The 144,179-nt window shown below is 37.8% G+C and overlaps 2 protein-coding genes across 2 annotated transcripts; one reads left to right on the forward strand and one right to left on the reverse strand.

Moving 5' to 3' along the window:
- Window positions 1-10,385: 10,385 nt before the first annotated feature.
- On the reverse strand, window positions 10,386-23,851 carry CEP55 (centrosomal protein 55; the record flags this gene model as incomplete). The annotated part of the gene is made up of 8 exons (XM_082002028.1): window positions 10,386-10,592; window positions 11,121-11,246; window positions 12,052-12,123; window positions 13,801-14,117; window positions 16,193-16,334; window positions 17,133-17,198; window positions 21,687-21,971; window positions 23,669-23,851. 8 exons carry the CDS (start codon window positions 23,849-23,851, stop codon window positions 10,386-10,388), a joined length of 1,398 nt encoding a protein of 465 aa, XP_081858154.1.
- Window positions 23,852-25,607: 1,756 nt separating this feature from the next.
- MYOF (myoferlin) lies at window positions 25,608-99,096 on the forward strand. The gene is made up of 54 exons (XM_082002452.1): window positions 25,608-26,146; window positions 32,234-32,289; window positions 33,199-33,290; window positions 44,134-44,242; window positions 45,502-45,586; window positions 47,782-47,942; window positions 48,441-48,569; window positions 50,052-50,114; window positions 50,208-50,258; window positions 51,832-51,862; window positions 52,329-52,444; window positions 54,689-54,815; window positions 56,102-56,205; window positions 57,165-57,233; window positions 57,350-57,393; window positions 57,827-57,909; window positions 60,157-60,195; window positions 62,542-62,666; window positions 63,148-63,264; window positions 63,621-63,798; window positions 64,062-64,186; window positions 64,697-64,803; window positions 67,046-67,238; window positions 68,293-68,448; window positions 69,470-69,601; window positions 70,984-71,147; window positions 73,035-73,149; window positions 73,273-73,378; window positions 75,405-75,547; window positions 75,857-76,030; window positions 76,975-77,086; window positions 78,439-78,516; window positions 80,320-80,501; window positions 80,596-80,754; window positions 80,919-81,017; window positions 81,317-81,478; window positions 82,005-82,170; window positions 82,779-82,855; window positions 86,650-86,661; window positions 87,952-88,050; window positions 88,672-88,797; window positions 89,564-89,719; window positions 89,835-89,926; window positions 91,277-91,447; window positions 91,987-92,135; window positions 92,364-92,503; window positions 93,446-93,534; window positions 93,621-93,716; window positions 94,330-94,471; window positions 95,351-95,450; window positions 96,365-96,558; window positions 97,573-97,682; window positions 98,027-98,174; window positions 98,634-99,096. Exons 1-54 carry the CDS (start codon window positions 26,059-26,061, stop codon window positions 98,667-98,669), a joined length of 6,177 nt encoding a protein of 2,058 aa, XP_081858578.1. The 5' UTR covers window positions 25,608-26,058; the 3' UTR covers window positions 98,670-99,096.
- Window positions 99,097-144,179: the final 45,083 nt, after the last annotated feature.

Genomic DNA, 144,179 nt, shown 5'->3' on the forward strand with positions numbered 1-144,179 from the left:
TGAGGGGCCCAGGCCTGGCCACCTCCTCCAGGCCCCGCCCTGCTCTGCTCTACAGTCAGGCCCCCAGGGCACCAGTGACCCAGGGAGGCCGCCCAGGCTTCTCCCCTTCGCTGGCGATGTGTGCATGGCTTAAAACAGGGCGATGGCTGTGAGACCGCTCCAAGAGCTCTTCTTGGGAGCCCAGGATAACCAGCACTGTTCCAAGGTAAAAAAAGAGGAATCTACCCATTGCCTCATGTCTTGACAGTGGCGTTTGAAAACAGCAGTCCTGTGAACTGCTTGTGGTAAGCGTGGGTCTGGTGTGGAGGGGAAGTGTCAGTCTTGATTTTCGGATCTGTTTACTAACTTGATCCAGAGTCTACCCGCCTGTTTTATGAGTTACTCCTGAAGAAGCCTGGTAAATTAAGACCTATCTAGAAAATATCATCTTTTCTCTGGACTTCAATTCCTGAAAGCAGTTGCTCAAACTGTAAATGAAAGTAGGCCTTTCGGCTTATGCTTTTCATTCCAGATGATTTAGAAATGGACTGGGAGTGAAGCACATAAATCATCAGACGAGCATATGTTTTCATAAAGTATGTAAACAGTTGTATAACTTTAGATGGCTCTGGATGAATTCATTTGACTCTGTGCCAGTGTAGGTGCTTAAGGGTGCAGTTGCAGGCTTGGCTGTATGGAGCTACAGCTTTTGATTAGGTGAGAGTTATTACAAACTGGTGTGCCAATGGGACCGGGTGACCAGGTGGTACTTCCGTGGTACCCTGGGTGTGACCCTGCCATCAACTGCTTATGCAATGGCATTACTGGTGATTCCAGATTAGTGGGGATTCCAGAAACTTGGTCCTTCTAAGGGATGATCTGCTAATGAGGAATGACAAGAGTGAGATCTTTCCTGGACTGCTTCCCACATCTTTGCCAGTGCAGAATTTACATTGATTTTAATTAGCATGTTTTCTCTTGAGCTATAAGTGGTTCTAACTTATCTACGCTGTCTCATCAAACAGGGAGTTTGCAGGACAGCTTAAGCAGGTGGATGAGATGCTCCTACTAATTCCTGCTGATTTCTTCGACTGTATGAAATATGGGCAGATTTGCTGCTAAGTGGATGGCTGCTATGAACTATGAACTCAAAGGAAGACAGTGAGAAAATCTGCAAAGATTATTTTTTTGGCAGCCAGCAACACAAGTGACTGGCAAGTGTCTCAAAACACATATTTTATTTGACATCATTTGCTGGGAGGAAAAACTCTGCACCCATACTGCAAAAGTTTCATCAAATTTAATGGAACTACTGAGGTTGATTACAGAATCACAGAATCACTAGGTTGGAAAGGACCTTCAAGATCATCAAGTCCAACCATTAATCCAGCACCACCATGTCCCCTAAACCATGTCCTGAAGTGCCACATCCACACGTTTTTTGAAGACTTCCAGAGATGGCGACTCTACCACCTCCTTGGGCAGCCTGTTCCAATGCCTGACAACTCTCTCAGTGAAGAAATTTTTCCTAATATCCAATCTAAACTCCCCTGGCGCAACTTGAGGCCATTTCCTCTTGTCCTATCACTAGTTACTTGGGAGAAGAGACCAACACCCTCGTCACCACAACCCCCTTTCAGGTAGTTGTAGAGAGTGATAAGGTCTCCCCTCAGCCTCCTCCAGACTAAACAACCCCAGTTCCCTCAGCCGCTCCTCATAAGACTTGTGCTCCAGCCCCCTCACCATCTTTGTTGCCCTTCTCTGAACACGCTCCAGCACCTCAACATCCTTCTTGTAGTGAGGGGCCCAAAACTGAACACAGGATTCAAGGTGCGGCCTCACCAGTGCCGAGTACAGGGGCACGATCACTTCCCTACTCCTGCTGGCCACACTATTTCTGATACAGGCCAGGATGCTGTTGGCCTTCTTGGCCACCTGGGCACACTGCCGGCTCATGTTCAGCCGGCTGTCAACCAGCACCCCCAGGTCCCTTTCCGCTGGGCAGCTCTCCAGCCACTCCTCCCCAAGCCTGTAGCGTTGCATGGGGTTGTTGTGACCGAAGTGCAGGACGCTACAATTTATGTTGGCTTTGCTATAGACTGATTCTGTAAAATGCTTAGTGAATCTTGAAATATAGCAAATACCTCATAGGTCTGGGACTTTATACAAGCGGACAAACTAGCCCCAAAGTCCTGGGCAGCTGGCAGTAGCGATGATGTGGTCAGCTCTGAATAGAGGCTGGGATTTGAGAAAGAGCCATCATTAGAAGTCTGGTTGTACCTGTGTGAAAACTTGAAAGGCATTAACGGGATGGGTGGGGGGCAGCTGGAAATGGTAGCACAGATAAGTGGAAATTGTGTTGTGAATGAAATCTTTAGCCCCTTTGGCATTAGTAGAAAATGAAATCAGAAACTGGTCCTACCAATTCAGGGTAAAGTAAATACATGCAAAACAGAATGGGGGAAGAAAAATAGGGAGAGAAACATCCAAAGCAGCATTATTGAAAAAGTGAAGATATTTTCAGTCAGGGAGGAATGAAAGCCATAGAGGAGCAGAAGGTTTGAAAATTATATGATGTGTGGAAGTATCTGGATAGACCCTTGGTCTTTGTTAGAAAGGATCACCTTTAGCTTTGGTCCTTGGGTGTGAATGAGAGCCTTCCTTACTCAGCATAAGGCTGTTGTTTGCTCAGGAGAACCAAAGCAAAAAAGCTGCTTTTAGTATGCTATTAGTGAGCTTCACACTGGCCTGTGTACAAAATCCTGTGCCTGGGGACAGCAGAGGTGTGAAGAAGCATGCACATTTCCATGGAGTTTAATGGAATGAATGGGAGCTCCTTGCAGGAACAAAACCAGTTGGATTACTCATGGGTCTAATGGGTCCATTTTCTAAAAACATAGTTTTCTTTTCCCTCCCATGAAGTACGAAAGCTGTATTATTTGCTATTGGGTAGCTACAATCGTAGCAACCATCACAACATGAAATCTGAGGAAGGGAGGAATTGTAACCTCTATAGAGCTACTCTGGCATTACTGTGTGGATGCTGTGTGCCCTATATGCCTCACATGTGCTTATGACCAGGAAGTGATTAACAGAATGCTTGGAAACCTGTTACAATTGTTTAACCTATATCATTTCTTCAACCTATGTGCTCTGTTATCTTCAGAAGTGGTGAAACCTGGAGTAAACTCAAATTTCATTGTTCTAGGTTAAATGAAAGATGCAGGGACCTCTGTGGAGCTGATTAGTTAGACTAGCAGTGAAAAATCTTTTTTCTTCTTTTGTGGGGTTTTTTCAGCCTGGATGAAAGCCCGAGTTTTTGCCTTCTGTATGGCAGATAATGGCTGTGTAACTTGATACCATAGGCAAGCTCTGTTTTTCAGATTGTTCCCCTAACAACTGTGACCTGTCATGGCAGATAGGGCTAGTTCATCTTACTTATTTCTTGGGCATAAAAAATATTCACAGAGAGAGGGACCTCTTGGGCTAGATTATTCTGTGAGATGGGAATTCTTGTTCCATTTGGGCATGACCTGGTAAAGGTTTTTGCCTTATTTATGCATCCTTTTGCATGTTGATTGGTGTTCAAGTCTTTGGGTCTATTTTCATGCACCTGTATCACAATGAAGTAGTACTGACTTCTGTAACAGATGTATTGCATATTTAATGTTTGCTAAATGATTTAAATTCATTGCGTTAGAAATGTTGACTCTTTGTCTTCACAAAAGATGTTCCAAGCTTGTAGGTGACTCAAGCTGTGTCTATGTAATAAGGATTTTAGCATAAGTTGCAACCAAGGTTAGCTTTCTATTTTCATGTTTGCTTTTACATACCATACTGCAGCTGTTCTACTTCTAGACACTATTAATTCTGTGCTTAGAAAAAGCTTTACTTTTAAAAGTCAGGTATTTCTGAACTTAGGTTTACAGAGGGCCTGTCTGCTGCAAAGAAAATTGTCCATATTGGAAGACAAGGCTTGTGCTTAGCTATCGTTTACCTAGGGCTGGAGAAATAGAAAAACCATTCTTGCAACACCGATGAGAGAAAGTACAGGTAACACTTTAAATTCTGCTGTAAACCCTTCTGGCTTCCCAAGTGGAATGCTAAACCATGTTATTTCCTGCACTGTTCATGTTTTCATTATCAGTGGCTGTTTGGGGTCCGAGTGCATTATAGTTTAATATGAGATGATTAAAGAGATGTGACTTAGAGCTGTTCATAAACCGTGTCCAGAAAGCGTGGATGTCTAAACTAGGCTGTATAGTCTTCTGTCTAGTTGAATGAGACAATACCGACCAGATTACACTTGTTAAAGCATGATAAAACTTGCCCTTTTGCTGATGCAGTGTGCTCATTCACCAGTTTTGAGTTGGTCAAGGAAATGAAAACTGGTTGCATTTCTGTCAAGAAGCCAGCTGGATGTCACTGTGATAAGGTCACAGGCTTGTTTCTTACAGGATGTTCTGAGGCACCTTATCTTGCTCTCTCTTTTTGAAACTATTGATTCAATATTAAATACTTAAACTTTTGGTTGGTCAGAGACACAGCAAAATGTGTATATGTCCCAGACTACTGGTGGGGAGCACTGTTCCAGGTCTGAAGGGGTACTGGGTGTAAGGGGAGGCCTCACTTCATGGATATGTGTCCTGTTTGAAGTCAGCTTTTTTTGCAAGAAGAGACTCATTTGTCATAGGCAGCCAATGCTAGAAGATAATTTACATCTGTGAGTCCTCAACAGCACCTCCTTTCTGCGCACCTAGCCTTGACTCTTGAGGAGTGATGTTTCTCACTGGCTGGCTTGGGCAGCTCCCACTCAATACGCTGGCTTCCTGAATCCTGTTGCTGGGCACCCTATGGAGACAAACTCCCCAAATGCCAAAGAACCCGACACCACGGTGCTGTTCGTTAAAACAATGTGGGAATGAGGCACTTCCCAACACTAGGGAATTAAATGACATCAAGTTGCATTTGTGTCATTTTATCTTGTTTTCCAGTGGGGTTGAGATGCATGAATGCAAATATTGATTCTAAATAATTTTGTGTGGTCAGACTAGAAGTTTATACAGACATAGAAATGCCAATAATTTTCCAGTTGAGGAACAAGGTGAAGTTAAACTGTTGTATTGACTTCTGGTGCGGTAGCTAATAGTTTTGCGTGGAGTGAAATAACATGAAGAATCAGTGTGTTACCTGCTTTTTTTTTATTTAAATCTTAGGATGTGTTGTTTGCAGGTCTATGTATGTCATAAAAAATAGGGCTTCAAGGGACTGTGAGAAATCATCTGGCTGATGTGCCGGACCCAAGGCACACTCACCTGTTGGGAATGGTTTGGTTACATAAGTGTCCCTGTAAATCTCCAATGGTGGAGATTTTGCAGCCTCTGTAAGCGATGTGTTTAACTGCTCATCTAACCACCAGAAAGATTTTCGTTATGTCAAAATTTCTCTTGCTGCAATTTTGAGCTTGTTACTCTTCTCACTGAACATAGGAAGACTTTATTTCTTTCCTCTGTATGAAATTTTGTCATTTTTCTTCATATTCTTTTCTAGACTGCATAACCCTGATTCTTCCACGAATTTGATCGGAAATCTGAAAGACTTCTACTACATTCAGGTTAGTTTAAACTGTTCTTGAAGTACACTACTTAAAATTGGATACAGTATTCTGGCTAAAAGCCTCATCTGTATTGACTAGAAATGAAAGCGTACGCAGAGAACATGTAAGACTCTGTTTACTCATCATGTTGTAAAACTGTTGCAAAATCATGCAGGTGGGATATTGAGTCATGTTCAAGTTTCTGTATACCGTAATGCCAACAAACTTTCTGGAGGAGCTGATACATTGCCATACTATTTATTTTGGGTTTTGGCAGTTGATTATTCCTACATGTAATACTTCATCCTATTTATTTCAGATCATTTGGTGTTGATAAATGGAAAACTCCTGCTGTGCTCTAAAGAGCTCTCAGTTCCTACTTTGGAGTGTTTCAGATTTTGTGTGTACTCTAGTAGCATCTGCATCACCTATGAAAATATAAATAGTTTTGGAATCAGACTGCTATGGAATTGTCTAATACATTATTCTTAGTTAATCATGTCATGTTTTAAAATGGGCTTAAGGGGAGGCTAGAAGAGAAATGTGTTGAGAGGTACTAACACATGTGAACCATGTCTAGCTCTTAAAGCTTGAGATTATTAGAAGGTCTTAGCAATGCATCCCCTATCCTTAGGCTATACCCTCAGCATCCACTTTAGGCTGCTCGTCAGAGACACTACATGCTCTGGCCATGTGGGTCAGAACAAAGATCCATTTTTCACTGCACTTATGTTCTTGGCGCTATAAATTATTGATACTTAGTTACATAATGCAGCTTTTTGGCCAGTTGTGACACCTATTGTATAGACTAGAGGAAATAATTGTATTTCCCTATGTTATTGTGAAACCGGCATTTGAAACAAAAGGTCCACTTTAGCACATCTTTTGCTTTTTCACTATCCACAGCCCTTGCTCAGTTAAGAAAACTGGGGACATGTGACATGATTCCCAATGCTGGTTCTATGCCAGGGTTTTTTTTCAAGGAATTGCAGTTAGGTTGTTTTTGTCTAAAATTCTTTGGGTTCTTTTCTTCCTCGTTAGGCACCACACTTTTATTTCCTTCCCTACCTTTTAAATCTCACCTACACTGCAGAGTTCTCCAACACAATTGCTTGCTGTGCAGGTGACTTCAGAGAGGCCCTGCCCTGGGAGATATGCAGCACCTTGCTCTGGATGGCTGCCTTGAAAATAACCCAAACAGACCCCATACTGACAGTATGGCTGTATTTTTAACACCTGGAGACTTTCAGCAGGACCATCCCTTACTGCAGGGAGTACCACTTGGCCACCTAATTCTGTCACGTTTTCCAAATTAGAGAAAGGAAAAGATTTAGAAATGCTGCAAGTAGTATTCTGAGTTGCATAGTCCTACTGTATGTAATGTAGCTTGTATTACTATATATACACTGTATCTTTCTTGTATGATAGAGATAATTGCTTATCATTTTTAAGGTAAAAACATAGCCACAACTGTTACTGTAATCTTAACAGTTCAATCAGATTACAAAGTATGGAAACTAATAGACAGGTTGATTGACAGATTAAAATGGAAGTGCCTAGAGCTCCTCTAGTGCTATGTTTTCATCACTTATAAACTCCCACCTATCTCTGATTTGTCATGGAGATATCACGAGAGCAATATTGCCCTTAGTTTTCTTGAAAACACTGCACCATTTACGTTAGTGTTCTTTGCCAGGTGAACAGTGACATCCTGTTGTCTCTAAATATTTGTGCTGTTCAGTGTGATTCTTTTACAGCATAACCGGCACTACGCCTCCCTGACACTTTTTATCTGCATAGTTAAACATAGTGGTTTATTGTATAGCTTGACAAAACATCCATAGTACAGTTATTGGCATATGGCAAATAACTGCATGAAAGATGGTTATCAAAACCAAGAAGAGACAAAGCTGCACAAGCAAGTAAATGATTAGAAATTGATCCATCTGATAATAGAGCCATCTTTCAATTCTTATTATTTCACAAGAAGCTCTCCTTCTGTAAAGGAGTCAGTTGTTACGCAGAGTTTAGTTGTCTTTCCAACCACACCACAGCGCATTAAAACCACTTAATTCATCTGCTGTTTACGAACACTGTATGTGAAAGACAGAATTTATAAATATGCTAGTATTGATGAGCGCTTTTATTAATCCAGAAGATTCCCTAGACCAACATCTTCAAATGATGCAGACTTTACAGCATTTCATCTAGGTTGAAATTTGATTACTTGAAATGGACATAACTCAGAAAAAGACTACTGAAATTGTAAATACAAAGTGCTTGAAATAACAGGTTGGTTTTTTTCTTCCTGCCTTACAAAGAACTAAATTTACAGCTAAATCTTAGATGAGCTCATTAGGCACAAATGTCTCTTTCCTACATATAAGTGGAGAGAGGAGCAGCAGAACTTTTTCTTGTTCATTTACTTTTAGGATAAAAAATAATTTTCAGTCTGAAGAGTGGAAAAAAAAGCAGTGATGTGATGTGCATGCTTTATGGAGTTGGAGTTTCATAGTTGGTTTTAATCACATGTAAGCGATGACAATATTTGTGATTCTGCCTTCAAAATAAGTCTTTTGATGAACTAGAATGTCATTTTGGCATTTTTCAACAAATATACACAACATCAGTGTGGTAAATTTATCAGTAAGGTTCTTTTGTGCTTGGGTCTAATATTTTGCAAGCAGGACTAAATGCATTGTTAAAGTTCAGAAGAGGTGCTGGAATGAACAAAACTTTTTAAAGGTTATCACATCATCAACTTTGAGTCTCCCTGTACAGTGCCAGCTTCTAATGAGAAAGTATTTTATGCTAATTTAAGAAAGCCTCAGAACTACTGAAGAGAAGACTGCTGACCTGTAGCAGGCAAACTTATTTCATCTATAATACATAAAAGATCAGAATTCCCTTTTGCAGAAACTATGCCGAGTATGCAACCGGGAATAGAATACTAGCTGATTAATGTGGTGTTAAAAGACAACTAACTTAAACTTCCAAAAGTAGTTTAATTAGAGATTAAAATTATTAGGCTGCAATGAAAAACATAGTTGTTATCCTGAATTTAAAAGGTGTTTAGAAAGACAGACATGAAATTAAGACAATTTCCCTCATAGCAAAACCTTGAGATTCTGAAGCATAATTTTTGTTTTACTTATTAGTTCATCATATCTTTTGTCAGAAAACCTGTTGCTACAATTAAGCAAATTGTCAAACACAAAGATTAGCTTGAGACATTGTCAGTGAAATTGAAAAGTGGATAGATAGTGGCTAATAAAATAGATTTGGCAAAGATATTTCAGATAAAGATAATTGCTTTTAACTTTTCTTTCTGTCTCAGGAACATTGGATTTAATCAATAACATCACCATTTGATATTATAATAGTTATTGTGAAAACAACCTGGAAAACATCCTCACATTTAAGAATAATGCTTAACCATCAGAGATTAGGGTGAACATTATAGGGTAAACACATGGAGTTTTGTGGGAAAGCATGATGGAAAAAAGCTCATACTAGCTAGCAATCGGAATCAGTACACCAGAGAAAGATAGACCTTGCCTATTTCACTGTTCTGAGCAAACCATAAACTTTTAAAGAAAGCAAATTTATCTTAGTTAGTGTATCTTCGTAAAATTTCCTCACTTTAATGAATTTTTGTGGAAGGAACTGCTTGTTGGACTTAACTACAGGTGCAAGGAGCAGAATGCTAGCAACAGGTCCAGGTTTACGGTAGGTGCTAAAGGAAAATAACACCATGATTGCAAATCCATAAGGGAACTTTTTGCCAGTTTCTATTTTGTTGCAAGACTTTATTGCTAACTTGTTTTCTGTATTGAAACCAAAATACAGTGACACTTCAAATCCACTAGAGCAATTTATTAAAAACTGCACTTTTAAACTGGGACATTTGTCAAATGTAACATATTGAATAACTGACATTTCCCAACTCTAACTTCTAAAATACAGAAGTGCAAACAAGTTTACTTCAGCGTAATTCTATATCCAAACTTCAAAAATGGTCTCTGACATTGTCTGAAATGTAAACTTTTTTCAGTACCAAGGAAGTTTGTATTTGCTAGGAAGTTTGTTTTCCCAATGACTTTTTTTTTTTGTTAGAAGAACTTAAACCTTGGTCAGCATTTTTATGAGCTCTAAGTCACCCCTGACTGTGCTACAGTGCAACAGGCTACTTATGATTGATGTTTTCAACGTAAATCTTAAAGGAGCAAAGACCTCTTAACATGACCCTCCTGAGTTTTAATATATCAAAATGGTGCTCTATATATCTTATACATGTGTAATGCAATACATGTACCTATATACACTACACACACTATACATATACATGCACCCCATATACATATAAATATATATAGAGTGCACCTACTAGGGCCAAAAGTCTTTTGCAGCTATTACTGTCAGTTAAGGTACTACCACAGTCATCAGGATTCACCAACCAAGAATTGTATATGCCAAACATTAAAATAAAGTCTGACACAATAGGTGTGCTTTTACTGTTCTCATTTTTAATAGTGCAAAAAATAAGTCAGTAGTTTACTATTTTAAGATATTCCTAATTCTAAAAATACTTCCATTTGCAACCAAAAATGCAGTAGCTATTTTTTGCAAAAAGGCAGGTAAAATATTTGAGGCCAAATAAATTACTGTAATGTTTTTGTGGAACTGAATTATAAAACTAGTAGTCCTTTATACAACTGTAAGAAAAAAAAGCTTTAAAAAGATCTTTTGCCTTTGTAGAAGAGCATATTGGCAGTGTGTATAAAGCAAATATAGTAAGTTCATTTGGAGCTCAAGCTGTACAAAAGTCAATATGTGCTAGTAATTCTCTATGCTGGCTTGTTGGATACTGCTCTTTACATCTGGGACACTCGAGAAAACTTTCATCAAGAAGGCTTGAATGTTTCAGGGAAGGACTTCTGTCATATGTGGTCAGCTTCTCTTCAAACACAGCTTGCACATCTTCTTGTGATTCCATACATCCAGATTCCTGGAGTTTCTGTACAAGGAGAAGCTTTAGTGTAAGATTAGTGCATGCATGCACGGATCAAGTACTGTAGGAAAAAATATTAAGGTTTGATGGCACACAAGCCTTGTGTGTGCTATAGCACTAAGGGTAGAAGTTAAAGATGGCTAAATGCAGTTAGGCTACTTGTGTTAATAACAGAGGGCCTGTTGTACAATTCTAAATACACATTTAAATTAGATCGCAGGTAGCTTTTCTGCAGACTATTTAAGACAGGTTTCCCACAATGGCTGACTAGGAGTCCTTCCCCAACCATCTTCCTAGCTGCTCACACACTATCTTTCCTTAATAAAATGATGCCTCAGTCCCCTCTATGTAGGATGCTGCCTAGTTACCTTCCCAAAAACTCTGCTATAATTTTGTCTTCTCCTCCTGATGCCATGCTGAAGTTTCTGTGCATGAAGGCTGTCCCTAACTGTAAAAGGCACCTGGATGTGTATTTGACAGCTACTCCTCCAGCTTCTTAGCATGGAGAAACCTGCAAGTTAATTCAGTACATACCAGAGGTTCCAGACGGGTTATTTGCTCCCTGGCCTTACGCAGTTCCTTAAGGACTTTGTTTAACTGATGCTGCAAGTTCTGGCGATCAAGCTTTTCATTCTCAAAGTCTGTCGTGCATATCTGGATCTGGCAATCCCCCAAAATGAAAATTAAGAAATTTAAGTCAGAATTATTGGGGGGGGAGGGGATGCTTCCTTTTTAAGTATATAAAATTTTACTCTGCTATCATATCCTAAAACGGGATTAAAAAAATATCACTTGTTGGTTTCACTACAGTGAAATTCATACATGCCCAATTATGAAAATCTTCTCCCTTAATATGGGTGGAGTTTGAAGTTATTTTGGTTGGAGGGTATTTCACGCTGTCTTGCAATCTTAAACTGAAGATTTTCTAGAAAAGCATGTAGTGCAATTTCTCATTAAAAATGCCAGTTTCTGCTCCAGGATCTTTCTTGTAGTAATACAATTTGGATAGAAACTATGGGTAACACTTTACACCCAAGCTTAGCTAATAAATGTGCCTTTTTTCCCCCAATAACATCAGTTGTATCTGTAAGAATGTACTTGGAATAAAGATGGAAAAGGTGGCAATGCAATTATTGGTATAACTTTATCAACAGTAAAAACATCAGTGAGCTGATTGGTTTTAGGATGTTTCTCATACCTTATCTGAGGCTGTACAGTTGAACAAGTGATTTTGGAGAAAATAGCATCAGGTTTGATTACACCCTCTTATCTGTAAAAGGTTACAGATTTTCCTCTTGACAGATGCGTCAAATTTTTTAGAAGCATCAAAAGATTATTCACAGTTGAATATTCAGGTCTAGTATTACTTTATTTAATATACAACTCATTCTTAAATTTGAAAAGTTAGCCTAGGAAGCCTTTGTACATAGTACAAGTATCAGCATCTTCGCATATAATTTGGTACCTGTTGTTCCAACAAAGCTATCCTAGTGTGTTCCTCCTGCTGTTTGAGCAATGATTTACGAAGAAGTTGCACCTACAAGGCAGAAAAACATTTGTAATAAAGAATTTCCATATACAAGAGTTAATAAGCTTAACAAATAATAAATCTAAAAAGGAATGGGAGTAAACTTTTATATTCCAATGCCAACAGAAAAATGCATGGCCATTACGCAACAGCCAAACCTAATTCAAAAATCCCTACTTCTCCAGGGAAACATTATCATTGCAGTGAGCAGGGGGAATGCAGGATGATCTTAGTGTTAAAAAAAAAAAAATCAAACAACTTTCCTAGGTGATTGCTAGGATGCAGACAAAAATATACAAAAACCTATATTTGTACTAACATGCCATAATGTCAAAAAAACCAAGCAATGCAACTTTTTTTTACATAGAAGAGAACAAGTTTAAGACTCAGAAACTACTATAACAGATTAAGTAAATGTAAAAGTGTCCTCCATTATCAGCATGTATCAACTTTTATAGTGAATGCTGTTGTTCAGCTGCAAAAAAAAAAAAATCAAGACCTTTTAATCATTATTAACCAGTGAGAACCAGCCTGTGTTTAGAGAGCTGAACTGTTGTTCTGTTTTTAGCCTGCTTTGGTGCCTAGTAAATTTTATTCTCATATTCAAATTTTAGTTCTACATTGCTTTGTTATTGACCACAAACTTCTCCAAGTAGCAAGTCTATCTTATTTCAATGCCCTGAGGACAGTCCTTCAAGGAGGACTTTGCAGTTTCTCTTCAGTAGATATGTAGTCATGATTTCATGTCCTGAAGAAGAAACACTTTTTTTTTGTTAGCATCACCATGCTGATAGGAATAGTCCAAGACACCACTAACTCTCCATGTAGAGGAAGTGGCAAAGTCCTCATAAGTATTCCAAACAAAAGGAGGTAAACACTGAATATTTTTAAATACAAACATAGAGCACATGTCTTCCTTGCCTCTGATCAGCCAGAGTGGTTAAAGTAATTGGGCTCAAAATTCTTCATTCCTTCTTAAGAACTTCACTTATGAATAGAAGTCACCACTGTACTCTCTGGGAGATGCGCAAGCCCTGCAAACAATTAGAATCTGATGCAAGAGCAACAGAACAGATCTGGCAACAGTGCAAACCACACATTGAACAGCCTGCCTGACAAGCACTTCTTAGGCTTTATAGGGAATTTAAGAACTCTTCTCAGTGGTTTCTACTATAGATAGTGACAACTTAAGGTCCATCCCTTCCCTTGCTTATCTAGCCATTGCTTTTTCTAATGCTCCGGTGTGCCTGCACAGTTCTTATCCATGGCATCATATAGAGAACCAAACTATTCCATAGTTAGGACTGCATGATAAAATGGCCAGTATGGACTTGAGTTTTTACCTTTCCTGTTCTCATTTACAAATAGTTCATCCTTGAGGATGAACTAGATTAGAATCAATTAAGCATTATGTCACATCTCCCTCTTGTGTCCCACAAGACCAGGGAAATAAGTGAACAAATAAGTTCCTTATTTAAACAAGGCAATTTCACAAAAGTTTGGATTTTTATTCAAACCAATATATTAAAGAAAGAATTCCGTTTTAACCACAAGGACGTGAGTCTAGATACACATGAAGAACAGTTACCAGAGCAAGTGAATGATGATCCATTCTGATAAAGTATGACTTTTCAGCTCTCTTGACTTTTTGCTAATGATCTTAAACCTCCAAATGCATCCACTTACCTGACATGAAAGATCTTCAGACTTTTTCTTTTCTTCTCTGAGCTGTCCTTTAATAGTTTCATTTTCTTGTTTTAGTCTCTGCACTTTCTCTCCTTTCATTTTATTTTCATTTTCTAGAGTCTTCATTCCACCAACCTGTTGTGACTGCAGTAAGGCATTTAAACTCGTTATTTCTCGTTGTGTTTCTTCATACTTCTTTTTGAATTCATTAAGCTCAGATCTCAGCTGGGTTATAGTATGTCTTTCCGTCTCAAGATCACTCTTAGCAGTAAGTAACAGCTGGTCATAATATTTTTGCTTTTCTTCTTGTAGATGACCTTAATGAGTCAGAAATAACTAAGATAGTAAGGGGGGGAGGGGTGTCACATCAAAAAAAAGCAGAACACCAAATCCTTGACAGTATTTTAAGGCTTATTGATAGAAATTGACATTCTGGGCTATTACACAACTCAAACTGGCACCAAACTTCAGTTAAAACAACTTCTGATACTTGTAATGCAGTAAAGTCTTCTTCCCAATATAATTACTAGAAAACTGCAACTTGGCTTGCTTATAGTATTCTGCACTCCAGCCACCTCCCTAACCCTCATAGCAATAGCACATCATTTGCCCAGACTACACAAGCCCCACAGCCCACACATAGTTCTTAAGTGGCCTCATGCATTATACTGACTCAAGGCCCGAAGACACTAGATTCTCACTTCCAGATGTAAGCTCCTTAGCCAAGGTTCTGGCATTATGCCCTCCCCAGAGACACCCTGGGGATCTGATGGGCTCTACTTCACCATTGTTGACCAAAGCCAGACTATCCATTGTCTTTTGCAGACTATCTTCTTCAAATTGTATGCCATTGTTTACTTCTAAATTGCAAATAAAAGGGACTAGGATAGGGTTTTTTTTATAAAAATGCCTGCTTTTGGCTAGTGACTGTTACTTAAAGCAGAAATTTGTAAAACTCCAGTTGCCAACCCAAGAAAAGTTTAGAAAGTTTGGAGCGGGGGGGGGAGGGGAAGGAGGCGGCCTGTAGAAATTAATTAGTAATAGAAAATATATCTAAAAACAGAACAAGGAATGCAGAATTTCACAGCCTTTGCTGATTTTTGGCACTATAAATTTCTTGACTCTGAAACTTTTCCTACTGAAGGCTTCCCCCGATTCTTCAAAGTGTAATTTACTAGGAAAAGTTTCTTGCTTGACTGATCTCCCTCCCCTCAACTATGAGCTAAGCCTTACTTTCTTGTTAGCAATAGTCCTTTATAGGGTGGGTGAGATCTTCAGAGAGATACCAAGTTTTTTCTTGGAAAAAGTTGTCATATCTACTTTTGACTTGTGTAGCTAGGTTCTTCAAAACTTGGATCTCTGCTGCTTGAAGAGGGGAACTTTCTTACACCCTTACTCCTGGTCTCCTGGCTGTTCTGATGACAAAGCTTTGACTGCAGCAACTCTGAGTTACATTTCCTGGTGAGCTACTTCAGTCTGCTTCCCTCTAAAATACTGTTCATAGATTTCTAAACAGCACTAAAAACAAGGTTATGATATTTTACTGTTTTCCATAAAGATTCAAGCAGTAATTCAGAAACCAAGCCACTGCACATTAATTACTAAGTGTATGCCTATCTGCAGGCATACCCTTACTCCAGATTATGCTAGTTCTGTTTAGTGAATTTACCTTGCAGGTCAGTTGCAACATATACAAAATTAATAATTTAATAAGAAAGCAAGCAACTCTTTCTGGTTCTTCTGTTCAGTGTGATTTTTATTTTATTCCACATGCTGGTCAGGCACAACTCAAGTCAGTCTGAATGCATGGTACTGAGAGGGTGCTTATAATTGAGGAACTACCTAACACAGAAGTGAACTAGAGGTGGCCAGATCCATATTGCGAAACACTGTTTTGGATAGGTGCCAAAACTTACCACAGGTTTTCATGCCTTGTAAGAATTGTTCAGGTGAGTAAAGAACCTGGCAGTCTTGAGTCATTTTTATAATATTTATTTTGAAAAAAAAAATTAAAAAAAAAAGAGATCCACACCTAAGTAATAAATCCATAATGCTTCCATTATGTAATTTGAAAGTGTACTTTGAAGGATGGGAGACATACATATATTTGCCTCAACGCTTTCCACAAACAGAGAGGTTGCTAATAAGAGTGTCAAGGCTGTTAAAAACAATCTTTGAAGTAGATAAGAACATGAAATACTGTCAATCAAGTAATGTAGCTAGGTAACAGGAAGCAAAGACATTTTACTTAACCAAGTTTTACATTAAGAAACCAAAATGTTGAGAAGAAAGTCTTGATTTTGTTTAATTGTGCTATATTTCTTTTTCAGAAAACTTATTCTATAGATAATTATGGTTTGGGTCGCTTGCAGGGAAAAAAAAGACTTAATACCTTCTGAATTGAATTCTTTAGATTCTTGTTGGCTAACTATTTCTGACTTCTGTTCAAGGTCAAAGATCCTTCCAAGCAGTCCCCTGACATATGCTTCACGTTGCTGGTCATACAGTAGCCACTGTTGGTTTTTCTCAAGAGCCTTCATGAAAAGGAAGGAAAGAACAACAAAAAAGCCTCTGGTAATTTATCAGATTTTAAAAGTATTAGTCACCTTAAAAATGTGAAAATGTTAAAGGTTATATATTATACCGTTTAAAGATAAGCCAGCTAATTCTGCTGCAAATTGTTGTACTCTCTGTACAATAAATAAAATCCATCTTCACTTGGAAAGATATGCTCAAAAACCTGGCCTAAGTTAAAACTGCAGCAGTATTAAACACTGGTTCGCTTATCTCTTGGAATGGGAAAATGACTTAAAAACAAAGACTTTCATTAGTTATGCCCAGATTATGAAAAATTAACCTTTCAATGTCAAATATAAAATAAAAATATATAAAACAACATATTGAAAATTGAATAAACTAAAACTGTATCATTGCAACTTAAAGTTTCTAAGAACAAGGACGTGGATTTTATATCTAATTGGATCACAGAATTATTCAGGTTGGAAGGGACCTCAGAAGGTTTCTAATCCAACCTTGTGCTATCCCAGGCAGCATCAGTTCTGAGGTCAGACCAGGTTACTTGAGGCTCCTGTTTTGTCAGCAACCACTTTGTTCTGATGTTCCAAGCAAGGTTTTTCAAAGATGATGGAAATACTGTCTTTTTTTAATTTAAATTATTGTTTTGTCTCAAACTAATTTTAGATATTGCATTTTAAAGTGAAACATACCCTCTGATGTCCCATACCACCCAAAAACAGATGCAGCGATAATTTACATTCCTATGCATCTTGATACCAGTGATTTATACTTGCAATGTCGTACACGAAACTTACATCTTTCAGTTGTTTTTCAACTTCATAAAGATTAGTTGGTGATCCAGTGCTGTTTGTTACAGCTTCCTGCAAAGAACAGCCTGTTAGTGTTCTTTAAAATAGATCGCTGAGACAGTAAAGCTAGTGCTGCATAACTATTAATCTCATATAAATAGTATAAGAGTATTTTTAAAATGGAAAACAGATGCCTACATGTGCCTTTTGATCTTTATAGTCTTTCATTCTTTTTTAAAAAGGATCTAAGTTATGTAGAAAACCATTTCATAGATTTAAAATAAAGTCTCCTGGAAGATAAAGGACAGATTTACATTTAATTTATTCTATAACTCTGCAACTCATAGTTAAATTAAAACATTTCCCAAGAAGAATATCACATATCTTCTGCTGAACTACTATCTTGGAATACCTGAAGTGTGCAGGAGAGCTTCTGAAAAATTAAGATATTTAGGATGTTTTTAAGATACACAAAAAAAGATAAGTATTTGTTCTATTTTCATATCCTCGTACATCTCACAAAAAGCTAGATCTGTAGGAGTTGTTGGGGAACGCTAAAGACCTTGACAACTTCACTGGGATAACAGGAAAATCATAAACATCTGGGAAACCATGAAGCCTGTCTGGAACCATAAGGACATACTGACTGGTTTTCTGAAACCAGGTCCAGAGTGCTTAAAGTATGAGTTGGAGAGTTCTTTAGACTCATCTAAAACTAAACAGCAGTTAAACAGTTATACTTCTTTCATACTCTGACATGTTTATTCCCTGCATGATATAAAGCTTTTGGAAATTGTGTAGATACAAGTCAGAGCAAACTTTAAGGAAATAAAAATGTAGATTACTACCCAAATCCAAGCTACATTCTTCCAAAGTTTTCCTGTGGTTTTTGGAACATGACTTAGAACAACCTTTATAGCTGAAAAAATATAGGACATGTTTGAATGCAATTATTAAACTTCAGCACTTCCTAATAAAAATAGGATTTAGAGACACTACAATTGCTCAGATTCCTATTTCTATAAACATTAAAATTGTCTCAGTGAAAACTTTCTCAAAATTCTGTCATACAACTGTTGCTTCCATTTCAGAGTATACTTGCTGTTCATATGCCACCTAGCAGTTTCAAGCAGTACTGCTAGACTTGTTTTCAAGTTTTCCAAGACATCCAGTCAAAACATCAGTCAAATTTTGTTGTTCTCTGTTGATAAATCAGTAAAAATTTAAAAGAAAATTCTGATTTTAAATTAAAAGATATTTTGGTAGTTCATTGACAAAAATATCATGGAAATCTGTTGAATTAACATACATTTTAAATTCTCGTAACAGTTCAAAGTCTCTTGAAATTGAAAATAAGCACATTGCATTTCAAGTGGTGTTTCCCAAGATGCTGCATTATTAGAAGTGATAGATACATGTATTATAATTGAAAATGAGTAGATTAAAGATATTTTGCTATGTATTTGGTTGAAGCTGGATTTCTAGAAATTACTCAATTTCCCTGTAGAACATAGGGAACCAGCACCATCTGCAGGTCAAAAGCTGGAAAAGACTTATAGGCACCTCTTTTAGGCACCAACTTCCCTGTTCCCCTTACTGAGATACTACTGCATTTTCCAAGGAACATTAGAATAGGCAGAGGTGGAAAAACTGTAGAAAACTAAATGAACTTGTAAAAGCTGACAAGTACCTGGCACCATACCTATTAACCATTTTAAATGAGAAGCAATTCATTATTCTTGTCCTGTCTTCTGTTACATTGAAGTACTTACCATGTGTGATGCCATGTAAAGAACAGGCAACTAGTTTTAAAACAAGGCACAAATGAGGATTCACAAGAGCAGAGAAGAGAAAGATATTCTCATAGAATGGTTTGGGTTGGAAGGGACCTTTAAAGGTCATCTAGTCCAACCCCCGCTGCAAGGAGCAGCGACTTCTTTAATGAGATCAGGTTGCACAGAGCCCCATCCAACCTGACCTTGAGTGTTTCCAGGGATGGGGCATCTACCACCTCTCTGAGCAACCCGTGCCAGTGTTTCACCACTCTTATTGTGAAAAATTTCTTCCTCATATCTAGTTGAAATCTACCCTCTTTTAGTTCAAAAACATTGCAGCTTATTCTATTGCAACAGGCCCTGCTAAAAAGTCTGTCCCCTTCTTTCTTATAAACCCTTTTTAAGTACTGGAAGGCTGCAATAAGGTCTCCCTGGAGCCTTCTCTTCTCCAGGCTGAAAAAACCCAACTTTGTCAGCCTTCATTCATAGTGGAGGTGTTCCATCCCTCTGATCATTTTTGTGTCCCTCCTCTGGACCCACTCCAACAGGTCTATGTCTTTCCTGTGCTGGGGGTCCCAGAGCTGGACGCAGGACTCCAGGTGGGGTCTCACCAGAGTGGAGTAGAGGGGCAGAATCACCTCCCTTGACCTGCTGGCCACACCTCTTTTGATGCGGCCCAGGAGATGGTTGGCCTTCTGGGCTGCAAGCACACATTGCTGACTCATGTCCAGCTTTTCATCCACTAGTACCCCAAGTCCTTCTTGGCAGGGTTGCTCTCAATCCCTTCATCCCAAGCCTGTATTGATACCGCAGGTTGCCCCAACCCAGATGCAGGACCCTGCACTTGGCCTTGTTGAACTTCATGAAGTTCATACGGGCCCACTCCCCAAGCTTGTCCAGGTCCCTCTGGATGGCATCCCGTCCCTCAGGCACGTCACCACTCAGTTTGGTGTCACCTGCAAACTTGCTGAGGGTGCCCTCAATCCCACTGTCTGTGTCACTGTTGAAGATATTAAAGAGTACTGGTCCCAATATGGACCCCTGAGGGACACTGCTCATCACTGATCTCCATGTGAACATTGAGCCATTGACCACTACCCTCTGCATGCGACCATTTGACCAATTCCTCATCCACCAAACAGTCAACCCATCAAATCCACCTCTCTCCAACTTAGAGAGAAAGATGTTGTGGGGGACCATGTCAAAGGCCTTACAGAAGTCGATAGATGACATCCGTAGCTCTTCCTTTGTCCACTGATGTGCTCACTCCATCATAGAAGGCCACTAGGTTGATCAGGCAGGACTTGCCCTTGGTGAAGCCATGCCGGCTGTTTTGAATCACCTCCTGGTCCTCTATGTGCCTTAGCATAGCTTCTGGGAGGCCCTGTTCCATGATCTGCCCAGGCAGAGAGGTGAGGCTGACAGGTCAGTAGTTGCCAAGGTCCTCCTTTCTACCCTGTTTAAAAATGAGTGCAATGTTTCCTCTTTTCCAGTCACCAGGGACTTTACCTGACTGCCAGAACTTTTCAAATATCATGGAATGGCTTGGCAACTACATCACTTAATTCCCTCATGACTCTGGGATGCATCTCATCAGGTCCCATAGACTTATGTTCAGGTTCCTCAGGTGGTCACGAACCTGATCTTCTCTTTCAGTGGGAGGGACTTGCTCCTCCACTCCCTGTCTTGCGGTCTATCCACTTGAGATGTGTGGGAAGAGAGATTGCTAGTGAAGACTGAGGCAAAGAAGTCATTGAGTACCTCAGCCTTCTCTTCATCTGTTGTCACCAGTTTGCCAGTCTTGCTCATTGGTGGGGTACGCTTTCTTTGACTTTCTTTTTCTGGCTGACATACCTGTAGAAGCTTTTCTTATTCTTTGCATCTCTTGCCATGTTCAGCTCCAGCCACACCTTGGCCTTCCTAAACCACGCCTACACAACTCGGCAACGTTCTTGTACTTTTCCCAGGATACCTATCCCTGCTTCCACCACCTGTGCATTTCCTTCTTGCCTTTTAGTTTGACCAGCAGGTCTCAACTCAGCCATGCTGGCTCAACTCAGCCATGTCAGCCTCTTGCCTTCCTTTCCTGGTTTCTTACTCCTGGGGACCAAGAGCTCTTGCACTCTACAGTAAGTGTCCTTAGGTCTACCAGCTCTGTTCTGCTCCCTTGTCCCTGAGGGTCCTATTGACTAACTCCTTGAAGAGCTGGAAGTTTGCTTTCCTAAAATTCAGGGTCCTGACTTTACTCTTCGCCTGCCCCATATCCCTCAGGACTGTCAACTCCACCAGTGCATGATCGCTACAGCCCAGGCTGTCTCAAATCTTGACATCACCAATTAGCTCATAACTGAAGCTGCATTAGGTGAGTAGCTCAGTTTGTCATTAATGCCCCATGTCTCTTACTGCTGCCTTCTCAGTCTGTTTAATCACAGAGCATACAAACTCGAGAAGGGCATAGTATCTGCTTAAGCAACAGTGGATCATTACATGCAGTATCACAAGTCATATCACCTGCTTGAGAGCTTGGAAGAGGAACCTTGCAGTACGGCATTAGAGAATTCCCTCCCCAGCTGTGTTGCCTGAAGTTGTGTTGCCTGACTGTTCTTCATTTAGCATTTAATCTGGATATCATCTCTCTTCATACAAGAATATTTCAGCATGCAATGCAACTTATAAGAAGATTAAAAATACATCCTATTTTATAACAGGTATCGGTGTTTAGTGGGTGCAAATGTTTATAGGTTAGACTTGAAATTTGCAATTACAGTGTTTATTCAGTGCTCACCTGGCATGCCTGAGAAATACCAGTTCTGTTTTCAAGCTCAGAACATTTTGCAGTAACAGAGGATAAATTACATTTTAACCGGTTCATTTCTTCTGACAGAGAACAAAGTAACTGCTCTCTCCTTTCTGCTTCCTTTGTTTTTTCCTCTAGTTGACTTTCTAATAAGGACATTTCACTCTTCTTGGTTTTGGATCTAAGCTTGTCTTTCAGGTTTTTAATTTCTTTGTCCTTCTCTCCAAGAAGTTGGTAGTGTTTTTCTTTTTCTTTTTCAAGGGAAAGTATTTTCTAAATGAAACAGAATAAAAACGAGTGACACAAATGAGTAAGTGTCAGCCTATGCAACAAATGCATTAGCAAGTTTACAACAGCTTGAGAAGGTATTTACTTTGACAGGTTCTCTCAGCCTTAATTAGCTGAGAATATTACTTTTTACTCAAAACAGACAATATTACAGTGATCATCACAACACTACAGTGATCATCTGAAGTATTTCAAGCGATAATAAAAGCAGTCTGCAGTAGAAGGATGAAGTACAAGGAAAGAATGCAAAGAACCAAATTTCACAGACTTGGTAGGTATTCAGTTTTGTATATGAATACAAATCACTACAATAGATGAACCTTAAAACTCAAGCAGTATAAGAACTCTTGAACACTTCCAGTCAAGAGATTGGTGATACATTTCTTAGTGTTGGTTGGCATAGTTAGTAGCTTTTGAGAAGCAGCAGAGCCTTCTTGCAAACTAAATGACAGTAAGTGAAGTTACAAAAAAGTTCAAGCATTCAGGAGAAGGATCCCATTTTCCAAATTATCTGGCCTTTTAGCCTCAAAGTGTACTTTAGTAGATATTTTCAGCAAGCACTCTCTTTCCAGTAGGCCTGCAGCACAGGTAATTATCATATAGCATTAGTACTGCATTTGAGATACCTTGGGGCTCTACGTAAACTTCTGTTATGATAGCATTTCATTTTCCCTGAGAAAAGTTGATACCAAGTCATTAGAAAATGACAGAGAAACTGAAAGAAACTGAGTTTTAGAGAGCCTTATTTAGGTAGCGGTTGAAGACCACACAGTGCTCACTAGAGTTAAAATACTGATACCAAACTCTACGTAGTATATCTAAACATGCCTCTGATTTTCCACCTGTAGACTAGGAACCCAATATTAAGTAATCAACACTGAGCAAGCAGCAAACTCCACCAAACACAGCAAATATGCTAAGGAATTTAGCAACAACAGTACATGAGCTGGCTAGCCATAGTTGGTACTGGGTTAGCACTTCTCAATTGGCCTTGTGGAACAGACACGAAAACCCTTATTGTCAAAGGAAGTAGCCTAGAAATATTAGTGTGCCTAGCTCTGAAAGAGCCCATTTAAAGTTTCACAGTCCTTCTGGGAAGTCTAACAGTATGTGACTTGGTCACTTACTAAGTCTTGAACTTCTTTCTCTGCAACCACAGGTTTACCTTGAATGGACTACAAAGCATGGAAATTGCAGTATCTTAGTTTCTGCTCTTTGGTTGGAAGAACAACATAGTGGACTGATTACAGTTTTATTTATGTATAGCTGAGCAGGAGCTTGAGACTATAGTTCAAGCAAATACTCAGCACTTCTTGACACATTTGACACTGTTTGCAAGCACAATGTTCTTTGCACGAAACACTCAAAATAATTCTCTGGGACCAACTGTTCTAAACAGCTGGACATGCAAGGACGGGTGTTGATGGACTAATTGGCACCACTGGCCTCAAGTCTTTGTATTTAACAGTCTTGTCAGATGACTGTAATTTGATTAGTTCAGTCATCGTTGAAAGATATTTGAGAACAAAACCAAACTAAAACAGTAGTGACATCAAGGTAAACTAAGTTTTAAGAGGAAAGATTAGCATCTTGCATACAAAGTCAGGCATACTCAGACTTACATTAACCGTGCACAACTAGGACATCACAAATGTCAACTCGATTACAAACATCCACCTCACCTCTAGGAGCCCATTCCTTTCCAGATCAGTCATTTTGCTTTTCCCTTTCACGACTTCCTCCATTGGTTTTCTCAAGGCTGCGTTCTCCTGCTTATACTTCTCAAGATCATTCTCAGATCTGGCGCTACCCGACTTTAAGCCCCACTTGCCAATAATTATATCTTTGGCGGTCTTGGAATTCATCTTTAAGCGCCTACAAAAAAATAAGCGTAGAGTTACAGAATAATAACTCCTTCCACCAGGCAGGACGTGACTTCTGACACAGTTTTAGCCAAGGGCGGGCAGCGCAGGGCTTCCCGGCTCCTGCTAGCGGTCCTCGGACCTGGCCGCTGGGAGCAAACGGACCTTTGAGCACCCTGCGTTACGGCGGAGAAAGGGAGCCACGACCCGGCGGCGACAGCGGCAGCAGCTGCTCCAGCCAGCTCCGCTTCCGGGAGTTTGAATCCCGCGGCTCCGGCATCGTCACTTCCGCCCAGGACGCCTCACAGTCGAAGCGAGGACTACGGCGTCTCCGACGAGCCACACAAGGCGGCAGGGTGTTAAAGAACGCTTCCGCGGAGACGCTGGCTAGAAGGGGCTGAGCGAGCAGGCGTCGGCGAGACTGGAGGGGCATGAGCTGCCTGGCGTTGGACGGCCGTTAACGCCCAGCGGAGAGCTGCCGGTTTCTCCGCGGAATACCTCAGTGAAGAGTTCCCATTGGCTGACGGAGGCGGCCGCGTGACCTGCCTGGCCAATGCCCTGGGAACTTTTTTTCTCCACACACAGTTCTTCCGCCCTAGTGCACGTGGTCGTGATTGGCCGCTGTGAGGCGAGGGCTCGTTCATCTCGACCCAGGGCGGCTGGCCATATCTGAGCTGGCTATGGCTGTGTTTGTTTCCCTTTTGCGAGGACAAAATTATTTTTTCCTTCAAGGGGATTTCTATTTCGTTGTTAAGGGGTGGTTGTAGAACGAACGCGGTGGCAGGTGAGCGCTCTCTCATGTTGCTTCCCGGCGGGTGGCTGTCCCCACCCTGCACGAGGCTTTAGTTTACTCACTGAAAGGGCAGTGGCTACCAGCTGCTTGTGGCAGCAAGCCAGGCCTGTGGCTCTGGCCGTGCACTAGCTGGGTGATTTGTCTGGGACTGGTGTGAGCGAGGGTGCAACAACCTGCCATGATGCTTCAGCCAAGTCTTCTGTGTCTTCTCAGTGCTGTGTCTTATGTGTCATTATCCTCGTACCTTCCTGAACGTGTTTGCTTTAGATTACCTTTTTGTCCCCAGAAATCTTCTTCCTCAGCTACCCAAAATCTAATTTTAGAAAGGATGCAAGGTCCATCTTGGCTTCGAAAGTAATAAACTAGGATAGTTCTCGTGTGACCACATAAAAAATAGGATGAACTTTGTCCGTGTATGACTCATTTTGCTCCATCTTGGAGGCTTCCCCTCTCATCTCTATTTAAAAACATAACTTGGCAGTGGTACTGTGCACCACTTGTTTTTTTCACATCTGGTCTGCAGCTGAGAAAAACTGCTGTAAGGATGAACGCGAGGTAGTCTAGAGCAAAAAGTGGGTTTTTTACTTATCACTTAAGTTTCACCTAGTTTCATTTTAGTGGAATCTACTGCATGCTAAGACAAAATATTTATAGGCCTCCAAACAATGCAGAGGGTCTTCTCACTTTTTTTTTGCAGGTATTTCCTTAATTCTTGTTTGGTTTTACTTATGCATATATATTTTAATAATTTCTCAAGAGATCTTCTAAATTCAGCGTGTTGAATGTGGAACCTGTAGTATTTATTCTGTGTAAAACGTAGTTGTTCCAGAGCAAAACTGAAGGGGGAGCACTTAAACTATTTTTTAAGAGCATAGGCATTTTGTGATTATACACTGACAGGGAGGCAAGCTAAAAACATTTACGAACAATGAAGTTCTAAACATTAAGAGGAAAAAATATGAACTATCGTGTAGTTTAATACCTTGGTATACGAAGAGGCAGATGTGATATATCTTGAGTGCTGGAGTTGTATTTAATGTTAATGTTGCTTATGCTTATTCTTGCCTTGGTTACTTAAGAGAGACTTATCACACAGCTTAAGAATAAAAGCAACAAAAAAAAAATCTGCACTCGTTTTTTACACTGTGCCCCTTCTGTTACTGGACTTCACTAGTGAGAACTCTTTTTGTGCAGCAATAAAGAACTTGGTGTCAATTTACAGGTACTTTTTTTTTTTTTCATAGCCTTCAGTAACTAGTCCGTCATAGATCCACCCATAGACCTTCTTTACTGTAAACCAGCTATTCCCTGCCTCCTCTTCCTGCTAGCATTTCAGTCCAGAAGTTAAGGAGTTTTGAAACTTCAGACTTACTTGAATTTCTTTGATAACAATCAACATTAGTGAAGACTGGAAACAATGCTTCGGGTGATCGTAGAATCTGCTACCAATATCCCTAAAACCAAGTTTGGGAAACCAGATCCTATTGTTTCTGTTATATTTAAAGGTAAGGAAAACTGTCATAAATGTACTTGAGGAGGAAGTTTTCTGAAGGGTAGTGCCCTATGTAAGTATTTGAAAATCTGTGAAAACATGTTTTCCTGAAGTTACATCTGATGTAACTTTAGGGAAGACTTTTTAATTAGAGAGACAGGAGTTACCTGAAAGAAGTTTGAACTGGGTGGAGCACATTGGTCTTTTCTGGACAGCAGTGCTTCTGTTTCAGGATCCACATTTTACAAGCTTTTTGCAAAGGCTTAACCCTTTGCTGTAAAAACCCAAATCTAACTGCATAGATAAAGCCACTCTTAATTTTGGTATTGAAGATTACCTTGTTGTTTTCCATCTGAAAAAATCATTCCTTTGTCTTGATTACTTTGCACAGCCATTGCTCACTGTTACACCAATTGGTTTTATTGTGACTGGTTTATTGTTGTTACTACCAACATGTTGAAAAACAGTAGTACCATTACTGAAGGTGGTTGGTTTTGGTTTGTTTTTTGGTTTTGGTTTGTGTTTTGGTTTTGTTTGTTTGGTTTTTTTTTTTTTACAAACTGAATTGCACTGTAAAATTTTGGCTGTTGAGATAAATTAATTAAAAACAAAGATTTAGGAAGGAAACCATATTTTACACTTTCACTGCTTGTCAGATACATATAGAAGAAAGATAAAACAGTGTGGTAAAATTAGCATTTATATGTAAAGCTAACTACATTTTACAGTATATTTTACCTGTTGCCATAATTTCCTTATTTGGCTAGAGTAAAGGAACTTGATTTCAACTATTGGTTTATCTTTAAGGTGCAGAAACCTCCAAGTAATTTTGCAGCATGTAATATGTCAAATGAAATTGTGACAAACGGTCATTTTAATTCCTGGTGACCTGGTTTCTTAACTGTGCACTGAAATGGAAATGGTATTTCCTAAAGTATGAAAAATCATTGCAGGGGTTTGTCACCTCTAGAAACCAAATCTGAAATCAGGACATTTTGCTGCAGGCTGGAAAAGGACAAGGCAGTGCACATCCAGTATCTTAACTTCCAGAATAAAAAGCTTTTGGATACTTTATTTCAGCATCAGAAAGACATGATGTCATTCTATTTCCTTTCTTTTCCTCCTCTTTGTTTTTTTACCCCCCTTTGTGTTAGGACAAGTGGCTGAGCCTGTCTCAGTAGCTTTTGGAACTTCTTACTTCTTAAAATATGATTTTATTTGCCCTGCAAAAAGTGCTGTTACTGGTGTCCTGTAATTTCTCTGGTTTGTACCATTTCTTTCTGCTGCTTCTTAAGCATTCGTATTCCCTTTTCAGTTCCTTGTCTTTCTCTCTGCTTTCCTGTCAGCGTTTTGCCTTTTGGTGGTACCTCTGTTCCTGCAGTTTCATACTCCAGAGTTGGCGTATGCCTTCATTTCTTAAGTGTCCTTAATTGTCTAATTCCTCCTTGTAATCTTTTGTTCCTTACTGTGGGCTCTAATGCAATTCAGTTTTAGATAGTAAATATAAGCTACAGATCTATTTTTTTCTTCTGCATTGCTGGATTTGTTTCCTCAGTCCTTCAGTTATTCAAACACTGGAACTGGGCAAGAGACACTAGAGGAATGAGTTTATCATTTATGTGCTATAACTGGGATTTTTAATGTTCATGAACATGCTTAACCATTGCCTTAAATACAACTTCATCATTATGACAGTTTTCTAGTAGCATATTTAATTTCTCATTATATGTGCCACTTCTCTTTATGTGGTTTTACTGCATACCAACTGTCTGATTTTTTTGCTTTCTGTCATGGGTGACTCAAGGGGGCCAGAAAATATCAGGCTTTTGCCAGCTATTTAGCAGCTCCGATTTGATTTGTAAGCAGAGTACCTGGTTGGCAGGTGCAAGGGCATAGGGATCATATCTGAAATATGTTGAACTTTGGCTGTTTATGTTTATAAATGTGTTTTATATACAGCCTGCTCCCCCTTCACCCTGCTAGTGTGTAGAGATGGAAAACCAAGCTTATTTTAGGAAGGTGTATGTCAAAGGGCAGCAGTCTTTAACAGTAGTCCATACCCACTGTAGCACCCGGGGGACATAAAAAACACAATTGGGAGTTTATTTTTTCAGACTGGGAAAAATTCAGGCATTTGCAGACTTTGGCCATAGCCCTGCAGTACATTTTCAAGTTCTTGTTTGACTCTAGAGTATTCTTGCAGAAGTGTTAGAGAACAGCACTCATTTGACAGAAAATTGCTATGGAAGTTGACATTTCATTAAACAGTATTTTGTTCGTTAGTTTTTTCGATCTTAAACTTACGTAGCCTTTGCTAATGTCAGGTTCAGTAATTTTAAGACTTCAATGAAAACACACGCTATCTCTCGGGATTAGACCTTTACAGCTATGCTGTGAAGAAAAAGGTCATGATACTACAACTATTAGTATGTAAGTGACTCTGCAAGCACTTTATATGTTAACACACATATGTTAGTATAGTTTCATCTATGTATAGAATAGGATTCATCAAATTAGTGTGACTAAGCCAGTTATAGACTATACAGTCAGTACAAGTAATACAGTGACGTATAGTAGATACATATTAGGAGGAAATAGCTGTTTCTGTTGTGATATCTTATTTACAGTAGAGGGGTTTTGTGGCAGCATTCAGCTTTTTTTTTTTTTTTTTTTTTACACATTTATGGTCAGTCCAGTGGGATGGAACTTTTTCTTTTATTTACTTTAAGAACAACTCACTGTTCAAAGAGAACTACACCCCGAGAGTAAATCAGTATTGCTGTCTGGAACTGGGTGCTGTTACTGCAGAATTGCGAGTTAATCGTCATTCTATGTGAGATGAATTATTAGTCAAATTATTATGAAAAACTGTTGCTATTTGCTTAAGTGGCACTAAGTGGTAATGATTGAACTGGTACAATTCTTTTGGTTTGTCAGATACACCAAACTGGGAAAAAATGTGTCAGCTTCTTGTCTTTGGGTAGAAAAATTGACACAGTTGCTTATATGTGCAGTCAATACTAGGGCATTCAGTGCTTTGATCATTCCTTTTGACTGCCTCATTCAGCTTTATGCATTAAAAACTGATGTGAAATGGCATTCAGTTTGATTGGGCCAACTTGAATAAAATTTCTTTTTCCATTTGTGTTTAATCTAGGAGCTTTCCAGCAGACCTGCAATAGTTCATAGCTATGTTAGTTTATGTTTCAGTGTGTAAAAGAAAAGAGTTTTAGAGTGTAATTATTTACTAATTTTCTGTTTTGCAGAGAATTAAATTACCCTAATTTTAATTTCCTGGGTTTTGGAGGTCTGCCCATTTAATCCTGCAGTTGCTGCTACTGTGCAATCTTAATTCTTCATTCACAAAAGTTTTGTGGAAAACTTAGTGAACTGAAATGTGATTGCCTCCTGAATCTTAGACTTAAGACTGCTCTAAAAGATAATGTTTGCTTCTGCTATTCCCCACCTGCTGCATTTGATAAAATGCTGGTTATAATAGAAGAAAAAAATTAAGATGTAAGCATTGGTTGTTTTGCAGTACTGTAATTATCTTTCTAATGATGGAATATTATTATTTAAACAGCTTATCTTGAATGAATTTTTTTGATCACTGTGTCATCTCATTGACTATCACTAAGTTCTTATTACATTCATTTCCAACTGAGAATACTACACAAGTGGTAGATACTTCTATCAAGATAAAGCAAATAATGATTTCTTCTACAGTACCAAGGTTTTTGTAGTTAGTTTTAAAGAAACAAGTATATAGAGTGTCCTACCTGTATCCATTATCATTTCTTACTCTTATTTCTTGTTAGGACCAGGCTAAAAATGATGACTGTCCCTATCATACAGTTTATCCTGATGTGGTTTACAGTCTTGGCTATTGTAGCTGGATTCATTACTGGTAGAGGAAGGCAGCCTGAGGACCTGAAACTTACGTGAGCTCCTGGAATAATTGGGCAGTCCATCTCACCCTGCTTGGCAAAGATTTTTTTTGGTGGGAAGAAAGCTCTTTGCCAACAGTTTGGAAAACAAACAAAAAACCACCAGTGTATTAAAAGAATGATAAAAAGTATAATAAAAAGAAAGTCAGTAAAGTGAAGAAAATATGTACAAAATACATGCTTGAGGAATGTGAATGCTACACTCAGATTGACTAAATGTACTACTAAACCCCAATGTAAGTTGTGTTTCCCAGTGTTGTTCACCCAACTTACACACAAATGCATAACACAAAAAGCTTTTTTCTTAGGATTATCTAGAATATGCATCTTCTTAGTGGAATCAAGAATCTTACTCTTGTTTTTATGAAAATGGATAGTCCAGAGTGGAAAATTTTATTCCTTGTCAAGAATTGCTTTGTCTGTTGTTCAAGCCAGGGCTTTCCTTACCTTAGAAAGTTACATTTGAGTTTAGGCAGGGATCATAGGACTTTCATCCATTAGTTCAGTCGGGATCAGGTCTGTGATTCACTATCTCCTTTACAAACAGCTGCAATTGTTCCTTTTTTCACCAGCACGGAAAACACGTTTTCCCTGACTCCCAGCTCCTATTTGTAGAGGGACTTGGAGTACCAGTGCCAAACCCCAGATAATCTGGATTATTCAGTTTTGAAAATGCTTTGTCTCCTATCGGATAACGTGAAGTTGAATTTCTGTAACTAGCATGTTAATTAGTTCTTTGTTCCGCAAAATGCAAGTTCACAGCATGGTCTGTTACGAAAGCTCTTTCCTTTGTGGTACGATGTGAGTCAATATCCTGCATAAAGTGTAGACAATTCCTGTTACATAAATGTGAGTCAGTTCTCGCAATTTGCAATATGGGCTGACTTCTTTTTCTTTCGGTACATCCCTCTCTCATCCAATAAAAAGAGCCACCACAGTCTACTGCTTGAATATGAACTTGCCCATGTGGCATATCTTTACTCTTGCTTCCCAGGCATTTGCAATGTTTTCCTGGCAAAGCATAGCCGTAACTTGTGAATAATAAAAATGCTATTACCTTTACTGTAGTCCTTAAATACAAGGAGCATGTCTGAAACTTAGACTTCTTGTGGTGGCTGAGTGTTTTATAGATCAGCAGTTCGTTTACTGACTGTACTTAAATATACTCATTTGTTATCACTAATATATGCAATTTCTGTTTAGAGAACTGCATGTTTGCTAGTGTGCTAGTTTCTTTTGTGCTTCTGAGCATCATGTCAAGACTTGTTCGCCATTGGAGCTGTATAAGTATAGTGCAAGTAAAAAGTAAAATAAAGCTGTGGCATGTTACTTGCTTTGAACCTGTTGTAAGAACAGAATTTTGTTTCCCTTTTTAATAGATTGGGGGCCTGCAATAATACAGCCTGGATTGTATTATTCCTCTCAGGAGAAGGAATTTGAATTGAAATACCACACTATATGTAATTTATACCACACCCCACACTCCCATGATTTATAAGTTTACCAAATGTAAAATTTACCATGAAGTGTGGAAAATTTGTAATTTTTAGGCTACAGTCAATATCAGTGAAGTGATCTGTATAACCTCTGGAAACCATTTTTTCAGGAAGGACTGCACTTCCTCTTACATGGATGTGTATTTCTGTTAATATTTGCTCATTTAAAGCAGAAAGTGCTGACACGTAAGCATATCTTCTTAAGATTTTTTTTTTTTCCCCAAGTGATTTTATTCCAGAACTAAACACTTACAAGTATTTTGTAACACAGATATGGTAAATCTGTAACACATTTTCTTTACTACTGAAGTTAATCACTTTGAGGTAACTGTTTGGTTTGATAAGTCTTTTAGTTGGTTGTCTTTCATCATTGCTGAAGTTACAGTCAAGGGTCATAAAAGACTGACAAAACTAAACGTTCATTTTGCTTTTTGGGAATACATCTAGCTATGCTTAAACAAAACAGAATAAAAAGCCTCAACTACTAAAATTGCCTAGGGTACTTTCTGATTATAAAATGCGCAGCTACTGGAAGAGGCAAAAATAATTGGAATATGTTGTTTAAATCTCAAACTTTCTTTTGAAAATTGAAAGGAAAAATTGTGATATTTGTGTCATGCTTTAGCAAAAACAGGTGATCACCCTTTGTATTTGCAGATGAAAAAAAGAAAACAAAGAAAATTGACAGTGAACTTAATCCTGTTTGGAATGAGGTAATTTTTTTTAATAAATTCTTGGTCTTTTTTAACACAAAATGCTTGTAAAATTGGTAAGTCAATTGCTACAGTTGTGAATATTGGTTTGAAACAGGAACTAATCATATGTGTTCTTTCCAGATGTTAGTAAATGCAGGTGTATGGGTTCATCTTGTGCCATATCTTACAAGTACTGAAGTAATGTTTTTATGTAAAAGCAGATGGATATTTGGTGGGATTGTGGCCTGGTTTTGTTGCCTCTTACTATGGACCAAATGATATTCAGCCATTGCTTAGCCACATGTATGGGAACGTCAGTGAATCCTTTATTATATACTAGGAAAAAACCCTACAGAGTTAGAATGAATCATATATTGAAGTTCTTCATGGATAATTGTAGGACTGGTGCTATTTTGCATCTTCAGTAATGTTTTTCTTAGGGAAAATGTTTTCTTAGTAGTGGTTTTTTTCGCAAACAAATTAAAATTAAAGATTACTCTTACATTTTTAAATTACGAATACAAAGAAAGGGAGCCTACAAATATTTGTCTAAATTCAACAGCAACTGACTTCAACCAGTATTGCAGGGGAATAGTATCAGATCTTATGAATGATAAGAAAACACTTATGTTAATGTGAGGAAGTGGAGCTGCAAAAGAGGTTATGGCTCAGGATTAAACAATTTAGTTCTTTTTCTGTTATTGTTACTAGTAACTAGCAAATCAAGAATGTGCTATGAGTATGTTCCCAGATTTTTAACTTTGCTTTTGCAAATTTAAGCTGGACTGGTCTCTCTCTCACTAAATGCAAAATTTATCTCTGAATAATTTGGTTGTATACGCTACTCTGTTGTCAATTAACTTACACATAACTTGTAATTATAATATGGTTTTGCTCTGGTGTTTTGTTGTTGTATTTTTTTTTCAGATCCTTGAATTTGACTTGAAAGGAATTGCTCTGGACAATTCATCTTCCCTGACAATTATTGTGAAGGATTTTGAAACAATTGGACAAAACAAGTACGTTGTTGGGGGGAGGTTTCAGTATTAAACACAACTTTCAATATAGAAATCCAGGGAAAAAATGGAACAGATAGTTGCTGGAGAGAAATGATGGATGCAGTTAGATGGTTTCTGATGTAATACGTACTTGTAGCCTATAAGCCAGTGGGCTTTCCATCCCTCACCAGTTGGATTGTTACTCTGAAGCAAAGTGTCAGCTTTCTTTTTATATTTTTTTTTAGACATGCTGAAGCTAAATTCAAGGAATGTTTTAGGCATTTAAGGCAGGATTTGGGTAAAATTTAGAGCCCTTCACTTATTACTGTCACTTGAAAACCACCGTTGTCATATTTCAGTTGCTGTTTACTTGTAATAAAGGTCCTTGTGTAACTAGATTTATGCCACTACAGATACCTGGTGCAGGTTGTCATCTTGCAGAATGGTGCAAGGCAGTACCCAAGACCACTATAGACAATAAGTATCCAGAAAGTAGTTCTGAAGAACACAATTCTGAATGGCATTCTAAGAGCACAGCTAACACAAGCCACCAAAAATTACAAAATGCAGTTAAGGCTCTTCAACATCTTTAAAAACCTCCCTGAGAGGCTATATTTTATGTCAGTTATTTAAGTCTTGTCTAGGAAGAAGGGAAGCCTAAGTTCAATTTCCTATATTGTCTGGAGGCATTGACACATCTCCTGGGAGACTGACTTAGTCATCAGGATAAATATGTTGGATAAAATATAAAAACTGTCTTGGGAATGGAATCTGGGTTTCTGGTTTTTTGTGTCTTAGCTAGTAGGGTCTGTGAAATGTCATGTTCCTACTGAACTCTTCCTGGCCCAATGAATCATGAGTTCTCTGCATGGTCATTAAAGAGCTTGAACTTGAAAACAAAAGTAAATTCCCCAAGATCAGCTTGCAGAACTCTCTTTCGATGTCAGATGTGAGACTAAATTCTCTCACACTGAGTAGGGGAATTAATCTGTCTCCAATTGTTGGCCCAATGTTATAAGACTCAGGCTTGTTTTATATATGGATGATTGGCAATGCTGTTGCTACCTCCTCTTCTGGTTATATTTTAAAAACATTGTTTAAAAATGGATTGAGAATTTTTTCTTTGGTTGGCGGTTTCGGTTTTTCTGTTTTGTTGGTTTTTTAAGAGAAAATAGCTTGATATTAAGAGAGTCTTCTGTTACAAGTGAATTGGATAAACTCAGCAGAGGAATAAAATGCTTATCTAGCTTCCCATTTCTTAGAGGAGGGCTCTAGACTTTTATAAAAATGGGGTGGGAGGCTGCTGAGAATTGCCTTTTCTGACATTCATTTCTTGGAAAGACAGAAACTCCTATCAGTAAAGGATTGAGAGTTTAGGTCTTCAGCAGATAGAAATAACCCATTTTCCTGATGCCCCTAACATGCAGCAATTTAAGGCTCTTTCCCTCCTGCACCATTTCTGTTTTGGTTTAGTGCTGTTAGTGCATGGCGACGGGCTTGAATCCTACTCTAAAAGTCTGAACTCTACCAGTGCAGTATGTACAGCACCTATATACCTAAAACTGGGTTCTGCATTTTTCAGACATCTAAAAATCAAGTATCATGGGATCTAAGGCTGCAGACCTTTTTGTGTATGGTCCTTCTTTTTCATTTGTATGAGGCTAAAGAAAAGTTCATTCATGCAGTTGTTTGTTGAGTCCTCAGTACTCAGACAAAAACTTCTTCATGTAGTAGTAAGATGCTTAGTTTTAGTTTTGACAAAATCACGTTTTATTATTAATTTTAGAGAACTGAAGATGAACAAACAGTAGGTGTATCTACATGTGCCTGGAAGGATAGCACACAAAATACAAATAGATTTCTTTCAACTAAAAAATGAAAAATATATCTAGTTTTTCTACATGTGAAGTAATTACAGCAGAAGAGATGTACAGTGTGTATGACTTTCTGGAAATTTTTTTTTTGTTTGTTTAATCTTGCTGTTGAAGACACTGAGAAAGGAGACACCTTGAATTGAGGCTTCTATCTTTATATGAAAGGAGACAACATTCTAAAAAATTTTAGAATACTGAAATGCTTTCAGGTGTCCATGTTGGCATTTAAACATTTTTTGTAGGTTTATACTCTTACAGAATAGGAACACATAATAAGTAAGCATATCAGTAAGGTGTCTTGTTTAACTTTTAAGAGCAATCTTTGTATTTTTCAAACTTTTTTTTAAATAAGAATAGATTTGTTCCTGTGAATCGAGTTGGTAGGACCTTTTGACTGTGGCCATTGAAAAAAATTGTTGCCATGAAAAATTAAAATGGTACCTATGGCAACACTAGAATTCAATTCATTCACATTCTATTAAAAAATGTAATATATAATTATAGTAAAGCTGGAGGATACTTTTTGTCATTTTGACCTGGACTTTGAGGTTCCTGCTGTATTTGTGATGAAACAAGTGCATAACACAGACTCTAACAAGTTTTATGTGGTTCTGAACATAAGATGATAGAGATCAAAAAAAGAAGGGTAAAGGGTATCTGGACTTTTGTAGGATTTAAGCTTTAATTTAATATCAGAATTGGAGGTGTACAGGATGCCTTAAAGCAATGCATGCAGATCATTTCAATGAAGAAGACACAAATTACCTGTTGAAATTGTTAGCAACCTCTTGTGTTCTTCATGCCATTTGTTTTATGATTTGTCACACAGAAATATGCCTGGTTCCCAAAATCAATTGCAGGAAAAGAGTAAGGTCTTGGATAGTGGCAAGCTAATCAGAAAGCCTTTCTTTTAGATAATCTATGGCAAGGATAGAGTGCATTATTTTGTGTTGATGCTTGTACTAAAAGCTTTGTCAAAGTCTAGGAGTTCTTTCTTAACATGCATGACAAGATAAAGCTTCATGAAGGTGTTTAATCCTTACCTATCCCATAGTGATAAGATCTCTGCCTATACCTGTTTAAATCATAGGATTTTTGTGTAAAAAGGTAAATACATACATTCGGACAAGCATCACCTATAGACTTGTTTTTAAAATCTGTGCAAAACAAAAGCTTTGTATGAAGTACTAGATTTTAAACACGGATCTATTCCTCTGTTTGCTGTGCTCTCACGCTTTCTCTTTTCTGTCAATGCCAAGTAGCATTGGCTGTTGCTGTTTTGAAAGGGAGTATCACATCATCTTTTTTTTTTTGTGTGGTGAATTTGGATATTTATGACACTGAGCTAGGCATACATTCATATTTATTGAAAGCAGTCCACTTCCTTTGTTAGCTTTTCTTTACTACTTTCTGCCTCCTCCCAATATGTGAATTCAGGTTTCCACAATATACCAAGCTCTGTTGTAAAATCACTGTGAGTCAAGCCGATGGCCTCAGATCTCTCATTCTTGAGATTCCTGTAGATCACTAAAGCAGGAATATATTGCATGCTTCTAACTTCAGGGGAATGCCAGAAATCACAGAGCTTGATAGATGAAAGCTTGCCAGTAATCAGAATTTCATAATGGATTTTATAACGTATTGGAAAATAAAGGAAGGTGCTTATCTGAAGCCCCTAAAACGTTTCATTCTGTATGTGGGTTCAAAGTTAAGCAGGCATGGTGTTTGTTTTTTTTCTTCAAACCATATTTGTAAATATAATCTCGACTCATATTTGTAGCGCTTAACCCCTAGCTTGTGCAAATGCCTGTTTGTTTTTCTTGGGTTTATGCACTGGAATTTGTCTACCACTTATTCTGTGTACAATTTAAAAAGTAAAACAGTAAAATTCTTCGGGAAAGTGACTTCCATATATGGAGTTGTGCAAGATTATATAAAGTCCACACCAAAGACAGAGAAACACCTTCAAAGTAATGCTCTTTGAAAGTAAATCCTCAATAACCATCACATATTTGCAGTTTGATGTGTTTGGAAGGACTATTGGCAGGGAAACAGGATAAGGGGGTGAGAAGTGGGAAATACAAGAGTAGGCTTCCTGAGTGTAACAAGGTAGTAGGAAATGTCCTCTTGGATTTCTTTTAAAGACACAAAGCACTATAACAGCAGAAGAGATTTGGTATTGATGAACATTCACATTTAGACAAAGGAGCATATACAACAGAAAATGTAGAATAAGTTTCGCACTATTACTTGCATGTATGCATAACCTGTATTTCTGTAGAGTTAGTGATTCTATTTACTGAGTTTGAGAGAGATTTAGGACTACCATATCATAGTTTTGCCATTCTTTCACAGTATACTCTTTTAATACTCAAGAAAAAGGTCTATAGTTAGATACATGCCTGCAGTGCTGCAGCATTCCAAAAAGATGCTCGGTGCAAGAGTGTGCAAATGACACTCCCTTGCTTTGTGTGTATGCTAGTTTAGGATTGGAAAGGTGGAGTACGATGCCTACCTAAGGTCCTCCTGAGAGCTACTATAATGACAGTTTAAAAAAATGAAGGTGTGGGGGAGTGAGGGATGGACAATAATGTATCAATTTTTACATGTGAATTTGATGTGGTTTACTGAAGTTTTTCAGAGGTAAAGGACCATTATTTCAGAAATCCGGTACTTGCCATAGGCTTTTGACATTATTCATGAGTAGACCCGTTCACTTGCGAGGTGTATCTGGTGTTTAAGTTAAGTGGGATTTGAGTCTACATCAGTAATCTTTCCTTTAGGGCTTCATGTTTTTATTTATTTTGCTTTGAAGTCTAGATTGAATTGGGATTTAGTTTTTGAGTATAAATGGTACATCTGAGGGGCTGTGCCGCCCAACATGGAGCACTGAGAAGAAAGTACATCGTGTCTTTGGCTTTATTTTCTCTCTTCTGTAGGAAAATAAGCAGTGGGGATTGCTATTGTTATTTTCAAACTAGAGACAACTTGTGCTCAAACGTTCTGCCACCGTTGTTTGCTGCAGTGTAGGCTAGAAGCAGAACAACATGTTTCTCAATTCCCTCTCTCTGGCTGCTCACTCACAAAGGTCCTAGCCAATACACACCGCTATTCCATGCGGTGTTACTCCTGACTAGTTTGGGGCACCTGGTCTGTTGCTGTGCCTAAGAGGTGACTACAGAACCTATACTCCCCTCTATAACAACACAGCAGCAGATTGCAGTATAACCCATGATTTGTTACAGCTCCTAGAAACATATATAGCTGTTCTTCCAGCCCATTCTTATACTGACGCAGGAGGAGGAGCACACGGGATGTTGTTCGGTTTTTACGCTGTGCCAAAACACTTAACTCATTGCTTTGGCATGTTTCTGTAAATCAAGCTTGAAAGAACATTTGAATATTTTTCTGTTTCTTTTTTCCTAGAGATAGAATTTACTGCTTCATTTACAAGATCACTAAACTTTTGCAGATAGATTAAATGAATGCTCTTCATGGTAAAAAGACACAGTCATTGGAAAACATAGAAAAAGCAAACCACACTGACATGTCTGCAGACAGACCATCATAGGAATAAACTGGAGAGGACTCATCTGATCCATGCTTAGCTAGATTTTCCAGCATAAAGATGTTTGAAAAGAGAACACATCTGTTTTCTATTATGTCTAATACTGTTAGTAGAAAGATTTCAAATTCTCAGAACACAAATCATTATGCAGTTAAAAAACAAACAAAAAACCCCCGTAACTTCAGTTCCCCCTGTGAAGTTAAGAAAAGAAAATGTTAACAGGAAGTTACAGTCATGCCTGAATGAAGTGATTTTCATTCTATTTGAAAGAGAGTAGGGATTATGTGTTTCCCCATGTTCTTTGCATAGTTAGTAACCTAGCAACAGAAAGGAAAAACAGATGGGGCACACCCTTTTCTCAAGCAGAAAAATGCATTCACAAATGAACAGTGCAGCAAATTATTTAATCGTGTTTAAGTATTTTCCATAGTTAAATAATTTCTTGATTGTTTGAATCTTCCTACAGCTGTACCCTTTTGTGTGGGTTCTTTTCCATGTCAGTGTGGCTGTGCATAGTTGCAGGTTTTCCTTGCATATATTGTACGGAAGATACAGCCTGGTTAAGATTTAGTTTTGGGGTTTCCTGCCTCCTACAAAATAGTATCCATGCTTTGTTTCTTTTTTAAATTCTGTTCTTGCAAAGAGTATCATGAAATAACTAAAGAAGATAAAAATGTTGGTTTGCTCTTAATAAAAATTTCAAAACACAGCACAAATAACAGAAGGCGGGTGTTGGGTCTTGTAGCATAGAATCTGTAATGTAACATACACACTGCGAAAGAAAGGTTGAGTGTAGCAATTTTAACTGCAATGTGGGATCAAGTTTGCTGATGAGAGCAATCAATATAAACTTCTGCCAAAATAAACCCTTAAAAATATGACAAAAGAATTTAAATGCTTGACTCTCAGGGCATTAAAATCACTACGCTTCCAGCAAAAGTAGCAGGTAAGCAGCTGGAGGATGTGATATGCTAAAAAATTTAGTATGAATTGCTACCTTCACACAGAGGAGGAGTAATAAAATGGTTGGTACTGTGAGTTAGCATTTCCTGATCCAGGCATGGGTGTGAAGTTTCACTTCTCTTGGTTGTTTGGGCAGCTAACAGGAAGTGCTAACCACAGCCCTAACGGATTTAATTAGCTTTGGCACAAATGCAGCGCTATGTTTAATAGTTGGTCATCAGTAGTTCACTGATTTCATGCTGATAAAGTATTTCCTTTTGATTACTGAGGGGGAAGTATCATAGGCCTGGTACTGATAATGTGTATTTGAAGTGGTTTAAAATCTGCTTTTAAATGTGGACTTTGCTTTTATCTTTGGTGTCTTACTCAGTGTTAACCAGAATGTTTAAATTGTTGGTGGCAGGACAGGATTTTTGCTTTACTTCTGCAAAGCTAGAAAATTTTAAGAGACCTGGCTGACTGGGCACTATACATACACAAGTCTTAGGGATGGCCAAAAAGGGACTTAAGCAGAGTTAAAAAGCAATATGCATTTGCTGTCTACTGCCCAAACAGCTGATGAACGAAAGGTCAGAGGATGTATTGAGCTATTCCAAAAGCTGAAACTATCCCACTGGATGGTGTCGAGAGACCAGTATGATCTGGAATTAAACGGGCAAATGTTGTCTGCCTAGCCAAGGGGAAGAAAGCTGAAATAGCTCCAGCAAGGAACAGTGGTCTTTGAGGATGCATAGGTGACAGAAAGTATTTTCAGCTGTGCTGGAAGGAAAGGACTCTTTGTAACCTTGAAAGTCATGACTTCAGAGAGAGATTGCATGCAATCCTGCTGGAAGGTAAAAAGTCTTCAGAGTTCAGAGGAACACAGCAACTTCACAGTCGTGCAGAGAACTGGGCGTCTAGTTATATAGAAGAAGCGAGTACAGTAGCAGACCTTGCAGCAAAGCATTAAACAACAATGAACTGTTAATGGATGTGGTGTCAACAGCAACAGCTGCTGCTATCTTGACTTAGCTGACTTGGTCTTACCCGACTTAGCTCAAAGATTAGAGACCTGAGAGAAGCATCTCAGGAGAAAGGCTTTCTCCACTACCTTTACAAGTGACAAAGATGAGACCTAGTGATGACCTTGAGGCATTCCTGGTTACTTGTGAAAATATTACTTCAGCCATCGAGTAGCTGTATGGTCAAAAGTAGACTGGACATGGTCCTGGGCAACCTGTTCTAGCTGACTCTGCTTGAGCAGGGGGGTTGGACTAGATGATCTTGAGTGGTCCCTTCCAGTCTCATCAGTTCTGTGGTTCTGCTAAGGGAGGGGTGAAACATCCCAAACCCAGTGAATAGTACCATGTGGGGGAAGGCAAAAGATTAACTGCCTAAAGCTTAGAATTTGGCTAAAGCTTAGAAGTAGGCTAAGATAGCATATAGGCTGACTATTAGATTTCTCATTCTTGCTACAGTGGGAAAAGACTGGAGATGACTGTTGCCCAACCCGTTAAAAGGAGGGGGGAAAACAAAGGACTTTAGAGGCTACTAGAACTGACTCCCTCTTCAGCCTTCTGAAGGTGATCAGAATTTTTAAAATTATTACTATGTCTTCAAATGTGTGCACAGTTATAATTTGCACAGGACAGGTGAGGATGTAGAAATGGAAATTTACACTGGAAAATTTCAAAAGCATTACTGTTGAACAGCTGTTCTTGAGTTAATGTCACCAGATAGGAGGGTGTGGTTACTGAAACAGTCATCCAGATGATTTGAGACTGGGTGACTTCTGAACTGAAGTTGGTTTTGGAGTTAATGTAAGTCACTCCAGCTCATACCAAATCAAAATAGCAAATCTACAAAATTTTTCTACAAAAGTACATAGGAAAAGGTTTTATTTGCCTTTCTCTAGAACCAGATTTGGCCTAGCTGGTTTTGGGTAGTCTTGTTGTGTTTTTCCCTTCTGTGATACCTCAGACTAAGTATGTTTCTCTCTGTTAACATTTTCAAATGGGAAGGCATAGTCATGGTTGAAGGATTTGGAGGAAACAGGAATATTTGGAATTGAAAGTTATTATCGATTAATTTTGCATTGAAGGAAAAAAAAGTGACAGAAGTTGGTTCCTTTCAGTATCCAGCTATATAAATGAAATTCAAGAATTTGTTCCTTCCAACTGTAGGAATAGTTTCCCATTTGCTTATACTATACTTGCTTTCAAAGCTATTAACATGTTAGAAGGGTATGTAATAAAGAGAAAAATGCATTAAACTACCAGTATTTTTCTCTCTTAACTGCTTTGGGATTTGCAGTCATTATGGAATGAACCTTTTCTGCTTTTCTTTGACTGTTGTCAAGTTGTATCAGTGTCTGTCTGCATGACACCTGTTCTTTACATAGAAAAGTTTGGTCAGATATAGTGGAAGATGTTCTCTTTGGTGTGTAATGTCAGACTTACTTGATTTCTATATAACACCAATTTTTGGGATGTTGAAGCCACGGGGAAAAAAAAAAATCCTCTTTCTGTTTCAGAGAGACTATCTGCTGTTGTTTCCTGAGCTAGGTGGACATTACTGTTTAGTGTCAAGATTTGCTACATCAAATCATAAACGATGTCAAATAATACTACAGTTGGAGGGATAAATAAGACCACTGCATGTATATCTGACATTCCAAATCTAGGTTTGTCTTGTGGGTTGAATGCAGTTTTGATTGCATAACAGGAGAAATTGCTTCTCAAGCTCCCTAAAGTTGAGAAATGCACAAAGTCAGTGTTTCAGCTAACATCCAGCTCTGTAACAATTTGTAAAAAGTGAAAATGTACCTGGGGCTAATCTAGTGCTCACTGAAGTAACTAGGTGCATTTCCATAGTTTTTTTAAAGGACACTGGATCAAGACTACGATGCTGAATCCAGGTGTCTGTTCAGTAAAGAGCAGAGAGGCAGGTGCTAGAAATGGCATTAGAGTTTCAGTTATGGTCATCTGAAAGGTGAGAACAGCTTCATGCATTTCCTCTGCAGCATGGCCTGATCTTAAAGTGCTTTTCACGTCTAGCCCATCTGCTGTGTGTCACAAATATGTGAGGCATAGCTGGAAAATTACTGTGCTCTGGCAATTTGGGGGGCAGAAGTGAAAGGTTTGAGTAGTGGGATTGTAGAGGCGTCAGATGAACAGGGAAAGCAGAGTTGACTGAGGTGGTGACAGCACCAAAGTAATTCTAACAGGTCATTCAAACAGAAAGTGTAGTTATTTTTTCTGCACAGCTAAACAAAAGTTGTAATGTGTAACACCTGGAATGTATATTTACAAGAAATTAATATTTTATACTTCCCTATTCTAGTGCACTTTGCAAAAAGTAAATTATGTTCTCATGACATAGCACCTAAGGGTAGCTATAATAATGCTTTTTCTCCCTGTCAAAAAATGCCCTTGCATCCTTAGCTTCTCCATGAAAAAGCACTGTAATCTATTCAAAGGGGCCTCGGTTAAATTCTGTGCATACAGACCTTTTTTCCACTTTGGCATCAAAGCTGGTATTTTGTTTGTAAAACATGTTCTTTGTAATATTTACAAAGTGAAATTATCTTGGGGTTTTTTTCATTGGTAAAAATCTCAGTTATTCCAATAATCCACTTCAGTATAAGAGTGAACTGTTATTACCTACTTATGGGAACGAATTACAGTGCCTGATATCATGAGACCAATGCCACACTGTTAGAAACTCTGCCTCAGGTTAAAAGTGCGTGCAGTTTTCACTTTTTTGAAGAGTACGGGCGTGACAGATGCAGTCCCAAAGTAGGCAGACATAGCTCAGGAGAGTCTACGACATAACATCAGATCTCTTAGGCAGCTTCCTTTGGTAGGCCTCTCTAGAGCCATATTGAAACATTCTAAGAATTTAGAGGCAAGGAGATGAACCTTTTCCAAAATGTAGAGTATGGGCAAGAAGATTAATTTTGTGAAGCCTCAAGTAAGCACATTGATTGCATTTGTTCTGTTTTATTGTTTTCATTACAGAGATGTGTATGTCTTTTTGTGTCTCTTTGTGTAGTACAATAGCTGTCATAACTCGCTTTTATACATTACTTCTCATCTGAGAGTTTGCAAAGCTATATACAGAAAGTATTACATCCTTTAGTTGACCAAAGAGAATTCGGTGACTGAAACAAATGACATGGCTGTTGAAAGACATACAGAAGATTATTTTCAAAAATACACATAAAATTTATTTAGATTTAGGTTTTTAACCTTGTTTAGGTTAAGAACACCACCAGCATTTTTAAGTGCAGTGAAACAGAAAATACAAATTAGCAGTACACAATCATTAGATAACATTTGCAATGATCTTTCACTGTGTCTTGGGTTTTCAAGTCATGGCTGGAGTTATTTGGCCAACTGACAGACACTAGCAAAAGACAAAAGGGAACTTCTGTTTGATGTATACTTGCATTCTAATAATGATTTTTACTTCATTTCAGATTAATTGGCAGTGCATCCATAGCGCTTAAAGATCTTGTAGGTAACCAAAGCAGATCTTTTCCCTTCAAACTCATACCTCTGCTAAATGAAAGGGGACAAGAAACTGGAGTGAGTGGCTTACATTTCCTTATTTTACTGTATTCTTGATCAAAATGCTCCAGCAATAGGGCTAATAGTGAAACAAAAATATTTTCAAGTTATTTTTACTTTGTAAATTAAATGCTTGGAATCTTGTAGCAAAAGCTCCATTCAGAGGAAATTTATAACAAGTTATGTCTATACCATCTGAGTTTGTTTAATATCCTTTAAGTTAAATAAATTGTTTTATCTGTATGTATTATGTATTTGTATATATATGTTATAAATATTATGGGCCACAGAGTATGCATGGAAATCAACCTGGTGTTGAAAAAGAGCATTTTTCTAAGTACCAGATGGAGTTCCCATATGCACTTTTTTGCTGTATTCTTTCTAATACCCACCTGTGTCATAGTGCTGATTCTAGAAGGCACATAATCAGGGGCATGTTCACTGCCAGCTCAGTTCAGAAAGTTACACAAGAACTTGCTTAACTTGGTTTAGCACGTGTTTAAATTTAACAGAGTTATTAACTGGTTATTAACTTAGTTATTAATTAAGCAGTTTCTAGAACTGGGACCTTACTGTGTTTGTGCAGTTAAGGCACTTCATACTGCATTCTAGTACACTTAATAATAAGAGGTTTTAAGGGTAATTTCAGTATCTCATCAGCTGTAGTTTAATATCATGGTTAGTTGCTCACAGGGTTGGGCTTCTTTTGCTGACTCCTCATGTTACTGTGGCAACTAGGAATAATAATGGTTTGGTTAATAATCCAAAACCGCAGTCGAGCACAAAAAAGACAATTCTATAAGTAGAATGGAAAATGACATAGTGTTTTTCTTCCAGGATGGAGGTATGAACAAGCAATTGGAAGAGGCAGATAGGAAGTTTTACTTATGGTTCAGACTTGTTATGTTGTTGATCAGATAGTGTTATTTCTCACTGCCTTGTTTTTCTATCTGTAAATTTAGGATGTCACCTAGTCTGCCATGAATATTGTGGAACTAAATACATTAACATTTGTAGAATATCTTATATACTTTTATTGTGACAGATTTTTCTAAATAAAAATGCAGCGATTCTATTTGTTAGATATTATTTTAGAGCCTATTCTATTAGGTGCAAATTGTGTAATCTTTACTGTTTGTATGTACATATAGCTTAGTACTGTGCTGTGACTATGAATAGCTAATTGTTCATGTACAGTGTTAGAACAACTTACTGCTTTAAATCAATTGTTGTGAATACTGTGTTCTACATAAAAAAACCTGTGTATTTCTTTATAGGCAACAATTGATTTGGTAGTAGGATATGAGCCACCAGCTGGACCCGCAAATCCAAATGATCCAGGAGGGACCAACACACAAGAAGGTATTTCAGTCTCTTCTCAGAACATCATTGTTAAAAGATCATGGAGATATTTAAGATAATGCTGTTGAATCACTTTCTTGCCTTGTTCATCAGAAAAAAATGTAACCAGAAGCAAGCGTGTCAAGACTGCCTGATAGTGATTTTAAAGAAATTAAGGATGATTCAGAACTACATCTAGGAAGAAAATTGGCATTTCCTTACATAAAATGTTTTTTAGCATCATTTTCTCTAGTGGAATCAGGTTACAAAATAATGATGTTGCTTAAAAGCTTTTCAAAATGTCTTTTTTAGGAAAGAAAGTGTTTTGAATTCTCAGAGAAACAGCAGTTATCTGCTGTCATGCTAGGGCTAACATTTTTTGACAAATATTTTGAAGTCATATTTTTTGAAAAATACATTCTATTACTTTCAATGTCAGGGAGCTTTGTGAAAAGATTTTCTTAAATCATTAGACTTTTTTTTTTTCCGGTAGAATAAGTAAGTTTTGAAAGACACTGTTGTATCTTATATCAGGCTTGGTATTTGACTATCATATGAAATATTGTGATCAGTAGGGATTCTTCTTTGGTCTCTATATACTATACTAACCAGGCTTTTGCTGAGAGTGTTTTTGAGATCCTTTGGTTTTCCCAACTCTTAAAAGAACTGTGAAGTAACAACAGGTTTTCGCAGTTGACAGGCAAATAATTACCCTTATATCCAGGTTGTGATTGTGCAGAAAATAATTAAGTGTAATGGGTTACATGTTTGAGGAGAAATAAATCAATTTGACCATCACCTGCTGATAGATAATAACATAAGAAGCAAAAAATTGAAATGAGAAGTCTTCAGGGGGTACATTTTGATTCCACTAACTTCACTGAGAGGTGTTCTTGGGGAGTGGAAGGATAGGTAATGCAAACACAAAAGCTGTGTGTTAAATTGTTAAATGTTGAAATAATTTTATAGAAATATGGACTTGAAGGCTAAATGCAAATTGACTTATATGAGATTATTTTGATAGCTTTTTTTAAAATGTACTTGAACTATAGGGTAATACAGGTAAAATAAAACATGTTAGGTTTTTAGCTAGTATCCAGCAACGGCATGAAAATTATTTCAGTGCAAATTATCAAACACACTACTTAATGATTTTAAATACCTTTTTCCCATGAAATGGAATCACCTCCCCAGCTGAGATTGCTACAGCTCAATTTCAGAAATAAAGAATTAAGTGCTAAGTCATGGTGTGTAATCAGTCAGTTGCATGGATCCATCCAGGCAGATGGCTTTTGAGACATCTTAGGGAGGTGGTGTCTTCCAGTTATAAAATACATTGTATGTCAATCTTTGTATTTTTATACATCTCTTACAAGAATCACTGAGGACTTCATTATGCAAAGTGATCATCATCTTGTTTTGGCAAGCTAACTCAAAAAATTAACAAACATTCTATTAATGCTAACCAAGAGAGATACTTGTTCTTCCTGTAGATTTTAGCATAATCACTGTTAAGAAAAGAAGCTGGAAACGCAAGGGAGTGACACACTTCTGTGATGTAGATATTTAGGGATCCTGTTTTGCAATACAGGAATCTCACTGTGTGATCCACTATTGTAGTGTCATGTGGTTGTAGAACAGTCTTCCATAGAGGTGGTGTGATTTCAGAACTGTCAAAGAGGCTTATTAAGAAACTTTAACTTATTCCGCAGTTAAGTCCAGTGGAGGAGGAGTCAGAGTTTTATTTTGGATGGTAGACCCTAAGTGTCTTCGTGTTTTCAAGATTATGAAGTAAAAACAAAAAACGCTATAGCCTAAGTCTTGCTGCTGGGAAACAGCTTCAACTGGAATAAAATTAGTTTCTCCTGCTGTATTGTGAACTAGTCTGGTGATGATTACAGCTGAACTGTACTTTGCTGAAACTTCCATCATTTGGTTCAAAAAAGTGTATGGGAATTGTATTAGATACTCTGCATCCTGAAGAGGATGGATCTAGTTAGTTTGGTTGGGATATAAGTTTGTTCTTAAGCAGGCTAAAATTACTAGCTTTCAAAAGGAGTTGGAAGCATGATCATATGGCTAGCAAAAAAAATTGCCGAAATGAGATAATAATATAATTTTAGTGGAAGTCTTAGATATCAGACTCTTACTCCTGTAACTTTAACATCAAGCTGTGCTATTTGTTTATAAATTACACTGCTTTCTTATTGTATGAGATGAAGAAGACGATGGAGGTTATGAGGATGGCTTGGATGGTCCAGTTGGTGGTATCACACCAGCAGTTCCAAGTGGCACAAAAGAAGCCCAGCTAGCTAAACGCATCACCAAAGGAAAGAAAACACGGAGAATCCTTTCTAACAAACCACAAGATTTCCAGGTAATAGATTTATTAAATGTTGCATGTTCCCTTTTTCCGCCTGGCATGACCTTGCTCCTTTCACATAGCCTGAGCATAATTTAATGTCAGATTATGCAAATCTAATGCACTGTAGAGACAATTAGTCTCTTCATTTGAAAGCCTGTATTTCAAAAGTATTCTTCAAATTTACCTGTTACAGAGATGTTCAGTCTGACTGAAATCTAGATGAACCTTGTTTGTTGTGTAGTTGTACACGTTTCAAACTACAACAGCGCTTTAAAAATAAGTAGTAAAAGCAAGTAAAAAAAAAATTACTGAAATAATTATCCCAAACTTGTCTTGTAAAATTCAAGTAAAGTATCATAATTATGTTTGAAAAGTCTGTCCAGTCATTATCTGCCAGCTACTTGAAGTGTTGGCTAACTTTTTCGGTGGTATAGTAAGAAATTGTTGTCACCAGGATGATAGGTAATGTAGGGAATTAATTAATACAAATACTTGAAATTTTTTTTCCAGATTCGTGTTAGAGTCATTGAAGGTCGTCAGTTGCCTGGAAATAACATCAAACCAGTAGTCAAAGTTCATGTTTGTGGTCAGACGCACCGAACAAGAATCAAAAGAGGGAACAACCCATATTTTGATGAAGTGAGTGGTGTAAGAACACTGTAGCTGAAATGTTGATGCTATCAGGCATAGAAAAATACTTATTACAGCTTTCCTTATGATCAATGAATAAGAATTTGTTAATATTTAAGGATAATTATGGCTAATCTGCATTTTGGAGTTCCCAGTCCCTTTCTTTATGTATTCACATCACTAAACACATCTGTATTGCTGGCAGTTTTAGCAGATAAAGCTGTCTAGAAGGAAGTCAAACTTCAGCTGAGACGTATGGAAGAATGTTCTTTGATACAGTTGGCCATGTGACATAATAATGAGTTTGAATAGTTGTGTGCAGGTTACAAAAATCACGAATCATTGTAGACCTCTATGGTGTGTGCAGAAAAGCGTCCAGTGCAATGCTTTGAGTCACTAAGACTGCCACACAAAATCTGAAAATGTCATTGCCTTGTTACCCATGATTTGTAAAACCACAACTAGATCTCTTTGTCCAGACAGGGATCCATATATCAAACAAACTGAAATGCAGGAGAGAATTCAAAGCCGTATAAGGGACACAAGAATGATCCCATGTCTTGAAGACTAATGTTGCAAAGCTTGGGTTTAATAGAGACAATGCTGAGGGATAACCTTCATTATCTGGGCATGTATGGAAAATTCAAAAAATTTTGGAACTGGGTGGCAAGCATGTTTAACACATGCAGGCAAAAACAAGGAAGTTATAAAACTTTGAGACTTGAACTAAGCTGTAGGTAGCAGTCAAGATTTATGAAGCAGTGGTAGAAAACAAGGAAGGGAGCAAGCCAGTTGCACCTGTATTGAATCAATTCCTAGGCAGTCTCGGTATCCACACTAAGCTAAAAATGGAATAGAAGAGACCATATTTATATACTCTTCCCTTTTGTTGGATAAAGTACTGACTGGAATATAGCTGGGCTCAAACACCAAACTTACTGAGGCATATAATATTAATTAAAAAAAAAAGCTAATAAATAGTATATTTATCTTCATGCTGTCAAATGATCAGATTTATTTGTGTGGCCTTGAATTTCAAAGATGCAAATCATTACAATCACTATAACCACTAGCCCTGAACAAGACCTTTTTGACAGCTACAACAGAGATGGCTAGACCAGGATTGAATGTCCTGGAAAATGAACAACCTTTCTAATTCCCCACATTGTTCTCCTGAGGAGAATCTGAAGTGCAGAGTAAGGAGCAAGGGCATTGCTGAAAGTTTGCAGCACAGCTGTGCCTACTACATTCATTCAAATGGAAGTTATGACTGTCTTTCTTCTATCTTGTACTAAGCTTATTTACGCAATTTAGGTTTTTATTCTGCACTAAATTATCATATAATGTGTCCAGCAAGGAGGCTGGGTAAAAGTACTGTAGCAGGCATGCTTCACAAGCCTCTTAAAATAATGTTTTTGCATTTTTCTGTTCAGACAATTATGTGTTTGTCATTTTGAGTCAGGGTTTTTTTGTTTGTTTTTACCTTAACAGATATTTTTCTACAATGTCCACATGACTCCATTAGAGTTGCTTGATGAAACAGTTAGCATTCGGGTAAGAAAAATGGTGCATGTTCAAAAGGCTTCTGGATGCATTTCACTATGATGTTTAGGAACATTCCTGTTTCATGCTTGTCTGTATTTTTAGGTGTATGATTCTTACTCTCTACGAGCAGACTGTCTAATGGGAGAATTTAAGGTGGGTATGAAACAACTTCCATATCTTGACTAAATTAATTGAAATGAGATAAATTTTTAAAGTACTTGTTTTAAATGTTTACATTTATACTGCTTTAGTGTGGGGCCAAAGAATTACCTGATGATGTCTTACTTCTCATGCTAGAGACCATTTGCACAAAGCACTAGTAAACAGGTTTTTTATTTGAGTAGAAGATTATTGTTAAAGAAAATTGTATGTTTTATATACCAAGTTCTCTAACTTTCATCCAAGAGGAAAAAATATTTACCAAAAGATAAATTTTTTCCTCAGAAGCTATCAGGGTATTATTTGGTATGAGGTAGGCTTTGAAGAGATAATTTTATTAGGTAGCTAATAGGCAGAATAGTGATATGTATGGCAGCACAAAGATACACATTCTGAAGTGATGTGGAAAGGTGTTCCTTTGGTGAGAAATTTGTCAAGTAAAAGAGATGTCGCTTAGTTAAAGTAATTTCTGTGGTTCTGGTGATATTATTGAGATTGTTTTTATTTGTAGTTGTTATGGTCAATATTGGGAGGCAGACATCTGCCTGTTGAAGGTATTCCCAAAGCAATACAGACAAAGAATTCACATGACAATTGTAACAGCTGCTGGGATCCCCTATGATAACATCTCTAATATCAGTGTTGGTTGTATTTTCTGTTTGCTTATTTTGTACTGCATAAATTCAGTAGGTCTCTAGACCAGGTTTTCACAAAAATATGCAAGTGTGGATGAGTGCTCTTTTCTAAATGAAGCAGCTTCTGCCCCAAAGCTGGTTGCTTTGCTTCTCACTGCTTATTATCTATGTAATTTCTAGTGATTCAGACAGTGGCATATTGCTCTGTGGAGGATTGGTCATTCACTAAGCAGGTGACAACATGTCATTCAGCTGCCTTCTGTTCCTGCAGGCACACATTCCAGGAGAAAACCCCAAGGGTAATTCTCTCTAGAAAGTCATCCTTTCAGATTTTACCTGCAAGGAATACTAGCCCAATTGCCATGAGCAAACATACTTACCTTCCTGAACGTGTTTGAAATCTGATACAATGAATATAGTTGCGGTATATGTGCAGTCTTATCCAGATTTGACACAGTGGGGGGAAAAATTGCCCCTTCATAAAAGAAAAAAAAAACAAACCCCAAGCTTCATTTCTGGAACTGAAGGATGAGATGTTGAGCAGGAAATAGAAACAGGAGAGTTCTGAAAAGCCTGTCTGAACATAAAATAATGGGGGAACAGGGAATTCCAGAAGCAGTAAGCTAGCCCCATCTTCTGTCTCTGATAAGTGAAAAAGCTGGAGATCTGAGGAAAGAAAGTAACTACAGCTGTTAGTTCTAACAGATCTTTTCTTGCATTTCCTTCTTGGCTGCTGTATCCATTCAAAATCCCTCATTTTTCAATGTAAGGTATTTTCTCTTTCTCCTCCCAAGAATATGCTATGTAAACTGTCTTTTGTTTGTGACAAGGGAACAATGTAGTAGTACTCATGAAAAACTTGAGGGGAGTTGCCCTAGCATTTTTCTGTTTTGGTATTTCTTCAGAGGTAATGCCTTTGATCTTTATTTCAGATTGACATTGGCTATGTTTATGATGAGCCTGGTAAGTAACAGTTACTTCAGAGCTTCTTTGCTAGCTTGAAACTTGAAGTTGAAACATTTCATTAAATTTCTAAAGTAAAAGAACAACATTAATGGAAAGTTATTTATGATTCCTGGTTTAAGCATTAACTTTAAAAAAATCCAAAAATACATAACTCCTTCCAGTAGTTTCAAGATGAAGTACAAGCACCCAAAATTTGGATATTAGTTTTGGTATCAAAGACCAAAAATGTGAAAAATAATGCAAAAATATTTGATAATTATGTCCCTGAATTAGTATGCCACATCATTTTAACACCACTAGATTTCTTGTTTTGAATGGCACTACTGAGACCTGTCTAGAACAGAATAAATTTTTGAAATACTTAGTTTTAGGATATAGCATGCTTTTGGAACAGTTGACTTTGATTTTATGTTTTCTGCTACTTTGTAATGGATATTCGGGGGCGGGGTTTGTTTTATTTTAGGCCATGCAGTCATGAGAAAATGGCTTTTGCTGAGTGATCCTGAAGATACAAATTCAGGAGCTAAAGGCTATATGAAAGTCAGCATGTTTGTCCTGGGAACTGGAGATGAGCCACCAGTAAGTTTCACTTGAATGTTTTCTTCCCCTCTCCACCCCACAGATACTTTATTCATGTCTCCCCAACTTTTTTTTAATACTGTATAATTCACTCTGTGAGCAGTATTTAAAAGTAAGACAAGATATACCAGTTGTTTCAAGGGCATCCAGTACTAAGTGGCTAATTTTGTTATCCTGTCCAATTTAGCAACCTCTGTATCAGCTCTGGGTGTGTTGATCATAGAATGATAGAATGATTTGGGTTGGAAGGGACCTTAAATATAATCTAGTTTCAACCTCCCTGCCATGTGCAGGGACACCTTCCACTAGACCAGGCTGCTCAAAGTCCCTTACAGCCTGGCCTTGAACGCTTCCAGGGATGAGGCATCCACAGCTTCTATGGGCAACCTGTTCCAGTGCCTCACCAGCCCTCACAGTGAAGAATTTATTCCTTATATCTAATCTAACTTTACCCTTTTTCAGTTTAAAGCCATTACCCTTTGTCCTATCACTATGTGCCCTTGTAAAAAGTTCCTCTCCAGCTTTCTTGTAGGCTCCGTTCAGGTACTGGAATGCTGCTATATGGTCTCCCTGGAGCCTTCTCTTTTCCAGGCTGAACAACCCCAACCCTCTCAGCCTATCTTCATAGGAGAGGTACTCCAGCCCTCTGACCATCTTTGTGGCCCTCCTCTGGACTAAGTCCAAGAGGTCTATGTCCGTCTTATGTTGGGGGCCCCAGAGCTGAACACAGTACTCCAGGTGGGGTCTCACAAGAGCAGAGTAGAGGGGGAGGATCGCCTCCCTTGACATGCTGGTCACGCTTCTTTTGATGCAACCCAGGCCAACCATATTGGCCTTCTGTGAGCCTACATTGCTGCGTCATGTTGCGCTTCTCATCAACCTCCTCCTCAGGGCTGCTCTCAATCAGTTCTCCACCCAGCCTGTATGTGTGCTTGGAATTGCCCTGACCCAGGTGCAGGACCTTGTACTTGGTCTTGTTGAACTTCATGATGTTCACATGGGCCCACCTCCCAAGCCTATTAAGGTCCTTCTAAGATGGCATCCCTTCCCTCCAGTGTGTGGACCGCACTACACAGCTTGGTGTCATTGGCAGACTTGCTGAGGGTGTGCTCAATCCCACTGTTGATATCTCTGACAAAGATGTTAAAAAACACTGGTCCCAATACCAACCCTTGAGGAACACCACTTTGTCATTGGTCTCCACTTGGACATTGGGCAGTTGACCACAACGCTTTGAGTGTGACCATCCAGCCAATTCCTTATCCACTGAGTGGCCCATCCATCAAATACATGTCTCTCCAATTTAGAGACAAGGATGTGGTGCGGGACAGTGTTGAATGCTTTGCACAAATGCAGGTGATCTACCATTTGTAGATACTTTTTCACATCCTGGAAAAAGTACCAGTGTGTTAGCCTGGTGTTGCATGCAAGCTAATATGTAATTCTCCATAGCATAGCTAATGAGGCTGAGCAACACACTGATACCAGTTCTGGGACTAAGTCAGGAATGTCTCCACTACTATGTAATGTAGACAAGGCCATAGAGAAACCTGTACCAGAAATCACCAAATATTTGCCAGGTGAAAATCAGATCCATCAATAACTACAAGTTAGGCACAAGGAATTTGATGCATACGAAAGCGGTAGGTAGGTTTAACAATCCAATCCTTTACTGTCTGCTGTTCTGTCAAGGTGAAAACAGGCCCTCTTTTCTGTGTGATGTTTTTCTTACTTGACCATTGCCTGTAGTTTAAGTTCTGCTGTTCTTCCTGCCTGAGACTTTTACATACTGCTACTCCTTAGTTCTGGTCCCCAGAACCATGGAAGATCCTTCTTGTTCCATATTAACTCTTCTTTTCTGCTATCCTCATGATTCTTGAAATCACAAGGGTATGTTTAGTTATTCGTGGTGAAATCTTTTCTTTCCTATTTATTTTTAAAGGAGGAATAGTAAGTTCTGGAAAATTATATCAGAGTTGTATGCATTTTCTAATTGCAGTAAGATGCCTTACCACAACATTCATCTTGAGATGAGTATGAAAATTGCATTAAGTTGGCATTATACAAGTGCCAAAATCATCATCACCTGATGATGATGATTTTAAAAGTGTGATTATAATGGACTCCTGCAATTGAGTACTTTAGAGATAAAAATGTCGGTAAAATAGTTTAGGTAGAATTAATTTTTGTGTCTTGATAATTGGATATATACCAGATACTATGTACCACTGTATCTCCCAACAGGTTGAAAAAAGGGAAAGAGATAATGAAGGTGATGATGTGGAGAGCAATCTATTATTACCTGCTGGCATTGCACTTCGATGGGTCACTTTTGTTCTCAAAATCTACAGAGCTGAGGACATTCCACAAAGTACGTAGCTTCTTACTACTTGTCCATCGGTGTATTTGATTACCACTAGAAATATTGGTGATAGCTGTTAAGAAACATTCCTTGAACATAAAACATCTGGAGTGTTTTACAGTGTTACTTGGGCCAATAATTCTGTGATGGCTTAAGTCGCCCATTTCAAGTCCTTTGGTAATGCACAGTAAGTCTACTTGATTCTTGTAATGGATAATTTAATGTTTACCTATTAGATTAGTAATGTTCATCTGTTGCTGAGTGGGCCACACAGCTTCTGGTAGTGGAAAAGGGTCATCTTCATTAGCTCTTCTCCAATCGCAGAAGTTACATGCAAGTAACTAACATTCAAGTACAGCTGATCTGAAGATAAGCTGGATGTTCTATGCATGTCTAGCTCAAGTATACAGTACATGTGTCAACTTCCTGCTGGATCCCAATCCCTGCCCACTTTCAAGAGGTTATCAGACTGCTGGTTCCCTGTAGCCCTCTTTTCCAAGACCATTTAGATCCTAGTAATAAGTAGTACCGCTGATGGCCCCCTGCACCTTCCTCTTCCCAGCCATCCATTAATTCTTCATAGGTGCTCATAGCTGCAGCAATTTTGCAATGGGGGGGAAAGGCCACAGGACTGCTGAAATTAGTCTGCTGCTGCTGCTGTGATGCCAAGGCAGCCTGTATTGCCATCGGCCTGCTCCTGAATGGCCACAGGCAATAAGTAACTAGGAACTGGCAGTATCCCAGAAAGCTGCATGCAGTTTGTGGGCTATACGTTGAGCACCATAAGCTTAAACAGCCTTGGAGGGCACAGGAGCTTGTAAGCAGTTTGACTTTAATTTGTTTAGTGAGATTTTACTTTTGTCAACTCTGTATTGCCAAGACAAAGGCTATTTCTTTCAGTATATGTATATATGTTTTCTGATAGACTATAGGTGGCTTTTTAACTTTTCTTAGCATAATTTCTCACCTATGTCTGTGATAACAAATGACAATGTCTACAGGTACACGCATAATGTTTTTCAAATACAACTATGCCTCTAAACCCAGGAGCACATCAGCACTCCTTATGATGTTGCAAAAATTTATGTTCTTGAAATTGCTTCTAAGCCTATATTCTCCATTTTTACCAGCAACACTGTTGAGAATTTCATTTATCAAATTAAACTTTACCCTACCTATATCTGTAAGCTGGTTGATTTTGCTGGGATACTGTGGGCAATTTATTATTTAGGCTGAATAAATAAAATAAAAATAAAAAAGCATAAACCTTAATTTCTTCTTTGACACCTCTCCAGTGGATGATGCTTTTGCACAGACTGTCAAGGAAATATTTGGAGGAGAAGCAGACAAAAAAAACCTGGTAGATCCATTTGTAGAAGTTTCTTTTGCTGGGAAAAAGGTAATTTATTAAATATCTGAATCTTTGCATTCTAATCATAGTCCTGAGAACAAATTTCATATGCCAATATAAATTTTTAAGTTTATTGAAATTATGGAAATAAGAAAGCATTAGCCCTAAAGTTCACTTCGTAAAATGAGAACAAACTACAAGGTACAGTAGAATGGGTGTAAAGCTGATGACTAATAAAAGGAATGTATGACTAAATGCTAGGAACTGATGCATGCCAGATCACTTGCCTACTGGTCGTTCCTGATTGCTTTTTATAACTGATGGTACAGTTCTTTCTGGACAGGTTAACAGCATTTGTACATTTTGTTACTAATGTGTAATACGAAATTTGAGCTGAAGCACAATTGCACAACCTATATTCATTGCTAGCCAATTTTTTTCTTTTCTTTTTTTTTTTTTTTTTTTAATTAAAAGAAGAAAAATGTCAGTTCCTTATTATGTTATATAGTCAGGTTGCCATCCCCAGTAATGTACAAGATCTTCAGTAGACATGACTAGCAAATAATATAGGGTCTCCCATAGAATATATTCTTCATCTACTCTAAAATCTGCATAAAGCAAGCTGGAATCAAGTCATGCCTTTGACTCATTTCACTGTTGTGATAAAAGAGACTAGTACTAGTGTGAAAGCAGATCAAATTGTAGCTAGTGGAAATAACAAGCTTTTTTTCCTATATGGTTAACTCCAGCCTCAGGTTTAAACACTGTTTCAAAATTTTCTTTTCCCTCCTATAGTCATTACTGTTGCATATGCAGGTCAGTTTAGCAGAATTTACCAATTGAAAGCTAGTGGCTCGTTGCAGTATAAATCACTCAGGATTCATCATTAACTGCTACCCTCATCTTACCAAACAGAATATGATTTATCCTGAATCATAGCTAGTATATGCTTTTTTTGGTCTGTTTTATCTTCCATGTGCTGTATAGTTGATTTCATTTTTTTGCAGGTTTGCACAAATATAATTGAGAAAAATGCTAATCCAGAGTGGAATCAAATTATTTATCTTCAAATCAAGGTCAGGTTTTTTTCTTGTTTCTATAGAAAACAGCCATCCTTTTGGAACTCAAGGCATTAACATTACAGAGGTGAAATAAGTAATGGGCTATTTTAATTGCTTTTTTTTTTTTTCAGTTTCCCTCAATGTGTGAGAAAATAAAACTTGCAGTTGTTGACTGGTGAGTTATGACTTTTAATCAAAGTACTAGACAAGGTAAATTGTATTAAGTGAAGAAAAGTCTGGTTCTGTAGATGTCAGGTATTTTTTAAGTCTATGAGAGTATTTAAGCAAGTGTTTAAGTATCTTCCTTCATGGTTTCTTTACAAGAGACCTGATTAGTGTAATATGGGAGTATTATTAATTTTGTGCAGTGAGCACTGAGGCCTATCACTATTTAGGTGATAGTGTAAAAGTCAGGTGACTTCTTCATGCTACAGCCCACAATGGTAACTAGCCATTACCATCAGTGTTAGTAATATCACCTGGAATACTCTAATATAAAATGTGTGTACACCATCTTGGAGTGCATTTAGTCACTGGTAGCTTAATTCTATGTAGGATCACCAGCATTACATTTAAATAAAATCTTTCTTTTTTTTTTCTTTTTGTAGGGATCGTCTTACAAAAAATGATGTAGTAGGAACAACATATTTAAGTCTCTCAAAAATAGCTGCTTCTGGAGGAGAAGTTGAAGGTAATTGATTGAGCAGTATGTAACTTGCTGTCTTCTGTTATGAGGAATAGCAAAGATCAGTGTTCTAAGAAAGTGTGTTTTCCTATAGTTCTTCAATTCTGTGGCAACAAGATTATCTGCTTCTAGAATTTTCCAAACAATGCTCCTAGAAAACATACTGTGGGACTTTTCAAAGTAAAGTATTAAAATGTTAATGTTTAAACCACATAATCATGGAAATAGCAGTCAATAATTCAAAAGTCAGTGTGTGTGTGTATATATATGTGTGTGTGTATATATATGTAAAGTTAATGAATTAATGACATTTGTAAGTACTTTCCCAAATGAATTAATGACATTTGTAAGTACTTTCCCAAATTCAAAAAACTATGTGATAGCATAATCTATCATGAGTAAGATATGCAAATTTACTAAGATGCTTGATAAAACATTTAATTTAAAAACAATCTGGAGTCACTGTTTCAGAATCAGTACTTCATTGAGCAGTAGTAGACAAGACTTCTTCTGCCACCTTATAAGTATGTTTGTGCTTTCTCTGGGAAGAGAATCTAAAAGCTGGGGAATGTTCCTGAGTAGTTAGCCTACAGGAACTATCTAGAACCACCTGCTCATTTTCTGCATACTACTAAGCTGCTTTCAGATACTGGGGGAACTTGGATCAGTCTCTGCTCTGATCGGTAGCTTACTAGAAATGGGTACTGCATCTATTGCAGGAGTGCTCCAAATAATTCTTAGTAACCCTTATTTTAGTAGCTTCAACGAATGAGGATTTTAATTGCAGTGCTGTGCATTCACTTACATGCTTCAATCAGTATAGGTGACTGGATATGTAATTTCATAAAAACTAAAAACCAAAACTGATTAACTGCAAGAAAACAAATTTAGTTAGGCAGGATATGAAGTTCCTAACATGTTATCCCCATTGGACAATACCTTTGTAATAAAACTCTTCTTTACAATATTATAAGAAACATTTTTTGTGCCAAGATTTTTGGAAAGATTAAAAAAAATCCTGTTACGTTTGTGTTCTAATATAATACTGTGATTATTGATTATCTCTTTGTGATCTATATCTGTAATCTCCTTTTCATAGGAAGATCTTTCATACAATTGAGCCAGCTCCATGACAAGGATTCTGTGTTAATTTGACCAAAAAAAGTTTTAACTTTTTAGTGAACATTGTATGGCATCTTAGTTGTCCATACAGAATTGTAAAGTTCATAGCTAAAAAGGCTTAACATTTATTTAGCTGACTGTCTACACCAGGTTGAAAGACACTGGCTCAAAAGTATTTCCACCATTGCCACAATAAGAATCTAAATTACTATTTTTCCATTTTGTTTATGAGATCTATATGATATGTACTTGTCTGAGACAGACCACCTTGTATTCAAGTTGGTACTTATGTCAGGAGTTTAAAAACAAAATCAGTGGCTCAAATCCTTATCAGATGGAACTATATATTCAGTTGCATAACTTCAAGTTCTCTTAGAAGTACTGCTGTTGAAGTAAGACTTTGTGCAAACATTCTTTTCATATATCCCACACACAACCGAGGCAAAAGAAAGGGTTACAGAAAAAGGTAATGGGAAATCAAGGACAGAAGTGCTGGGCTGTTGGGGAAAATTCAGCTCTGGAGAGATCACATGTACTGCCCACATAAGTGTGTAATGAACTGCTGCTGAGTCACGGCTCATTTATACTTCAAACCCAGGCACTTAGTAACTGAGAAAATCTTATTTGGATTCTCTCTCTGCTGAGGTACTGACACTGGAATAGCCATTTCCATGTAAATTCACAAATTATCTTCCCTTGAGGTCAATGCCATGCCTGAAGCCTGTTCTGGCTTCTAAAGGATTGGGAAACTGAACTAGTCTATGGTCTTCAGTACATGAAGATATCCTAATGGGCCCTGAAATGTAGTGGTTTTCTTAAATGTTCTTAAGATTTTAAAATAACTGTTAAAATAAAGTTTTATTTTGTGGGGAGGAGAACTATGCAAAGCTGAAACAAAAGCATCAAAACAATCTATTTTGTAAGCAACATGCTTTATTTTTTTTCTTTGTAATTTGTATAGGAAGAATAATACCTTCATATTTTAATCAGGAAGCAAAATTCTACCCCACATGAACTTCATTTTTTCTCAGGCCTTCAAATTCACTTTAAAAGCAGATTGCTTTGTGATGTATTTGTTTTTAAAATGCTATTGTCACTTGTCATGTAACTTCTTCTCTTTTCATAATATAGAATTTTCATCTTCGGGAACAGGGGCTTCATCGTATGAAGGTTTATATCTTCGTCTGTTACTGATTATGCTTTCCATTGCCCAAACTGAGAATTATTGCCTAAGAAAACCCATCATCTTAAAAAATACTTTTTAATAATTACTTGTCTAAAAGATTTCACCATTATGATGAAAGAGTGTCAAACATAACTAACTGTATAAAACAGTTTTGGCACTGGAACTGGTTTAAAAATGTTTCTGTGTGGCTGGTGCTTCAAGCTGTGTTTTAGAGTTGAGTGTGCAGTTGCTTCAATTATAAAGTGCTTAGTCTAACAATGGCTTGCAATTTTTAACTTACCTATGAGATAGCAACTATATTTGCAGCTGCAGAGCCCTGTGGAAGTAAATAACTGCCTACAGTAACTAGTGGCTGTTTTGCTTATGCTTAGCTAGCTATATAAATAAAGTCTGAAAAATGAAATCTGATTCTGTTAAAACTGGGAGAGACCACTTTTTGCATAACTCTTTAGACTGACATCCAGGTTTGAAAGACTTCGTGGTAAATATTTATATAGTGAGAAATAAATACAATTGGAGTGCAGTTGAAAGGTAACAAAACGTTAATTCTCACAAATACTTAATTTGCTATCTTTATTCTTTTTATTCTAGGTTTGAGGGGGGGTAGGTTTTTTTGTTTTGTTTTTAAATTTATATTCTGTTTAATTTATTAGCGTCAGTAAGTAGTGAATGTATAAATTCAACACAGATCTGTACCTTAAATCTAGTCATATTGAGATCTGATGTGAACCATTCATAGTTAGAATATTTTAAAAAATTGGATGGTATTCTAACAAGCGTCTGAGTTCTTTTGCATTCAAATTTTGATTCAGATGTAAGGATGTGAAAGTATCGGAACACAAAATAGAGAACTGCAAATCTTTATATTTTGCAGATTTTATCTGACTTTACATCAAGACATCACATTCATTTTTATTATCCATTTGTGTCACTCACTAGTCACAGTAGCAGTCATACAAGGTGTAACCCTTGATTTTCACTTTCTGATCTCAGCCATCCTTTACTGTAATAAATGCATCCTTCTTTGTACTGCAGATCGCTCTAAGCGGTTTCTGTTGCAAGTTTTAGAACCCAATTCACATGTTTTTTTATACCAGGATCATTTGTTCAAAGACACAAGCTAGGATACAAAAAGGAAAAGAATATAGGATCTTTCCTGTTCACTCAAAACTATGCAGTGTGTTTCTGCATGTGTTTTCCTCACCTTGTTCTAATTCTCTGCACTACTTATCATATTTGTCAATACAATAGCCTTGGTATACGTTTGATTGTTACTGAAAGAATAACTAACTCCCTTAGGTATAGATTTTAATTGGCTCTAAAAAGAGTTTTTTAGAATCTCATTCATCTAATAAATTTGCAAGGCATGAATGCAAACCCAAAAGATAACAATAGTAATACAACTAAGGCTTCCCTATATATATTTTTCTGCTAAAAAACAGAACACTGTTCAAAAATACGAAGTTATGACAGTAAAAGTTAGCAATGGAAATCCCTTTTCAAGTTCTTAGGTATTTTAAATATCTGAAAATAAACAATAGCTTTGGTGTGCAGTTTCCTAGCTTAGCTATTAAAACTGACAAAAATATCTAAATCCTTATTATTTTTTTTTTTTTAGATTAAGACATTGGAAAATTTTAATTTGTGAGTCATGTATACAAATTAGAGTTTATTGTCATTGACTTAACTGAGAATTAACTGAGTTTGCAGACTTTCAGTCTTGTATGAATTTTAGCTTACTGAAAAGGGAGTTTGTGAGAAAAAATGCACTGTAGCAGTTACGATTAGAGTTTGCAGTAGTAGTCTGTGTTTTACCCTGAAGTACAACCACAGAAAAATTATACTAAAAGTTAGAACAGTGGGCTTAACTATGCTAAATGGTAGGGGGCTGTTCTGCTACAGTGTGCATCCTTTTTTGTAACTGTGGCCTATGCATCAAATGATTACAAATGTTATTTTACTCAGTTTCATTTATTTCTAGAAAATATATTTTCTGTTAAGATAAGAGTGTATTACTCTCTCACATAAATGAAAAACTGATATTTAGAGTGGGGCAGAAGTTCTGTTTGTTCTGTGGGGTTTCTACTGCATGAAGTAGTATCTAGTAAGTATTGTAAAATGAAGGAGGAGGTTAGGAGCAAGTACAGTCACTGGTGTAATTACTTCAAATTCATACAGGATGCCCAGAGAATAAAGTGTTCTTACATTACTAATAACTAATACCTAACTAATATCTAACATTTGTTCTACTGGGTTTGATAGTAATGTTAATTGTTTTTCTGTCTCTGAATGATAATAAACAAAGATATAATGGTAATGTTTTCTGTTAGTAAACACTGGAGAAACTGAAATTGGCTTTTTACCAACATTTGGGCCTTGTTACCTAAACTTTTATGGAAGTCCAAGAGAATACACTGGATTCCCAGACCCATATGACGAATTAAACTTTGGAAAGGTCAGTTTCTTTATTCATTGTTTTTAATAAAAAGATTAACTCCAATTGTTTTTAATCAATGAATGAATGAATTTTAACGGGGCTTTTTTGTTTCACATTACACCCCCTTTGGTGTTTCTTTTTGAGTAATATTTTTTATTTATGATTAATAAGGAAGCATGATAGTATTTCCCATTCTCATCTGTTTTCATTTTAAAGCTATTTTTGAAGGAGCAGCAGTGTATTTGATGATTTTTCACTACCTGCATCTCTGCATGCATTTGTATTCCTTACTTCCCTGCTTTTGTAAATATATATTTTTCACTTCTAGCATTAATTAGAGCCAAATGCTTTATTTCATTTGTTCAAATACGTACATCCATGCCTCTGCAGCAGTTTTGAGAACACTTCAGTGAAGCCAGAATCATGTACAGCTAAAGAAAGAGTATGCTGCTTTAGGAGAAATATGTAACACTGGATTCAATGTATGATTATGTTACAGGGAGAAGGAGTTGCTTATAGAGGGAGAATTCTGGTTGAACTATCTACAGTACTTGAAAGCAAAGCTGTTAATAAAAAGTTAGAGATGATTCCTAATGATGACTTACTGGTTGTTGAGGTAAATCCTTGTTTTATTGTCAGTGTTGGTAATGGAGATGTGCCTTGGCTGTTTATTTTTGCAGAATGATCTTAATAAAATTGAAACAATTGAGTTGAATCTCAGAATTGACTGAGGTGTTTATTGATGGTGTGGCTACAAAATTGTCATACCCTTGTAGTATGAAATGTTAATTTGAAACATTTTTATAATCTAAAATACAGTAATTTATTATACACACATATCTTTTTGGTTGCTTCTCAGAAACTAGTAAAAATATTACAGTTATTATTTCCATTAAGAAATTGCTCGTTTCCTATAATTGTGGATCCTGTTTTAAAAATATTGAAATATAACTAAAAATGTTCTTCTTGTAGAAGTACCAGCGCAGACGAAAGTTCTGCTTGGCTGCTGTGTTTCATTCTGCTACAATGCTGCAAGACACTGGTGAGCCTATCCAGTTTGAAGTTAGCATTGGCAACTATGGCAACAAGTTTGATACCACCTGTAAACCTTTGGCATCAACAACTCAGTACAGTCGTGCTGTTTTTGATGGTAAGTTATGGGAAAGAATAATGAACATGTTAGTTAACAGATAATTCATTGAAAAAAATCCATTGGATTTTGAAAGAGTTTGAAGTAAAAGGTTACCATCCAGCAGATGCTACAGTGGCTGAAAAATACAAATCCTTTGATAAGTTTGGACTAGCTTGTACATTCTTCATGTATTGTAGTACATAAATAGAGCAACTTGTGCAGTGTACAGTAGGTATTCCTGCCATGAATTCTAACTCTAACATACAAATCTTTCACACCAGGTAATTACTATTACTACTTGCCATGGGCAAACACAAAGCCAGTTGTAACGCTGACTTCCTTTTGGGAGGACATAAGTCATAGATTAGACGCTGTGAATGTAATCCTAAACATGGCTGAAAGACTGGTAAGACACTTAAGATCTTTCTTTTGCTGATATGCTTTTCCTTTTTACTTTTTTCATTTAGAGGTGTAATCAAAAAGTGACATTTTGAGCAAATTATAGAACAGTTTACTGACACTTTTCCCTCCTTTTTTCCTGTTTAGAATTAAACATAGCTCAGTGTAACAAATGGCACTGCTAATTATAGGTCTGTATTCTGGCCCAACACAATCCTGCTTGAATCTGCAGGGAATTCCCACAGGAAGGCTCTTCTGTGTTGGTTAGGGGCATGTTAAGTCTGTAGAACTGTTATTTGCTTTGGAAGTTAGGTGGAATATCATGTATTCTTAAATACAGTGAGAAAGAACATAGGAATAGTCCTGTTTAACGTGAATCAAGTTTGAACATATGAGTCTTTTTTTTATTTGGGCTTTATACATACAAATAAATAAGGTTGAAGTCTTGAAACTCGTATTGACCATAAACCACAACGGAAGTTTGTAAGTGCAAATCCTTTTCTTTTAAATTCCTCAGCAATCCAACTTAGCCACCTTAAAATCAGGAATGCAGGCTAAAATTTCTGAAAACCGATTAGCTGAGATGTGGTTGAAGCTGATTGATGAACTTGCAGAAGATATAAGGTAAAAGTACCTTTTTTATCTCTTACGTTATCATTCTAGGCCTGCTCAGAATTTGTTTTCTGACTTAGTAAAGGCAATAGCAAAGATTCTAAGGACTATAAAACTGATTACCCCTATGAACTGACCTGAGAACTGGAATTCCAAAAGTCTCTGAAAGTAGTAAAACAGCATGGATATTGCCAATGAAGTCATCCATCTGGTTTTGTAATTCTCCTTTATCTTAGTCACTGACAGTAATAAAACAGCATCTCTTGAAAAAAATCTAAGGCAGGACTGTTCTGAAAATGTGAAATTGTGGGTCCTGCTGCCTTTCTACCATCTTGCTTTCTTTAGAATTCTTCATGTACCTTTTGTTTACCCATGTTTCAATGTTACTTCTGAAACTGAAGAGGGAAGAAATTCTGTGATGTATTGGTAAGCCCTGAATAACAAATTTAAAAGCTATTTAGAGCTTAAGGGCCATAAAGATTATATTTTTGAATAAGCCTTTAGTCAACATGTCTGTACGTATGGGAGTGTTCAGAGAAGGCAATAGGAGTCGGCATTTAGGGTTTTGCAGGAGAATAAATTCTAAATAGAGAGGAAGGAATTGTATAAGAAAGAGACATTAATGGGCGACATTGAGGTGGGGAGAGACACTTGAAAAACATTTAATAAATGGGTGATGAAACAGCACAGGAAAAGGAAAGGAAAAATGAGAGAACGGTTATTATCCATTACAGGAAATAACAGAGAACCTGAACTGAAAGAACAAATTCATCAAGCTGTAGAGCCAATATAAAAGTGAACAGAGGAAAAAGCAAACAATGGAGATCAGTATATGCTAGCAAAGAATTATATGATAGAAAGCTTATGTCAAAATATGAACTGGTAACTTCATAGCATGTGTTCTGTGATCTGGAGGAAAGCAGAGAGAACGAACTGACTGACTTTACGAAAGCAAAATGTGAAGGGCAAATTATTGTCACATGAACCCATCTAGTGAGCATAGGAACTTCAGGTTTTCTATCAGTTATGTCAACCCATCCTCCTGACCCACATCTGCATTGTTATCAATTCAGTTCATTGTTTTACAAAATATCTTATCACTCAACAATTACAGAGCAATAGCACCTAGATATATCAACCAAAGGAGCTTCCTGTTGTTTATAGGGTACAATGCTCTTTATGTTTTTTTTCAGCAAACTCATGAAACCTGTGTCAAAGACATAATTCCCTGTGTTAAATTCATAGAACAATTTTCCTTGCCATGCTAAAGTTTAAAAGAGTTAGGAGTTTGAGAGAGTTTTCAGTGCACTATTTAAACCTAAAATGAGGTGGATTTCTGGAAGTTCTGATCTATTACGTTTGATTCATGAGTAAGTACTTGCACCCAGGGCAGGCAGCACTTGCATTCAGATTAGTAGAACTAACTACAGTGGAAGGCACAATAGTCAGTATCAAGGTTTTGCAGAATCCAAGCCCTTAGAAGTGCATGGCTTGTTATTAAAAATAAGTCAGAGAAGACTTAGTCTTTTCAGACGCAGCAGTGTCTTTGGAATTTTTTTTTTAAGTATATTAAAGGCCTCTTAATGAACTCTGTTAAAAGGATATAGTCATTGGTCTTTGAAAAGCTGCCTTTTCCTCAAACCTCCACCAACTCAAAAAGCTCAGTTTTCCTGGGCTCTACTGTGATGCTATAGGATTTCTTCATTCTATTGAATAGTTACTCTGCCCTCTGGTGACTCAGAAGTTCTGTGTTCTGGATTTCTTTTAGAGTTCAATGTTTTCATGCCAGAGGGTTAGGTAAGTCTAGTCATAGGCACAAGCCATATTTGTATATTGAGTTTCTGAGAATTTACAGTTTCCAGTGAAAGAAAGGAACCTAATCTTGGTCTGAAGGCACTGATTTAATCTTTTAAGATGCACATTCCGAGACAATAATTTTCTAATTTGAATATATAGGGAAATGGATTTTGCTTGGTTTGGTTACCAGCAATTACATTAAAACATACACCTCGAGCTATTCTATGTTGGTGTGTGTTATGTAAGCACAGCATTTCCCTTCCTTACTGTAAACACCTTGTCAGGTGGAAATCTCTGCAGAAATAGATGCTATGGCACTGTTCTGATGGTTTTCAATCACAGGAAATAATAGTACTCAATCTGTTGCCACTGTATGCAACATGTGTGTCCACATGTAGTGTGCGGCTAAATAAAATCCACTTAAGATTATTAACCATAATAAATATTTTTGTTTCAGTAAACCATTTCCCCTCATAGAAGGCAAATCCAATATTACAGTCCTTGACACTCAGATACAAAAACTGCGCCTCAAGTCTCTCACACAGATTGCAGAAGCAGCAGCAAGGATGAGAAATGAAGCTACTGATGTGAAAGCCACTCTGACAGAAATTGAGGACTGGTTGGATAAATTACTGCAACTGAGTGAAGAGGTTAGTACTACACAATACCAGTGATCCAGTGATTCACTTAGTTTAGAAATAGCTGTCTAACACAACCTGGTGTAATATTCACTGCTGATCAAGCAATATCCACTCTCCTTAGAATAGTAATTTTAGATGCTGTGAAGGTAAACATGTTCCCCTCTGTAATTAGTATTTACTTATATACAGTGTTCTAGTGTGTTAGCAGTCTTCACTGAGAATGTGTGTTGGGAAATAACCACTCTGTGACTTGCAGAATAGACTATATTCTGTTTAAAGTGACAGTATTTTGTCCTTTCCTTCCTTCCAGAATTGGAAGTCACATTGCCCATTCAGGGACCGCAGGATATATGTTGTACTTCCACAGCTTGTTAGCCGTAGTAATCAACTTCTAACAGAGTTAAATCTGTTTTGTTTCTGCGCTTTCTAAATTTTCAGCAAATTCTTAAGTTTTCACTTCAGTTATCTTGCAATTGGTTTTCGAAACATTGTAGAAATGTTTGGGTTTTTTCTTCCTCACTTCTGCTGTGAAAAGTTACTCATTTAAAAAAAAGAGCAGTTAATCTGGCAAACTTGCAGCTAGCATGCAAAGGCATGCACAAAGGTGCAAAAAGATAGTAAGCCATTTCTGCCTTCTGCTAAAAGTCTTATGACGATTTACCCTTAACGTGGAAGCATTACAAGCACTTAAATATATAGCAGGTCAATCCAAAGCATTAGCATGTGGGTTCAGTCACTATAGTCGCCATAAAGGAATTGAGATACAAAACGCCTCTAGAAAAAATTGCAAAAGCTATGGGAACTGTTTTTTTAATAAAACTCATTTGCTTTCCAACAATCTCAATGGTATTTTTAATGATTGTTTCAGAACTATATATTGCGTGTACTTGTAAAGTAAAACTATTTCCTCTATTTATCGTAAATTCATGTTAATTATTGACTCTAAGTGATAAATCCTTTGACATAAATCCTAATTTATGTTTCTGCTATCTAAGCATTAGACTAGTTTAACATTCTATTAATTAGCGTTCTTGACTTTGTTTTCCCCACACATAATCCACAGCCACAAAACAGTATGCCTGATGTGATCATATGGATGATCCGAGGGGAGAAAAGACTGGCTTATGCTCGTGTTCCTGCACACCAAGTGCTCTATTCCACAACAAGCCCCGAATCATCTGGTAAACACTGTGGAAAGACCCAAACAATCTTCTTAAAGGTACCTCTCCCCCATCCCCAGCCCTTAAAAAATAATTAACTCCCTAAACTGTAGTGCCTTCTGACATGAGCACGAAACATGCAAATGAACTATGAACAAGGAGGTGTCAAAACTCAGGACAGATTCAAAGCCAACTGCCTATAGCTTCTTCAAAATATCACAGAAATTGTAAAGTTCATCATAAGCCAGTCAGAACCAGTATCAGCCCCTAACTCAGGCTTTTCTGAAAGAGCTCAAAATTGTGATAGGACTTTTAAAGTGTTACTGGGGTTGGTGTTTTGGGGTTGGACATGAATGGAGACTGTTAGAGGGAATAATTAGTGTATGTCAGAAGTTTGAAAAAACTATTCAAAGTTTTGGATGGTTCTCTGCAAGTAACATAGAGCATGTCTACATCTAGAAGTTCCCTAGTATGTCTCTCTGCATTGAGTCTTACTCTTGAATAGGAATGCCTTTCTCCATTTAAGTTTATATTAATTGGAATCAACCAGGAAAAAAGCAATCTGACTGTAGAACAATAGCATTTACGGAGTTTGTCAATGTACTAGTATTTATATTAATTAATGCTTCAATGCAGACAAGCCTATGTGTTCATGTTTTTATGCAAGCCTCCTTATCATGCATGTTATGATGCATTACTTCTACATTTAGGGAACCATTCTGACTAACCTCTACATTTCCAGAGTCTCCTGATGAGAAACACTAACATGAACATTGAAGTTTTAAGTTATTGTCATAATGAAAAACTCATTGCTGGATGAAACATGGGTGAGAATATACAGGAACAGGGATGATACTACTGATACTGTGTTTGGTTTTTACATGCCCTAGGCAGGTACCATTTAAAGAATGTTTCCTTCCTGAACTAATTTATTACTGGTTTTTGAGGAAATGCAGTACAGGAAGAGATTAATAAATCATGTATTTTTACTCATATCTCTGTGTTATTGTATATACTTTACTGAAAGCTACAATACCTGCATAACATAACAAAGAATAACTTTTTTTGTTCATGTGCCAGTACCCACAGGACAAGACAAAAGATGTCAAAATGCCTGCGGAATTGCGAGTTAACATTTGGCTTGGGCTCAGTGCAGTTGAAAAGAAGTTTAATAGCTTTGCAGAGGGAACGTTCAGTGTTTTTGCAGAAATGGTATGTCTGTCATTGCTTTCTTACTTTAAACTTGGACGTCAGTGTTAGTAATTCAAGGAAATTGGATCTCTCTTGAAATTTTTTTTGCATGCTGGGCAGAAAGTGGGGTAGTAGTTATTATACTGAAACAAGCAGACCCCTTTCAAGGCAGTTAATGACCAAGTCCATTGTGCCTACCAGATGAACTTCAGCAGACCAGATTCTGAACTGGTTAATCACATAAAAATCTGGTTACCTCCAGTGATTTCAAAGAAATTTATTTTAGATTTTTGTCAGTGTAATTAAGATTGGGATCTAGACAATTATGTTTTGGCATGTGAATAATCCTTTGATTTTAATTGATTCTTCACATCTACAAATGATACTTGGATACAAGTGGTTTTGCTTAATAATGGTTCTTTTGTATAGGAAAACTGGTCAAAACCAGTAGATTTTGCTGACAAAAGGCTATAATATGATACCATTTCAATGTTAAGAGTTAACAAATTTGGAATAGAAATGCTTGAAATAGTCCCACAGCATATAATAGAGATTTTGAATTATAATGGTAAGCAGCAGGTGTCTTGTATGTGCCCCATCACCTAATGGTGCACATAAACCAATATCGGTATAGTAGGTAATGAAAACGAAGACATTTTTCCAGAGGCTTGTGTCACCATTGCACCTATGCTTAAATATTTAGCAGTGCTGTAGTAAGTCACTTAGAATAGTCAATGGATGTTCAAAGCCATTATTTAAGTATTAAGTTTAAAGAGCTACTGAATATCTCTTTTTTTGCTCTTCATACAGCAATCCAACAATTTTACAGGAATAAGAGCAGAAAACCAAAGACCATCATAAACTATGAACAATCCCATTAGCATAACGGGAAATATACAATATAAACTGGGCTGACAAATATACAATCTAAACGAGGCTGATATCAGAATCATGGCCGTGGTAGCTTCCATGATAAGACTGTAATTCAGTTCTACATGTTATGAAAGAAGAGATTGTAAACAGGAGAGCTGAGATGGAAAAGAACGAGAGGATCATGCATTTAGGGAACAGAAGAAACTTGTTTGAATAATGTAATGGGATTTCATTTAACAAAGCTTTAATTTGGAGGAAGTTTGACTGTAGTTGTAGAGAGGCATTACATTGAGAAGATAGTTTAGTTTAGCAGTAGAATCATTGTTTAGCAGGCAGCATAGAAGACAATGAAGAAGAAAATAATGATGACATTGCGGAGTCATTTGGGAAGGGAGTACTCCATTTCAGAGAAAGGAAACGTATAGTAGAATGTTTCAGTTGTAACAGTTTACATAATATCTTTTTTTTTCCCCTCCTAAAATCTTTCTATTATTCCTAATGTACTGATATTTTTCTTTCTTCTCAAACAGTATGAAAATCAGGCTCTTCTTTTTGGAAAGTGGGGTACCTCAGGACTTGTTGGTCGCCACAAGTTTTCCGATGTCACAGGAAAAATCAAACTGAAGAGAGAGTACTTTCTACCCCCAAAGGGCTGGGAGTGGGAAGGAGAATGGACAGTTGATCCTGAAAGAAGGTCAGATTTTTTTAAAATTTTATGCAGGCAGGAATTAAGGAGTTTAATCTCAGTGTGTAGAGTAAAAGCTTCTGTTTTCTTGTCTGAGAAAGTTCAGCTTAAAATCTCTTTCTAGGACAGCAAAAGCCAGCCAATAGTCAAAGCTAGTTAATAACACTATCATTAACATAACATTAACAAAATAACCTTTTCTGAAAAGTCAAATAAAACTTACAACATAAAGAATGCATCCATTTCCTAGGAACCATCCTACGGTTTAGAAGTCTGCGTGTGATGATGGGTGTATTGCTCATATTCTCTGTGTCTCAGTGCCTGATCTTTAAAAAAGAGATGATAATAGTTTTCCTTTCCTAGAAAGCTACTGTGAGGATCACTCGTGTCTAAGTAAGGTTCTCAGATCCAGCTGTGATGGCTTCACACCCTTAGGTGTCTGGATCTTCCATAGATAGAAACTTAACCCTGACGTCCAGTATAAATCTGCAGTTCATGTTCTGTCAACACCATTACAGCATTTGCATGGTTGTTTGCATACAGTGGATGGGTTTTTGTGTTTATTTCACCAAATCTTGAGAAGTTCCATTGCCCTCCTTAACTGTCACAGGTTATTTCTCAAACTGACTCAAGGCAGGGATTGTTTACAGAGCCTAAAGTTGTGCTGCCATATGACAGTTCATCCCCTGGTGGACCAAATTCATGAGACATCAGTCATCCCCCAGCTCTGGCAGGTTCAGCCTTGCTCTGTCAGAGGTTTTCAACTCCTGAGTTGTGCCAGTCCAGCTATTTGTGTTGCCACACTTTAAAACAGACTGGGTAAATTATTTGTTTCATAAACAAAAGCCAGCATGAGAAAGATATTATTTTCTTTTTTCTTAAAAGAAAAGGTTCAGCGCATTTTAAAATCCTGTGTTCTGATGATAAAAGAGAGAAAGATATTATTTTCTTTTTTCTTAAAAGAAAAGGTTCAGCCCATTTTAAATTCCTGTGTTCTGATGATAAAAAAAAGGACTGTTGCTATAGAAAAACCGTGCAAGAAAAATATGTGCTATTATTTTATCAATTTTTAAATCGTACCAGTTTATAGGTATGAATGGATGGATTTATTTTCATATTCAATTAATAGTTTTTATTTCAATGAATAATCTGACATGAAGAAAAGCAATAACAGACATGGAGATATCTTCTCAGATAATGGGAAAAAATCCTACTGTTAAAATACAGAAGCATGTTTATGCCTTTCAGCTGCTTTTATTGTAAAATAATCTGCCTGGCTTTATTTGACCAGCAGATGGCATTTTTAGAACATACTTTAGTGCCTTCTGAAATACAGTTAATCACAAGTGGAAATCAAGGCTATCTGGTCTGATTTAATGTTCTCATTTCTTTTATTTGCACATTGGAAAAATATTAGCCAACGATGACTTGCCTTGTCAACAGCATAAAAGGGAACAAAATTAAGTACATGGCAAAATTTTAGTACATAGCAAGATATATCTAAATTAGGGGTGCATGTAACCGTCATGTGCAGTCTAGGTTTTCCTACACTTCAATACATGATGTTTTTTCTTTTTCCAAGAGGAAGTGTTGAAAGCAGATCCTGAAAAACACAACATGGCAGTTGAAACAGTCCTGCTAGTCACTCATGAGTAATGTTCCACCTATTGCTTACTACTACTGGAGTTGCTTCAGTTTTAGGAAGACATTCTAAGGAAATAAGTAGCCCTCATATAGATGAGGGCTACACTGTACTTTATTAATAAACAGACCTTCACAAAGATGGACAATCCAGAATTCCAGCACATGTGCACATTCTCTACATTGTTTCTATATATTCCCTGTAGCTAACTAAAATACATTTGGTTTAGTATTATATTTGATTTGGACTTGCAGTTTGTTGACTGAAGCTGATGCTGGTCATACTGAGTTTACTGATGAAGTATATGAAAATGAGAGTCGCTACCCTGGAGGGGAATGGAAAGCAGCTGAAGAGAGTTACACAGATGTGGTGAGACTTACTTATATTTTTCACTGGATAAGTAAAGGCTTAAGAGAATGAGTTCTAGGATTTGCTATATAGTGTGTTTCATCTATTAATGCACAGAACTATTATGTCTTCCCTACATAAAAGAATGGAGAAAAAGCTCCACCGCCACGTGAGTTCACGTGTCCTCTTGGTTGGATGTGGGAGGATGATGCTTGGAAATCTGATTTAAATCGAGCAGTGGATGAGCATGGTAAGATTTAGTGTTTATCTGCTGATTGTTAGGGCAATCTGTCATAGTCTATACTGAAGGAGGACACATGGTCAAGGCTAGCAATGTCCTGAGCACGATAGTGGTTGCCCTATGGAAAAATGTCGAGGAAATATTTGGATAACAGTTGCTTAAGGAAAATGACATTGAGAAAGCGTTCACGGTCTGTATCTGTTTCTACTTCCATTTTAATCACTGTTCCATCAAACTCACTGTTCTCATTGAGCCTTTCTTGGATTAAAAGGGACCAGTATTTTGAACAGTATATGTAATAAAAGCATTTTTAAGTGCCTCCTAAAGAAAGACTCACATAATCTAAGAAGCTGCACATTGGTCTTAACTGCAGCAGCAGATGACAATTTTGAGCCAAAAACTTTGACAAATTAAAAAAAAAAGGAAGGCTAATGCAAACAACAATCTACTAACATGAGAGGTTCCAGTTGGGAAAAGTGTATGTATAAACAGCATGCTTCAAAATAGAACCCATCCTTATTTGAAACAAATTTCCAAAACATTCTTCCCCACGTCCATTGTTAATGCAGTCCAGTGGTTAGGATCAGGCCTGCAAGAAGTGGATTAGTAGCAGTAATTGCGTGTTTTTGTTTGTTTTTGGGGGTTTTTTTTTTTGAAAAGTCAGAAGCTTAAGTTGAGACATGAAGCCTCTGTAATTGCACCAAGAATATGTGGCAAAGCCAGGTTTGGATCTAGCTGGTAATTTAACTGTGAGCCTTTAGCCAGGGGACGAGACACCAAGCAATGTTAAGAGGTGAATCAGAAGGTCTGGGGACCAAAGGAAGTCAGGAACCCGTTTGTGTTGGTCACACACCCCACAAGCGTGTGAAGGATTCCTATATTGTTGAGAGCAGAATAACTGCACTGAATTTGTGTGGCATGCAAAACTGATCAGGATGAAATCTTAACAGTATGCAACTGATTATTAGGCAATTCTGAAATGGAAAAAGACTTCAGAGTTTTTCTGTGACGAATCTGATATTGCTAGACAGAATTTTCAGATTAGATGTACTACTAGCCTGATCAGGTTAGAAAATCCTAAGCACACAGAGCCACCATTTTTCCCGGAGTTACTTTGACTTCTATATGCTTGTTACTTACATTAAATCAAAACTGTTACCATCTTAGAAAGTTGTGATATAAACAACCTCATCAGACTATAATTTGCATTCTCCAGCAACAGGAAAAAGCAGTCAATCTCTCATAGCAAAGTATTTACAGGACATTGATTTGATGGTTCGAAAACAAAATTAATAATAACAGCAAAAGGGAAGGTCGTAGAAGATTCTGGGAAGCCCAGAATTTTGCAAATTAGAAACAAATTTTAATTTGTTCTGAAACAGCTGAAAGCTCTCAAATACTTATTCCTTTGAAATAAGTAGCTAAAGTAGAAAAAAATATTTTATGTATCTGAAAGAGTTCTGATATCTGTTTTAACTGGAACCACTGGTAGGAGTCTGCAGTAACTTTTCAGTAAGAGATCAATCTAAATAAAAGTCTGAGTCCTAGATACCTGACAACTGAATAATAATACGTAGAACCAAAATACAGTAACAGGTTTACCAATTCTTCAAGTTTTATGATCAAAGTTCAAATAGTTGGTGTTCCTCTAAAAGCAAGCTGCTGGAGTTGCAAGAGGGCATTCTACTCTTATTTAAAATTAAGGATGAGTTTTCCCTGTGGTGAAGTATGAAAATGTGATATAAATACACCTAACATTTGAAAAAAACAAGAATGCAAAGAAAAGAACTTAAAATGTATTGTATATGTTTTAATGTTGAGATTTTTATTGCCATCTATATTACGACATAACGTCATCATAAAATGTCATCAGTTGCCCCCTAGCTATTTGGCATTTAGGGTCTGCAATATCAAATAGTCTTGTGTGACTAAAGCTTCATCCTCTGTAGGTACAATAACTCTATTTCCCATGCTTTTCCTCTTTGTATCTTGCTTGTGTTTCTGGAAATATACTAACTAATCAATTCTGGTTTAGGATGGGAATATGGAATTACTATTCCTCCAGACCCTAAGCCAAAGTCATGGGTTGCTGCAGAGAAAATGTACCATACACATCGACGACGAAGACTGGTGCGGAAACGTAAGAGAGATCCAGCTCAACCAGTAACAACAGGAAGGGTAAGCAGGAGAGAGATGCAGTCAGACACTTGCACATTGTAACAGTTTGAGGTGGTTGGTTTTTGGGTTTTTTTTTTAAATCTGCAGGAGATTATGCATTTCTGGAATAAAGAAAAAATTTAATACTAAACAAAAAATCTAGAACAACCTTGTATGTTTTACTTCTTACATTCCTTTTCTTTGTCTTTTTGTAAATTGATGTTTCCAGCTTTGATTTATAAGGTGATTGTTATGCCTGCCAGAGCAAGTGCTGATTTTTTTCATTGCATTTATACAACACTGTGGATAATAAGGATTTATGTCTTTCAGGGAATGTCATCATACGAAGATCAAGAAGGATGGGAATATGCTTCCTTAATTGGCTGGAAATTTCACTGGAAACAACGCAGTTCTGATACTTTCCGTCGAAGACGATGGAGACGAAAAATGGCTCCCTCGGAGACACATGGTGCAGCAGCTATCTTTAAACTTGAAGGTGCTTTGGTAAGGGACAGAGTAATGAAAAAGTCTTTAAAAGTTCAATCTGTTAATTTACAGTAAATATACAATTAAATGTATCAGCTAGTTCAGTCCCTGAATTGTTAGATTGATATAGAACTGAGGAGCTAATACAGTTTATATTAAATTGTTTAAAAATTGATTAAATTGTTTAAATTGATGTATTAACATCAGCACAAGAAACAACAGGCACTGAAATAGCTGCCCCTGATTAATATTTGCATGTATAAATAACCAAACACAAGAAAGAACAGCAAAGTGTTGGAGAAGCCAGAATGTCATATGTCACAAATAGATCATTAGAATGTAATTATTCCTCAAGTTTTCAGGATAACACAGCTTCATAGATAAGCTGTATTTACCAAAATACAAATTGGAGCAAATAATGTGAGAAGGCTACTTTGTTTTTCTAAAATAATGATTCTGAGTCTGATTACGTAGCATTAACAAAAGTTTGTGCTTTTTTCTTGGTTTGTTTCTCTTTTTTGCACCTCATGTTGACCCATGATTCGCTGATAGCATTTTCTTTCTCCGCTTAATTTGCTTCCACAGAGTTTAAAAATTCCTGTTTCAGTTTCTCTTCTGACTGTAGTTCCTAGCATAGCATAAAGCCTTAGGGCAGTTCTCTGCACCAGCACAGTGCAGAAGACCTGCAACCTCTTCAGTAAGAGCTGACAGGTAGCTAGTATATCTCCAGAAATAAGACATTCTGGCAAGTAAGATGAAATGACTGGATATGCACAGCTTCAGTGGCAACAAGAAGTGACCTTTGGACATGAGTAAACATCTTTTGAAGTACATTTATTCAGGAAAGTAAACTTCTCCTTGTCCCGGAGGAGAGGCTGAAACCTGTATACTCCCACACACAGTCCAGGTTCCTTCTATGTTTGTAAATATGCACTAACTTTTGCTTCTGTATATTACTTCAGGGAGCAGACACTAGTGTTGATGATGGAGAAGGGAAGAGCTCAGACAAAACCAAGGAGTCAGCTACAAAGGTGTTTGGTGCCAATACACCACTTGTTTCCTGCTACTTTGACAGTAGGTTCTTTAACAATTCCTTTCTCATAAATCATGTCTGTTTCTCCCTGGTCTCAAACAGAATTGTAATTCTTTGTGTTTTACATCTAGGTTTATATATGTTCTGTTATAATTACTCTCTGATCCTTGATTGGGTCCTGTTTATGCTACCAAAATTACAGTTAACTCATTTCGATATTTCAGTCCACTGTCATGCAGACGTTTTTAAAACCTGTATGGGACAGGAATTCTAAAGCTAACTGTTGCAGCACCTGAATTTTAGGCTGTCTTAAATGATACATTTTTAGCATTAGAGCCCCTCCATAACAGCACAGGGAGCTAAGCCAGCAGAGAAGATGTACGTACACTTAATTTTTTGCTGGTTTAGCTCAACTAACCAGAGCAGTGCAGGGTCAAACAAATACCTGACCCAGAGGAAACAGTAAGACCATGTAGTTGAGATGGAAAAGTGAACAAAACTGTAACTTTGCCAACCTGGATTGGCTTTAAATGTCTTGGAATCACTGTAAAGGGATTCACAAAAGCAGGGACACCAACATGGGAGCCACCAGTGTTAGCTAATAGGAATAGAGGCCAATCCCATCCACTCCTAAGACTCAAAATCCTTATTGAGGATCTTTCACTGCAACACTTGTCTTGATTTGTACTCTATAAAACTTGATCCCCCTGCTGGGAATAATGACCACAAAAGGAGGAAAATGGCACCTTTTCCAGATGGAGTTCAGAGGTTTCAGCTCATTGAGGCTATGAGTGGCTCAGATTTTTCAAAGGGCTGAAAGGGTTAGAGTGGACATCTTTTAAAGAAAAGCTGTAGTAACTTAGCTACATGCTGTCCTGGGTTTGGGCTGCTCTCGCATCTTCCTTTTAAGCTACTCCACCTTTAATCCTTCAATCAAAGAGACAGAGTTGCAACTGGAATAATTTTCTAGCGCTAATAGCTAAGAATGTGAAACTTCCAGGTCCCTGCAAGTGCTGTAGTGAATACTTAAATTAAGCACAGGAATGCCCAGTTCTTTATTCTCTTCAGAGGAGCTAGATGATCACACTGTTTCAAAGAGGAATTTTTGAATAGAAGGATTTTTAGATCATCATACAGTGAAAAAAGCCCAAATAGCATTAGTGGGCTTTTTTAAAATTCTGCTGTAAGTTGTGTTGGAGCAAATGTTCTCAGGTGCTAGCTCGTTTCTATTAGTATACTTGTCATGAGAAAAGAAAAGCAGAAATGTTACTACAATGCTTGTGCTTGAATTAAAACGTGTAAGGCATTTTTATAAACTCAAAATATGTTCAATATAGAAAAGAAGCCTATTCAACTTCAATGCAGTTGAAATCTTTCTATTTATTTGATACAGGAGTATATACTTACCACCTTCGCTGTTACGTCTACCAGGCAAGAAATCTCATGGCTTTAGACAAAGACAGTTTTTCAGGTACGGAAAAATCCTGCTAATGGTGCAGAAAACCCACTCCTGCAATGAACTAGTAACTTGATTTAGCTATAGAATATCTTAAACCCTAAGGTCTGTGCATAGGTCCCAGCTACTGAAACCATGCCAAAAAGGAAGTCTCAACTTCCTTAAGTTCTTCTTTTCCTGGACATATGATCTAGATTTGGTTAGTGCTGCCCCAGAAGCTGCCAAAAGAGAAGTGCTCTGAATGTGCAGCACCTGCTGCTGCCAGGGAATTCTCAGTGAGGGAATGGGAATTCACCTGAGGCCCCATGACCAATCCCTTCCCTGTGCCTTAGCTTCGCCTTCTAACCAAAGCCTACATACAGTTCCGAAGCTGTTCTGCAGGAAAGTTTGCACAAAAGCAAGGATGAAGAAAGCTGGATGGCTGTTATGTCACCAACTGCCTCTCGGTGTTCACTAGTTTGTATTCATTCATTACTGAGATGAACTTGTAGAAAACTACATGGTGCCTTACTAATAAGCATGGGTTTTGTTTGTTTATACAGGTTTCCATACAGATTTCCAGCTCTTAGGTGTTCCAGCAGTATTGCATCCATCTTTGTAGCATCTTTGTAGTCAGGCTAATTCAATACTTAGGTTATCAAGTATTTAATTTTTGCGAACTAGAATTAAAATTCCACTGGGAAGTCAGAGAGCAAATTGAAATTAGTTTCTGTAAGAATATGACTTCACATTTCCTTTAAGTAAGTTCAGCTAAAGATAAAGATGACATGGGCAGCTTAGAATTGTCTTTCCCCATTGACCTCCCATCTGCATCCTTCTTTTTCTCCCTGTTTTAATTAATAATCGAGTAAGTGTAATGTATTTATTAATTTGTTACAGAAGTTAGAGAACTATAGATATTTCAGTGCTGTTTTCTGAAGTGAGGGGGTTTTTGTACAGCTGCCCGTGTGTATTTGGTCTTCCTTCAACGTGCAGCACCTAAAAGCAATACAAAGAAACAATAATAAATGCCTCTAATTTACATATGTAGAATTCAAGACAGGTACCTCAGATGCAGTCATACATAAACTAGCACATCTATATTTTACTCATCTCTAAAACTAGTCTGAAGATTTAGCCAACTTTTGTAAGATCAGGTACCTAGCCAGAAGCTGTTGAAACTGAACTAAAGTTAACCTTTAAACTAGCCTCTAGTCCTTAGTAATTGCAATTTGTACAGGAAATGTTAATGACCATCATCATCAGATACCTTCTACAGAGCTCCTGATGATTTAAAGACCTGCCAAACACGGGGCCAGGACCACTTTAATCATTCAGCTGTTTCACAAAAAGAGATTGCTATAAATAAGCATGTTTAAAACCAAAGCTTGAGCTGAGCAATATAGCCTGGGAAAATTTGTTGTTTGGCAACTAGTCAGAACTAGAATTCTTTCTTTATATTATTTATGAGGCTATACAGTTGTACATCAATGGAGACAACAAAAAAAGCTTCTACGAACAATATTTAAGGGGAGATTAATATAGCTAGTGTTTCGTTTTAGTTTTTGGGTTCTCTTTCTGATTTGCAAGATGCTTTATAATTTTCATTTATTAATCAAGAATTGTATAAAGGAAGCTATTTAATAATCAAATGGAATTTGCTCTATTAATGTAAATTATGTGTATGTGTGGGCTTTTGTTTTATATAGAATGGCTTCTGGAACTGGTAATGACAGAAGAAAAAAACATTTGATAAAAATGGTGCTCATGTGCCTTATGGCTTGATGGGGTTTGGTTTGTCTGTAACTCTATACTTTTAATCTTTGTGTGATATTTCAGATCCGTATGCTCATGTTTCTTTCCTCCATCAAAGCAAAACAACTGAGATCATTCATTCAACTCTAAATCCTACATGGGACCAAACTCTTATATTTAATGAAATTGAGATCTATGGGGACCCACAGACAGTAGCCCAAAACCCACCTAATATTGTTATTGAACTTTTTGACAGTGACCAAGTGGTAGGTGAATGCTTTTTACCCTGATTGCTTTTTTAATTTATTTAGGGTAATTGAGAATAACATTAATGGCTGTGATTGCTATTTTCGGTTGCAGGGAAAAGATGAATTCCTTGGAAGAAGTGTTTGTTCCCCCATGGTCAAGTTAATCCCAGAAGAGGACATCACACCAAAACTGCTCTGGTATCCTGTAACAAATAATGGCAAAGCTAGTGGAGATATTCTTTTTGCTGCAGAACTTATTTTGAGGGACAAGGTATATCTATATTTTTTTTTTTCTGTGTACATATAGAATAGGAATAGACTAGACAAGACATCCCTTCACAGTGAGTCATAATGTGAAGAATTGTCTTAATGCTTGCAAGGTATGTTATTTAAGGAAGATGAGAGAAACTAATACTCACCTTTGTGTCTTAATAGGGTGGTGCCAACCTTCCAATTCTTCCATCACAAAGAGCACCGACGCTTTACATGGTACCTCAAGGAATCAGACCAGTAGTTCAGCTCACTGCTGTGGAGGTATGGTTTATTCTTAAACTAACTGAATACAAGTACAGTCATCTCATCCTCTAGACAGTAAGTCTGTGCATTTGCTTCAAGAAAAAAAATATTTCATAGTGAGAAATACAGGGGATTTTTTTTAAGTGTGTTTGAGTTTCATTTTTTTCCCTTAACTTTCCTAGAACAACCTTGAAGTATTTTGCCAGTCACGTTTTGTTATTGAAAAGACTTCACTTCTTCTTTCCTACTTTTTGAATATCATATTAAGCATAGTGGTATCTCTCCCACTTTTGCTTATATTGGATTTCATTTTACAGATTCTGGCTTGGGGGTTGCGGAACATGAAAAACTACCAACTGGCACCTGTTATGTCTCCGAGTCTCATTGTAGAATGTGGGGGTGAAATGGTGGAATCTGTGGTGATCAAAAACCTCAAGAAGACACCAAATTTTCCATCTTCTGTTCTCTTCATGAAAGTTGTACGTTGCAGAAAAACTGTATATCGGCTATCTATTGCAAAATCAGTTATCCCATACTTTTAAATGTCAAGGACTTGTTATGCAAGAATGAACAGAAAAACTTGCACATCCTTTTTTGACTAAACATAAGCAATCTACTAAGCCTGAAAATTCTAAAAAGATGTAAACATGTCTGTACAGTCATTGATAAATTACACAATTTTATATGCACGATCCAGTGCAGTATATGTATATTTATTTGAAAAGGCATCAATTTACCTGCAGGTGTGCGGCTGTTTTCCTACTACTAGGATGGGAGCTGTGCAAGAGTCAAGGAAATTCAAGATTTGAGGAACTTACTTAAAATTATTTTTACTTTTATTGAGTCATAATATAAGGTTAGAAATTTTCATTCACCATACAGCCATAGAACATAGTAGTTCAATATTAAATAAATGAAGTAACAGCTGTAATTGAGGGGAGAAATCTTTATTCTTCATTTTCCTTCTGTTTGCATTATAAACAAACTCTAACGTTTCATTTTTAGCTTTTGCCAAAAGAGGAGTTATACAGTCCATCTCTTGTTATTAAAGTGATAGACCACAGACCATTTGGACGGAAGCCCATCGTGGGACAGTGTACTATTGATTTACTGGAAAGCTTTCGCTGTGACCCCTACGCTACTAAAGAAGACATTGCACCACAACTGAAGGGTAGGCAGCTGGAAAATGAAAAGTTCTGCTTTCTTATGAGATGCTGGAATAACCTATCTTCAGTGTTTACTCTGCATACTGTACTGATGAATAGCTATCTATCTCATGTACTTATTTGGAGAGAATGTGATCTGAAAGAAAAAACTAACTCAGAGTATTAATTAGTGCAATATTCTGTGGAGTGTAAGAGGACAGTGCAAAGGCAAGTCCACCCTCAGACTTAGTGTACTGGTTCCCTGGAGTTCCTCTTTAGTATCAATTTGGAACTTAACTACCTGTAGATCACCCCTGCACTAAATACCAAAGTAATGATCAGTATTCCAGCAAGTGTGCTTTGAATACTATGCTGACATTTTCCTCTATATTTTTTCCAAGTTTTACTTTTTTTTTAATTTTATGTGTGAGAAATGTTTGTGTATCCTGCACAAAAATATATTGTGTATTTTTAGCAAAAAATGGCAACTAATTGTTTTCTTTAGAGGATCAAACATACAGGCAACGAATTATTTTACATCTACTGTAATTCTTTGGATGTCAAATCTGATGAAAGTGTTTAGCAAGATATTTTTCCTACACCATATTGCCTTAATAAAATCTTTCGCTTACAGTTAGTCTACTCTCTGCTGCACCTCGCCAGGATACGGTAATTGAAATGGAAGACACACAGCCACTGCTAGCAGCTCAGGTAATCTTTGAAATTTGATGCTTGACTTTCTTCTTCAGATCTGTGATTTCTGAGAAACTATCTAGACATCAAAATTGTCAGAAACATGTGCAACCTTCTGGAAAGCCAGATGGAATAAAGTTACTCTGTGAGAAGAGGGAAAGCAAAGGAAATGTGTTAATAATTTTAACTTCTGCTTTCATATAGTAAACATCAAACTACAGCTTTTTGTGCATGGTAAAGTTCATGCAGTAGCTTAAGAATTAATTCACTTGTGCAACAGTTACTGAAAGCATATGATAGAACATTACCCAGTTGTCCACTGGCGATGGTTAGCACAGCCTGATCTTGCATAGACTGAGCAGTTCTAAATAAAGGAGCTAGTAGTAGGTGTATGCTTTGGTGGGTACAGAATCAAAGCCATGGTAATACAGAACTTCAGCCATTCATTTTACCACTGTTGTGGCTTTGCCTCTGTTACCATGAAGTCATCCAAAACTAATACCAGTGAAAATTTTTTCTGCACTAACACTTCTTTTCTTTCCTTTTCTATTGTGCCTTGTGAATCTCCCTACTACTATGATTCTTTCAGGACCACCACAATGCAATTTTACTTGCCAGGTAAAAAAATAATTCAGCTTGCAGAATTTTAGTCTTGACTTGAAACATGAGTGAAGACAGATACCAGACAATACATTCTGAAGGAAAAAAATTAAATTATTTAAGGACTGTAAAATGTTCCACTTACCTAGAAAGTGTTTTCATAAATTTCTGATGGCCTGTTATTTTAAAGGAAGCATGAAGGTTATGCCCTTTAATACAGTAATTTTGCAGGCTTTTAATCCACAACTTTGATTTTTCAAAAATGCAGAATTTTTTCCTTTGTTACAGAGGTCCCAAAGTAAATACTAACAAATTTAAATTTTTGAACTCTCAATGCTCTTTGACTGTGTTATTGATTGCATTGTTTTTCCTTCATTTCTTCTTCTGTATCTTAATGTCATGATATTCAGACTCTAATTTCATAGACCATGTTCTTGTGTTTCCTTTCATCATACATGTAAATTTAGAACAGTCTATAACTTTTATCTTAAATAGGCCTTCGGTTCTAATACAAATGCTTTATAGCTGGTACAGAGAATTTTTATTGCCTTTCAAAATTTTAAAAGATTGAACAAATGAAGAAAACTTGTCACTTTGAACTCAGTGGCAAAATTGACTGAATTTGTGTAGCTGATTTCAGCTATGAGAGGGAAAATTTTAAATGCTACATAAGATGAAACATTTTTTTTAGAGTTTGACATCACCCGAGCCAAATATATTATAACACTAGATACACTGATAGCATTCATATGAGAGAGGAAAGAATATTCAAAACAATTTAAATTAAGTACAACTGTGGACAGTGTAAGTGATGTGCAGACAAATCCCTGAGGACACAAAATGCCAAAATTTCATCAATTACATTCCAATTTCCAGTGTTTAAGCAGTATGTCAACAGCACTCAGCAAAATGGCTTCTCCAACAACAGTGCATGTATGTATGTACCGAGCTAATGCATGGAGATGACCAGAATGGGGTTGGATGGGGGAAGAAAGTTAATGAGATGTGGTCATGAGGCTGTACTTCTCTTGGCAATTATTCCATAAAGAGATTTTGGAGGAGACGATGCTCCTAAGTTAGTTACAAATATTAGGGTATCCTTATTCTGAAGGTCTTACTATGTGTGTACAATACATATGAACTTTTAAAAATTTTTGTCTGTCAGCTTATTTGGCATTTATGTAATAAAGGCACCAAAATCAACAGGAATTATTTAACTACACTATTAATACTTAAACTTTGTTTAAAAGTCTACTTTCTGGAGAATAAAATAAATCTACAGTAAATAAAATCCTAACTCTGACTTTTCTGGGGATCTACTGTATATCTTTTATCTAGGGATCTACTATATATCTTTTTTTCCCCCCCATAATTTCAAGATGTTCAAAAAGCTAACAGGTCAGTGTTAGTGTCTTGAAAACTTCCTGTGTAACAATCTACAGTGAAGTCACTCAGTACATTAAAAAAAAAAAAAGACAGTAACCATTACATGATCTTTACCATGTGAATATTTCACTCCAAAATCTCAAATTTATCATACGGCATTTTATTCTGTGGTTTTTGGCATTCTGTGAACATATCCTGCTCATCAGTTTTAATAACAATAATAACTATATTGAAGACTCATCATTTGCTTTGGGAATTTTTAAAGAAAGTCTTGAAGTTTTGATTTTTTTTTTTGTAACCTCTTCCTCCCAAAGCTACCAAGTGCATTATTTGAAGAGACATTTGAAGGTATATCAAGGAAAAAAAAACAAACCCACCAACCCTAATTTAAACTCTGCCAACATTATGCTTTGATGAAAGATTCAGAGTTCTACACAATATATTTTGTGAAAAGGCATTAAATCAGGAATTTGTAAATCTGTAATTTAAATTATTATTGCATAATTATGCAAGCTACCCTTCATGTTGTCAACATTACAAACCAGTGTTTAAACAAAGTCAAATATGGCAGAGTATTCAAAATTACCTCATGAATTCTGCCTGTAAGTTTTGCAAATCATTAATTATACTGTTTCTGAGAATAAATCACTCCAATTGCCTTTAGAAATCTGCCATTTGCCATGCAAATCTGAAAAAAATATGCTGTATTTCTGATTTGAAGTTAGACTACTAAAATACAGTAGACCTGAACATCCCAGCAAGATAATTACTTACAGAATAGAAATGGGAGTAAATAAGTATGATATACCAGAGTGATGTCCTGATCTATTGATGCATTTGGCTTTTATTCATAAAATGTTTTTCATATTTCTTCTGCTTTGCACAAAAATTTATGGATTATGCCTTTAAATTAAAACATAAGGTACGATATATAAACACTAGCACAAATCACACTTGCTAATCATGGCTTCCAAATGCAATGCATGATGCTTGCTCTTAATGGACTGTCGGGTCATGATTACAGTATCTGTGATTTAACAGGTGAAGCATTTTGGATTGTGCAAATTGTTATTTCACTTACACAGATAAATCTCTAGACACATATACTGGTTGTTACCATACCTCATAATTCTTCATGGGTTTTGTTTTTTTTTTTTTTCAGACTCCTGAAAATCCACAGCCTGTAAACAATTGAAAAACGATAGTAGAAGGAAAAGGGAAAAGGCTGTTGAACATTAGCAAATTGTTTTATAAAGAAATAAATATTCAAAAAGGGCAAAAAAATCACTTGAATTTTATGTATGTGAAATTCGTTTGGGAAAGAATCTCTGGAAAAGATTCAGTTTTGTAGCTGCTCTTAAAAACATTTTTCATCTGAAATAAATCAGGTCCAGTGCTTTCTGCAACCACACATGAAAGCAGGGAATGATGCTACTGTGGAAATCAATAAATAGAATCCAGAGTGTAACGCTGCAATGATACAATAAGAAAACCAAGTTTCTCTCAGTTTTGCTTTGTTATGCGAAGAACAAAGCACAGGGTGATAATGTCTTACAGTCCTGAAAACTTGCTTTTTAAAATGTTTATATATATGCTCCAGTTTAATATCTAGGACATGCTGCCAGCAACAAAAAAGAAAAAAGACACATGATGTCTGAATATTCTTCAAGAGCATTTATAAATTATTGATATTAGTAACTTACTTCACATACATACTAAAAAACCAAACTTTTAAAGCCTATTTAACTGTACAAAATTCTACAAATCATATTCTTATCATTCTTTTTATTTTGCTCTTTTTTTTCTGAATTGATCCTCATGAGCAGCTTACAGAAAAGGTAATGTATACTACTTTTAAAAATCTTTCTTGTAAATGAGATCTCCAGCTGAAAATAAATATATCAATACTGCCTCCTAAATTAGCATTTTAGGCATGTGGATGAGAACAGTAATCTCTGAAAGTATTTGACATAAAACCTACAATCAAGTTGTAAAATGGTATATTTAGGAAAAATATGCAAGACTGAAATAGTAACCCCTAGATATTAAAAAAAAAACACCCTCATATTTAATGACCTGTGTAATACTTTAAGACTCTCTTTAAATCCAGACATTCATAAAGATTTTCTCAAGTTTACACAGTGAATGAGTGCTATTAATTCTGTTCATTCACAGTGAATGAATACTATTCATTACCAAGTGAAGTATTATTTCAGGGTCAAATAATTATATTATGCAATCCCTGTAGATAAATACAGAAAATAGCACTCTGTTGAACAAAGTGATTATCAGACTTAAATAAAAATATAAAAAACACCACAGAAATACTGTCTTAGTGCAATGTACAGATTGCTAGCCTGAAGCTCACTGAAGTATTATTTTTATGAGGGCAAGACTCACTGCTCCTTCTTTTCAACTGCATTTGGTAAACATTAAAGTGGCTCTCCAACTGCAAGATTCCGTCACGATACACTCAATCTCCACTGGTTTTAACAGAATGATGCATGGTTCGAGCGGTTGCAAGTCTCTCCCAGTGCTGTTACATGGCAAGAGTTTTGAAATAAATGCGGAAAGCAAACTAGCACATTTATCCCTCAGGAAAAAGTTTTCAGCGTGTTCACTGTAGTTTTTACAGTCATGCAGTTTCTGTAATGAATACCAGGTATGATGGTGGTTTTCCTTAACAGCTGAAACAAGGACTGCACCTGCTAAGTGTACATTCACTTCCTCTGACTTAAGTAATCTAGAACTTAGGTGGCTAGGCTGTGCTGCACTGCCAGAGATGGAAGAGAGAAACATGCACACCTCCTGAAATCAGTCCTTTGAGATGGGTATCTAGATACCAGTAATTAATAGCTTGCTTGGAGATGGCTGGCTGTTGACCATCTACGCAGCTGGACTATAGACTAGATACCTAAGCTCGGGTAAAAGAAAGTCCATCCTTTTAGCCTTAGTAGTTACCTTCTAATTCTCTTTCAGATGAACATTTAATATTACTTAACTGATAATAGATTTCAGAGTATACTGTCTTTTTGTATGCTTAATTGTTCATTGTTTCTGCTGTACAGCATGATATAAAAGAGGCTTTATCTTCCAATAAAAGACTTTTTTATTTGCTTTTCTTTAAGGAGGAAGAAATTGTTGATTGGTGGAGCAAGTTTTATGCTTCAGTAGGAGAACATGAAAAATGCGGACAGTATATTAAAAAAGGATATGATACTTTAAAGGTATTGCTCAGGATAAAATAAACTAACATATCTCAATGTTTATAAGCCCAAAACCTTTGGTTTTTTAAATGTTCTTCAAAATTTAACTGTACATGATTTCCTGTAAAGGTCCTTTACTAATTCATGTGGTGAAATGAAGGTTTTAAGAAGATAACTTTGCTTCTTTTCTACTTAACTACACTTATTAAGAGATGCATTAAGAATTTAATCTAACCTCCAGTCAAATGGAATTTTACTCTTGACATCTTTGGGTGACAGGCAGATCCTAAACAAACATACACATAGAGAAAGTATGAACACAGAGGATCAGTACTGTTACTGTCTGTTGGTTGAAAGTTGAAGCCAGACCACTTTCACTTCTCATCTAATACACCTAATGAAGAACATAAATATAAGCTTGTGAAATGCTATTTTTTCTGTTTTAACAAGGCCTAAATGAAGCTTGAAAGCATGTTCTCCAAACATTGCATTTGCTTCCACTTCAATGTAGAAACAAAAATAGTTCCAAGTGCTTTCGCTCCTTAAGATACTCCATCAAACATACAATACACTTTGCAATGTGGAGCCGATGTGTATAATTTCTAAACAGTACTTTTTAAATTTTCCCTTTTCTTTTTTAAGGTGTATGACTGTGAATTGGAGAAAGTACCTGAATTTAATAGCTTAACAGATTTCTGTGATACATTTAAACTATACAGAGGCAAATCTGAGGACAGTGATGATCCGTCAGTGGTTGGGGAATTCAAGGTAATTTTCAAATAATGGGCAAAAATCACATGCTAGTTGCAGTCTTTTGTATGTAAGCGGTTATCATTTAAGGAAGTCTACATGCAAGCATTGCAGCTTAAATATGGATGCATGTGTTAACGGGGGCAACAGATGCTCGTAATTACTTGGGTACAGGCCCTTCTTTTTCAAGGAAGGTACAGCTACACAGTGCTCACACTAAACATGATAACATGTTCGTTTAAAAGAAGTAACATTCCTGCTAATGTGATCTTCCCTGGGATCTGTGGAACACCTTCCCAGCTAACCTCTTGAACAGGGCTAAAGTTTCACCTGCAGATGTTCTGGGCAAAGTACATTTTTAGAATGAATTTGGAAAAGGTATTTTGTACTATTTCTGTGACTCTGTCTGTAACTTCTAAAGACAAAAATAATGTTAACTTTGTATGTTAAAAAAACCAAACATTAAGTGATGCTTTTGGAGAGGCAAACAAATATGAAGTATGTGTTACATACTCTCAGCTGGAGCAAACTGAGTAATTGTGTTGAAATCAAAAAAGCTGTATTGATCAAAGTCGGCTAAGGATATAACCTTGCCTTTGTAGTAAGTCTTACCCAAAACACACTAAAGTAAAACAAAAGACTTCTAGGTGACTGTGGGTCAGGCTATAACTTTGCTATTCCTATATAAAACAGTGTGTCTGTGTAGGATAAATAAGAAAAAACAAACCTAGCAGAGTGACTCTTCAACATTTATCTTGACTGAGTCCTTATATTCTTTTTTTAGGGATCCTTTAAAATCTATGCATTACCTGACGATCCCACTATTCCAGCTCCTCCTCGCCAGTTCCGTGAGCTACCAGACAGCGGGCCTCAGGAGTGTATTGTGCGAATTTATATTGTTCAAGCTTTGCAGCTTCAACCCCAGGATAATAATGGGCTGGTGAGACTTCGTGATTTTGGAATGTCTATGAGCTAACTCTGCTTTAATATATTTTAAATAAAGTTAGTCTTGATAACTATTTCTTAACAATATTTTTTTTTCTTATTTTTAACAGTGTGATCCTTATATAAAAATATCCCTAAGTAAAAAAGTAATTGAAGACAGAGATAATTATGTGCCTAATACTCTCAACCCAGTTTTTGGCAGGTAAAAACTCTTTTGTATTTTCTATTTATTGTATTTTAGCATGTTTTCCTATTTTTTAAGATATTTTTTTAACCATTATTTGAAATATCCAATGCTCTATTCATAGTTATATACTGACAGTTAATTGTGAGTAAAGTTGCATAAGGCATTTCCTTTTGAAATTACTGGACAACACAGGTGTTTTGCTAGTCTATAGATTTTCTGTGTCACAGAGGTAAATTGCACAAAGTCAAACAATGTATATATCTTAAACCCGCCCTGTGTTACACATACAAGAATAACAAAATATGCTTACAGAATATGGAAAATGTTTTAACTCTGGAAACTACCTGCATGTCATGATGAGTGATCAGCTTAACATGTATTCCCAGTACACTGGTCTTTCCTTCAAAGGCTAATAATGTCTTTGAAATATATGTCTAGAAAAATACTCATTAGGAGTGGAGAGGTTACATCATCTATATAATTACCAATGAAATTCTGGGTCTGGTTTGGTGTCCAGAGTTAGAGGAGGATTTTGATAAATTATGAAGTTAGGAGAGGAGGACTAAGATTATAAAGAGTTTGGAAAGCATACTTTGCAATGATGTGCTACAGGATTTCAATTGTTCAGATTCTGCAAAGAAATAGACAGCAAAGAGACTTCATGATAGTTACAAAATACCTTCAAAATTCCAAGCTTTTCCAGAATGATCCTGGAAGTCAAAGTTAAAAAGATAGACTAGAAATAAAACAGACAAATAAAAAAGATGCAGAGAATAATTAACCATGGAATGCTTTACCTAGAAGGTAATGGAGGCTGCATATCTTGAAGTAAATTCAGAGAATTAATTTGAGAAGACTCTACAGTCTTTTTTGCGTAGGACAGCTACATGACAGAATAATCCCTTCTAGTTATAGAAGCTAAACATTCGGACTATATTTTTTAAGGCTCCAACTGTGTTTGTATTGTGGTTAAAAAAAAAATCAAAAATTTCTAATCATACAGAAACTATGGATTGAACAACCACCCTTTTTACAGAGTGGCTGGCACTAGTTTCTTTCTCAGTCCCAATTCATGCTGCTGCAACAGAAAACATCTAAGTAAGTAATACATTGTGCAGAAAGGGAGGATGAACTATCCATACGAGTACAAACGGAATTATTAATAAGTGCAAATAGAAATTGGAGCATGAGTGGTAACTACTGCTAGATTTATCAGCATTGGAAGCATCCCTTTAATATCTTGTAAAGGCTATTGCTCAAAAATAAGCTAAAAAGTGTTTTTTTAATTTTTTTGTAAGTTTAAAAAGTATTGATCAAAGGAGCAATAGCATTAACTTTTTTTTGTTTTGACATTTTCATGTTTAGAATGTATGAACTCAGCTGCTTCTTGCCTCAAGAAAAGGATCTGAAAATTTCAGTCTACGACTATGATGCACTAACTCGTGATGAAAAAGTGGGTGAAACCATAATTGACCTTGAGAACAGATTCCTTTCTCGTTATGGATCTCACTGTGGCATCCCACAGCAATATTGCATGTAAGTCATTTTGTCTTTCGAAAACTTTTATCTGTAAGACCTAGCACCCAGGCTCTGAAAAAAAATCTGGGCTTCCTTCATCTTAATTATATGGTTAAAAAAACAATGCTATGGCTTCTCATGGGTGTTTGTTGTGCTCACTCTATCATCTGAATTCCAAGTTAAGCTGCAAAGTCTTCAGAAAGGCCCTGACTGAAAACCATGTCAAACATTTTAATATTCTCTTTCTATGGTAGTGTGTGTTATTTCTGTCCAGAGAACACCCACTTAACAGACTTTTCTGACCTACTCATGGAACTAAATATGAAAGCATCTCTTAGGATATATTATTTTGATATGTAAAGAAAAAACCACTCTGTCTTGGAAGGTAATTGAGCTGGTACAAAATTATGTCACCATATCGAACTCAAGTGGCCTCAATCTAGGGAAGTTACAGTGCTGCCCTTTCTGACTTAGTTTAATAAATACATTTTACATGATGTGTAAATGCCCAGAATGGTGAATAATTTCAGGACATGTTTCTGTTGCTTTCCTAAAAGTTCAGGTGTGAATACCTGGCGTGATCAACTAAAACCAACCCAATTACTGCAAAATGTAGCCAGGTTTAAAGGCTATGCTACTCCTGTCCTCTCCGAGAATGGCAGAAAGATTAACTATGGGGGACGAGACTATACCTTGGAGGAAGCTGGTGAGCTTGTACACTTATTTTATATTACTGTCTTAAATTCATATTGATACAAATACAAAACTTTTCAGTTATTTATGGAAAATCAGAAAAAATCTTTTATTTTTTTAATGCTGAGCACAGTTTTCTGCTCCATTTAAAATATCTGTGTGTTGTTTGGGTTTTTTTTAAAGTTCAGATGCAAATTCTGGTTCACAAGCCCCTGTTCTTTTTCCATTATTTGTATTGCAGAAGCTAACAAAATTTTGCATCAGCATCTTGGTCCAGGTGAAGAGCGGCTAGCTCTTCATATTCTCAGAACTCAGGGTTTAGTACCTGAGCATGTGGAGACGAGGACCTTATATAGCACCTTCCAGCCAAACATCTCCCAGGTACTATGAACTGGTTTACTTCTCATTTATTGAATGCAGAAATGGAGCATTCCTGCGTTTATATTATGTTATCAATAGAGTGGTATCACTCAGGGGGACGAGGGCTACAAATTAATAATACTTGGCAAGCAGGTTACCCTAGAAACATAACAAAAACAGTTATGTTTTGCCATTAAGACCCCCAAATGACACCTTAAACACTGACAGAGTGGAAATTGGGAGATTTATTTATTACTTTGTTATTGAAATAAACTGGAATATGTGTTTAATACCTCAACAACAATACAGGAGACAGCCTGGCTCAAGAGCTTCCTACTTACATTCAACAAATGAGACCAACTAGTCATTTCTCTACAAGGTCCAGAGGTGCTAGCTTAAACATAAATTCTCTGTATTATTCTCTGCTTATTCTCTGTAAGAGAAGAACAAAGGCTAACATTTGTTTACTAGCATTTACTAACTTGCCAGTGGTTGTTTTTTTAAGAACGTTTCTGAAGCAACCAGAAGACTTATCTGCATTTGAAATAGAGTGCAAGATCTGCACTGGTTGCCTTTCTTCAGATCATCTACACTGGGTAGGCCACCAGCTGCAAACTATCAGCCACGTGTATGACACTGTACTTAATACCACCTCTGAGAGAACAGAAACTTGGACCTACAGGATTAGAACCATTTAGGCACTTGCACTGAATTCACTAGGAATTAACGTCCCTACCATCTTCTGAATTCTCAGCATCGTTCATTTTAAGAAGCTTATACAACATGAGGGATTGGGCTTGCTCCTATCTGAAGTCTGTAGAAGTTCTGACACTGGTAACATGAGTGAGCTCTGCTCTGTGGCTAACATTAGTACTAAGCAAGTCAATAAGCACTTCTGTGGAATTACCAAGACAAACCTATGTGCAACAAACAATCCCTCATCAATCTTCTCCACTCTTACAGGGAAAGCTCCAGATGTGGGTTGATGTTTTCCCCAAAAGCTTAGGACCTCCAGGCCCTCCCTTCAACATCGCTCCCCGAAAAGCCAAGAAGTGAGTATCCATATATATTACATGCCATCTGGCAAGCCCTGACAAAGGCAACTCAATTCTCTTTCCCCAAACATCATCTTTCTTAGGTATGTCTTGCGGGTGATTGTCTGGAACACCAAAGATGTCCTTCTGGATGAAAAGAGCATCACAGGGGAAGAAATGAGTGACATTTACGTGAAGGGGTAGGAGCACCCTGTCATCTAATGCTTACAAATGAATGATGTTCACAATGTCCTGGGAATGCCTACATCATGGGTTCCAAAGATGATGTGGTCTGGCCAAGTCAGTGCACACTACAGACTCTGAAACAGTGCTAAACTCAGAGAAGTACAGCCGTATTATGAGATAAAGCATGACTAGTTAATGTGCAGTGAAGGATCCCAGACATTCATCTCTTGAGATGGGAAGCACTTGAAAACATAGTGAGTTAGCTTTGGTGCTGCATAACCTGGATTCTTTCTTTTTACATTTCCTAGTCTTAATGTAAAAAATTCAATAGAAATCAGAGAAATATACTACTAGGCTATTGATCTATTTTCTCCTAAAAAAGAAATTAAAAACCTCTGCCAACAACTAACCACTGATACAGTACTGGTCTTAGCAGGTCAGAAATTAAGTTCAGATGTTCCTATTTACAGTGCCAAATTGGAACCAAACAGAGAGGGTGCAAAAGACTCCAGCCCTCTGTCAGCAACTCTTACAGCGTGTTTGCAACCACTTAATGACATGGTTATGGTACAAACAAGCACCAGTGTAGTCCCACTGCAAACACCAGACACATCTCTGTATTTTCAGATGGATGCCTGGTAATGAAGAAAATAAGCAGAAAACCGATGTTCACTACCGATCATTGGATGGTGAAGGGAACTTTAACTGGAGATTTGTTTTTCCTTTTGACTATCTCCCAGCAGAGCAACTCTGTGTAGTTTCCAAAAAGGTAAATGTTTCTAAAGACTTCAATACTTATGCCCTGGTTTTGGCTGGGATAGCGTTAATTTTCTTCCTAATAGCTGGTATAGTGCTCTGTTTTGGATTTAGGATGAGAATAATGTTGATAACACACTGATGCTTTTAGTTGTTGCTAAGTAGTTGTAGTGTTTACACTAAGTCAAGGACTTTTCAGATTCCCATGCTCTGCCAGCAGGGAGGTGCACAAGAAGCTGGGAGGGGGCATGGCCAGGACAGCTAACCCAGCCTGGCCAAAGGGATATTCCCTACCATATAACATCATGCTCAGTACAAAAATTGGAGTTGGCTGAGGGGCAGGAATAGCTGCTCGGGGACAAGCTATCAGCTACCACGTGGTGAGCAATTGCATTGTGCATCACTTGTTTTTGTATTTTTTAATAATAATAATAACAATAACAATTGTTATTTTTAATTATTCCTCTTCCTTTGCTGTCCTATTCAACTGGTTTTATCTCAACCTGTGAGTTTTTTTTCCAATTCTCTCCCCCATTCCCACCTGGGGAGAGAGGAGGCAAGTGAGTGGCTGCATGGTGCTTAGCTGCCGGCTATTCTCTTAGAATACAAATTGTAATTGGTCTGATAATTTTGTGCCTACATATTGAAATAGACAGTTTGCATCAGAGTTCTGCATACTTTTCTCAAACTGCTATTGCAAACAGATTCAATTTTCCTTTTGAGCCAGGAACAACACACTGGCAACAACAGCAGTCTCCTCTTCAGCAAGGGCAAGATTAGATCCATTATACTTCCTCCAACCCCAGAATTTACTGGTACTAACAGACCACAGCTTTGAATTTTTATAAGTAATTTTTAAAAGGTGCTTGGGTTTTGTTTTTTTAAATTTTAGGAACATTTTTGGAGTCTTGACAAGACAGAATTCAGAATCCCACCCAAACTGATCATTCAAATATGGGATAATGACAAGTTCTCCTTGGATGACTATCTGGGTAAGACTCTACGAAAAGAATTATTATCGTCTCACGATAATAATATATAATGTATATAATATCTTAAGAGATAAAAATGAACAATTTTAAATTATCACATAAGGATTATGTTTACAAAGTGAGCCCCTGAGCATGCACATACCCTCCTGCTGTCCCACACAGTGCAGGGTTACTCAGGCTTATGAATGAATGACTAAATAGTCACTCAGTAAAGGCCTACTTGCTGGTAAACCACGATACATTTCATTCAGGTAAGGCCTATCACAAAGTACATGAAAACTTCAGTAATTTTACTTAAGAGTACTTCAATTCTAAGTAAAGAGAATTGACATAAGGCTGTAATTTAATTTAGGTTAAGCCAGCTACTTCAAACCATTATTAATCCCTACTTTTTGCAGAGATACTGCTGTGTAGAAGATTTCTGCCCTGTATTAAGACAGCTCCAATGTCTTTAGTTTACGTGCAAACCACACAGGCCTCAAAAATCTGAAAACAAAGAACTGATTTATAACCATCATTAAAGCTAGCTAAATCATGCATTTAACTAATTGGAAATTACATTATTACAGTAGTATTACACTGCTGCATTTGGCTATCTTCTGTTTAGCTGTGTGGGGAAAAAAAACCCTCTATTAAAAATCAAGTGATCTCACATTAAGAAAGGGGAAGGAGAGCTTCCTAAGCCAAATTTATCAACACCAGCGCATTCAACACCAGCAAGATGGGCTTAAACACAGCCTGATGTGTCCCAGTTCCCTGCCTCACAACGTCCTTAAAAAGACAAGGATGTAATGTGCATGTTGATTGTCCTGTATAACGTGTTTAGAGATAGAAGAGGTTGATGTTGAACCTCTATGCTGTATGGTTGGTTGTAGTATGCAGTGGTGGTTTTTTTTTTTTAACCCATCTCCTAGGCTTTGTGGAACTTGATTTACACAGAACAATCATTCCAGCAAAAGTTCCAGAGAAGTGCAATATAGACATGATTCCAGAATACAAGGCAGACAGTTCTCAGAAGGCTCCCAGGACTGCCTCTCTCTTTGAACAGAAATCCATGAAAGGATGGTGGCCATGTTATGTTGAAAAGGATGGCTCCCGTATTTTAGCGGTATGATTATTACTTCTTTAAATGTACTTACAATGTGCTTACCTTGCTTTTCAAATTGTAAAGAAAGAATGTAAAAGGTCCCCCGCTGAGCTGCTAGCTTTCAGTGGATAGACAGAGGGGGGGTAAATAGAACATTCCATGCACAAGTTCAGGAACTTTGCTCCATCAACAATTTTTTGTTTTAAAGTATGAGTTTAATACTTAAAATTTATTTGTTTTGTTTTGAACTCTGTTTAGCTTGAAGGATTCTGGCACCAGGTTGAGTCATGTTATCTTGCCAAAGCAGCCAATAGAGTTATTGTGTAAATGAACAGTACTGTTTAGGAGAAACATGAGACATCCTAAATGCATTAAAGACTGAAGAAAAAAGTTTAAATCCAAAACATTTTTTTATGCAGCAAATGTAATTTATATACTGAGAACCCAGACTAGCTTTGTGATTATGAGGGCAATCAGAAGACCTAAAGCATCTTAACCTGTTCTTCGAAGAATATAAATGCATATTTATCACTTGCTAGAATATGAAGCCTTTCAAGTGTGTTTGCTGCTTCTTTCTAATGTTTTTGCCTTTATTACTGGAATTTAACAAATGAGGAAAAATACTCAGAAACATCTATCAGCCACAGCAATATAAAAAAATAAGACGCTTAGTCATTTGGAAAAGATGCAGTCCTTGGGTTGTTCTTGAAAGAAGAGAAGAATTGGTTTTTGTTTTGCTCTTGAAAGAAGAACTGGTTTTGTTTTGCTAAATTGGAAAACACACACCAATGTGTAGCTTAAAACAGAACTACAAATGAATTAGCAGAATCATTTTATGTACTGTGATTTTTTTTCTATTTGTCATTCTCCGATAACTGTGTTGTGACACTGTCATAGTGCAGAAGTAAGTACCTTTTGAGAAGGAAGTGGAAGAGACACAGATGCACACCATGAGCTGATCCCAAACTCTACTGTACAAGTATGATTATTGCGGTTTCAGTAAAATGCATGTCTCGCACTACATGTTTTCTGAAGGGTAAAGTTGAAATGACATTGGAAGTTGTCAATGAAAAAGAAGCTGAGGAAAGGCCAGCTGGTAAAGGAAGAGATGAACCCAACATGAACCCCAAACTAGATCTACCAAAGTAAGATATTTTTCTCTCACTAGCTTGAGAAATATATAGTATCTAGCTACTATGGTGTTCTTGACAAAATTTGTGTGCAGTAAAGGATCTGTTAGTCATCAATTGTCCTTTGCAAAACCTCCTTTATAAAAGCCAGTCTTGTTTCCTTCTACAAGCACCAGGATAAAATGCAAGGTGGTTTCAGTATTAATGGCACACGTTTACTGAAACTGCTATCTTGCACTACAAAACTATCTGTGCTTTCTTCAACCTCCAAACCAGAATGTTTTAATGTGTAACACTCTCATGCTTAAGTATTCCCTGTTTTTGTACTATGAGTAATATCTGTTTCTTTCAAAATACAGCCGACCCGATACTTCCTTCCTTTGGTTTACAAATCCCTGCAAGACAATGAAATTTATTGTGTGGCGCAGGTTTAAATGGCTCTTCATAGGCCTTATCATCTTGCTGGTTTTACTCCTGTTTGTGGCAGTACTCCTCTATTCATTGCCGGTAAGAGTTTTTAAATGTTACTGTTGTTCAGCTGTGGTATGAAGCTACTTTATATATAGGTCATCAAGAAGATAAGACTCCTTACTCAGGTGCTTCTATTGACTCAGTTTTAGCAGGGAGATAGGGATTATGTCCTCGCAGCTATGAACAACTTCAACTGTTTTTTATTGAGAAACAATTAAAATTTATGTTTAAACCGACCTATTAACTAAAGATGGAGCAAATGAGTGCCTCAGAAGTTTAATAACCCACACAGTTAAAATAGTTAATAGATGGTCTAGAGTCTGGATTTCAGTCTACTTTAATCTGAAATAGCTTGCTCATTTTTGCTGTATTTTAACTAAAATTACCATACCCTGAATATATTCTGAGCCATTTTAATATCTTAAATGCCTTTTACAAAACTGAAGTATTTTGGGTACATCTTTTCACCTCTGTTTCTTCCCTCCTCCCCAACAGAACTATTTGTCCATGAAGATCGTGAAACCAATCTAAGGAAGAGTTTTTTACCTCATCTTTTTAAATAGTAATGAGGTTTCGCCTCAGGCTGTGGACCAAATTCAGCAAGGTTCTCCATCCTTTTTATCTGCTAGTTTTTGGAACTGTAAAATAGATAAGTAAGAATTTAGCCAAGGTTCAAGGGGTCATGACAGGTGTTTTAAAAAAAAAAAAAACAAACAAACCCACAAAGGATAAACTCCCTCATGTTTCATGTATGTTTTTTACTTCAGTACCATCTGTAGATGCTAAAGTTCTGTCATTTTTGCTTTTAAACTAAATTTTTCCAAAAAAATCACTCAGGAGGCTGCCTGCTATTGTTATCTCTATTTTTTAATGGATACTTCATTTTGAGAATTCCTTCCTATCAGGCAGACTTTGCATTTTAACTCAATGAAAAACAAGCACTACTTATAATTATGTATACCAAAGAAACCTCACAGTGCAATCAATGAAGGGTCAGACATTGTTGCTAGGAAACGTTTCAGCATCATGCTGCTTAAAATTCTTAGTTACTGCAGTGTAGACTTGACAACGCTATGTGTGTCTCTTGACAACAACTGCATGTGCGTAGAAATAAATAATATATCGTTTACTTAGTACAATTTACAAATGCTTAAATAAACTTATCCACAAATAAAATGCAAGTTTCCAGTTTTCTTTATCTATTGTATAGTGTCTGTCAGAGCATGTAATGCCACAAATCTATGGGTTTAAGGCATTTTATTGTTATCTTTAGTGAATAAGGAAATACTTCTGCACATAGTTCTAATTAATTTCTTAATTAATGAGGAAATTAATAAAGAAATATAGTTTGTTGAATAGTTCTACTATACTGCTTGTATTTAAAGAGGATCTTTAATCAAAACATAACAGGATACGTGACCCAGATTCAACCCTTGTTTGAAATCTGATCTGCACATGGGAAGTATTTCATTTAGCCTCAGTCTTCTCTCCCTAGGCACAGTAAAACATAATCTGCACTAAAAGTCAGGTTATAGTCTGGGATTCCACTGCACTTTTATGGAAGGCCAAAGCAGAAGCATCTCTCTGAACCTTCTCTGGTGCTTGAAAGGCAGGAAATCTGCACCAGAGCCTGAAATCAGCTTTTTGTATGATTGTCACACTCTTGACTGGATAAAGACTTCAGCTGTCTTTAACAAGATCACAAAAATAACTCCAAGAATGAATTAGTCTTGAAAAATCTCTGTCATTGTATTCAGTGGCACACTTAACTGTAAGGTAAGCATGCACTTGTCAGGCAAAATAAGTAAATTATACTGACTTAATGCTGTTGAACAAGCTAAAGTAAAGGTATTATGTGGAATACTTTCCAGGATGTGAAGTCCCATTGGCTAGAGTGAGCAAGCAGTAGTCATCCTGTCAAAAAAATAACAATGCCCTTATTTTTTGGTTGTTAAGAAACTCTCAAGCATCTTGACCTGTGAACAAGAGCTCGGAGCTGGAACTAATCACCATCCAGATGGATTGTCCCTTCACTAATGATGAAGTAGCACTCCAGAAATAACTGGCAATTTGCATGAGCTAATGTTTGATCATCCACTATTAAAATCTGTCTCAATCAATGCCATAAATCTGACAAGACAGCAAAAATCAGAGCAGCCTTATTTTCACTGTAAGACAAGAAAGCATGTTGTTTGTAAGGGTTGTAATTAGAAAGCATTTAACTTGAAAGAGCATTTCCCAGAAAACAACTGTGAAATGGCATGGAGATCTGAGCAAGCCTGCTCACCTAGCACTTGAAGAGTGGCAGGTACTGCCCTTCTGACATGAGTTCACCCTCCTCCAGATGGCCTTTTTGTCCAAGCATGCATAGGCTTGATAGTTTCACTACAATTAGGCAGTGCTGTTAAAAACCTACCTGAGAAGTCCGAGAAGCCATTCGGTCTCCCAGCCTGCTCCAGTAACAAACAAAAGAAAATACATGTTCACAAGAAAGAAAATGTGATCATTAATATTTACGCACAATGCTAGTCAAATCCACAACCCCTGGTGTAGCTGCTGTGCATGACTCCAACATACAATAGCTTTTTGCCTAGTTAAACAGTTAGCAAAGACTTCGCCCTGTCTAGGGAACCACTTTATGCTGCTCTTGCTCTGGACTGACTGCTGGGATGTTTGCCTCGGCCAGGACAGCTCTGTACTGCTCCAGCTGCCAGCAACTGAGGCAAGTACCCTCTGAGGCCGCAGGAAAAAGGGCAGAACATAGATGTGCCCAATACCACTCTTCCTTATGACAGCAAATTACTTAACCCCAGGAATTTCTCCTCCTATGACTCTGCTTTGCCTAAACTGATAAGCTGACAAATATTTTGGCCTGTGAGCTGATAGGGTGGGTTCACCTGCACTCCTGTCACCAAGTCCCCAGTACACAGACTCAGTGCTTCACAGAGAAGATTATCTGGGTCTAAAGTGGCTTCTCTGCTCTGGGGAAAAGACAATGTTTGATGAGGCTACCTTCTCTGCACCTGTGGGCCATTCAAACAAGAGATTCCAGCCAGCTGAAACAGCCTGGGAAAGGCCAAAGCTAAAGAGAAAGCACTTTTAACAAAAAATGACTAAATAACAGCATACTGCTTGCCAGCGGTATGTCAGAATCCTTCTGTCTCTGTCATGACATAGATTCAAACAACAGCAGCTGCACTCTGATACACTCCGGTATCCAAGCAGCATGTGACTTCCTACTGGTTGCTCGCTGTAGTCACCCCAAACTCTGACAACTGGAATGGGCTGTAAGGAGGTTACAACTAGACAGATTGTACAAGAAAGAATCATCATGTAGCTCAAGAAGAAAAATGTGCACCTAAACCAGCTCAGTGTAAAATAAAGCAGCACTGAACTCCTCACCACCTACAAGCTGTTCTTGCATTTCTTTGAACAACCACAAGATGACATCCCAAGTCTCATGTGTTCAAAGTCCTTCCAGTACTTCCGTTTTATTCCTGTCCTAAGTACATCTCGCATATGGAGATGAATGACAAGATCTATTTAATAGTTGAGGGAAAACACAGTCCCGAAGTCCATTGCTTCTAGGTGTACTTGGAAAGTGCAGCTGCGGAGCACCTTTGGGACCTGCCTATTACATACAAACAGGAAGTGACCCCAAGTCTGGTCCCCGCTGACTTTAATGCTGTTGTATACGCAGGATTTCCACTCCATGCCACTAGATACCTAAGCACCTAGTTAGCAACGTGAAAGCAGTACCAAAGAGTGAGATGGCAGCATTCAGTGCTGAATCTTGTGTCAACGCTAGCTCAGCTAGTAAATAGCACTCAGCTGCTTACACAGTACTTTCCACTGCTTGGAGCTGTGTGTATCATGTACGCAGACAGGCTGTCATGTTATACAGACAGGGACCTGAATTAGAAAGACGATTCTCTAAAGAAGGAAAATTAGAAGCTCTTTAAAAATTCATACACAAAAAAGAAACAGCAATACACATTATGTCTGTCCAATCTGACCATGTTCTGACCACAAAGCTACCCTTTGAAAAAGCTTGTCTCCTTTGTAGCCTTTTCTATGGCTAAGAGATGAAATCCATTGACGAGTACAAGATGAGGAACACAGCAGGGAAAACCATATACTCCCCTGAAGCTACCAAATAACTCTGAATGTCTTATAGTTGCTTATGAAAGACTCCAAGCCAGTTCTGCTCCTTTCCCAGACCTACAAGATGCCAGGACTAGCAGCAAAAAGCACCGGGGCAGTCAGAACCCAGCAGGAGGTACACAGACACCCGGAACCGAGCAGCGGGACCGCGAGCCTCCTCAAAGGGATGCACGAGTGCCAGCACACACGACGGAGGCTCTCGCTGAATTCCTTTAGGGGAGCTACGTAGAGATGGTCAGTGAGAGGCAAAGAGCCTACAGCACGCCTTACACGAGCCAAAGTGCATGCTTTACACCTCACAGCTCAGAGCTGCAGCAGGTTGCCAGCATCCCCATGGGATCCACAGACCAAAGCACTTCCCCTCTATTCCCTTCTGGAACAGTGCTGCTACCAGCACAGCAGTCCTGGAAAGCGTTCCCGCCAACACTACATCAGTAACAGTACGCTCAGGCAGGCAGCAGATTTTAGTTTAAACCTTTCAGTTTAAAGGAGGAGTGAACTGAACCTGCACTTAGTCTCCTGTGTCATTTCTGTCACTGTTAAGCAATTATGGTAAAACAAGAGAAGACATGATCACCACCATCTTCTAAAAGAAAGTGCAGGCATTCAGTACTGCAACCAGCTGAACTCTCAGACTGCCTGCCGCCTCCAGCCCAGGCCTTGGGAGATTCTGAAACTTTTGGTCACCGTTAAGGTTAGGTGCCAAGCTGCTCAGCTGTAAGAAGACACACATACTTCCAGAAAGGAAGAGATGCAGAACTAGGAGTGACTGGAGAGTTTATGTAAACCTTAAGTGCAACAGCTGTTAGGCAGTAATGGAACAGTTACAGATTTGCACCGAAGCACCTGAACTGCCATGGTATGTCTTTACACAGCTATGTCCTCTATCGGTTCTGCCATTGACAGTAGCTCAGTAGGAAACAGCAATTAGGAAAACTAATAAAATTAGAGGCATCGTCAACCAGGGAACAATGAATGAACCAGAATATGTTACAGTGTTCTATCAATCATAACCTTCTTGTGTTCAAACTTCATATTTGATTTTGCTACAGGCCTTAAAAAAGGCACATAATAAATGAATAAAGACACAAATGTGGACAATGAAAGTAATCAAGAGCGAGCAAGTAGGATAAGGCCTCCTGTACAAGAAAAGCTTAAGAGGTCAGCACTAGCCTGGAAAGTGACAGAGTAACAAGAAAATAACAGGTATCTAAAGTAAGCTACAAAGAGATAGAGAACATATAAATTGGATGCCTTTCTTCAGGAACTACATTGCACCATGCACACACGAAGACTCCTCCTTTGCCTTCAAAACCTTCAAACTAAAAGGCAAAAAATTTACAAAAGGTAAATTAAAAGGAGACGTTTATAGTGCAGATTTTAGATAACTGTTGGAACACACTGGCAGAGCGTATTATTTGGTTTAATAAGAACAAAGCAAAGCTGTTAATACCTTCCTGCATTTACATATTAGGACAACATTACAAAATACACTAGCTCTTACACTTCACCACATCCCAGCTCACTGGCAGGAATCCCCAAAACAGCATTCCACACACTGATAAGCGCTGTGCAACTGGGAGCAGGATGATACACCCATAGCTGCGAGAGATGCCCTTCCTTGCAGAATTCCCAAGTTTTCTAGCCTTGAGTCCATACTCCTTATTACTCTGGTTACCAGATAAAACACCACAAATAAGTGATCTCTGAAGATCGTGGACTGGCATCAGAGTCACCATTCCGGTGCGGCCATGGCTTCACAATGCATAGGCAATGGTGGCATTACTAACTTTAGATACTTATTCCTATTCACTACCAGGCCTTTGACTAACAAAATCAGACTTAGAACGAAAGGAAACACCACCAACCTCTTCCTACACCCTTTCTGATTTTTTTTTTTACTGTGGGACTATTCTTTTACTTGCTTCAAGCCATAGTACCATGGTATGTTGAAAGAAGACATGGGTTATGGCCTTGAGAAGAATATCTTAAGCTGATGTAGTCATCAAACAAAATATTCTCAAACTGAGTCATCAGCAAGTTCCTTTGCCCCAAGACTCTGTTTCGGGACTGCAGGCAGACTCAGGGAAACTGCACAGGAATGACCTTCAGAAGAATTTATTTGCTCATAGAAGGACAACTATAATAGGGAAAATTAAAATAAATATTTAGCCACCAGTCCACATATGTACCAAAAATAGGGATGTACATTGCAAACATGACAACCTATCAGTGAAGATAAAGAAGCCCAACACTTACCCTAAATGTAAAAGACAGGTATTAGCATATGCTAAAACAATGAAAGCTCCAGTTAGTAGCAAAAGACAACACTACCTTCGAGAAAAGCATCTTGTGTGGCCTTCCAAATTTCTTAACACTCCTTTCACTGATTTCAAGGGGAGAAACTTTGCAGAACTATTTTGTACGTGAATCTGCTCTGCTTTTACTCCCCGGATACATGAAACCTTTGTTTTAATTAACAAAGCTAACAAATGTTTTGTTCAGATAGCTATCTGGCTGAGACCTGATAGCACGCTTAATTAATTAGCACCTTCACTTCAGCCTTATGCCGTTACTTCTCAGCTGCAAGAAATACACACTGGCCTCCAAAGGCTACTTGCAGCTTCAGGACCTCTGGGACTCCAGCAATGAGTTCCTGTGCTGGACCTCTGACACTCCCTGACCTGGCAGAGGAGATCAATTTCAGTGGGCTTTTTTCAAAGCTAAAGAGTTGCCATTTTGGAGTAGGACACAGCCAATTAAACTTTTAAAACTAATCCTGCCCTCATCAGATCAGTCTAGCCCGAAATATATACATTCTACCATATAATTCATCTGTCTTCATGCAAAAGCCTGCACTGTGTATGCACTATATAACTGGTGCTGTTAGACTATAAGAAAGAAAAAAAAAAAGATACTGAGACAAGTATTTATGCAAGAAAGAAAGGAACTGGAACACCTAGTGAGATTTTCATCTGGTGTTGCCATAGAGGGGCTCTGTTATTGAGGACCTATTCCAGTTTTTGGTTCTTTTTTTTTTTGCTGTAAAAAAAGTCCTGAAACAAAATGGGGTGGTCGCACTGTGCTGTGAGTTTAAATGCAAAAAAAAGGCAGACAGGTAGAAGCAATCAGCTCTGAGAAAGGATTTACTTTTACTTCGATTTCCCAAGTATATGTGCGTATGTTTTTAATTAGAAATAAGATGTCTCCACTCATCTTGCTCTGATCCATGCTGTGCCAACTTAAACCCTGCCAATGAATCTGAATAGTCAAACAAACCTCTGTCCCTCCCCAAACATCCACCATTCACATTAAATAAAACACATAACAATGTGGGGAAAATAGACCTGAAAAGAGCTTATTTCCAAATGTAAAGGTCTAACCTGAGGATAGCTATTTTCATGCAAATCTGAATTCTTCTTGCTCATATACATGGACCAAGAATTATCTGTTCATTTACCACTCCAAGCTTCTCTTACGCGATTAACAGGGAGGAGCAAATTAATGGAATGGAAATCCCCCAAAGCAATGAAAGAGAACCATACCTCCCCTGCTCCCAAACTAGCAAAAGACCCTGAAAACAAACTTGTGCACTCAGGGTAATAAGGAGGGAAGAAAATGGGTTGGAACCCCAAATCCATCCTGCACAGCAAAAACCAGGCCAGCCTGCCAAACCACATGAGTGTTCTGCTGTTAGCATCAGTTCTAACGACTGACCTGCTCTTTGTCTCTTTTGGAGCACATGGGCAAATGTCTTCAGTTCAGCTGGCCTCCAGATCAGCCTTACCTTTGCAAAGCTCACACAGTACAGATGCTGATGCACCTCTGAAACACCTTCCCACAGCAATTGTTCAGCATGTGGCCACCTGCCCCATAAAACTTCAACTATATTACACATATTCACTGCTGCATGTCACTACTGGTTCAAATGTTGAGTTTCCAGTTTGGAAACTGGAAATACCGAATTTCACCTCCAATATTTTTTTCTTTTAATCTGAATGCAATGAAAAAAAAAAAAAGCTGTGAAAATCTGGTGTGAAAGCAATTAAAAAGGGGTAAAGAAAACTCCATTTCCCATCTGTGAAAATAGCGTGCTTGTTGGTTTTACCCTGAATAGCAGTTTCAAAGAAAAGCTGCAGAAAGCTACCAGAATTGCCTGTGGTAGCAGTAGCTGTTTCTAAACTGGGCAGAGGAATTTACAAGCCCGATGAAGCACTGGAGCTATTGCAAGCTCTCAGGAATACAGGCCAGGCTGTAATAGACCCTTGACCCTCTATCTGCAAAAGATGAACAAACCCACAAGACCACAACTGAAATTTGAAACCTAATAAGCTTATGATTTCTTTTCATGCATAATGAAGTAATTACATTTTACCCTGTTTATCTGAATCAGAAATGCGCTCTCTACTGGTGGCTCCAACCAAATAAGGTACTCCAAGCCTTGCACAAGGTAGAAACGGTTTCTATTAATTCAGAGAGACAAGGCCAGGTGAATTAGCTACTAGTCTTTTTTTTTTTTAATTATTATTATTAGATTTTTTTCATTGTTCATGACTATGTCCAGGATTAAGGCAAATTTTCAATGGTATGTATATAAAAGATCTGACCCACACTAACACTCACAAGGATTAAACAAGTTACTGTAATTTTAACCAGAATATCACCGAGACCTTACGAGAATGAGATGAAACACTAGTCAGAATATCATGAACTGGTCTACTCTAACACGTCCTGTACTGCTCCAGTCATAAGACAACAGTGAAAAACCATATGGACATATCTGGCAGACACAACACCATAGAATGAACTCTGATGTGAAAGCCAAGTGCTGACATGAAGACACCAGCTCAGAGACCTCGGTGAACTGTATTCTTATCAGGTTGGCATTTTTCATATAAGCTATTTGTAAATGTCTTTCATCTTTGTCTGCATTAAATAAGCAAGAGAATGAGTCAAAGGGAAGGAATCAAAAGGGGAGACACAAATTGGCGATATATTGAATTATGCCATATGAGCCACTGCCTTGTAATAATGTGGCTTTACAGATTTTTCATGCTTTGTGATGCCAGTAAGATCTATTAGGAAAAACACCGATGATTTACATTCCTGTAGAAAAAGAAAAAAAAACACCAGAAGGCAGTGATCTGGTGAGAATAACATTATCCAGTGAACATGATTGCTCCTGTGGACTGCTATCATTAGAACCATAGAATAGTCTGGGTTGGAGGGGACCTTTAAAGGTCAGCTAGTCCAACCCCTCTGCAAGGAAGCAGGGACATCTTCAACTAGATCAGGGTGCTCAGAGCCCCGTCCAACCTGACCTGGAATGTTTCCAGGGATGGGGCACCTACCACCTCTCTGGGCAACCTGTGCCAGTGTTTCACCACCCACACTGTGAAAGATTGCTTCCTGATATCTAGTCTAAATCTACCCTCTTTCAGTTTAAAACCATTTACCCGTTGTCTTATCGCAACAGGCCCTGCTAAAAAGTCTGTCCCCATCTTTCCTACAGGCCCCCTTTAAGTACTGGAAAGCTGCAATAAGGTCTCCCCAGAGCCTTCTCTTCTCCAGGCTGAAAAACTCCAACTCTCAGCCTGTCCTCATAGGAGAGGTGTTCCATCCCTCTGATCATTTTTGTGGCCCTCCTCTGGACCCACTCCAACAGGTCCATCAAAGGACTCTTTCTCAAAAATCTTCTTTTCCAAAAACCTACATTACTCATCCATGACTGTTAAACATGAAAGATCACAGCACACCAAGTTTCTCACAAATGTAACACTACTTTGACAGAGTTACACCAAGGAGGATCCTGTCTTCTCCTTATATGCAATGCATTTCTCACGGCAAAGCAGATCTGTCTGCTTTGCAATGTCAGTGTATCTTCTTAGCTACCACTTTCATTGTGGTATTGGATAATCTAGTATTAACAATACCTTTCAGTAAAAAATAAAACCCCCAAACCTAAAATTTTGCTTAAGTTTCTTAGTTCCTTCAGGTGAGCACATTTCTCTGGAACATTTATGTCTGACAAAGATGAATATTTTTCACCAATTTCAAAGCAAAATGGTATGTCTCAAAGGAAACACAATTCTAAACTCATTTGTCTTAACTCGTAACTCAGAATTACCCCATTAAAGTCAATTATTTGGCATAGGACATAGAATCACTAAGCAGCTCAAGGAAGGGTGTAGGGCTTGGGGAGGATTGGAGGCAGAGGAAGAGTTTCCGTAACAACAAGCACCACCCTGTGATTTTACAGAAGAACATTCATAAACAACGGTGTCCTTATGATATCTGAGAAAATAAAGTGAAGTTAGCATTTGTAAAAGGCACTATTAATTTCCAAATTTTTTTTTCCTGCTTATTTCACAGAACAAAACTTCTAACAATACATAAAACTAGGGCAAAAGAGGTCTAATGAGGACATCATTATTCCTAAGGATGTTAAGAGAGTGCACAGTCAGGGTTAGGAGAACACAAGATCCCATACCCTAGTGTTAAAAAAGGAGAGGGGAAGAATGGCTCCTGACCAGGTTCCCTCATGACCATGCCTGCCTCAGCAGCCTCAGCTCCTATGCAACTCTTCAAACACACACTACTCTGACAATCTGCAGAGCTTCCACTTCCCAACAGAGTCTTTGAACAATTCTGGTGTGTAAGATGTAAAGAGTAATGGTGATAGCATGACACACATCTGCTGAGTACAAAGAGCTGCATGGCTAAACTTAACCAGCATTTCCTCCAAATGTGTCAAACAATCCTATGCTTTCATTGTCTAAACCATCTACGGAAAGAAGTGCCACAGCAGGTAAAGAATTTCTTAAATAGTTTTCAAAGTTATTAGTAGATATTACATTTACTACACTACCTCCCTTTTCCCACATTATAACAAGCAAAGTTACTTCAAAGTGTAGCAGTTTTAGTTCATTTACCTACAGAAATTCTTCCTTCGCTTCTCTGCTCTCCGACATGATGACTGGAAGGGTCCCCTTCATAATAAAGACAGCATATGCTAAGTCAACATTCTTGTGTAATACCTCTCAAAAGTTATAAACACCTCAATTGTGAACTTACTTCAAATTATTCAGAAAATAATTTACTCTAAACCAAACAAAGCCAGTGAAATTTTAGGAGACCTACTTTTACTATGGATTATCTTACCTCTTGAAAAAAGTTTGCAACAAAAGAACGAGAAGGGGTAAACTGTGATCATTAGTTCTCCTAGGTGTACATCTGTTGGGTTTGGAAAGGGACGTTTTATCAATTCAGAATTCTGCCTGTGAAAAAGCCAGAAGGGACTCTTGGGATCCTTTGGTTTTTGTCCTGCACTCAAACGCACAGGGAGGCTGTCCCAATAGCAAACTGACACTCAAACATTTTAGCTTTCTGTCCCCAGGGCTCCACTTAGGAGCACAGTTCCTTTGGTCTGGAAGACTGGATCACTGGACCTATTTGCATCAGTCAGGTCTTCTCTTATGGTCCCACCACCTCAAGATAAAAGCCTTGCCGTTTAAAATCTAATCATCATCCTGCTTGCTTTATGCACGGTAAATCTCCACTGAGCTCAGCCTGCATGCCGTAAAGTAGGTCTGAACTCTAATTAGCACAGAAAGCAGTCTGATACTTACTAGTACTTACTATGGCCTATAAGCAAGCACTCACCTCAGAGAATAGATCATTCAGACTGTGGATTCATCAGCTCCTACCTCCCCACAGTAAAACCTGGCTGCAGCTTCACCCTTGAGCATGTCACACAGGACCCATGATGCTTCACTAAGCTGGGAAGATTCTGGGAAATCCTCATGAACAGTTGCCTATGGGAAGCAAAGGCTCATCTGCTGATTTTGTTCCTTCAACACAAACGTTATCTATGATTTGTTACACACACAGTATCCTCTCTGCACTCTCTGAATTTTAGAAAGCTAACAGCAATTCTCGTTTGCCATGAAGGGAAGAAAAGGAAAGCACCATTATTAGACTGTGCTAAGTGCTCTGCTAACAGGTAACTGCAGGCTTGATCTAGCTGTCAGTGAAAATGGGTAAGACCCCCTTAGACTGCATCGATAAATGCTTTGATATGTGTATTTTAAAGTATCTCCAGACTATAAAAGTACTGTTTTTAAAATGAAATATATTATGCTTACAAAATTCCATTATATGCATTTCAAGGGAAAGAAATTTCACTGCAGCAAATATACTACTAAAATGTTTCTGAGGTACAAATATGTCATCCCCGGTTCTTTCAGAAACTGCAAACAAATAATTAGCCCTTCTGAACTCCAGAGTCTCTAGCCTGTAGTTAATGTGATGTTACTAATGCATTCATAAACACCAGGCTCCAAAGCCAACACTGAGATATTCCATCATAATTTAGACCTCTCATTAACTTCACCACCCTGACCAACATGCTGTCACTGGCAGAGTGTTTGACAGTTTACATTACCTGCAGACATGAGTTCGTGTCAATTCAATTAAGAAAGATTAATTCCAGAACTGACAATGCATAAATATTTTTAAATTACACCTGGCCTTGTTGGCAGTGCTTACTCCAAGACTGACTTTAGAAGCGAGAACATGTCTTTAGCCTCCTGGGCAGAAAGGGAAACTAGAAGTAAGGTGAAAGAAAGAATTTATTATGAATTCAGTATTCCATCATACTGTCCAAGTCTATCTTTTTTAACACCCCCCTCGCCCTCCCCTCCCAATGATTAAACCAGCTTATCTCTCACGTCTGTTACAGAATGAAACAGGAAAGATTCGATCCAGCCACTGCCAGAAAATTGTCAGCGACATCTTTATGGTGATCATTTGCTGACTGGTTTAGGTCTCATTTGTGTACATTATTGCTTTGGAAGGCATTCAGATACCATGGTGATAGACACCATACGAGAATGCAGATAGATAACATTTGACATTTATCTTCATGAACAAATATCTGGGTAACTCCCCATTGATTGCACTTCTGATGAGTGAAGATAAATGCCACATCAGACTAAGCCATCTTGTATTCTAGTGAACCACTCTTATGCTTGGCTCTGGTGTGTAAAAATATCTAGCTTCAGCGCATATGAACAGGCTTAACCAGGTAAGCATCAAGCACAGGGTGATAAAATGATTTGCTCACTGTCATCAAACAGGTCAGGAGCCAGATTTATTACATTTTGGACCAAGGTTTAATCTACTAGAAAAAAAAATTTCTCTGAGATTTCAGTGTAACAATTACACAGCCATTGCCTGAAAAGAGCATTTTTAAAAGCAAAAACTCTCTACCACTATAGCCAAATCAGTGCCATTGCCAAATAAACTAACTGTTGAGAAAGAGTGCAATCCCACAGTATCACCAGTATCCTGCTTTCGGGACCAGAGCTTTATCCTTGTGCTAAATTATGCTGAACTATGCAGAGGCACCAACTTCAGCGATACTAACATTGGCTGAATGTAAACAAGGCAGACGTCCTTAGTGCAACAGGAGTGGGAATCTCTACTAAAACATAAACTGAGAGTACAAGAGGGAGCATTCAGCCAGCAATGGGAAAGGCAGGGAGAGGTAACACGCTCCTGCCATTTTTAAGCTGACAGTTCGTCCCATGGACTGTTTCTTCTGTCCTATTGAGTGAGCTAGCTTGGTATTAGGGTTAAACTGGACAAAAGAAGTCTTGGAATCCAGAACCACCTGACATAAGCATTCAAGATTCTGATGCTTAGACATAACTTTTCTAATTCTGCTGCACCCACCGGTTGAAAAGGTGGATTGCATGGCTTGCAAGGTACCTTAAACTCATCAAATTTTGAGTACTTTCTGTACTAGCCAATACGAGGGAGCATAAAAAACAGACAAATACAGCAAGAAAAACCAAACCTAGAAAGTAACAATGTTTTCAGAACCCTTCTAAGATACAGGTTTGAGCAGGTATTAAAACACTGGCCCAATTCAAGGTTTTAGCTTGGTCTCCTAGGAAATGAAGGCTTATGCTACTGTATTGTCTGTCCATACCTCTCTCATCAGTCCTTTCCTAATAAGGCTTGAAGCTGCCGGCCAGGCTGCATCTCATACACACAAGGCTTCTAGATGACCAGCAGCATATAAGAAAATTCAGGATGGATCTAATAAAAGGTGTTTGTGCTTCATGTTGAACAGCAGGCAAACCTTATTATTAGGTGCCTCTATTCCTTATAAAGCGTATAGAGCGAAGTGGATGACACAAAATCAAAGCCAAAGTAGTCAGCACATTGGAAAGCCTATACCTGACCAACAGAGAAGCACTCAGGGCAGGTGTGTCTGAAATTCACCCTCTCGTTGGCTTAGCTTTCTTCATAGACCTTAAGCCTCCCCTGTGGGTAGAGAATGAAATCAAGACTGATGCTTAGCCCACTCAACATGGAATTTTAGATCTAAGGACTGTTGTTGATTTTATCCCATGATTATCTTGTGTAAAGGTGATGCTCTTTTTGGTTTTTTCTAAATATTTTCTTTCATTTTTAAATCCTGGATTGTATTTGCAAGAGTATTAATTGTTTGCCACTACTGTTATCATCAGGTAGGCAAACACACATTTCCAGATTCTGCCATCAGCTTATGGGGGAGCTTTCAGTTCTGGTTGGAATTTTTTTTTTTCCCCCCCAAAGCCTGATTTTTATGATGTGCCGGGAGAAACAAAACATTTCAGAGGCTAAACATCTTTCACGACACTTCAGGATTAAAAGTCCAAAGAGAAATGCCGACAAACAAACAAATAAAAAAACCCAAATAAAATAAAAATATTGGTCTCAAATGCCACCAAGGCAGCATCTAAGTCTTCTCATGTATTCAACCTCACAGCCCACAAAAAAACTTAACACAAGGGCAGGCTGGGGGGGGGGAGAGGCAGGGAAGAGTAATCCATGTCTGACTACAGTAATGGGCCTCTGTATAAACCGGAGATGCTTAGAGCGTCTGGAAAACAAACTATATACGCACACATTACAGTTCTTACTTATCCAATCAATCTTTACTATAACATACTACATCTGACCTGGTCACGACACATATAAAAGCTATTTTCACCAGACTCTGTTATCCTGTCTGACAAAGGCACCCACCTGTGGGTTTCCTGCTTGTGGTGAACACAGACTCGGCCTCTTGAGCACTGAAATGCATTAATCTTAGCAAAGTGGAGAGAACTACAGCTGAATACAATTTCTTTGTAGGTCCTTCATTAGAGCAAGATTCAATGCATTTGTAGTCTTAATTCCAGAAGTGCACTAAAGAAACCTGGACTTACTGAAATTTTATGAAAATAAATTTGAAAACAAGAGCACCTATACCAATAGATAGTGCCAAATCATTAGAAATATATAGCTATATCAGGGAAGAAAAACAGAATTAAACACATCATTGTGATCCTAGGAACTGCTGTCATTCCGTGGAAATGATCTTTCTATGCGCAACGGGAAGAGATAGTCACAAACCGCTGTGAAGCTGTACAGGACAGTGCTTCAACTGCATGGAAGAGCCCAGGGAGGCACACTACAGGAAAACAGGTGACATTTCCTGTGAAATTTTTTAGTTCAGCCACCTATTAAATAATTTCTTTTATCTAACCTCCTGGTTTAACAGCACAATTACTTCACAATCAGTGCTAAACAATGTTGAATTTCAAATGTCTGTACATAACAGATTTGTAAACTAACTGTTGCTATTTTATCCCATCTCAGCTTTGGAGGAGATGTGTTTCAAATTAAATAAAATTTTTATAATACTCATTGATTACATCTTTTGGCTTAATTTTTAGTGAGGGTGGTTTTGTTTTCATGTGGGTTGGGTTTTTTTTTCTCTGTTAGTTTTTTGTTGTTGTTGTTTGTTTGTTTTTTTAACTAGAGAACTTTTTTTTTTTTTTTTTTTTTTTTTTAAAGCCAGGTTTTCTTCAAACCAGCCTCCTCCCGTGGAGGGACAATAAGCTTGGGATCTGATGGAAAAACTGTTGAAGCAGTTTTTAGGGGGAAGGCAGAATAAATCCTTTAAAAAAAATCTGTATTAAAATAACAAATTTTACTTTTATGTGAGAAGACATTCTCTATTCTCACTCTTCCTTCTTTTCTAATACGGCCATTTTTAGACAGCTGACTGGTTTAGCTATGCTATCTTTCCCTGGAATATTGCCTTAGCTGGAGGATAGTCAGTATCATCAGGACGTCTCAGGAAAGTGAGGGGAGCTAACACTATTTCTGTCAAGAAATGAACAGCAAGGCAAAACTTGCATCTTTGGGTAGTTGAAAACCTGCTGTTCTGAGATTTGGGGCAGAAGTCTTGACTCATACCAAATTTGTCCTACTGCTGGTAAAGTAGAATAGCTGATAAATCTCCTTGATTTAAAATCTTCTTGAGAAGTTTGGTGGTTGTTTTTTTAAGGACTTCTGAGTTCCAAACCCTTTTGCATGCAATTTCGACTCACACTGCTCCCTCCACTTCATAGTCTGTTTTTTCAGAGAGAAAATAAGTGATTAAAATACAAATTGAAAAAAAACAAAACCATAAAAAAATAAAAACAAAAGGCAGCATGAGTGCAGTAGCAAAAAAACTATGTCAAAGCCTTTGGATTTAAGCCAGTTCACAGATCTTGGAACGTAGAGCTGAAATACAACTTTCCCAGACTAGCTCTTTGGTTCATGTAGTAATTGTTCTGAAAGTATTAATGTTCACTTCATTATAAGTTTCATAATTTTCAGAATATTGTGATTTTTATGAAGTGGGGACAATGAAAAATAAGTTTCTTTTTTTGAGAGTCCATTCAGTTAGATTATGAAATAAACCATGAGTAGCAGCTGAAGAACACTGCAGTGGCTGTTAGCTTTGGGTCCACCCATCAGTATTTCTTGATATACTGCATTATTTTTTAAATTAGATTAGCTATAGAGACAAATGGCAGCTAAAATAACAAGAACAGAATGACTCATCTCATGTTCTCCTCGTCTGCAAATAATCTGCCTCATTAAGATGTTTAAACTGCAAAAACTAGTGTCTGCATTCTTCTTTAGCTTCTCTGTAACCATGGAGGAGACAGAAGTCCACTGCACTTTCCTTCTTAGGGACAACAGCATCCTGATATTGGGAGTAACTGACCGTGTTTGTGTTTGGGGACACACTTATGCAGGTCACACTGTTATTGTTCTTGCAACCAAGTGAAAGATGTTCCAGGCTGCAATATCCTGGGGCTAGCAAGCATAGAGTAGACCAGGAGGAGTAAGGACAGCACAGTTTTCATTCTTGCTTTAGGCATATCTTTCATGACCACAAAGGAAATACCTAGTGGCTCCGGCATAGCAAGATCGCTAGCAGACTAATCAGCATTTTTAACAGGAGCCTAAGTGCTAGAGAGATTACCCCAAAGGCTGGGACAACAAACAGTTTGAAGCAAATACAAACTAATTAAGTTTTACAGCTGAAAGAAATGTTTGTACACAAGTGTAAAAACAGAAGAAAGCTAAAACAAAATGGAAAACCTCATAGAAGTTGCATGATAGATTAAGAAAGGGTTGCACAAGAGACAACAAGGCACGTGTGTACAATTAAAGAAAATACCCAGTAGCTACAGAAAGGAGCTAGAACATAGAGTAGGTTCATAAAGCAGCAGAATGGGGAAAAAAAAATAAAAAGGGCAAGCAGAAATAAAAATGTCCTTCCTCCCTTTGTTTCCCATGTGTTCAACTTTCGAGATCTTTAGGCACAGTGCTACCTTTTTATGTGTTTGTAACACCAATAGAACAAATTTTCAGACACTACAGAAATAAATACTTCAAGAGAATCACAGTTGTAGCATATGTCTGATGGTGCAGTATTAGAACAAAGAAGGCACTGAAAGACCAAAGCATTTAAGGTATCTTATATTTTGGGTTTGGTCATGGAGGGGTGGTTTTGCTCTGACCTTCTTTGAAAAAGAATATAATCTACATTACTACATGAGCAGCCGCTGCATCAGGCAACCAAAGACCTCCCTCTGAGATGTTTAGACCCCTCTGTATTTTCCTGAGTCAATCCAATATGACCACAGGGAAATCTAAGTGTCTTAAAAGGAAGGCCATGAATGACATCAAACAGCATACTTCACTGCTAGCTTTGAAAACAGTTATTTAAATTCTGTATAAGTTATCCTAATACTAGATTTTGGTACAGATTTTTTTTTCTTTTTCACTATTAACAAATGTCTGTGGATAACTGTTTGTATTTACCAGTTTTTAAAGTCTCAAAATATTAAGAAGTCCCTTAAATTAATACTGTCCCTCACATTTTAAACCAGTTTCTCATCTGCATGAGCCATATCTAAATAGCATCTTCCAAACACAGGTTATCTTTGTCATTTTTTAAAAAGACCATTCTAGGCTATGTTAAGATAACCAGGTTTTATTGTTTTTTTAAGAATAAGGAGAAAAGTAAATCTTTGTTCCTTGTACTTTTCAGTTTTGCATCATTTGCTTTTTAAACTGCAGACATTTTACGTGTTTCTAAAACATGCCAGAGCAAGAGTCGCATGTCAATAGCTGCATTAAAATATCATGCTGATTAAATAACGCCAAAAGACCTGGCTTAAAATGAAATAGGCAGGAAATTAAAAGTTACATCTGACACTTCATCTTTAACTCAAACCACTGAAAAAAAGTTAAAGTGACAAAGATTCTTTTCTCTATGAAATTCATCTGAGAGACAGAAGAGTGTGACAGAAGGTGGTAGACTGCAAGTTGTACCATCACACAGTCACCTGAACAGTTTACCATCAACCTGGACAGACAAGAGAACACACAGGACAATGCAGGATGCTGTAAGCAATGGAAACAGGGGTTCAGCAGGTGGCACTACTCCCACCAGGCACTCCGTTTGCCTTTGGAGCATTCTGAATCCTACACTCAGCTACAACCAGCAACACAATATTCCTATCACTCAGATCATTAAACATTCAGGGCATTTATAGTGGTAAATATATCGATTACACTGGACAATTCTATTCATTCTTCTACTCTCCTTATAACTCCACAGAGTGTACTTCCTTTGTTCCCCTCTTGGAAATGGCATGGTTCCATTTTAGGAGCAGATTAAAGTGACTTCAAATTAATTTATAAATGTTTTCCAACTGAAAAACATTGTCCTAATCCACCTCTTCAGTAATTTCTTGGTCTGATGTACTTCAGTGTTGTTGACAGGTACGTCCAAAAACTGCTAAGTTTCAGCTGTTCTTAGAGAAGCAAACATAATACATAGAAAATACTTAGGCAGACCTAAGACCTACTGTGTTTAGAACAGCCCAAGGCAGATTCTGAAATTAGCTGCAGCACTCTGAAACACCACCAAGTCATCCTTGGATTCAGTAAATTACAGCTTTGGAAAGCAGTGATGATCAATGAGCTTGGTATTCATTGACCAATGAATATCAAAAAGGTCTGATAATTATCTGATCACACCAGTACCAAAGAGAGATGCTCACTTATCAAAAGCATCTAAGCAATTTGGGTCCCTATCTTAATGGTAAGATTTCTTTGAGCAGATATCCAAAAAAGAAGCCAGTCTCCCCAGCGGAAAGCTGATACACTTAGCTGACTCAATTCATAGTCAGGTGACAAGAGGATATAATAAACTACAAGATATTGCCACAAAAGCTTCATTAAGAGGAAGTGCTGTCCTAACAGTTAATGGACCATGAAGAAATATCCAAAAGGTTATGGGTGAGCTCGGCTTTCTCCTTCATTGGAAGACAGAGATCACTACGCCTTCGTCTGCATTCTCCCTTTTTCTTCTGTAGGAGTTCCTCACCCAGAAATTGAGATGATTACAGACACATGGATGACATTAAGCAGCTGCAGTGGATCCAATGGACACATTTCTGTAGGCATGAACAAGACGACATGGGGCTGAAATTCAGAGTATCCATAGCTCTTTTTACATTGGCAGCCAGAGAAGCTTGATCATTGCTGGGTATGGTCAGCACTGAATGGTGTCCCCTCTAGCAGGGCCAAGAATCATGACATGATGCTGCTGAGACCCACAGAACTCAGCATACCTGAGAAGCATATAGCGCCATTCTGGGCCAGAAACGCATCTAACTTGAAAGCAGCGCATTTGGACTTGCTTCACCAAAAATGAATTAAGACTTTAACAGCTTACTGATGCAACCGAAGATTGACAACCAAAGCTATTAACAGAATTTGACCCAGGTTTTGTTTGGGTTTTTTTTTTCCCCCAGCAGGCATTTACATGGGCTGAAGACTGATGATAAAACAGCAGCAAACAATATTAGGACCAAAATCTTCATGATTTCTTTACATGAGAGTTCTTCAGCAGAAAGTTTTATCCCCCAGGCAGCTGAGAGGAAGTGAAATTGTGCTAGACATATTCCACCTGCACTGAACGTGTGGGACAGCAGAGCATGAACACACACCTTCCATGTGAAGGGAAAAAAGTGGTCAGTCTCAGGAACTGCAAACTTGCAGTCTAAATGTACTTGCAGACTATCACTTCAAAAAGAACACAGCTGGGTCTAAACACCAGATATGATATACAGGATCCTCTATTACACTCAAGGTATACACACTTAGCTAATGACAATACCACCACCTACTAATAATTAAAAAGATTAAATCAAAAATATTATCACTCTTACAGAAAATATGCAATGAGTAATCAGCATCACTGTGACCAGATAGGAAACAAAACCAGAGTCTGTCCTGAAAGCAGAGGAGTCAGAAGTTCAAAAGCAGAGAAGAAGAAAGGCCCGTAAGAGTAAAGACCTATAACACAAGGAAAAAAAAAAAAAAAAAGAGTGCACAACCCTAAGGAGTGGGAGTCCATCAGCTAAATAAAAACAGGCCAAGTAAACACCAACTGAAAACAGGATACATGCAACTTGTGAAAGAGATTTGTCCCTAACAGTCCAGATAGAGAGAAGAGCAGCCATATTTTAAAAGACAGCTATGGTCTGTGTAAAGCATGGCTCCACGTCATGCAGTATAGTCACAGCTAAGTAGCTGCCCAGTCTCCTTCCCTCCTTTCCTCTTTCTTCTCTGCTTAGATTATGGCCGAGTTCGCACTAGCTTTGCAATAGCTTAAGAAGAAAGAGAGTTTAAAAAAAAAAAAAAGTCAAGTTTAGTGAGATTCTGACCTCTTCCATGTGTAAGGTTCCAAGGTACCTTGTACCTTCCAAGGTAAGATTCCTTGATCCTCTGGTAAGCAGGCATGAGTAATCTACTGGAGTCGCAGGGTGATGGGATCAAAGCAAACAGTGGAATTAGTAAAACTGTGATGTGAAAGTTAGGTGGTCTCCTCCTGGTTTCTTTATAGAAAGGGCAGGGGATAGACCTGGACAAAGATGACATGGAATTCTGGTGAGCAGGGAAGACGACACTGCATGCAATGCACACAGCATGAGTGAAGAAAACAGAACAAATTTAAGAAACTATTTCTGAGAAATCTAAAGTTTTAGCTTTTCAATTACCTTCCCTCATAATGACACTTCAACAGAGCTGCTTTTTGCTTTCCTAACATTCAAAGATTGGACAGTATAAACAAACCTCATCTTTGGTTAAAACACCTCTCAAAACCTGTGGGTAAAGACAATTAACACATTTTATGCAGATTAATAGTAACAGTCAAACCACAAAGTGGTTCAAAGGGTAAATAAGGCATAAGGAAAACTATCTATCAATGGAAGATAGTATCAGCTTATCTCAAAACAATATTACAGATCTCCAGCCAGCAGATTTTTAAGCTTAGAACGGCTTTTTTCTTTTCTTTTTTCTTCTTTTTCCCCAGCAATTTCTTAAGACACTTCCACAATGCATTTAAAAAACCCCAAGATATATTCCCATTACAGAGTTTTTAACATCTCCACAAGAAAGTTAGGTCAAGATGCAAAAAAAATTGTCTGAACACAGTTATAATATAAGAATTCCAGTTTACTGAACAAGTATCATTAATATTGCTACTACTTGATGCATATTGTATTTCACTCTGACTCAAAGTTTTTTGCCCCAAATCTGTGTAAGTAAATGTATTATGCCAAACACACACACATTCATAAAGAATCTCCTATTTGTACTTGATCATGAAATCTTAGGAACTCAGTAGAGCACTCCAGAAAATAGTAAAAGATCTTATCTCTAAGTCTCATTATATGGGTCATGAATAATATTAGAAAGGATTGCTGTGTCTCAAAATTGGACAGCAACAAACAAGGGAGCTACAGAAGAGGGATAACAAACACAATAGACCAAAAGAGAGAAACATACATCCAAGGCACTATGTCACTGCCCTACTTCATTTATAAAAGAGTTGGCTAGTAATGAGCATTAATTTAGTTTATGTTTTTTAATGGTATGACATTATTCTAGACATACATCTTCAGTCAAAACAGAGTAGTGGCACGTTAACTTACTTTTGTTAGTTTTACATCCAATATAATTCCGAAATTATCTAAAAAACCAAACCATTTAGTAAATATATGAAACTAAAACAGATTTTCCTTGTTTGTGTCCTGTTTGCATCACATGATTTACTCAAAAAGAAGTGTAAAATCAACATAAACTGGTCCATTTTCATCTTGACTCTCTGTAAATGTTTAATGTGAAAAAATGTTATAATTAATGTCTCTATACTCTTATGCTTAAGGAGTCATTACAATCAGCCTTTGTTTGCTACAGAGTTGGCAGCACAGACCTGCTGCATTTGAGAAGGGAATGTTTTAGGGTCATTTAACTTTATATCACTCTTGGTGATCCAAGAGCTGCTATAATTCTGCCAAAGAGTATAGAGGGTTTCCCAGTCAAGTTTCATCCTGATTTTGATTACTGTTTATCTCTAGTCCATGTCTGAATAGTTGTAGTAAAATAGAGGAAGTTTTACTCCTGAATTTGAGGTCAGCTTGTAATGAACCATGGTTTCAATCGCATGAACAGCTGCTTCTTTTATAAGCAAAAAGGGTTCACTTACAGTTCAGGGTAACACAGTAATAATTTAAGGAACAAGGAAGCTTCTATTCATTTCTTTATTTTTTATATGTTTTTGAAACATTTTGACATCTGAGCGCCTATAGTGGACTTGTCTGAATAGAATGTAATATTGACACTATTCTGCTTTACAAAAAAAATGAACAAAGTGAATTTTAAAACCAGAAATACAGTAGACCTATCAATCATCATATAAAAGCCTTTTTCACTGAGAACTTCCATTTTTCATAGCAAGAAAAAACTATTATTTAACTTCTAAAACTCTGTAACTCAAGTTAAAAGGGACATAGTAAATCAGGTATGCTCTCAGAAAACAGGACCAAAAATATCTGGAAATGACAACAAACCAAAAGGGGAAAACATCCAACCTCACCCCACCCCCCATCTAATTTGCAAATGTTCTTCTGGGTGAGCAAGAATAATTTCTATCAATTCCAGAACTAACTAACTAAAAGAAGATTAATGAGGAAATTTACATTTGTTCTCTTCTGCTCATTTGTCCAACTAAGATTTGCTAAAGTACTTGTAAGTTGAATGGTTTTAAGAGGTGAATTTAACAACCTTTTGGCATTTGTCATCTCAAACATATTATGGCTTCCTATTTTTGCCAAAATTCATGTTGATGCTTTTTCGTTAATCACCTTGTTTGCTTTTGGCAGTGCATAAGTCACTGGACTGGAAGCCAAGAGACCTAGGCTGGCACAGCCATTAACTTGTCATATGATCCTAGGCAAATCTTTGTGGGCCAGATTTACTCATAGTGATTCTTAATCATCCAGGATCATCCAAGTAATCCCCACTGGCAGCTCACTGGAGCTCATTCTCAAATGATTTCACATTTTAGTATCGACTGTCCTGTATTAAGGGCTCTGCAGTCAGTCCCGGAACTTCTGTGAGCTCAGTTTCACTATCTGTACATGGAGAGGGTGCCCATCTCAGAAAGTCCTTTAAGATAAGCCTGCCATCTTTTCCACTACATTTATGTTCCAATAAAGGTCTTATGCACTTTGGTGCATGTATTAGGGCTTTTCTCTTGAGCACGAGATTAACTGATTTGTTGCTCATGATCATGGGCTAAGCATGAAGCTGGAGGTTTTCACTTTTCTTCCCCAGGAATAAATGAATATCCTTGTTTCCCACTGCACATTCTTCCTTGAAGGTAGCAAGATGGTATTCCAGATACTCAGTAACTGGAATACAGTAGTAGCTCAAATCAGAAGCCTAAAATTCAGACAGATTTCTGAACTCTTCCTTTATCTGTTTTTCCTTCTTTGCTACTTTCAAATACCCAGCTGTTTCCAAGAAAGAAAAAAAAAAAGTATCATTGATCATGAGCATAACGTGATTCAGGAATAAACATGAATCCAGAATATCACAAAAGCAAAGAGAATTTTTTAATGACATTCCCCCATAAGCTTACAGAGATGTCACCTCAATTCAGTGCCATGCACTGGATCAAAGCAATCTGAGCTGTGCTGAAACTGCTGGAGGGTCAGTGCAGACTGGGCATGGAAATATATCCACTGTCATTGCTGTGAGACTCTCAACAGCTGCCTGTTTCTTCTTCTCACTTTAAGGTGGGATTTTTCTGCTCCCTGGCTCTGCCTGCTCTGTCAGTGCCTAAGTCACCCCCACTCTCATATCCTACTGTCAACACTGCCTTCTTGCCTTCAGTCTATTCACTCCAAATGATTCACAGGGATCCTCTGCATCTCAGTAGTGTCTGTGTTCGTATCATAAATTCCCAATAGGAAGTGCAGCACTGATTATAGGAAACGCTGATTATAGGAAGGCAATTAACAAGGGGCAAGGAATAGAAGCATAATTGACAACAGAAGTGTATCTGGCATTCAGATCCACTCCAGAGGTCACTGATGACAAGGATGAGCCTGCTACCCATCAGTCAGTATCACCTGATGCTTCAGAAGTCCAAAACAGGGAATGCATTTGAGATGTTGAGAATTGCTGTGTAATATTTAAGATCACCTGGAGCACACCAGACACATCCCTATAGCAATACAGAAAACACACTGACAGACAGACACAGGATTAAGACATTGCCCCCACTCACAGTTGTCCTGAAAAAAACTTTACTGGTTCTCCTTCCCAACCTTTACAGAAGACTTTACCCTCTCTGCGCTTGCCACTGTGACTTTAATTCAGCTTGGACTTCTCCAAGCTATTCCATACCCATGCAGCTTTGTTCAGTGGACCTGCTCCTATTTACAGGAACTGAAGAGGTGAAGAGAACCCGGTGCTTTTACTTTACCTGACTCATTTCATCACTCAGCCACATACACACATTTTTCCAATGTTATTTTATTTTACTGATACAGCAAGTATCTTGATTTCCACCAGTCCTTTTAAACAAGACTTTATTTGCCAATAGCAGCACACGCACTCACACCAGGCTCTCCCACTTACAGGCATTCATTTAAATGTATTAATTGCTTTGCAATACACTTTAACTTCTGTTTATTCCTATTCTTTCTTTAGCAAGTAGCCATCATCAAGTACAAATGTTGCTAGCAGTGATTTCACAGATTACTAAAAGTTCACTAAAGTTTAGTGGTGTTGGGATTGGTTTCTCTGTAATGTATTTTAGCATGGTGACAGCAAGGCAAATCCAGATCCAAGTGTCTGAGAGTTTTATTTTACCTAGGAGACAAAGCTATGGCAACTTCCAACTCACCTGAAGAAAGACTGTCACAAGGAATTCTAAAACCTAAACCAAATTCTTAATGCACCAATGTGATGAATTTAGAGATAAATGGTTTCTTTATCTCTCAGGAAATACTCAGTTGTTCACAGGAGAACTAGCTGATGGAGCGAGGATCCCTGGAGGAAGGGAATAAGAACATTAAACATACGAAAGGGTACACAACTATCAGGTTGCGCCTTTAGTCCTCTCCCATGGTTGAGCTGTTACTTGTCTGATAACTCAAACAGGCTCTTGGCTCCCTTCTGAAGTGGCTGAGGTAGGGATGAACTAATTCAGCATTCGATGTGACCTAATTCAGAAAATATGCAGCTAGTCCACTACAGCATACACTGTTCTGCAAAGTTATTTTATTCATGTCTATGTATCTCTAAGGCTTTGGAGCATTTGGAAATTTACATTTCTGAAACCTGCTGCTCTCCACATGTCCTCCTTCCTCCCTAACACTTGGTGTAATTCACCTATTTACCAGATGAAAAACTGACTGATTGGTCAGGGTACACGAACCTCAGATACCTTGTTGGATCGGCCATTTTTAAAATGTCACAGAAGAATGACAGTACATACTTCCTACCATACATTCAGTGGGACAACACACTACAAAAAGTAAATAGCATGATGAAAGCAATCTCTCCAGGTTTCCTATCTTAACAACAATTCCTGCCAATTCTTGGAGCACAAACTTGTAGCCACTGGATTAATGCAAGTTCCATATTTGAAACCTTTTTTTTATACCTTCATTTGCAATGGAAAAAAAGCCTTATGAAATCTTCATGTTTCTAATTTGCACCACTGCTTCTTTTCATGCCCAGTTAGATTTGTTTCCATTATTCTTCTTCCTAGCCTCTCATTTTTCTATTTTTGATGCTTCCTAAAGTAAGGATGGCTTCCTGAAACAGAAGCATGACCAGCAAAGCAATACTGCTCACAATGCCTTCATGTTGCATTATGCATTACAAATTTTCTTTCCTTTCTTGCTCTGCCAAGCTAAGCTATCTTGGTAAGGCGGACACTCCAACCCACAGGTCTGTATGTGTCCTTCTATTTAAAGTTTAGCTTTGGAATTCTTGTTTTGAACTTAAGCAATATTTATTTGCATACATTTGCCCTGCTCAAACTACAAGGCATATAAATAATCTTTAAGTGAAAATAACATAAGTTTTTAACCTACTACTTTACCTACCAAAAGAGATTAGGAATTACAGATATTTTGTCAGCCTTGAACACACAGAAGTATTTAGTACTGTCTCAATAAGGTACAAATCCTTCTTCTGAAGCTGAAAGATTTTCAGAATGCTTTCTAGTTATTTGAAGTTACTAATTGTTTCAAAAAAAGGAATGCTCTGGCAAAAAACAAACAAAAAACCCCACACCTTTAAGAGCAAATTCTCTCCTTTTCTTAAAGCCTGTGGAATATATAATTCCCATTCCGACCTCACATACAGCAATTAAGAGACTATTTATATAAAAGTAGAGTCTTATGGATTATAGAAAAGTATTAAATGCTAATTTTAAGGTCATGCATTATCTTATCTGTACACTAAGAGAACTCCCAAATATATATTAATATATTAAAACTGATAATATAAACAAAATTTTAAAATTGTATAAGAATTGTGTACACTTGAGATCACTATGTAGGCTATACTACAGGTGACAGTGTTTTTCTGAAATATCTCCAATAAAATTTTGTCCCATATTATGCAAAGCTCCCCAGACTTGATCCAAAGAGCTCTTGAAATTTTTTCAGAGACCTCTGTCTGCCTTCTCTAGTAGCACAACATGGATAAGAACCAAATGCCAGCTTGTAAGTAAGCATATACATTAAACGAGTCCATTTTTCCATGAAGAAAGTCTGATCTATAACTTGGCCTACAATTCCAGACTAGAACCTTGTAAGGGAGACACAGAAGGATGATGTAGAAGACAGGAAGGCTGTTCTGAGTCTGCTGGTCCTTTCCAATTCAAGCCAAGTAGAGTTCCTTGAGCGCAACTCCAATTTCGTACTGTTCCTTTTTGTCTCAAAGGCAAACAGAGAGAACAAAAAACAAAATCAACAGTAAGAAATTAACAGGAAATTACCAAACTCAGAAACTTTCTTCTGATTTAAGTTTTAGGAGCCTCTACTTCAAGCTTCAAGTTAACTCCTTAGTTTTGATGAAAAGAGCCATTATTTAGAGTGAAGCACTTAGAGGTTTGCAGTCTATACAGAAAAAGGTTCCAAAAGCAAGTTTTTCTTTGATTATACAACAAACTGTATGCAAACATGTATGCCATGTTTTTCAGCTTCTGCTAGCTGAAGACCATTACACACAAAGCATCAGATCAGCAGAACTACAACAATCATTCATGGTTAAATATCTCTTTAGGAAGTTAGACTTACGATTGACAAGCAGTAACAGAACATGAATTGAATTTAAAATGTCAAGGAAAAAAAATATGGTAGCGCTAATGAAGTGCATTGTACCAGCCAAAGTCTCAAACAAAAAGCTTGGAGCCAAAAAAAGACAGCAGATAAGAAATAGAGACCTCAAGAGGAGGTAAGCTGCCAACAAACATGTATTTATTTAATGGATGTTATTAACTACTCTACATTAGTGAGCTCTACAAAGCTGGTCAACCCCTAAAGAAGTAATTCATAAACAATTATAAACCAAACAAGAGGGAAGCGAGTGCTAACTAAAGTTCTTATCAGAACAGGCCTACTTTGTAGTGTGAAACAGAGTAGCCTCCATTTTTAAGGTTTCTAAATGAAATAAGAGAAAATTGCACCTCTGGCAAAGGCAGACTCCTTGACAGACTTGATAAGATTTAGACACATGTATTTCTTAAGCCTTTGAAAGCCTCCCTCACAACTTGGTTGACAAACCACTCTGTCACATGTCCAGCAGTAATACAAACCTTTCTACCTCTGTGTTCCCATCTAGAAGTAAAGTCAAGACAAAAGACGCTAGTGGGTGTCACAGGCCCTGTCCCTCTATGAATTCTGAAAATAAATTAATCACATTTCATGTTTTGCTGCTTCTTTATAGGCATGCTACTTGTACTTCAGGAGATCGTTGCTTTTACGCAGCAAAATCACACCCTCTAAGATGTTCACTTCACATATAGCACTCAACTTCTAATAATATTCTGAAAAGGAGAAATATGGAAAACACATCTTAGATGTGATCTACCTATTAAGTACATGTAACATTTTAATTAATATAAGGATTGCTTACTTCTCAATTATAAATAACATACTACAAGCAGGCAAAAAAAAATTTCCTTGTGATCCAAAGCACAGTGTAGTGCCTTGTTTTTATTTCCACCTTGAATCAGTCTGCATTTTTGAGCTAGGTTAAATCTTCATGTGCTTGTAATGATTCCTGCTAATGCAGCTCATCTGACAAAGAAAAATACCTCTGCAAGTAGTTACTAATCATGGTTCACTATTTAACAGAACTGATTTTAGACTTACAAAAAACAGTGAATCTACTGCTTTACTAGGTGGCATCATTTTGTTTCATTCAGATGTTTGTAATAGCAAGTCATTAGCTAAAACTATATCCATCATATTAACCCAAAACAGGATTAAGGCTCATCACTCATTCTTCTATTCTCTTTAGCTACTAAGCTTACTACTGTCTTTAGTTCTTCTACTTTCATTACCATTTGCTTTTCCTATTAGTAGTATGTCAGCGTAGCATTCCTCTGGAGGTCTATTTTTGCTAAGACAGCACTGAGGTAGATTTCTGTTATTTTGAGGATGCAATTTATAATCAGGGATAAAGGATTATGCAAGGGGACAAAGCAAGTAAGCCTGAAGAAAACAGAATGCAAGCTGACCAAAGAAGGGGAATACTGTTGGTGGGGTAGTAATATGAAGTAAGGCAACAGAAGGCTATTACAAGTAACTAGAATAAAACACAAGAGAAATTTCAGGTTTCAAATGGTGCAAAGGGACACTATACTGTGAACTCTGATGCTGGATTTCAGAGAGCGTCACTGTATTCTGCTCTCAAAGCACAAAGCATGTGATAAGATATTGAGCAGGAGATGCACGTGTCTGACAAAGAAGAGATAGTTTTTAAACTAACCATAGCACATCAAACAATATTTAGACACCAAATACAATCATGAAGGAAAAATAGCAATGCTAAAATGTAAGCATGAAAAGGAAACCTTAATAATGTTCTGCATGCATAAAAAGAGTGTCAAGCATGGCACTTCCATATCATGCCAATTACAGATTCCTCAGATTCATTTTTAAGAAATGAACAGCAAATATACACCCACATGCAAACATGAGAATGTTTTACTCACAAAGGTGGAAACTTAAAGAAACAGTCTCAAACTTAATGCCATGAATGAAAAAATAACTATTGTGCACAGGGTTTGCTTTCTTTGCTTTATAACACTGGATGTTTCCATCCTGGTTACAACAAGGAAATCCAATTTGTGTTAAACCAAGGAAACAGCAGCTCACTGAATTTCCAAGTTGAAATCCACAGGAGAGTTAACAGGAGTTACAGCAGCCTAGGTTCTGGTACCTTCAGTCACACTGATTAGTACTGTTAAAAACAAGCAAACAAACAAGCAAGACACAGGCAACAAAACTTCAAAGTATTATAGAGGGTGGCTTTCTTACTGGACCAATGTGAACATGCAGCCCACTCTTGGCCCACTATAAACATTTTTCAGGCAGATGGGTGTTTCATTTATATGCCTCCACTAAAGAGGAGTTTCCTTTACACAGGTAAGACTGCAGCATGTGCACGTATGTGTACACATGCACAATGGAATGTGTCTCGACTATGGAAATCCCATCAGACTGTAAAGGTTTACGAATGAAATCCAAAGGCCCCACAGAATGCCATCAATGATGATCCATTTTATAGACTAGGAAATAACAACATGACTTTAAAAAACTGGAATCTGTAGCCAGAGACACACTAATGTAAAACAGACTGCTGCTTGAATTGCACACTTGATAGAACCATTCTCCACAAACTATGCTTAAGGATTTGCACTGCTGTTCAGAAAATCAAATCAGCTCTAGATCTAGCAGCAACTAGACAGCCATTTTGCAGATATTACAGTTTAAAACAAACAAACAAACTATACCAGAACTACTGGTATTGCCATAGTTTGCCCTCCCAACCTGCTTAATCTCATAAAACTATAAACTACAAGCAAAAAGATGACAGTTTTACTTCTGTGGATACACTCAGGTTATCCAAACTCAGCTTTCTGCCAACATATTTCAGTAACTATTGTGTAAATTCAAGTATTGTCCCATCCCTCTGATCTGTTTTAAAAATACAAAATTACTAAACCAGGACTCAGCTACAACTTTCTTTAGGGTTGTTAAGTTACATAAGGAGGAATAGAGACACTTGATGTAACTAAATACTAGCTGAAATAAATGGCAAGCTTCTTTGTTTAAACAGGTCAAATCCCATGGCCAGCATTCAGAAAAATTCAGAGTGAAGTTAATGGGATTCCTCCCTAGACTATTATAGCAAATTGGCCCCTGTGATAATGAAAATAAATTAATTTTGTAATTTCAAAGATTTGAAGCAGATTAGAACAACGAGGATATGTTTTTATGTTTCCATTTTAATATATGGCTGACTGCATTATATTTAGAGGATGACTAGTTCTTCAAGGCACTTTCTCAAAGTTACAGCAAAACATGACAACATTCGCCCCTGTTTCAGTCACTAGTCACGCTACTTTATTCTACATTATTTACTGGATCACAATGGTCATATCCTTCTTTTGACCCCAAATCTTGAAAAAATACCATAGACTGTTAAAATGCTTACAGTAAAAGCATCCATCTAATCTTTTTACTCGAGCAAAACAGTATGCTCTATCAGGAATGAAAAACTGGTTTCACTGAGGCTCACTTGACATAGGAATGAACCCACTGAGTATGGAAGGTAAAGACAAAGGGTGTTAAAATAGGAGTGAAATGTTGCAAGGAGCGTTTCCCCTTAATGAATTACTGGGAGATTTGTAGCAGGCCAGCCAGGGTAAGTCTTTCAGCATGTGTATCCAGAAGTGTCATGGACGTGCTGCACTATATCGTTGCTGCCCTTTCCATGAACTGGGCAGTTTCCTTTCACCAGTTTATTTTCACTTCTATTCTGGCAGCTGTCTACAGCAGTAGGCATTTATCTTAAATAATTTGCTACTTGTTGAAGAATTCATTGCGGGGGCAGGGAGAGAGAGGGAAATAGCCATTCTTGGTGCACCATGTCATAACTGATTAAAAAGAAAATTTGATAAAGATAAAACAGATTTCCCACAGATTTTTTCCCCACTTCAGAGGAGATCTTATACATATAGGTACCTTCCCCTTCCCACAAGCAAAACACCACCAGAACTTGCTGAATTTAACTTTCCAGTTATTGTAAGTAGGAAAATTTGTGGAAGCTGTTTGCTTTTACTTAAATCCTCTCCAAAGGATTTTCCTTACAGAAAAAGCTCAGTGACGACTGCAGTAAAAAAATAAACCTGCTAATAAAGAAAGTGAGGATTAGTCCTGTCTTTTTCACGCACTAATAACCTCTTGCAATAATCAGGCAGAGCATTTGATGCAAACTACCTGTTCCTACATTCAGCAACAAACCTCAAGAGCAGATTTTCTGGAACAAAAAGATAGGACAGTGGAAATTCAAAAGGTAAGAGCAGCATTTAATGGGGATTTCTGCTGAAACGTACTTTACCTTAATTTCTGTGTCATAAGCAAAATGATCATTTGCCCACTTTGTAGAGTACTATGAAAGAAAGAAGAAATGTCAATGTCAAGTGCTATTGGCAGTAGAAAGGGCTGTTCCAAGCAGGAAAAAAAATGAACAGAAAGAAAAAAGTAAACATTTCCATTCTCCTTACTGGCTACAGTTATGAGAGGCTGGCAAAGTACATTGCAAAGTAGACCTTACAAAGTGTTTGGTAATTTTTATTAAATAGGAGTGAAAGCAAAATGGGAGAGAGTGTAAGTAAAACTACATTCTTGTGTTGCGCATATGAAACCCAAGGGAGCAACTGGTATTCCAAGCACTGGTTGTTACAAATGATTTGATGAAAGACCGGTAGCTGTTAAACTTCAATGCTTTTCTAGGCTTTATACAAATTCTGTGAAGTCAGAAGTTTATTGCAGCAGGTGAAAAACCAGGCAAGCCTCCCTAGTCCTCATTTTCTTTCATTTGAATGCAACAGTTTACACTGCAAGTTTGCATACTGTAGCCCTACAATAAAGTAAGCAGAACCATAATTTGGTATTTAGAGTAGCTCATCTTTCCAGACTGAGCTAGCTCTAAAACTAACCATTTCACAGTTGCAGCGCTTAAAAAAAAAAAAAAAAAAAAAACCAACACATTGCTTACATAACACAATTATATTTACAAAATGCCTACTGTTCCTGTTCCACTATCTCAGAAAAGTGTCAAAAACAGAAAAACAACAGACAATGTTGCAAAACAAAATATTTTCTTTTCACCATAAAGTCTGAGTAATAACTAACTGGCATTCTCCAAATGGAGGTTAACAATGTTAAACCAGATGTTCTCCATTTCACAAGTGCCTATGTCTCAAAAATATCCAGGACAGACATCCTTTTGAAAATCCTACCTCCAGAGTTCAAATTCAAAGCTGAAACAAAACAAACTGAACCAACACCCTCTCCCTCCTCCTGCAACCTCCACAATATGCAACATTTCCTCACTCTGTGTCTATCAGTATAATGTGATAAACAAAGTGAGTTTAAAAAGTTACATGAGCACGTGATTCTGTGAAGTCTGTAAGAGAGGTCTTATAATCCGAACCTCAACTGTAATGCCTTGATTCACCTAACGTTTCAGCAAAAAATTAACTTCAGCTATGCGAGTCAGTCTCCTTGAAGTTGTCCGATACTGAACCAAACAGCTTTGACTCCAGTTAAAATCAAAACCAGACAGATTTGCTACAGTTCTAGTCTGTTAGGAGTTGGTTGAAATTTTCATGAGAATATGAATTTCCATGAGGATTGAATTTCAAAGAGCAGACATCTTATAAGAATTGCTAACCTTGAAATATTTCCCTTGGAATCTTATGGCATGCGGATGCCATTTCATCTGTGCCCATTTTTTCAATGCAACCTTAAATTACACTGGACCTAAACCTCTTTACTCAGTTTTTTCAGAGAAGCACCACTGAAAGTGCCATCTGTATTTCCCCCTGTATAGAGGCTTACAAAACTATTCAAATTTTAAATTCAAATTTAAATTAAAACCTAGCAAGCTGATTAATTTGCATGTGTGGTGGAAGGGTCTGCTACAACTATGTTTACCTAGGAGAGAGAATCTAAAGCGAAATGAACATCAGTACTGTGTTATAAATTCTGAAGTTCATCAAAAACATTTGACATAGGAACCAGTCATCTCCAGTAATCTGCTTAGCTGACCAAAAGCAGTGTGATATCAGCACACTTAGGTACTTTCAAAACTAGATGAGCTTCTGTATTTCAAATATCCGGCAAAGGACTACATAATGTATCATCAGGAGTGCTGTTATCATTGGTTTATATTAATACAGATACACATGTCAAAGCACTGATGAGATATTAATCAGTATTTTAGGATTAAAAGTTAATTTAGCCCTAGTCACATATGAGGTGACAAAGAAGGAGCCATCAGCCAGGGGCCTGTATGTTATTCAAAATAGGAAATACCAAGTCAGAGCACAGGTACCTAGCAAAATTAGTGCAGTTTATGAGTTAAGTTTTGTTTTCTTCAGAACTCAGCCTGATGGCCATATTGATAATGTGGCAGTGGCTCTTGCCAAACCAACATGCCATTTCTTCTATTCATAGCTGATTCAGCATAAGCTAAGGCTATCCAACACTTTGCATTATAAAAGTCTCTCTTCAACTGCCTACAATCTGCAACTTTCCAAACGATCAATCTGAATATTGCCATTCCTCTTATCTGCCCTGACAGAGTCTTCTGGAGAGTTCCAGTGCAATTGTACCACTGCTATCTGAAATGAGATTAACTGCGCCCCATCAATAGATGGAGATGATAATGCCTCGCACTATAATGCTTAAGAACAAGGACTCAAGACTTTGATGGGGAGACCATTACTTCACACTTCTATAAAACCAGCTTGGCGACTAGGATGAGGAACCAGTGGATGGGGAAAGAAAACAGAAAAAGGTCTGATCAGACCTCAGCAAAAGAGTTCATGTCTGCAGACTAATTACTTCTTCACTGAGTAGACAACAAGCTATGGGTGCTGTCAGTCAAAAACCTGTGACAAGTCTCTGTGGGATCAACTCTTATGAAATTGCATCTTGTGGAAATACATTGATGTTACTCACAAACAAGTAATTTTTGTACTCAGTTTTCTTAAAAACAACCAGCCAACAGCAGCCACAATCCTTTAAAGCATAAGCAACATAATTTCTCTTCTGTGATAAATCAGGTCTAAACATGTCAGACTGGACTCCCAAACTTAGCAGAAACTCTTGCAACAAGTTCCCTGCACTTTTTTTACACTTTATAAAATGGGGGAGTGCCCTCAACACCCTGTGGAGCTGCTCTGAAACCAAAATGTCTTAACTAAGAACTCTGAAGTTTAAGCGTTCCAGAAGACACCCTTGAGAAAACTCAGTATAAAGAAAAAGAGAAAAACAGAAAAAGAGGAGGGTTTGACCCTCAAATTCTAAACAGCAGTATGCTCAAATTAAATGGAAGAGGCACCCAACTGCAATTGCATGCAGCTACAAAAGGAGTCAGTCTGTCCAAAATATGTGTTAAATCATGGCCACAGTTAGGCCAAACATTTCTAGATTTCTTCCCCTTTATGTTTTGCTTCCTGTATTAGTTGCTGATAAAAAACATTTTGCCACTACTTAGCTGGGCAGCAAAAGAGACAAAGCCAAAACCCAAAAAGCTGCTACATGGTTTATCTACTTAAAAAAACATGTTTTCATTGTAATCTGAACAAGGCTCAATAACTACATTCTGGGAATCAAAGATTCAAACTCAGTGTTCCTAATTTGTATTTTTCCATAGAGCCAAGCCTTTCAGAGATGCTGCATGGTCTAGTGATGGTCAGAGGAGAAGATTGGGAGCCTTTAGGATACTGGGTCGTAGTCCAAACTCACAGCACTGACTCATAGTCTGGGACAAGTCACTTGACCTCCTATGCCTCAAACAGTCCAGCTGGAAAATACAGAAAGAAAAGCAGCAACCCTGAATGAGAAACAGTTATTATGACTAAGATCAGCTTCTGGATAAATCAAACATCAAATAAAATGTGTTTTCCATATGGAAGCTGCTTTTCTAAAGTGGAATAAAATGTAAATGCCTGTCAATTATAATGATCTGAGAGGTAAGTGGTGAGAAAAGCAGCTCTGTGACAGACCAACACTAAAGACTCAGCTAGGAATGGACAGTTTTTGAGGTGCACAGAAATGAGAGACGGAATGTAGTCAGGCATCTGGCAGCAGCAAAGGTGAAACCATGATTTGAGGAGGTCAGAGACAACAATGTGTCTGAGTCAGAAAAGGTCACTTATTCAATATCCCAGCTGTAAGATGAAAGAATGCAAGTGGAGATTTTTTAGAACAGAGATCACAAATGCAAGAACATCTAAAAGGTAGACTGTTACTTGAAAGTGCCACTGACAGATATGATGAATCCATCCTCTCAGGCCATCAGCTCTTGATTTTACCTTTTCCTTCTCCTCTCTTGCACTTCTCTAAGCAGTCATCCCTGTTTTCCTGCATTTCCGTCCTGCCCAGGAACCCACTCTTTTCACTAAATAGGCCAATCCTAACTCCAGTAATACTGCACTGCTCTAAATATTGGACCATCTGAAGAATCATAATATTCTACAATTCTGCTAAAACCCTCACATCACAGAAGCACCAGTACAAGGAGATGAGATATTCCCTAGGAAAGAGTGCAGCCAGGTCTTAGACTTGCATGTTTTCCAGCAGATCCAAATGCTATTCATCCAAAAAAGATCATGGATCTCTTTCTGCTACTCTGCTGCCATGAAGACATTGTTAGGGAAGCCTGAGATAGAAAGCTCTATGCTTTCTTTCCATATAGAAGATGAGTCTTGAGCCCTGGACCACACACTAGCCTACCAGCATTCAAGCAAGATTGCTCCAAGCATGTCTGTGTGAGAACCTAACTAGCTCCCAAAGTAAAGGTAGAATCAAGACAACATTTCCTCTGTTCTGCCTCTCCTCAGCTGTGCTTCATGCATGTTTTTGTGACAGAAAGCTATTCCATTAAAATGCAGTGTTTTTGAAAAAAGAATATTTCCTATACTAACAGAACAGCGGAAGTAGCAGCGTCATTCCTTACTGGTATTTGCATAAGGCTCATATGAAGGTGAATAGATGAGACTGCTAGTAAAACAGATGAGTTTGAAAGAATTAATACCTTCTGGAAGTGCACAGAATCCAAACTGCAAAAGAAACAAGTACAGCATCATTTGAACCTGGAATAGATACTGATATCCAGCATGTCCACAAACTTTCAGATTTACCAGCTGAGACTTCACGATTTTAGAGAAAACAAAAAGGACATCTGACATTTTTGTACCTTAAGTAAAACCGTCAGTGACAGTACAGAATTGTGAACTAAGTGAAAGAACTAGAGTCTGAGCGGCAGCCATCTACAGATTGCACAGTGAACTGTTTAAAGGAAGAAATTTATTTCCTTGGACTGAGTTTACAGAGACAAAACAAATTATGAAAGTGTTGTACGAACAGCACTATCCAGTTAAAGTTGGAAACATGCCATCAGGAAGTCCATAAATATAACTGACCAAAGCAGCAGCTCCTGTGGAGATCGGTAAAGCTTATTCAAAACATTAAAAAGCAAACACATGCAGTACTTCATTTTAAAAAACTGGCAATAGGTGAAGCCTGCAGCAGTGGATGCCCTGGCAACGCACCAGCATTGTCATTACAGTGAATTAGTTAAACCTGTAGAGTTTTTACTGGGGTGGGATAACCTCCTAGTGCGCAGGACAAGCCAGCAGCAGTTACAGCATACCAAGGTGGAGACATACAAACCAGCGAGGAGTGCCACTTTACTGTGTGGCCTCGAACAGCTCCACAGGGTACAGAAGTGCACCCTGGCAGCTTCCTACAACAGTACAACTTCCAAAATACAGTAGTGAAAACTATCAATAGCACAGTGTCTTTTATGGGCTGTGAAGTCGGTACTGACAGTTCCTCGCTTTCATCTAGCCAGGGTAAAATTGAAGTTAAAATTAAAAAAAAAAAGAATGCTTTTAACAGTTACAGTAAAAGCAATTTAAAGAAGAATAGCGAAAAAGAGGGCAGCAGCTGATCAGCTGGCTGAAGGCTGAAAGAGGCAGCGCTGAGGCCTAGGCAACCTACACGCTTGCAGTCAGCAAACAACACAAAGAATTAGCCCTGCTAACCAGAACTTGGCCAGGTACCTGATCTGATGAGCAGCATACAAAACATGGAATGATGTTAATTTATGGTTAACTCACTGTCAGTGACTCTCCTTTGAAAGGAAAATGGGAATTGTTCTGTAAGCTCAAAGCAAAGCTCCCTTTTGACAGTATCCTTAACAGAATGTCAAAGAGAATCTCAATGCAGACAAAACCCAAGACAAACGTCTTATTGGAATTATTAGAACTGCACATTCTCTTTTATTCTCTTTCCATTGTTTTCATAATCTGTTTCTTTGCCATTCACAAGTAAGCTACTATGTTTTTTAAACATTCCTGTTAAGCCAGTTAAGGACACAAACACTTAGGTGAGTCACTAGAAGAAACATTGCACTGCTCCTGTGGACCAACGGCAAAACTGAAACTACTGCAGCTATCATCTTTTTGCCCAAACTAGTGCAAGGCTTGACCATACTAACTTAGAGTTGGGACTGCAATTTACCACTTCCCTGTTCTCTTCTGGGAATGCACCAATACTACTAAATTATTTTCAGACTTCTGAGCAGTCAGAGGATCAGGTTCTTACACCTTTTGCTGTGCTTTTTGTTAACACAGTAAACACGTGCACTAGTGCACAAGCCCCTTCTCTGTGGTTGCAGGGCCATTCTCAGCTTTTCTGTCGTTCGTCCCTTATTTTAAGTGACTTCGGTTTGAACTCCATGTCAGCCCCCAGAAGAGTGGTGAACTTAGCAATTAACCAAAGTAATGACACATTTATGAAGGAAAAATGTAACACTGTAATATTTACTCTTAAAGGACACCATTTGAGAAAGTTCAAAGCCTGTACTGCATTGCATGGATAAGATCAGGAAACACTGAATTAGTAATGATTCAAGCACTTTGGAAAAAACGTACAAATTTTCCACTGTTGTCATCCAAAAATATTTTAAATGTTTTTGTGTCAAGTCTAAACAGAATGTTTCTGAAACCACCTTAATGATTGTTCAATCTTACTTACCTTGCAAGCAGAGCCAAAATGTTGAGATACCACTGAAAATTCTCTTCTCCAAATATGTGCAAATTGACCAGTAAGAGGTTAATACCAGAAATCAACTTTTTGTTTCAGATTTTCAAGTCAGCATTTGAAGTCTCAAGAAGCTTGAGAAAAACTGACACCATTTTAGGTGCTTAAATCAACAAAAATCACAAATTCAGCATTCTTGCAGCAGGCAGTGTGCTTTCTTTCTATGCTGACACACTGTCAGTACATCAACATAAGTAACAGAAATAAAAGTATTTATGTAATTAAAATCAATAACACATGTAGCAAATTTTTCATATTTGTTTTAACAAACAACAAAATATAATAAGTAATCAGAAAAGCCTATTAATTCAAGCTTTCACAAGCAATACAATACCTATGCCTGTCTTTCTCCCATCCTAGAGTTACTTCCATTTACTGAATAATCTGATCACTCCAGTTAAGAGCAGCATGAATGGAGAAATGGATTACATTTAATCACAAATATTACTCCATTTCAGTTAAAACAATATGAGAGATTAATACAGCCTAATTTATGAATTGTTACTAGATGAGTTTGACCTTTTATACATAGTTTCAGTAATGAATCTTGGTGCCTATCATTTTTTGCTATTTGTACCTACACAGAACTGAGATGACCTATAGGAAGAAACATCTAACAAAAAAGTGAGTCACACTTGGTTTTTTATTAATATTTTGATTTTCTTATTATAACTCTAAAATACATTAAATGCATGGTATAGTAACTACTATGTATTTAGGGAAACTCATGACAAAAACAGGAGACCTATTCACCAGTTTTTCACCTGTTAGGACCTGAATTAGACCCTGAACATCTATTTATGTAAGAGGTACCTATAAAAAGAGAAATACTGTTCTTCTATTGTCTCACTAAAGTTGATTAAAACAGACAATAAAATGAAAAGTACTGTATTGCATGAACATTTTTAGTGCTGCAGCCCGGTTTCGGTAGAATATTCTTCAGTGAAACTCATGTTCCCAAAAGGAAGAAGAAAATTATGTTTAAAGCCACTGGCCATGTTCAGAATAGGAGAAAAATAACCTATCCTTCCTAGCTCTTCATCTGCTATACCATTCTCAACAACTGAAAGCAATGAAGGACCACCTCAGCATTAGTTAACTCTATCGTCAGTTAGACATTTACACAGGACTCTAGTCTAAACTATACCTTGTAAAAACAAACAAACAAACCAAACAACAACCACCACCACCCCTGAAATTCTCTTCAGCTCACAGGTTATACAACACTTTAAGAACATTGTACACATGTTGTACACATATGTACATGGATTCACACAGAGCTCTCAGAGAAGGGACAGAATGCTCAATTGGCTTAAAGCCGTCTCTTTGCCTTCTCTGATGCTAGGCTGCATCACAGTGTCTAAGGTCACTTGCTGACAATGTTATGGAAGGCTGCCCAGAGTCTAAGTGATGATGCAGCCTATGGCTTTCATCTCCCGTGACTCTCCTACCACCAACCCATCTCAAGAATTGCTGGAAGAGAGGGCAGGAGAGGTCTCAAGAAGGCAGTCTTCCTCACCTAGACCTAGAATTCTGAAAGCTTGTTGTACCGCTCTGTCATTTTTACCCCCCCATTAAAGGGACTAAGGAAGGACTTACATACGTATGCATAAATTAGGTTATAACCAAACCTTCAGAGAAAGTCTGTAGCTAATGCAGTAGATCACTGATGTGGCATATAATACTTCCTGCCAGCACCAATAGGAAGCTATTGCCATTGAAATGCACTGCTTGTATTCTGGAAATTCTACTTTTACTTCCCTGGCTTCTTCCCACGACAGCCTGAAAGCAGGAAGAAAGCTCCTGCTTGCTGCAGCAGACCATGAGTTAAGTATCACAAACTCCTGGCATAGGTGCACTTGGTTAAAATACTGCAGCAGAACTGCCCAAGATAATGAACATTTGTAACTATCAGACAAGACATGCAATGCACTATTTCTTACAATGCGTATTCTTTAGCAGACACAAGCCTTCAGAAAGAGGGGGGAGATTGTTCTTAGGATCACTACCCTATCACAACTAATATCACAAGCTCGATCACAACCTCAACTACAACTATGGGCTTAGCAGCACAGATTTTGAACTGTTGCAGGTGTCCACCAAATTTGATGTTTCCTCATTCTCCTCTGTTGTTCACAAAGAACACAATTGCTAATTTTTTCCCAATGTTTATATCTGTTCCTTGCTGATTAATGCAAGAATAGCAATGGATTATTTCAAACAATTAAATTACTCCTTCTGCAAAGAGCACATGCCTCATACAGAGACCCAATATAGTAATATTTACAAAAATCTTATTATTTTATGTTTTCCTTAAATGACAAGTTCCAAGTGTGTTGTAATTATATGATAAGCCCCACAAAAAAAGGTCCCAACTCTTACACAGCATAAAAAAAAGTTCAAAAATTCAAACTTTTTCTAATGTAAAAATCATAAAATGTATGTGATACTAAAAAGTACATTTCAGATAATGTCATGTTGTGGGGGTTTTTTTTTGGGTTTTTTTGGTTTTTTTTTACAGATGTAGCAATTCTGAGGAGCCCTGAATTACAATTTATGGACAGTCAGGGACAACAGTCTTAAATCAGTTGTTGTTTCTGATTCTAAATTTAAGCCTGAAAAATAAATGCTGCTTCTTCCTGACAGATTGAGTCTCCAGACTTACTAGGAGGAAGGAGAGAGTAGGCATAAAGAATTCCTTTTCATGGAAAAGAAGATGAATTTACTATAGGCTTTTCAGTTTCTGGTAAGTTTCCACATTTAAAAAAAAAAAGTTTTGCACAAACTGTTGTCACCCATATATTTTTATTATCTAACAAGTAGGTGAAAATTGCATTGACTGATTTTTCATTCCTAGCAGTCTTATACTTCACATATGCTTGTAAAACCTGCTCAACTTAAGACTATATCATGAGATTACATAGATTCAAACTTTAAACAAATACATAAAGCCATGACCCATTTGTTTTGATATTCTGCAATGTTCCAGACAGGGAGGAAAGCCATCACTGAAACCATGAGACATACAAGACTTCACAATTTATTAAGAAGATTAGCTGGGTTTAGTTTGTGCAGTAATGATTAGTCACTGAATATGTGTTGGTTTGAAAGCCTAAAAGGTCAAGGATCAAGGAATTATTTGGCTTAATTGTGTTTCCTTTTTTTCCATCTTTTAAATAGTTAAAAGCTTCTTTAAGTCAAGCAGAACTTTGCAAATGCAGAACTCCAAGTATATTCCAACACAGAACAACAAATGCACCTTAAATATCGCATGTTTTTTCACTTTCGGATTATATTTGTAGAACTGCCTGCTGTGAAATGACAAAGTTCATGGTTCATCTGAACTTTTGAACTCAAGTGAGTATTTGACACAGCAAAACAATCTAAATGAACCTAACACAAAGTTTTCATAGTTTAAACCTAGCTTTCAGGCCTTTGTCTGGGGCAATTGGGTAGGAAAGTTCTTTATTGATGTTGTAAAAACTACCAGTTTAATAACAGCCAGAGAGAGTGGAGAGATCAGTGGAAAGAGCACCTTAGCATTTCTGAAATAGTGCTGGTTTGGTAGTTCATTGAACTTTACCTGACCCCATTACGAAGGCTTCCCCAGGACAAGTTGTAGCTGCATTTGTGACAAGACTGAAGCTTCCTATCTTATTTCAAATAGGCTTCAGGGCTGGGAGTTCACAGATAAAGTTAGTTTAAAAAAAAAAAAAAAAGCTACTCTGCACACATGACTTCACTTGGCTTCCTGCACTGCTATTTCATTTTTACATTCAGGCTCCATTCTCCTTATTATGGAGAAGTTGAAATCTTTTTTTCCAAAAGGAAGAAGTTTGTCACCTGCATTCCTGACATATACCAGGGGGCGTCCTTAAAAAAAAAAAAAAAAAAAAGGAAAACACAGTGCATTTAAGATTCTTATGCTGATGCTACTCACAGACACTAAATCTCAGCCTGCCTGCAAAAGACTGCTATGATCCTGTCTTAACATTACTAAAATTTCTACAACAGTCTCAATTCATGCTTTATCAACTTTACACCTATCAACCAAGAAAACTTGGAAATTATTTTGAGGCTTCTGAAATTACTTTTAAGACCCTGCAAGATGTCCTGTACTTCAAGTTCACAATCGGTTTCATAACTCACTGGCACATTGAATGACTAAGATTTCTGACCACATTAGAAGTGCTGGCTGCATACTACATAGGGTTCAAATGAGCCTTTCAATATCAACAGATGAGTGATAAAACCCTACACCAGTTCAGTACCCTGTAAATTCCCTGTGAAAATAATCAAACTGCTCAACAACTTGTATTTCACCAGCCTGTAAAGCAGGAGTCAGTGCTTCCTTCCATCCAAGAGTGAAAAAAAGCAACCCAGAGAATACTTACAGAGAGCAGCTGTAATGATTACTAACAATATTACAGTTAATGTCACCTCTCTGATGCAGCTTACTAATAAAGTTATATATATGTTTTTATTCAGCTGAACTATGACAGGAAGACATATCTGAGAATTAGAAAATTCCTAAAGCAATTTAAAGACATTTGGTATTACGAACTTTCTTTTCCAACTACATCTTCCAAATTTACCATTTAATCAAAGCCGACTTAAGCTCTATTTCTAACCCTTCCACTTCGTTGGCTGGCAAGTTTCACTTCCAAGATACCTGCTCTTCTTTCTAGTCACCCAAGAGGATAGCACTCTGCAAGAACGAGAAAAGGAAATAGCTATCTTGCTACATTTTAAAACACAAAACCAAAAAGAAGCCTTCCCGGCTGGCCCCAGGGCCTTGGCTCTCCCGGGAGCCGCCCTCCGCGGCGGGGAAGCGCACGTTTAAGCGGGCAGCACCGCACTGAGGGCCTTTGGGCCACCCAGCCCCGGCCGGTTCCCACTGCAGGTTCTGAGGCGCTCTTGGATGTGCGCAAACCAGACATCAGCATGTGACCTACCAGAGGCTTCTTCACAGTAAATTAAGCAAGCGTTACCCTCGGGCCGCTCCACTCCGGATCACGCAATTAACAGGTTATACAGATGCAAATAACGGTAAGGAAGAACTTTAGCTGGCACCCAAAGCCATCTGCAGACCCACTTAATTTTAAACAGCCAGACAAAGGGATGCCTTGTACCTGCAATCCACAGTCCCGGCATCTTCTTCTACCGCTTGCAAAAGGCACTAAAACCGGAGGCTTTCGCAAGGGGAGGGCAACCACCTCAGGCCCGCCGCGGAGACAGGCACCGACTACGCCTGCAGCCGAAGCGACCGGCCCCCACCAGCGAAAAGCCGCGGCGCCCACGGGAATGACAGCGCGGACACGAAGCCTGTCGGCGGGGAGAGGACAACACCGCCACGGTACCGCCGCAGGTGTCTCCCGGGCGCGGCTCCAGCAGCTCCGCTAATGGCTGCCACCTGCCCGCACCTGCGCGCCCGCCGCGCGCCCAACGGCCCAACGGCCGCGCGCCCCAACGGCCCAAACGGCCGCGCGCCCCGCACCGCCGCGGAGGGGCCTCTCGGAAACGTGTTTCCCTAAGGCAGACAGCCGGCTCCCTCGGGGCGGGCGGCGCGCTAGCAGCGTTGCCTGGAAAAGACCGTGGCACCCGCAATTTGAAACCTCCTTTTGACCAGGGTGTCCCGTCAGTAGTGGCTGAGGATTTTTTTTTTTTTAATTTACTTATTTTCAGTTTCAGGACCCACCTGTGCTCTACAGTGTCCTCCAGTAGGTGAAGTAGCTGACTTGAGTCCCTGGCTCACCATTTGAAGGGTAACACCCTACTGAAAATCCATACATGGACCTGATCTAAAGCCACAACGTTTTGTACACACCAATATTTGTACTGCTATGAGAGATGTGAAAAACAATCACCTGAATCGTTGCTTGATTGGTTTTATATATTCTCCATGATGTAACTAAATTCACAACCTAGATGCTCTGTGAATTAACTTTCCAAACTTTTCAAGGGATAAAGTTGAGCTTCTCCATTCCCCTCCCCAATTGTCGAACATGGACATGCCCTGTCGAGAACCACAAATCCAACCAAGGCTGGACCCAAGGTGTGATATGCACCCTGCCACTGTGCCGTCACAAATTTACCCAGCGGTTCCTAAGCAGCCACCGGCTGCTGTTCTCAGTAAGCCTTGCTGGGCATTGCTTTCCAGTCAAGCCTTCTGCAACACAAGAAAAATTTCTTTTCACCTCCAAGATGTGGGAGTGATTTTGCTGCTTCCTGCCCCTCTGTGAAAAGGCTGTGGGCTGGGATTCCTCTGAACTGGAGAAGGAGTGGCTGTTGGCACCCTTTTCGTGATCCAGGGAGAAAGTTGCCTCTGGCATCTGGAATGATAATGAATAGGAAAGATTTTGTTGCCAGCCCCCCTGAGGCTGCCGTTACCTTTGCAATGACAGGTGTGGATGACCAATATGTGTTTAATCCTTCAGACCCCCTTGCCTTTCTTCTGGGAAGTTCAGAACAGTATATCAAACCCATTCCCCAACTGAAACACTGAATCCTCTGTGAGACTTAGGAAGTTGACCCTTGCTCTGTAGACCCTGTGTGTGCCCCTGCTCTCCCATTTCTTTCTAATTTGTTGTAGGACTTGTACTGGCAACCTATTACAGAAGCATCAATCAAATCAGCTCCTAAAATGGCTTGTTCGACTGCTGTGTTGATGCATGCATTTTTAAGAGATTTAGAG

This window comes from Phaethon aethereus (assembly GCF_964289735.1).
Source record: "Phaethon aethereus genome assembly, chromosome: 7".
Lineage (NCBI taxonomy): Eukaryota > Metazoa > Chordata > Aves > Phaethontiformes > Phaethontidae > Phaethon > Phaethon aethereus.

Excerpts from the sequence above, each read along its gene's own strand:
- MYOF (XM_082002452.1), top strand. The coding sequence starts at position 26,059 with ATGCTTCGGGTGATCGTAGAATCTGCTACCAATATCCCTAAAACCAAG. Across the intron at positions 32,290-33,198 it reads TTAATCCTGTTTGGAATGAG|ATCCTTGAATTTGACTTGAA; the intron begins GTAATTTTTTTT and ends TTTTTTTTTCAG. Across the intron at positions 57,394-57,826 it reads AAACTTGCAGTTGTTGACTG|GGATCGTCTTACAAAAAATG; the intron begins GTGAGTTATGAC and ends TTCTTTTTGTAG.